This window comes from Ursus americanus, chromosome 20 (genome assembly GCF_024610735.1).
Source record: "Ursus americanus isolate L20-20 chromosome 20, mUrsAme1.1.p, whole genome shotgun sequence".
Taxonomy (NCBI): Eukaryota; Metazoa; Chordata; class Mammalia; order Carnivora; family Ursidae; genus Ursus; species Ursus americanus.
Genome location: NC_142146.1, coordinates 57,343,792 through 57,487,970, shown reverse-complemented (window position 1 = coordinate 57,487,970; position 144,179 = coordinate 57,343,792). Strand labels below are relative to the sequence as shown.

At 33.1% G+C, this 144,179-nt stretch overlaps 1 protein-coding gene across 1 annotated transcript; it reads left to right on the top strand.

Moving 5' to 3' along the window:
* Positions 1-45,760: 45,760 nt before the first annotated feature.
* Positions 45,761-137,816, top strand: SI (sucrase-isomaltase). The gene is made up of 48 exons (XM_045811199.2): positions 45,761-45,956; positions 48,688-48,805; positions 49,976-50,112; positions 53,800-53,917; positions 54,205-54,314; positions 55,238-55,389; positions 56,561-56,732; positions 58,362-58,461; positions 59,671-59,783; positions 62,376-62,501; positions 63,877-64,008; positions 64,096-64,215; positions 65,941-66,054; positions 70,805-70,889; positions 71,796-71,913; positions 73,291-73,462; positions 76,622-76,738; positions 78,637-78,791; positions 79,613-79,697; positions 80,468-80,524; positions 81,815-81,939; positions 83,522-83,610; positions 86,246-86,295; positions 87,021-87,191; positions 89,252-89,407; positions 90,834-91,040; positions 93,670-93,824; positions 95,292-95,460; positions 96,753-96,849; positions 96,946-97,058; positions 97,145-97,270; positions 98,764-98,892; positions 99,616-99,726; positions 101,678-101,740; positions 105,511-105,627; positions 112,331-112,418; positions 113,343-113,481; positions 118,549-118,682; positions 119,877-119,911; positions 119,997-120,113; positions 123,238-123,386; positions 125,659-125,743; positions 125,828-125,884; positions 126,496-126,620; positions 129,341-129,429; positions 133,071-133,120; positions 133,370-133,537; positions 136,430-137,816. The coding sequence occupies exons 2-48, from the start codon at positions 48,688-48,690 to the stop codon at positions 136,496-136,498; spliced, it is 5,484 nt and encodes a 1,827-aa protein (XP_045667155.2). The 5' UTR covers positions 45,761-45,956; the 3' UTR covers positions 136,499-137,816.
* Positions 137,817-144,179: the final 6,363 nt, after the last annotated feature.

The following is a 144,179-nucleotide window of genomic DNA, read 5'->3' as shown; positions in this document are numbered from 1 at the left end:
CTTTGCCTTACGCCCTACAGTGGGGGCTGAAGGGGCCTCCCAGGACCTCCTGATCTCCTAAATACTTTTTTAAATTTGCATACTTAAGTTCAGTCTTTGTGCTGCATACTTCCATGGGTTCTGACATATGAATAATATATCCACTGTTGTGGGTTCTATTGTGTCCCACCCCCAAAATATATGTTTGAATCTTAACTTTCTTGAACCTCACAATGTGGCCTTATTTGAGATATAGTCTTTACAGAGATAATAAGTAAAATAAGGTCATAAGGGTGGCCCCTAATCCAATATAACTACTGTCATAAAAAGAAGTTTTGAATACAGAGACACTCACAGGGGGACACCATGTGAAGATGAGGCAGAGATCAAGGTGATGGATCTATAAGCCAAAAAATGTAAAAATGACTAGCAAACCACCAGAAGGTAGGAGAGGGCATGGGATTAATTCTCCCTCATAGCTCTCACAAGGAACCAACCTTGACAACACCTTGACTGCACAGTCCTAGCCTCCAGAACTGTGAGACAATATATTTACACTGTTCTAAGCCACTCAGTTTTGGGTAATTTATATGGCAGCTCTAGGAAACTTATACATGCACCACTATAGTATCATACAGAATGGTTTCACTGCCTAAAACTGCCCTGTGCTTCACTTATTCATCCTTCATTCCCCCACCCTCAATCCTTGGCAGTCACTGATATTTTTAATGTCTCAATTATTTTGCCCGTGAAATGTAATTTTTAAGTAGCTATTTAGATAATTATGGGCAACTACAGAAGGAAAGAGACAAAGAAGAAAAGCACTTGGCTCTTAACTGTGGCATCCAGGTATTTGTTGAAAGTTTTAGGAACAATTAAATGTGGAAAACTAAGTAGTAAAAAGAACTGTCAGACCAAAGAATCCTTCCATTTGTTGAGGACGGAGTAAGGTAAAATAATAGGTATTGCTGAAAAATAGTGAAAACTTAAGTACAAAACATGTCAATTATAAAACTTACTACTGAGGTCAAATAAAGCAGGTTAATCATCATAGCAAAGTAAGATAAATTAAGGGATTAATGGAATTCATAGTAACTGAAAACATGCTATTGTCTTTTGTAGCATTAGCAGAGAACATACACTTAAATTTAAGTTTACTAACAAAGTATACAATGTACAAAGCATAAAAGGTATAATGTTCAGGGGCGCCTGGGTGGCTCAGACATTAAGCGTTTGCCTTTGCCTCAGGTCATGATCCCAGGGTCCTGGGATCGAGTCCCACATTGGGCCCCCTGCTCAGCGGGAAGCCTGCTTCTCCCTCTCACACTCCTCTTGCTTGTGTTCCCTCTCTTACTGCCTCTCTCTGTCAAATAAATAAATAAAATCTTTTTTTAAAAAAAGGTATAATGTTCATACGTAAGTATGAATTTGTGTTTAGCAAAAGATATAAGAATTTATTGATACCTTTTCTTAAAACATGCACAGAAATGAAAGAGAATAAAGATTATATTCTTTCAATGGCCAGAGATAACTTTACAATGATTATTAACTAAATGTTCAACACGTTAGTCCCTCTTTTTTCATCAATCATTCATTGCTACATGGAGAAGCACACATAAAACTTTAGCATCGACTCATCACTTTCTAGAGGTGAATATTGCTTCTAGTAAAAAATGACTTAAAAGAAAAGAGAGTAAAATATGCTTTGGGTTTAGCAATTCCATACAACTCATTTTATTCTCACATTATTATTTCACACTATTCCATTAAAGAGTAAATAGTATTTTGCTATCGCATAGACAGTTTTTCTGCACTACAGTACAGAATCTACTATATTACACCACAACCAATTGTGTATGTGTGATCTGCCTCCTCTAATAGACAGTAGGATTTGAAGAGGGCAGGGACTACTTTTTTTTAATTTATCTTTAATTCCCAAATACTTTACATTTGGAACACAGCAGATGTTCAATAAATACATGCTTCTAAAGAATTTTTTTTCTTCTTAACCTAGGATTATTAGGGAAAATGTTGGAGATATAAAAAAATATAAAGTGAAATATTTAAATAACAACTAATATTGCAAGCCAAAATTAAATACTTACATTTTGATATATTGTCTTCTGGCTTTTCTTTAATACACACATAGGTATATATCTTTATATGGATGTATATTATGTAATTTGGATCAAATAATAAATTCTGTTTAGAACTTCCTCATTTTTCCTAATAGTATACATGCTACTTTTGCAGTATCATTAAAATCACTTAAATACACCTTTAATGGTCACATAATATACTATATAATATACACTGATTTGTTTAACCATTCTCATCTTGGCTAATTAATATTTTAAATTGAATTAATACTACATACAGCTTGATGATGAAGTAACATGGTCTTAGAGTCTATGAGCATATAACATTCTTTGGCTTTAGCTGTTGCTTCTAATTTCTATGCTGCAATACTTTTTGCAACATTTTCAAAGCATACTGTTAAATTTACCAAAGGTAGGGCCAAGACTAGGGCGAGGCAAGCAAAGTGCATAAGGCACAAAACCCAAGGAAGCATTCAACCTCCAGAGCAAATGCTGAACTCACACTTGCATGAACCCAAGAGTGAGTGCTTTCTTAAATTCTGCACTAGGTCTCTTGTTTGCCTAACCCTAGTCCTGGCCTTGACAAAATATTAATTCTAACTTTTTGTAGCATCCTAAAAGTATATTGTATCATAGTTGGGATACTCTGCTCCTAAAAACCTAACCCCTAATTTCACATTTAGAAAGTGTTTTGGGGGTCCCCGGGTGTCACAGTAGATAAAGCACTGGACTTTTGGTTTTGGCTTAGGTCATGATTTCAGGGTCCTGAGATGGAGCCCCATGCCAGGCTCTGCGCTCAGTGGGGAGTCTGCTTAATATTTTATCTCCCTCTGCCCCTGGCTCAACTCACTCCCTCTCTTTCAAAATCAATCAATCTTTAAAAAAGTGTTCTTTGTAAATAATTACTATCCATTTGGAGTTCACCTGTGTGTATCTTAACTTGCAAGTCAGGGATTTTTAAAACTTTGTTACGTTATTATGGGACAACATACATTACCTCTAACCTGAAGCTGTTTATAATAGAAGACAAAAGCAACTCAGTGTTATTTTCTATTTTACTACTTAGGAAACTTTAGGCAAGGTTTCGATCAAATAAATAATAAAGCCTACCACACAGGATTTTTGTAAAACTTATTAAATGACGAAGTATAAGTAAAGAACTGGGCCTGGTACAAAGCAAGCACTAAAAATGGAAGCTATTAGTTATTTTTATTTATTAATTATTATTGATATAAATGCCTACCTCCTTTTTGCCTATCTTGGTAGATGTTTTCTCCTACTGTTAGAGCTAAATCTATCAGGTGTGGTCTTCATTCCATGTCCTCCTTCTCCCTCATCCATGTGATCATTAGCCAAAAGCCGTAAATAGAATAGTCTACACTCATTGCCTTTACTTCTTAATCTGCCATTCATTTCTAAATGTGACTAATAGCCTAGTCCTCAAAACCAGTACAAATACACTGTCTTTAACTTATTTTTCCTCTCCACAGCACTGGACAATTTAATAGTATCTCCTTGAACCCCATTCTTCTCGCCTAACTTCTCTAACACCAATTCATCATGACTGTCTTCATATTTCTAAGGACACCTCTGCTTAGTTTTTTGTTTGCTTGTTCATTTTCCTTTTTTGTTTGCTTGTTTTGTTTTTCTGGAATGGCAATAGACCTGGTATGGGATTTGAAATATTAAGATGCTTTATTTAAAGGGTTTTTTCGAAATACTTTGTAGTAAAGAATGGAAAAATTAAAGAATAACTAGGTGGGTGGAAGGTTACAGAAAAAAGTAATTACAGGAGAAACAGCTAACTTGGGAAAGGAGGTTCAGTTTGGGTGTGTTGTATTTGAAAGGCCTGTAGGACATTTGTGTGGGAAGATTAAGTATGCAGTTGAAATATATAGTTCTAGAAATCTGATCAGAGTTAAGAATTTGGCAGTGATCAGCATAGAGGTTAATTATTCAAGTCTCTTATGTAATGACATCCTCTCCCCCAGAGATATTAAGTGCAATAAAAAAAAAAAAAAGGAAAAAATAGAACTCTGGAGATAAAAATGTCATGCAATGCCTTGTAGAATAAGGAAATCCTGAAACTGAGGAGCACCTAGTGGTTGAAAATGGTTAAGGCCTTGTGATGAAAGAGAAGGCATCATTCAATTTGGTATTTATAAGGCATAGAGTGTTTGACCTTTGAAATTTTAATTTTAGAGAAGGGATGTGAGCATATATCCAAAGAAAAAACTTTATAGTAATGTATAAGAAACGGAAGCATTGAATGACAGTCTAACAACTTAAGAAGTTTCATGGTATGGAGTGGGAGCTGAAAAGAAAGAATTTTCTCCATTAATTATTAAAAATGTGACCATGTTTACAGATGGATTGACATTTGACTGTGAACAAATAAAAGAGTTGATTGGTACAATTGAGTGCTTCTCTCAGAAATTGTTTACTTGACATTATAGGGGGATTCAATTAGTAATTAGGTGATTTCTCTGTTGTGTTTAGAATCATGGGACTTGACAACATGAAGGAGAAAAATGTGAAGTCCATGGAACTGGGGGATAAGAAATGGTGGAAATATGGGAGTAGCAGTGACTATTCCAAGTTTAAAGTCACGGGAATAGATCAGTTCCAAGTGATAATAAGGTCAAAGAGGCAACTGTGCACGTGAATTGTGAATGTCTGTAGTAGAAGACTTTCAGGAATTGTTAAGTGAAGGTGTCAGAAAACGTGACGCAGTATGGTAAATATAACTGGGTATCATTCTTTAGTGATGGAGTTTGACCCTTGATATTTTACTACAAATAATTAAAGCACTAATAAATTTATCTGTATCATAAAATCATAAAGCCCTTAAACTGAAATGGATACCTGAAATAGACTTACTAAACTGCTATCATTTTACAATTGAGGAAGTGGAGAAAATGTGAGATCACACTGCTATGAGTAACAAAGTTAAGGCTACATAGGTAACTTTGTACTCAGCTATATCTATTTAAATGGATCATATCTTACCGGGTAAATGCACCAGGTTTTCCTTCTCCTCCTGAGTTTTCTAATTTACATTTGATGATTAAAGCAAAAATTATAACACTGCCTATTGTGATTCCAAAAGCATGTAGAGGAGATACTTAAAACAATTATAAATGGGAGAAACAAAGGGACATAAAAGGAAATGAGTTTTCTGTACTTCACAGGAACATATAAAATGATGACCCTAGTTGACTGTGATAATAATTATGCATATTTAATGTGATACTTGCAGCAACCAATAAAAAAATACAAAGATACACTTAAAAAAGAAGAAAGTAAAAAGAACACAAATAGGGGAAAAAGGGCAGACTTAAGCTTTAACATATAATTAATTATTTTTTATGTAAATGACATAAGTGGTCTAAATATAGCAATTACAAGACAGAGATTGGCAGATTGGATTAAAAACCATGGCTCAACTATACGTTGTCTACAAGATACTAATTTTATGTATAATAATACAGGCAAGTTGGAAGCATAAGTGTGGAAATATATATCATTCAAACATTAATCAAGGAAAGCAGGAGTGGCTATGCGAATGCCAAATAAAATAGACTTCAGAGAAAATAAAGTTACCAGAGACAGAGAAGGACATTATATAATAACAATCAAAGGATCGATTACCAAGAAGACACAGCAATCCTGAATAAGTATACATCAAACAACAAAGCTGCAAAACATGTGAAGCAAAAATAGATAAAACTCAAAGAAGAAATAGACAAATCCACAGCTAGAGATTTCAACAGTCTTCTCTCAACAACTGATAGAACAACTAGACAGAAAATCATCAAGAATACATTTCAACAAGATCAACCAACAGGATCTAATGAAAATGTGTAGAACCCTCCACCTAACAGCAGCAGAATACACATTATTTTCATATCCCACAGAATAAATGCCAAGATGGACCATATTCTGGGCAATAAAACAAACAAACAAACAAAAAAACCCTAAAGAGATACAGAGTATATTCTCTGACCACAATGGAGTAAAGCCAGAAATCAGTAACATAAAGACAATAGGAAAATCTTCAAATCCTTGGCAATTAAAACACACAATTCTAAATAATCCATGAATTAAGTAAAAAGTCTCAAAAAAATTTAAAAAAATACATTGTACTGAATGAGAGGCAAATACAACATATTAAATTTGTAAAACACACTTAAAGCAATGTTGAGAGGGAAAATTACAGCACTAAATGCACATGTTAAAAAGTAAAAGTCACAAATCAATAATCTATGTCTAATTTTAAGCAAATGGATTACAGATGGATTGACATTTGACTGTGAACAAATAAAAGAGTTGATTGGTACAATTGAGTGCTTCTCTCAGAAATTGTTTACTTGACAAAGAAGATCAATATAAACCCAAAGCAAGCAGTACTGAGGGGACAATAAATAGAAGAGCAGACTTAAGTTTAACTGAGAAGAGAAAACTGGTATAGAAAAATCAATGAAGAAAGAGCTAGTTCATTGAAAAGATTAAAAAAAAGATTGACAAACCTCTAGCAAAACTGGAAAAGAAAAAAACAGAAAAAAATGCAAATTACCAGTATTATGAATAAAATAGAGGATATCATTATAGACCCTACAGATATAACTAAGAAAATATCATGAATAACAATATACACAAATTTGACAGGAAGAAATGGACCAATTCCTTAAAAAAAAACAAAAAACTCTCACAACTTGTCCAATATGAAATAGGCATTTTAATAGCCCTGTAAATATTAAGGAAATTGAGTTTACAATTTTGAAAATCCCAGAAAAGACATATCCAGGTCCATATGGTTTCATTGGAGAATTCTACGAAATATTTAAAGAATTAACACCAATTCAAAACAATCTCTTTTGGAAAACAGAAGACAAAGGAAAACTTTCCAATTCATTTTATGAAGCTAATATTACTCAAGTACCAAAATCAGACAAAGACAGTCAGTACACAAAAAAACTACAGATGTATATCCCTTATGAATACAGATGCAAAAGTCCTTAACAAAATACTAGCCAAGTATAATTCAGTAATATATGAAAAGAATTACATACCTTAATCAAGTGGGATTCATTCCAGAGATGCAAAGCTAGTTCAATATTTGGAGATCAATCAATGCAATCAATCATATCAACAGGTTAAAGAAAAAATGTCACATGATCATATCAAACAAGACAGAAACCCTTTTGACAAATTTCAACACCCCTATATGATAAAAATAGGAATAAACTTGATAAAGAACATCTACAAAAAACTACAGCTAATCCTATATCTAATAGGTAAAGACTGAATGCATTCCCCCCCAGACTGTGAACAAGACAAGAATGACTACTCTCACCACTCTTATTCGACATAGTACTGGAACTTCATCATAGTGCTAGAAGTGCAATAAGGCAAAAAATGGAAATAAAAGGTATACAGATGAGAAAGAAAGAAATAAAACTGTCACTATTTGCACATGGCATGATTGCCTACATACAAAATTCATGGATTCTAAATAAATAAATAAATAAATAGAACTAATAAGCAAGATCAGTCAGGCTGAAAAGATAGAAGATAAAAATACAAAAGTCCATATTAGCAATCAATACATGGACACTAAAATTTTAAAAATAAAATAACAACTGCACAAAAAATGAAATGCTTTGATGCAAATCTAACAAAATATATACGGGATCCCATGGGTTGCCTGGGTTACTCAGTTGGTTAAGCATCTGCCTTCAGCTCAGGTCATGATCCCTGGGTCCTGGAATCGAGTCCCGCATGAGGCTGTCTCCCTGGTCAGCAGGTATTTTGCTTCTCCCTCTGCCACTCCCTCCCTTCCCCCGCCTCCTGCGTGTACTCTCTCTCAAATAAGTAGATAAAATCTTTTTACAAAATATGGATTGGATTTGCATGTTGAAAACTACATAAAGCTATAGAAAAAAAGAAAACTACATAAAGCTGATGAAATCAAAGATAATCTAAATACACAAACATAATGTGTTCAAATATTTGAGGACTCAACCTAGTAAAGATGTCTAATCTCCCTAAATTGATAAATAATAGTTTTAACATAATTTCCATAAAAAAGCCAGCATGATATTTTTTGGTAGATACACAAAAGATTATTCTAAAATTCATACGGAAATAAAAAGGAACTACAAAAGCTAAACTAATTTTAGAAAAAAAATTAAGGTGGGAGCAATCAGTCTACCAATTTTAAGACTTATATATTTAATATATATTTTAAGACTTGTTATACAGCTCTAGTAATCAAGCCTGTGTGGTATTGGTGGAATAGATCAATGGGTTCAAATAAAGAACCCAGATATAAACCCACATAAATATGCCCAAATGAATTTTGAAAAAGGTGGGAAAGCAGTCTAATAGAGATAGCATAGCCTTCCTCACAAATGGTCCTGGAGCAACTGGACATACATAAGGGGGGGGGAAGATTCTTACACTGTACAAAAGATTAACTTAAAATGAATCATAGACTTAAATATACGTATTTTAGAAAAAAAAAATAGAAGAAAGCCTCAGGATGTAGGGCTAGTGCAATTTGGTCTTAGGTTTGACACTAAAAGCACTATCCATAAAAGGAAAAATTGATGAGCTGCACATTAACACTAAAACCTTTTGCTCTGTGAAAGATCCTGTTAAGAGGATGGAAAAACAAGCTACAGAATGGGAGAAAATATCTGCATATGACACATTAAACTAAGTACAAGTATTCAAAATGTATAAAGAAGTCTCAAAATTCAGGGCACCTGGTGGCACAGCGGTTAAGCATCTGCCTTCGGCTCAGGGCGTGATCCCAGCGTTATGGGATCGAGCCCCACATTAGGCTCCTCCGCTATGAGCCTGCTTCTTCCTCTCCCACTCCCCCTGCTTGTGTTCCCTCTCTCGCTGGCTGTCTCTATCTCTGTCGAATAAATAAATAAAACCTTTTTTTTTTTTAAAAGAAGTCTCAAAATTCAACAATAAAAAAATGCAATTAGAAAATGGGCAAGAGAAAGAAGAGACCGTTCACTGATTAGGACATACAGAAGGCAAATAAGCACAAGCATGTTCAACATCATTTGGGATATGCAAATTGAATTCATCATGAGATATTACTTATGAGAATGCCTAAAGTAAAAAAAAGTGACACCACTTATACATTGCTGACGAGAATGTAAAATGGTACTGCTACTCCCCAAAACTGTGCAGTTTTTATAAAACTAAACATGCGACAACCATACTATTCAGAAACTGCACTCCTGGCTCTTCATCGCAGAGGAATGAAGTCTTGTCGTTCACACAGAAACATGTATATGAATATTTATACCAGCTTTATTTGTAATGGGCCAACACTATATATCAATATAAATGCCTAGTTCCAGAATCCACTTCTTACTACCTTCATTACTGCTCTCCTGGGTCAAGTCACCAGCATTCCGCTTAATTCTTTTTTTTTTTTTTTTAAGATTTATTTATTTGAGAGTCGAAGAGAGTAAAAGAGCGGGAGAGGGAGAGAGAATCCCAAGAAGACTCCCCGCGGAGCGTGCAGCCCCAGGGGGTCTCATCCCAGGACCCTGAGTTCATGACTCGAGTAGGCAGTTCAACCAACTGCACCACCCAGGCGCCCCAATGCCCTTTAATTCCTGCACAGGTGCCCCTACCTCCATAAGCGATAGTCTTCCATTTATTCTCACAAAACCCAGAGATCCTCACTAAACAGAAGTTAGATTGTGTGACTTCTCTGCTCCCAGGTGCAGCAGCTTCCATTTGTCTCCACAGAAAGCCAAACTCTTCTAACGGTCTACGCAGCACCAGACCAGCCCCGTTCCCTCTGAATTCCTCTCACTCGATCGCTCACGCCGCGCCTGCTTCCTCCTCGAGAGGCTACATCCTGAGGAGCCCAAAGCATGCGCCTCCCCTTCCCACCTCTGCTCCACCGGCTACGCGGGCACCCGGGCAGATCCCGAACCCTCCTCCGACCCCGCCAGCCACTCCCCGCCGTCTCCCGGACTGACTCACCTGCCCGCCGCTGCCGGGACTGCGGGGAAAGAGGCTCTCAGACGCCACCGGAAGCGGCGCGGCCCGGGTGGGAACTGCGGCGTCGGGCCGGACGGAGCTCAGAGGTGGGAATCGCGAGCACGTGCCTGTGCTGCGCGCTCGGAGCCCCCGCAGCTCCGCCCGCAGTCGGCGGGCAGGGGCCGCGCGGACCTAGCGCTGAGAGCACCGTGGCCGCGCACGCAGTCAGCCCACGCCGTCGTTGTGCTGCGGGTTGTTGCTCCAGCGCCGCGGGGAGTGCCTGCCGAGGTTCTGTGGAGCCGTCCCTCTGAGGTCTTTGCCCGAGACGTGGTGTGGTTCGTTACGTCTCTGCCGTCCGGTGCGCCGCGGTCACAGGTTCTGAGGAGGCTGCGCCTGGTGAGGGTTCTGTCGCTGTACAGCTCCTATCCCCGCCCCTGTGGTGAATGCCCCTTAACGTGTTCCTTGTTAAAAACACTATTCACTTTCTAAGGTAGCTCGTTTTTGTGCTTTTTATTAGTTTACTTTTTAAATGTTCTGTGACCTCCTACGAGAAGGTAACTTTCTTAAAGGCAAGGAAAAAATTGTGTAGCCATTAACAGCTTCAGCTCTTGGGTCCCAGCAGAGGGTTTGGTGTCCTGCGTCACGTGTGGCTGTTTCCTTCATGCTCTCTGTCGCGGTCTAGATGCAGGCAAACACCCTCCGCGTGAATTACTGCAATAGCCTTCAGTTTGGACTTTCCGGCGGTCCCTTCCTAGGCATTTAGAGTTTTCTAAAATGGAAATTTGATTGTATTACTCTCTAATACCATGCAATGATTTTCCGTTGCTCTTGGGCTTCCATAAAAGTTGAGCGAGAAAGGTCATTTGGGAAGTCGGATAGTGGACTCAGTTAAGCTTGGGGATCATGGAATTATTGCCATTCCAGCGGGGCTTCCGAATATGGCTTTGGGGACTGGTAGAGTTTGTGACTTGGGACACTCGACAGTTTGTAAGCAACATGCAGAACTGTATGCGCCAGGCCTGATCCAGGATGGAGAGGTGAATTTCTGCAGCCAACTCCACCCTTCCATGTTCAGACACATTACAGAGAAGACAGTCAGTGGGATTCTCCCAGGGTTTCTGTTTTCCGGTAGTCGAACAATATTGAGGAACTTGGAAGTTTATTACCATTAAAGGGAGACATTGTGAGGATTTGAAACAAAGTAAAAGTGAGAGAAGTGAAGCCGAGCAGTATAAATGCAATTGTTTAGACGGATTTATACTATTCCTTGGAATTTAGCAAAGATGGTATCCTCTGATTGATGGCAGGAGGGTAGATGGTGAGGTCACTACTGATCAGTAGCCTTGTCTCGGGGTTCTGAGGGCAGGAATTTGAAATCAGCAGAATCACTGATATGTAAAATTAGAAAGCTAGAAGATATCTTAGTTATATTTTAATTTGTAGTTAGTATACTTAGTATATACTTCATAATATATTTACAGCCATTTCATTCCAGGTAAACTCTGTGAATGTTTTTGTTAGTATAAAATGCCTCTATCTCAAGATGGAATGTGGATACAGTGTTGTATCATTATGTAAATAATGTCATATTCTTATTAATAGAATAGACTAATTTTCATTAGAACATGGATTATATCTGTCTTATTTGTTATTCCTAGTTCCTAGAGCAATATCTGGGAGCATACTTTTTATTTTTTTATTTTTCAAATAAACAAATAACATTTATCTTTTTTTTTTTTTTTTTTTGAGAGAGGGAGAGGGAGTGGGAGCAGGGGCAGAGAAAAGGCAGAGAGAGACTCCAATAGGCTCCACACCCACCACGAAGCCCAATATGGGGCTTGATCCCACAACCCTGAGATCATGACCTGAACCTAAATCAAGAGTCAGACACTTAACCACCCGAGCCACCCAGGTGCCCCAACATTTATCATTCTGTATAACTTCTGTTTCATATCATTTTGCCATTACACACACTGGAATTAAAAAATTTACCTGGGTGAGAATTTTGCATTATGGTCTATATATAACATCCTATGAAAAAGAACGTGTGAAGGACAGTTTGAAGGATGATTGTTCATGGTCGATTGCCTTGAAGTTAGAAGCAAGAAAAGTCCTATTATGATGTATTATAACTTAGATTATATAATAGGCAGTAGATAGTCCTTGTTGTGCACTGGATTGAAAATACATTTAGGTTTTATTTTATATTTTAATGCATTTACTTCTTTGAAGAACATCATTCACGTTGTTTTAAACTGGAGCTAAAAGAAAATATATTGAACCTAAAATTCAGATAATAATATATATGACAGGAAGATATCTATTTTAATTAATGGAGAGTAAAATTCATTAGGAGCTGTTAAGCACTAGTAAATTTTCAATGTAGAGATAAACAATGCAAAAATTCATGCCAAGAAAATGGTAAAGCCTGTATGATAAGATTCAAAGGAAAAGTTTATGCTTGAATATAGCTGAAATACCAACTTTGTTGAACTCGAATAGTTTATTTTCAAGAAAATATAAAGATTTTACAGTTAAAGTTTAATGCTAAATTTTGAAACATGATTCACTCATTACCTACTTATTGAGACCTACATTATACTAAGATATGGAGTCAAAACAAAATCCCTGTCGACACATCCACACACATGCAAACCACATCCCTTCTACATACTTATATACACATACATATATGCCTACTACATATATACACATACCTATATAATTACTTTATCTACTTACAGTATATCTGTATACCTGTTACATACACACACATACATACCTACTACTTACATACATATGTATATTATATATATATATATTTTCTGAAACTTAAGGGAAACTTCTAAAATATGGAAATTAAAGCTGGAGACTAAAACCATTGTGAATGGGAAAGTAATTTTATAATTTTAATAATATGTGAATAAAACATGGAACTAAAAGCCATTATCCAAGATTTAAAAATAAATAAAATAAGCATGATAATGAAATGTCTGTGTAATTTTATCAAATGATGTTGTCTAAGTAATGGCAGGTTCAATATGCAAATTTCTCCAGAATTGTATCTTAGATATGTAGGAACATTCATATTGGAACATGTGCTCAATTTTTAATTAGTGCTTTGTCATAATTTTAATCGCATCTCTTCAAGGTTTTTTTTTTCTATTATCTCTGAAGGATTCACCTTGCTAAAATTATTATTCAATTTTAAAAGCATTTTGTTTTCAAAATGTTGTGAAAGAAAAGGAGCCATATTAATAAATTATTTAGCCTATTTTAAAATGGCACTGCATAAATACTCTGCCAGACCTTCTCTGTGCTTCCTGGTAACCTCTCTATGAGAGGTATTGACTCTTTCAAGACTGTCAAGGTGCTCTTTAGTAAATGGCTTCATAGGGCATCAATTTCTATGCAAACCAGTGCTGATTATCAGCTATTCTCAAAAGTGTTTTTTTTTTTTAAGACCAGAAAAAATTGAATAAATGAAATGAATAAAATATTTATCTTTCCTTTGATAAGTTTGATGTATAGATTTATATACCCAGTGTATTTTGTTTTCTGGATCTTTTTGGTTTAATTAATGCCTGTGCCCCGCAAAAGCACATTTCCCATGTGGGGAGAAGCTGACCTATAATTGTGTGTGTTATCTAATCATTTTTATGAGTGATTATCACTGGATTTATATACTGGGCAAAGATCATTTAAACCATGCTGTTATGTGACTTGCTATTAAATGGAGTCAATTTTTTGTCATATCTTGTCCTCCAACATATTTCAAGCACATACTGTAAAAACTTGATAAACTGTTCACCTGAGAATAAAGTGATCATGTTACACACAGATTAGGAAATATAAAAATGAAGAAAGTGTGTAGGGTAGGATGAAAACTCAAGAGTCAGGAAGAAAGGAAAAAGAGAAAGAAGGATGGTAGGCAGGAAACAGAATATTATGTATAAACAGAAATAATTAAAAGATATCAACAAAACAATGTATTGTTACTTCTTAATTATCTGATCTCTTTCCTAGTTTCTTCTATATTTGTGGCAGTATTTGTTACAATATTAGTATTTTAAATTTTAAATCACTGTTCTTACATATGTAATGTGTAATACGCTCTCTCCCTTACCTCCCCCTTACTACCAACTCATTTTTGCCTGCCAGGAAATACTCTTGAAAAACTGCTTCTGAGGAGGGAGGGAGGGAGTGAAGGCACGCACGCACGTGTGTATGCACACACACACACACACACACACACACACTTTAACAATTGCCTAAAACAAGGGACTATGCTTTAGCAATTGTAACATTTAAGGAAAATGTATTGCTTCTTTCAGATTGTGGCCTTAGTAAGTCCTCTAAAAGCATAGCTAAAAATCAATGTCGGATGGTTCTGAGGAAGGTTTTCTAATAATTCTCTTATTATTTGTTTACTTTGGGAGAAATGCTTTTATAGATAGTCGACATAACACTGTCATATAGATCCATCTGTGCTTCTGGGCCATGATAGAGTTTCTGTGACTTCAGTGATTATGAAAGAATCCTATATGGATCAGGTTTAGGGTCATAAAATATCAACATTCCCCAAATGGTTTCAGCATATGAATTGCCTAAGAATCTAGTTAAAATACAGATTCTTGGGCCAGTGCCTTTAAGATTTGGATTCATTATTTCTGGGGCTGGGTCCAGGAGTCTGTTTCTGATCAGTATTCCAAATGATTCCTTTGTGGCTTCTTTAAGGACCTCTGTTTTAGTAAAACATAAATAAGCCTTGCTGTAACAACCCAAGAGACTGCTTCTCTGGTAATGTCTATTTAGGCATTTGTCATCATTGTACTCAGTTTGGACAACTTTCTGTAACCATAACTGAAACGATTCAATAATTTAGAATTCATGAAGAAAATAAAATAATTAGATTATTGAGGCCACTTTATTCAATGAGAGCTATATTCACTGTACATTTAACCTAAGTGCTAATAACCAAAACAAGTGGGTATTATAATGCATTCCTTTGAATTCGGAAATCAGTAACTGCTTGGGACCCTAAAATTCTTTTTTAAATTAGTAAATTTGCTTTTCTTAATAGGTAATGAAATTATACAGTGCTGTTTATTTGATAGTGGTGTTTGTTTTGTTTTGTTTCAAGATATTAAATCACTTTCAAAATACTTGAAGCTTTTTCTTTGTTTTTAAGCAAAGTACATCATACGTTGGAAGGTAGGAATATTAGTACTATTGCTGTGTTATGCCTACCTAGGAAGGTAACATTGGAAGCGTGAATGCCATATTTTTATTTTCCTTCACTCTATTACCTGATGTAATAAACCAAAATAGAAGATCTTTAGTCTTTTCTTGTGTTTTTTTTTTTTTTCTTTTTTGAATCCTGGATTAGGATGTCATCAATGCATACTGCCATATTTGGAGTTCTAGAAAGCAAAGGTCCATAAAACTGGACAATTCAAAGAATAATAGAAATTTGAGTTGGAAGAATTTCACATGGAAACCTAAGTAACAAAATGATTGGTAAGAGGGGCTGGGGAAACTGAAGCCCTGTTGCTCAAATGTGCTCACTTTAAGAATCACATGATACAGATGTTAAACGTGCATACAGATTTAGTAGGTCTTGGGGGGGGGGCATGGAATCTATATGTTTAACAATTGCAGAGACCATTTTTATGACAATGCAAGTTTGGTAAACCCTGAAACAGAATTAGTTTTGGGTGAGCTTGATGGGAGCATGTTGGTAAAAGTCGTCACAGTTGAATCTGAGGAGTTGATGACTCTGTCCACCAAATATGGGTGAGTCTTTGTTTCTTATTCACAGTGCTTCTATAGTCTCAATAAACTTTCAAAATTCAACTTTATTTAGAGTATAATTTACATACAATGAAATGTGCCCATTTTAGGTTTACCTTTGTTTTTTCTCTATACAGTTATAATGATGAAATACTTGGTACATAATAATGTTTTGAGGATATATTTATTACTCTTAAAAATTGAAAATAATTCTCCATTTGATTTTTTTAAAAAAAAACCTTGACAGCAGAAAACCTCAGGAAATGCCTTGGGATATCCATTGATAACTTCTAGTCATTTGATTATTTTGATAGTATGACCACCTTCAAATCTGATTACTTAGTCACAGTGTAAACAAGTTATTTCCCATAAGGCTTTTACCTGCCCTTCTTTCGGTGCTGAGCTGAAGTTTCACCTTGGAAGAAATTATACTGAAAGACATAACACCCAGTGATTAACTTGAAGTTATTCTAGTATTGAAAAACATATGACAGTCCTAGCAATTTTGGCAAAGGAACTAAAGAATGCTATAGAGAACATCTTTATAACTCTGTCAGAATGTCTTTTATCTTTCATTTGAAGAAATTTAGGAGTTTTGTCAGTACTACAGAATGCTTATTGCTCTGTTGTTTCTTAAAATTATCTAATTGCTACACTCCACAGCATTTAGGATATTAAAGACAGGTTTAGTCTAGTTGTCGTGAACTGAATGCGTTCTAGAGGGTAGACAGTACTATTAAGTATCATCAAATTCAGATCTTGGCCCAGAAAGCCTATTAAAAATCAGAATACACTGCTAACAAACCTGTAATTTGTGGCTTTATTTTATTTATATTTGCTTAATGAATAAAAGTAAACATAAAATTTCTCTGATCCAAGACATAGATATTCTTGATCTGTTTTATTACCAATTACTGCATAAGTTCAGTGCTTAAGAACATGATCTAACTCAGTGACCAAACATGCTCAGTGGATCTTGAAATGTTTTTCAAATATAAGTTTCTAAATTCTGAATAAAGTGTGGAAGTAAGGCATGTATTTGAGTGATTTACTTTGTTTTTACATAAACGTCTCTTGACCATCCTGGAATGTTGGTTTTTCAGAGTCTTACTGAAATCACCTTTTATTTAAAAAGAAAAAAAAATCCTTCTCTATAGTTCACTACAAATATATTTTCTAAGACTTGTTTCTGCTACTCTAATCTCCAATAATAGTATTGAATTATATTTTTCTGTGTATCAATGAGGCTTTCAAACTTTTTTTATTGTTGTTCGATTGTTTAGTAATTATGGGCATAGGACACTGCCATCTATTCTCTTTAGTTTCCTCTCTTTGTTTAGATGACTTTCTATAACCTAACTTTGATTTCTGACCATTGTTTATGTATACGAAAACATATCTTTTGGATAACAAGAATGAGGAATAAGATCACCCTGATAAACTTAATAATTGAGTGTGAGGGTAGTGGAATAAATGTCACAACCAAACGGAAAATTTAAGCAACAAAACTATTTGGTAGCCTTGAACTTACATTTAACACTGGATGCATTATGCATTGATGTTCCAAATATGAGTTCTTCAAGAAACCATTTGTATGAATTAACAGGCAGTGTCTTAGACAAAGGGACTGTGAATTGCCGATGTTCTCAGACCGCAGTCATTTCTAAAGATTGTGTTTACTATACAGTGTTTGCGGTACTGTTTTAATTTGAGGAAAGTAAATAATAAAGTTATTTCAAATATTCCAAAACATGTTGAAATTAAATGCATAGAAAAGGACATATGCCCTTAACCAAAACTAATACACACACACACACACACACACACACACACACACACACCCACGAAGAGATATTCAAGTTACAAATTTCCAGTCTGTGTTGTGCCATTTATCTTTTGTTGTCCTGAAGCTTACCTCCAAACCTACTCTCCCACAAGAATCCAAGACAAAATTAAATACTATATATTTTTCTTTTCAATTTTTAAAAGGTTTTATTTATTTGAGAGAGAGTGAGCGAGTGAGAGAGAGCACAAGCAGGGGGAGAGGCAGAGGGAGAAGCAGAGTCCCCGTTGAGCAGGGACCCCCATGTGGGGCTTGATCCCAAGACCCTCAGATCACGACCTGAGCCGAAGGCAGGTACTTAACCAACTGAGCCACCCAGGTGCCCCTATATTTTTATTTTCAAATTATTTTGCTAAATAATACTTTTATTTAAAGGGGAAGGAAAAGATGTATTATAAAAATGAATGACGCCATGTTTCAGCTTTTACTGCTTTAAGGCAATAAAAGGTTGATAAGAAATCTGAAGTCAACATACTGTAAAGCCCCAAGGTATTTAAGAATTTTTTTAAAAATTATATAATAAAAATTACAAAGTTTATGTTGATCAAGAACTCCTTAAGAAAATTTACTTATCTTTTTATATTGCTATCAAGGAAATTCTGTTTGAGAATGTACTCTATGATGTTGTAAATAGATTATTAAAATTAATCAGACAACAGATCTAGTCTTTTTCTGTAACAATCTTATGTCTCTGACCAAATCATTTAACCTTTCTGAGCTTCAGTGTTAGGGACACCAAGCCAAGAAATAACAGACAAAAACTCAGTCTTAGGTCTGTGGCCCCAAAGCCCATGATCTGATTTATCATGACGCACTATCTTTCATGAAAATAAAATTTTACTTAGCTTTATAGTTGAGGTAAACTGAGACTAAGAGAGGTTAAGGTACACACTCAGGATTACATACTCTATGAATATCAAAGCTGAGACCTGCATATAGAGCTTCTGATTCTGATTCTTTATTCTACACCAAGCAACTTATGAAGGTGAATGCCTCATGAAATTCAGTAATAGTATGGAGAAGACTCTAGAAACAATGCCTGGTGTGTGTGTGTGGCTTTCAGCAGATCTAGTTTTTCCCCCCCAAATTTAGTAATGATAACACATGTATATGATGTATATTATTCAAACTATTTTACTCCTTACTTTTTTCTGTTGGAAGTCCTGTCATGCTAGTCACTAAATATCGGCCTTTATTTTTTATTTTTATTATTTTGCAGTTTTATTTTTTTTATTTTTTAAATTATGTTCAGTTAGCCAACATGTATTACATCATTAGTTTGTGATGTAGTGTTCAACGATTCATTAGTTGCATATAACACCCAGTGCTCATCACAACACGTGCCCTCCTTAGTACCCATCACCCGGTTACCTCATCCCCCCACACCCCTCCCTTCTGTAACCCTCAGTTTGTTTCCTGGAAAACAGTATGGAGGTTCCTCAAGATGTTAAAGATAGAGCTACCCTACAACCCAGCAATTGCACTACCAGGTATTTACCCCAAAGATACAGATGTAGTGAAAAGGAGGGGCACATGCACCCCAGTGTTCATAGCAGCAGTGTCCACAATAGCCAAACTGTGGAAGGAGCTGAGATGTCTTTCAACAGATGCATGAATAAAGAAGATGTGGTCCATATATACAATGGAATATAACTCAGCCATCAGAAAGGACGAATACCCATCATTTGCATTGACATGGATGGAACTGGAGGGGATTATGCTAAGTGAAATAAGTCAAGCAGATAATTCAAAGAGAATTATCATGTGGTTTCACTCACATGTGGAACATAAGGAATAGCGCCGAGGACCACAGGGGAAGGGAGGGAAAACTGGGAAGAAATCAGAGGGAGACAAACCATGAGAGACTCTGCCTTTCTTTTAAATGGCTGTACAATATTCTGTTTTATATGAACACCATAAGTTACTTAACTAGTTATAAATTAACGAACTTATAGTTCCAATTTTATGCTATTATAGACAAAACTGCAGTGAATATATATCATTTGAATATATGCAATTATACATGTATTTAAAAAAAAAAAAACCTGTGGGTGTAATTGCTGGGTCAACAAATACAGTTTTGATTTTAATAGATAGTCCCCAAATTGCTGTTCCCCAAGCTGTTACCAGTTTCCTACCCAGGTGCACATATGAGAAGGACTATTTCCTTAACACTCTCCATCACGGTGTAATCCAATTATTTATTGCCTGGGGGCAAAACAGGATCTGTCAACTTTAATTTTTATACTTCTTATGATGAGTTATTTTGAGCATGTTTATTTTTTAAGAGCCATGTTTGGGGGGGGTGATGTCAGTTCATGTCTTTTGCCATTTTTTTATTGGGCCATTGGTCTATTTCTTATTGATTTGTAGGAAATTTTGTTAACTTCAGAAAGGAAACTAACCTTTGATATGAATTACCAAAATGTTATCAATTTGTCTTTTAATCTTCTTTGTTTAGGATGTTTTGGAGAAAGATCAGTTGTATTTTTATGTTTTTTTAATCAGTATTTTCTCATAGCTTCTGAGTTTTGAAATATACTTGGATGCATGCCCTACTCATTTTTGTAATTTTTAAAAGTAGAAGAGAACGAATAAGAGAATTTATTGTTTTTTTCTAGTACTTTTATGTTTCTTTTTTTAATTTTAAAATTACCATTCATCTGGAACTTATTTTGGAGTAGGGGTGAAGTATAAACCCAACATTTGTTTTTTCTACAGAGGATTATCCTTTTTTTCTAACACCATTACCTGCATAACTTTCAGTTCCCCACAGATTTGAAACACAAAATTTAATACCCAAAAATGTTTGTGTTTTTTAACAGTATTTAATGAAGTATTTAAAAAATTATCTACCCTCTGTTATCTGAATTTATCACATATCAGGGAGATGTAATATTTTGTAAGCCCTTGAGTTACCTTGGAAGCAGTAATGGATGGTTTGACCATATTTAATTGTTTAGCTAAATATTTATTTTAGTGCAACTTCCATAAGCAAGATTTAGGCAATGATTAGGGGTAAAGAGAAAGGATATAGCAATAGAGTCAGCAAGACAAGAACGCCTGTCTATGAAAAATCTTTGAAAGATGCCACAAGCACATATATAGTCATCTCCTACTGAGGATGAATCAATCCTTAAAATAAAGATTATAGCTGACATTCACAGACTTGTCTAAATAAAGACTACCTAAGAATTTCTGGAGATGGATAGAAGTCTTAGACTGTACTGGATATGAAACAATAGTTATCTTTTGCATGCATCCCTAATTCAAAAACTGTCACCTCCCTCCCACAATGTCTATTCTCCATGGTTGAGAAACAGATGAAATATGTTTTAGTTGACAAAGCAACTTATTGAAAACCGGTCTCTATTGTAACATGTGATTCCTGCATGTACCCTCTCACAATCAAACTAGTATCTTTGTAAATAAATACAAATGACCGGATGAACTCTGGGACTTCACCCAGGTAATTCAGATAGCGCTAAGGAGTTTATTCATGCCAACATTGTGCAGGAACGTATTATGCACTGCTTAAAATAAGATAGGCTAGGATCCAAAGTTATTAGTGCTTTAATGCTTGAGCACGACCTTTGGAGATAAAAAATCTATGTCCTTCACTGACTGTGTACATTGTACATTGAACACCTGTTACTCCAGAACAACTGTTCATTTCATTTTTTTGATGACAAGATAAAATAATAGCAAAAAAGACAACACTGTTTTATATAGAGCCTTAATGAGGATTCTCTTTTTCTCTCCTCCACTGGAAACTATTTTCATTTCACAATACCAGATGTTTTACTTTACTTCAACAATTTGCTAAAACAACTCACTGAATATATTGTTATCATTTTAAAGTATTTTTATTCCTTGAAGTCATTTCTTGTGGAAAATTTTTTAAATGTAGACTTCTTTTTTTCCTTAAGAGGAAGGTAACTTCATAATGTGACCTGAAATATCCAAAATATTTCAGGTGCTTAATTTTATTTCAATCAATATATTAATTTTTTTATAATACAAAGATGTATAGAGTTATATAACATTGTACATCTTCAGTGGTTAAATGATTGTGTTGATTTCTGATCACTTTTATTTATGTTTTGACTACTGTTATGCCTATGTTACATGACTTTTAGTTATTCGCCTTCACAGATTTATCTTGTTTTGGCTGTTTTTCTTAAATTTCTTTTGCTATTGGTGGTCTTGAAGGAGAAAATGTAAGCTCATGACATTTCAAACAATTTACTTAGGCCCATTGGCATTTACTTGAATGTTGACGTTGTAATAATAGGACAGGTTTTCCAAACAAATAGCATGCACTCCCTCCCCCCATTGCTCAAAGTGACTAACAAAATACTCAAAATGAGTTTAATCTGATTAAATGCAAATGTATTTTTTTCTTAATGTAGAAAATAAATTTACGTATTATTTATCACAACAAAACACATGTAGGAAAAGATATGATTTAAATTTATACTTCCCTATATCCTTCTTTATTTTTTGCTTCTTCTTTTGCAATCTTTTGTTTCCTGATACAATCTTGAAATCCAGAAAATGACAACTTAAAAAAATGAATACAGTGTTTGTTTTGTTGATTTTCTCTATTAATTTCTATTTTCAGTTTCATTGAATCCTTTTTAAATTTTTATTATTTCTCTTCTTCTGCATACTTTAGAATAAATTTGCTCTTCTTTTTCTAGTTTCCTAAGATGGGAATTTAGATTATTAACTTTAATCTTTCCTCTTTCTAATATATATGCATTCAGTGATATAAATTTTCTTCTAAGCAGTACTTTCACTTCATGCTACAAATTTTGGTAAGTTGTGTTTTCATTTTCATTTAGTTGCAATGTTTTAAAATTTCTCCTGAGATTTCTTCATTGACCTATGCATTATTTAGCAGTATATTGTTTCATCTCTAAATATTTGTGATTTACATCTTTCTGTTACTGATTTCAGGTTTAATTCCATGGTTTTTGAGAGCAGACATTGTATTTGTGTGTGTGTGTGTGTGTGTGTGCTTTAAATTTGTAAAAGTATGTCTTATGGCCCAGGATGTGGTCTATCACTGTGAGGACCTGTTTGGATTTCTGGAGGTAAAATGTTTTCATTAAATACAATTGCTATAAAATAGATAATTTAATGGAGAAGAAAGAGTTGTGCACTTTGATCTTCTTATCACAGTGTACTTTGGGTGGTTGATTTTCTTATCACGGTGAACTTATGTTGTTAATCTGTATTTTTTATGGTTATATCCTTCTTGTAGGAAATTGGTTATAAAAATTAGTGTTGTTTTTCAGTACTCTTTTTCATCAAAAATACATGAATTTAAGATATTTCATTGTATTATAGTGTACCAACAATTATATAGTTATACATTTTTCTCCTAAACACATTTAATTTTCTGAATTATAAATGGAAATACCTGGATTTGTTTCATATAAAACCATATAGAAAAAGGAGAAAACACATTGTCTTTTTAAAAATATTTCATTCCTATGAACAATGTGCTGTCAGTTATAATTAAATCAGATCCTAGTTAGTGGTTTTATACTTATTGCAATAATTGTCTTTAGTGCTTCCATTCCTTCAATATTGAAGAACTAAAAAAGTATTTTTTTTCCTCCATAATTAATGCATGTTTCACATTTGTCATTAGTAAAAAGTTTGGTCAACTCTATTGGTCATTATCAGAAAAACATAGTTTATAACTAGCACAGTATTTCACTTTTTAACAGGTTGGTATGACATAGAAATTGCTTTCCTCTCTATTTCTACCAGATAATTTTAGCTAGTTAGGTATAGTTTCCTAGGAAATATTTTTAATATTTTTTAACAGACTTGGATCTATTGTTATCTCTGACATGCCAGCACAGGGCTTATTATGCAACAAATGTTTGCAGTATGAAAGCAAATGTGGTATGTTTATTCATCACTAAATAGCTTCCTTCAGCTTTTCCTAAAGCCATATTTTGTGATCATACTAAGGACACGTAAGGGAAATATAAGAACAGATAAAGACAATGTATGGGAGAACAAGCCTAATGATAAAGGAATTGACATACTCTTGCCAAATGAAGAAATACTCTACTTTTTTTTTTTTTTTAATGATTTTTTATTGTATTATGTTAGTCACCATACAGTACATCCCCGGTTTCCGATGTAAGGCTCGATGATTCATTAGTTGTGTATAACACCCAGTGCACCATGCAATACGTGCCCTCCTTACTACCCATCACCGGTCTATCCGATTCCCCCACCCCCCTCCCCTCTGAAGTCCTCAGTTTGTTTCTCATAGTCCATAGTCTCTCATGTTTCATTCCCCCTTCTGATTACCCCCCCTTTCTTTATCCCTTTCTTCCCCTACTGATCATCCTAGTTCTTATGTTCCATAGATGAGAGAAATCATATGATAGTTGTCTTTCTCTGCTTGACTTATTTCACTTAGCATTATCTCCTCCAGTGCTGTCCATGTTGTAGCAAATGTTGAGAACTCGTTCTTTCTGATAGCTGAGTAATATTCCATTGTATATATGGACCACAACTTCTTAATCCAGTCATCTGTAGAAGGGCATCTCGGCTCCTTCCACGATTTAGCTATTGTGGACATTGCTGCTATGAACATTGGGGTGCATATGGCCCTTCTCTTCACTACGTCTGTATCTTTGGGGTAAATACCCAGTAGTGCAATGGCTGGATCATAGGGTAGCTCAATTTTTAACTTTTTAAGGGACCTCCACACTGTTTTCCAGAGTGGCTGTACCAACTTGCATTCCCACCAACAATGTAGGAGGGATCCCCTTTCTCCACATCCTCTCCAACAATTGTTGTTTCTTGCCTTGTCTATTTTTGCCATTCTAACTGGCGTAAGGTGGTATCTCAGTGTGGTTTTGATTTGAATTTCCTTGATGGCTAATGATTTTGAACATTTTTTCATGTGTCTGTTAGCCATTTGTATGTCTTCATTGGAAAAGTGTCTGTTCATATCTTCTGCCCATTTTTTGATTTGTTTATTTGTTTCTCGTGTATTGAGTTTGAGAAGTTCTTTGTAGATCTTGGATACCAGTCCTTTATCTGTAGTGTCATTTGCAAATATATTCTCCCATTCCGTGGGCTGCCTCTTAGTTTTTCTGACTGTTTCCTTGGCTGTGCAGAAACTTTTAATCTTGATGAAGTCCCATAAATTCATTTTATCTTTTGTTTCTCTTGCCTTTGGGGATGTGTCATGAAAAAGGTTGCTTTGGCCGATGTCGTAGAGGTTGTTGCCTATGTTCTCCTCTAGAATTTTGATAGATTCCTGTCTCACATTGAGGTCTTTCATCCATTTGGAGTTTATTTTTGTGTATGGTGTGAGATAGTGGTCAAGTTTCATTCTTTTGCATGTAGCTGTCCAATTTTCCCAGCACCATTTATTGAAGAGACTGTCTTTTTCCCACCGGATGTTTTTTCCTGCTTTATCAAATATTAGTTGCCCAAAGCCGAGGGTCCATTTCTGGGCTCTCTATTCTGTTCCATTGGTCTATGTGTCTGTTTTTGTGCCAGTACCATGCTGTCTTTGTGATCACAGCTTTGTAGTACAGCTCGAAATCCGGCATTGTGATGCCCCCAGCTTTGTTTTTCCTTTTCAACAGTTCCTTTGAGATTCGGGGCCTTTTCTGTTTCCATACAAATTTAAGGACTGTTTGTTCCAGTTCTTTGAAAAATGTCCTTGGTATTTTGATCAGGATAGCATTGAAAGTGTAGATTGCTCTGGGTAGCATGGACATTTTAACTATGTTAATTCTTCCGATCCATGAGCATAGAATATCTTTCCATCTTTTTATGTCTTCCTCAATGTCTTTCAAGAGTGATTTATAGTTTCTAGAATATAGGTCCTTTACGTCTCTGGTTAAGTTAATTCCAAGGTAACGTATGGTTTTTGGTGCTATTGTAAATGGGATGGATTCCCTAATTTCTCTTTCTTCGGTCTCGTTATTCGTGTATAGAAATGCAACTGATTTCTGAGCATTTATTTTGTATCCTGCCACGTTACTGAATTGCTCTATAACTTCTAATAATTTGGGAGTGGCTTCTTTTGGGTTTTCCATATAGAGTATCATGTCATCTGCAAAGAGAGACATTTTGACTTCTTCTTTGCCAATTTGAATACCTTTGATCCCTTTTTGTCGTCTGATTGCTGTTGCAAGGACTTCTAGTACTATGTTGAATAGTAGTGGCGAGAGTGGGCATCCTTGTCGAGTTCCTGATCTTAAGGGAAAGGCTTCCAGCTTTTCTCCATTGAGAATAATATTTGCAGTAGGCTTTTCATAGATGGCTTTTATGAGATTGAGAAGAAATACTCTACTTTTGATTTGATGAGGACTTCAGTAGTTTCTTCTCATTGAGTTTATTACTCCAATAAAACTTCTCAGGAATTGGAATCAGTACTTTCCTAAGACCCAGGATTATGAATTTTAAAATAGTAAAGAAATGATTTTGACATAAACATTTGCATTAATTTTTATTTATTTATTTTATTTCAAATATAAGTGACCCTTTGAAGATATTTGATTGTGAATTGTACTTAATCTATGGGTTGGGAGAAAGAGGTTAGCAGCAGAATATTCCCTGAAGCAGTTGAATGCATTGACATTGGAATCCAAAACATGTCAAACATTTTCATTTCAGCATAACTGAATATTAAGTTAAACTTTCTGACAATAATTAACCAATAGACCAACTGCCTTTTACTGTTATTCCTAAGTTATTAGTGAAAAGGAAAACGCCATGACATGTAAGCGTGTATCTTGTTCCCATCATATCTATATCACTTTACTTAAACATACGGCAAATTAAAATAAAGCTTAGAGAACACACATGGTAAATTAAAGGGAGGCATAGAACACAATTTGATATTTCTTATTTAGAGTCGTAATTTCGCTTATGAAATTTTGTTCTTATGTATACTGATTTTAGCGATATTACAGGCTTAGAAGAAACATTAACAGTCAAGCATTTGTCCAAGATAATAGAATTTCACTAGTGTCAGGATGTTTAAAAACTCCAGCTTTGATTTTCTTTCTCAATTTTGTCTATTTGGTGTCTTTTGTTCTGTGTAAGCTTTATGATCGTTTTGCCCATTTATGCAAAAAAAAATGCCTCTGGGACTGATAGAATTTCATTGAATCGGAAGATCATTTTGAATAATAAGGACAATTGAAACACGTTAAGTCTTCCAATTCATGAACATAAGATGTCTTCCCAGTATCGTATTTTTAAAGTTCTAGTTATTTTTTATGCCAATCTCTGTACCCAAATTAAATACATTTATATATCACTGCTACAGTATAGCAGTTCTGTTTGTCTTTATATTTATCTTTCCCAGCAAGCTCTATACTTTCATATGCTTTTATGTTGTTTTCTAGTGTCCTTTTTTTTTTTTCTTTTTTCCTACTTAAAGGACTTCCTCTAACCTTCCCTGTAAAACCAGTCAGGTAACAATGAACTTCTTTTACTTATCTGGAAAGCCTTTAGTTCTTCTTCATTTTGAAGGACAGTTGTTTTTTTTCTTTTTCTTACAGCATATTAAATACATTATTCTGACCGACAAGATTTCTGCTTAGAAACCACTGCTAGTCTTATGAGGGTTCCCATGAATGTGAAGTTAATTTTTTCCTTGCTGCTTTCAAAATTTTCTCTTTGTCTTTGAATTTTGGTAATTTCATTATAATGTATTTCTGTGTGAATTTTTTTCAGGTCATTTTACTTGGAAGTCATTGGGAATCTTGAACCTAGGTATCTATTTCCTTAATGTTGAGAAGTTTTCAACCATATTTTCTTCAAATATAGTTTGTGGACCATAGTGATTTTCTTGTTTTTCAAGACTGAAATAGAAAATTGTTTTAATTTTCAGAAATGAAGCAAAACTATTGAATAATAGTTTAGAATTAAGAGTTATAATAAACAGTAAATAATTATTTCTTGTATTATACACCTTGGATTCCCCAATCCCATCAAAATAACATGTAAACCAATAAAGCGGAATAAAGAGATAAGTTTTGTAGCTCTCTGATAAAATTTACATAAAAGGCATTTTAAAAACATTTTTATTTTACATTTTATTTCTCTGTATGTCTAAAGGAAGGATTCAGTTGAATTTCGTATTAAGCGTATTAATACTGTAGTGTATACCATAAGATCCAGTAATTCCACTATATACCCAAAGAAAATAAAAACACTAATTTTTTGAGAAGATATACACACTCCTATGTTTATTGCAGCGTTATTTACAATAGCCAAGAATGGAAGTAACCCAAGTGTCTATTCCTAGATGAATGAATAAAGAACACACACACACACACACACACACACACACACACACACCATAGAATGTTACTAATTCACAAAGAATGTGATCTAGCCATACGCAACAGCATGGATGGACCTAGAGAGTATAATGCTCAGTGAAATAAGTAAGACAGAGAAAGATAAATACCATATGAATTAACTTATATGTAGAATTTAAGAAACAAAACAAAGGAAAAGGAGACAAACCGAAAAAAAGACTCTTAAATACAGAGCACACTGATGGTTGCCAGAGGAGAGGTGAGTGGGGTGAAATAGATAAAGGGGATTAAGAGTACACTTATTTTGTTGAACATTGGGTAATGTATAGAATTGTTGAATCATTATATCTTACACCCGAAACTAATATAACGCTATATGTTAATTATACTTTAATTATAAAGAAAGAAAGAAACAAACAAACAAACAAACTGAGGTAAGTTTTGACTGGGAATATAAAACCAAAGATAAATATCCAAAGCACACACACACACATACACACACTTTAATGAAAATACAATTGCTGTATTAAATAAGAGTGTTTTTATCATTAATTTTAAAATGTTTATATAATGTGTTCTGTTATTGAGGAATACCACAAAGAATAAGGCAGATATGATGTCACACAGAGATTCTAATTGATCAGAAATTAGATAAATTAACAATTAGGTTCTAATTGAGGTTGCAAGCAAATAAACTGGTAATTATATTGAAGTGTCATTAGTATTATGATAAAGTCATTTGACATTTTAGTTATTGTATTTCTTTAATTTAAAATTAATTTTAATAAATACATTTTTAACCTTCCATCTCTTTTTTATTATTTATTTTATTTTATTTTTAAATTAACATAATGAATTATTTGTCTCAGGAGTACAGGTCTGTGATTCATCAGTCTTATATAATACCCAGTTCTCATTACAACACATATCCTCCCCAATGTCCATCAACCTGTTACCCCATCTCCCTCCTCTCCGACAGCCCTCAGTTTGTTTCCTAAGATTAAGAGTCTCTTATGGTTTGTCTCCCTCTCTGGTTTTGTCTTATTTCATTTTTTCCTCTCTTCCCCTGTGGTCCTCTGCCTTGAAAGTTTTTATGAGTAGATTTAGTTTAAAAGATGTGTAACTTCAATCCAGTTCCTTTGAGTGCTTATAATGTATAAAACACTTCAGAAACAGAAAGGTAATTAGTCCACATTAGTATGTAGTTCTCATTCTCGAATTAAGTTGTAATCTAGTTTGAGAGACAAATTTGTAAATAGCTGTCTATATTCTGCAGCTAACTTTCAAAAGTTCTATTTTAAAGACTTAAGAAAAAGAAAACTATATATCTTGAATGGCACTTTTATGTGGAAAGAATGAAGGGATGCAGGAGATTGAGAAGCAAACTGAAAGGACGTGGCAATGGTATGAAATGAGCTGTATGTGGATCTGGTAATCCCTCCAAATTCCTGAAACCTTGATACTGAAGTGTAGTTTTTATTATTGGTAAACCTCCTCCTCAACAAAAGGATATTTGTACAGACTGATGCTGCTCTGAGCTTCTGGTGCCCTAGGAGGTTAAAAGCCAAAACGATTCAAGGTCTCTTTTCCCCATTATGGCTTAATTGTCTCAGCTCTTAGTATCTAAAGTTGCTGAGGCAACTGGAAACAGTCACTGGAAATGGCCTGAGAATAGACTGTCCTATTTAATTTAATGTTGAGTACAGGATTGATTTCCTATATGAATTACCAATTTAAAATATTATCAATATAAATTAATACATAATAAGTGCTAATCATGTATCATTTTTCAATTAGTTTTTCTGAAGACAACTTTGAGAAATTAGAGTACATTTTCATTATCATATGGATTTAATGACTTTTCATTGTCTAATATTTTGAGGAGATTCTAGTGATTATTTTCTTAATTTTTTATATTCAGGATATAAGGATGCCTACTAAGATTATTAGCCTGATTTTTGTATAACTCCTTAATCAAGTGCAAACTTTGACTCTTAATATCAGTAGAAAGTTCAGGAAAAGGGTAGAAAATCAAAGGATGGTAAGCAGTGCTAGGAAACAGCCATGAATAAAACCTAAGAATTATCTGCTTAGGATGCTGTCAGCACTGTTAGACCCACAACTCTACTGCTTCCCAGTGAATCGTCTCTGTTAGTTCAAATAGCTGCTAAGAGCAGGGAAAGAGACTCTCTGCTCCACTCTGTCCTAAGGGACAATCCTTATGTTCCATGTCGGGATTTTTCCCTTCAATAGGAAGGGTTTTGAGATGTTAATACTATGATTTTTTTTCGCCAACATATGTTTATGGTAAAGACTATATTAAGTGTTTCCCAAGCTTGATGCTCTGCTAAAATGATAACATTAAAAAATAAAATGGGCATTATACATAATTCAAAATTAATCATGACGTCCTTTTAAATACCGTCTCCAATATTTTGTTTTATATATTTTTCACGTGTTGACATTTGGAAACCTATCTTTTGATTTTAGGTTTTATTGCTCTGTGCATATTATCTATGATTCAATAGGTTTTAATTGTGACTATAAATAACTCATTATACTCATATATGCACAATGATTTTATTATCCCTGCAAGCTGGTGTTGCTTTACTTGTCATTGAATAGACTAGTTTCAGTTTTGCAAGACTCATGTTCATTAACTTACCCGTCAATCCCCAGTTAATTTATCTGTTTAATTTTCAGAGTGGAGTAGCATTTAAAGAAAAATAAAATGTTCTTTGATATATTAGAAAACATATGACCTATAAAATTCTTCAAATTATAAATTGGAGTAGAATTAAACCCAAGTCTGGCTTTGTGATTTTTAGTATAAACATTATTCTCAGTCTCAGTGAGCCATCTATAAAACGAGAATTATAAGTTCTATTAGCAGGGTTTGGTACGGATTGAAGGTAACCTAGGTAAGTCTTTCAGCACATATTTTTTTTTAAGATCTTATTTATTTGAGAGAGCAAGTGAGGGGGAGATGCGGAAGGAAAGGGAGAAGCCGACTCCCCACTGAGCAGGGAGCCCAACTCAGGGCTCAATCCCAGAACCCTGAGATCATGACCTGAACTGAGGGCAGAAACTTAACCAACTGAGCCACCCAGGTGCCCCTCAGCACATATTATGATAGCTACGTCCCACACTCCTGAAAGCAGTGGGGAGCAAAACAAAATCTATCCACTCTTAAATGTATTTTTTGAAGTTTATAAAAATTCTGATAAAAGAAAAACCTTTTAGAACTGAGATGATCAAAGTGCTTCACCAAGAACTGAAGCATGAAAGACGATGGGTAGACCTTGAGGATGGTTACAATAGAAGTGGTGACACTAAAATATCTTGAAAAATTTTAGGAGAAATTTGAGAGGAAAAATTCTGAATTTAATTTGACTTTGAAGGATGAAAGTCCATTCAAGTAAAAATGTACAGTAGAAAGTAAGGCATGTTGCAGTTAGGTGAAAAGATGAAAAAAGAAAAAATATACAGTAGAAAGGCACACTGTAGTTTTGGTGAGAAGATAAACTAGAAAAACAAATTTAGCAGTTTTCAGTATAGAGATGACAATTGAAGGATGAGTTCTCTGAGGGATGCGATGTTGAGAAAGAACAGAGCTCCAACATAATATTGAAAGTCAATAATACATTATTTTTTTGCTGTTCTAACTTTTAAGATCTAGCTCAATATTGCCTTGACAATCGTGAAAAATAGGAAGAGTCCACTTTCAGAAAGTGAATATTGTGACTCCTCAAAATTCTGTTTGGAAAAAAAGGTGTAAATCGAATTCTATTTTAACTAATATACTGATACAAATAAATACTTCATTTATAGATCAGGTAGGTACATTTTTTTTTCTAACATGATTTTTCCCCCAAAATACTGTATCTCTTTAGTATAGGAAATCTTTGAGGAACAGAAAAGGATGTTTATTTTTTAGTAATGTCCACTTTCTGAAAAAGTCCAAGGCAAACTTGAAACTACAGACAATGTATTGGTTTCATGACCCTAAATTATAACAAAATAAATTTATTGGTTTGTATACCAATTTCTGATAAAAAGCTATATTGAATGCAGATGGCTCCATCTTCTTTTTTTTTTTTTTTAAGGTTTTATTTATTCATTTGAGAGAGAGAGAGCACGAGAGAGCACAAGCCAGGGAGAGGGGTAGAAGGAGGGGAAGAAGCAAGCTCCCCATTGATCAGGGAACCTGACATGGGGCTCGATCCCAGGACCCCAAGATCATGACCTGAGCTGAAGGCAGCCTGCTTAAAGGACTGAGCCACCCAGACTCCCTGATGATTCCATCTTCTTATAGATTATTATTTAGCAGTTAATTATGATTAAACACCATATTTATATTCAGTGCTTGTTCATAAAACAAGTTGTGTCCTTGAAATGTGGATATCATGAAGATTGATATAATCACATTTCATTCATGATTATTTTTAGGTTGCAGAAATAATTTTAAGATAAGGGAACTAATATATATACATATATATTTATTTTTCATGTCTATTAATAGCTTTGACTATTTTCTAGTTTAACACAAATTCTCAATATTACTCTTTCTCATAATGAAGATACTTGATTTAATGTAATATTTTAGGCATCTTCCCTATCTTATAATAAATTAAATATATATTCTAATGAATTTGTTTTCTAGCATCTTTTCCTCATATTCTCCCAAAATTTCTGTTTTAAAAGAGAAGAAAAAAATTGCTGTGTAAGAAGAAAAGTTTAGATTTAGAGCCTGAGTACTTGCATTTTTTTTTTTTTAACACACACACATACACACACATGAAATTTCTTGGGCTATATAGCGTTGAATTATTGCCACTCAACTCTATCTACCCTTCACTTCTGAGATGAAAAAGCAAGAAATGTGCAAGAGAATGGAATTCAGGTATGTTCTTGTCAACTCCTTTACTCTTGCAGGAAGGTATCAAAGTACCATCTTTCAGCTGACCATTCAAGTACATGCAACAGAGAACAATACTGGAGGTGCTTCTTGGAGAGTGTAACCCATGTCATTGCCAATTAATTCTTATCAGGTGGTCAACTTAGTGAGGCATTGATACTCTGAGAATGTATACAGTTTTTTCATTTTAGTAAATATAGAGAGTATCCTAGTTTAATACTAAAAATGTAGTCCTGATAATCTGTACTAACATCAATTTTCTGGTATTAATGGTTTCTATTTCCAGACGGCTAAAACATTTTAAATGACCCCAATTACATTTTGCTTTTTAGATTCAATACCATTTATTACTGGGATTTTGTACATATTCACATTTGACAACACAATTGTTTTACTTAAATTCATTGAGCATCAGATTGAGGGAAATCTTTGCAACTTTAATCACACCTGAGGATGTCCTAATTATAGGAAACTTATACTTTGTTGTCACTAATAAGAGAACTTGCTCTTTTTTTTTTCCATTTCCACTACTTTTATTTAAAAGTACGGGTAAAATTTCTGTAAGAAGTATAAGTTAACATTTTTAGAAATTTATTTTTAGAAATAGTAGTAGTAGTTGCACAAACATGGCTTTACCAACAAAAACAACAACACTGCTCAAACTAAATTGAAAGTTATCATCCAGTAACATTTGGTGTCTCAGTTTATGATTGCTCAGAATATTTTTCATCTAGTGATGTCCAAAGGTGTAGATTGTAATACACAGGTGGTTTGGGGTGTCAGTATATATAGAAAGGTGTAGTTGGATCAAAAATTGAAAATAGGAAAGTTAGGCATTCTAAAATACATACTTGGATTAAGCCAGATAAGCAAAAATTTAGTCTTGAAATTCCATGCTGTTTTTAAATAATTTATGGATTAAGATTAATTATATTAAACTTACTTTTCATTTTCTCATTAGGCTTATACCAAGGAGCAGTAGAAAAAACAAACCAATGAAGCTCATTGCCTTAGCAAATCCAAACAATAGATGTGATTTTGATTACCTAAGTCCTACACAAAAATGCACCTGAAATATATACACAGTAAAGAAATTGGTGTAAACTTCCTGAACAGATGGCTTTATTTTAGCTAATGAACACTGGAAATTACATAATTTCCATACATAATTCTGACTTTCATTTGGCATAGGCTACGAGAGAGCATAGAGCAAATTTTATGGTCATTGATCTTTAATATTCAGGGAATTGTGTCATTATCAGCAATCCTGATTTCTTCTAATTATATTTATTGTCTTGTTGCCATTCATTAGTTATAAATATTATATTCTATGATGTTTTATAGATTTATGTAAGCTCTCTTAGGTTCTTTTGTTATCACTGAGAGAGTTGTACATAAGCACATAAATAGGGAGGGCTACTTGCTAATATATTCATTTTTATTTGCTGAGTATTTACTATTTGATGGACCACAAGCTAATTAGTGTGAGGCCATATTCTAAGTGGTTTGGAACATTGAAGGATTCTTAGTAAGACTATTGGCAACTATATGCAAATATTTATAAAACAAATTAGAAAATAAAGACATGAGAGAAGAGCATAAGGTACCATATGGAGTTTCAGAGATAATAGAAATTGCTAATAGGGTAAGAAAAGAGGCGTGGAAAAGTTGAAAAAAAAGTCTTCATAATAGAACATCAGATTTGAGCTCTAAGAAGTAGTAGGATTTAAATATCAGGACTGTGTTATACAGAATAAAATTCTTGTAAATAAGGTGAAGTGAGTTTATTTCTAGAAATGTTAACTTACATTTCTTACAGATAGCGGTCTGTCCAAGTTTAATAAACTAAATGAGAGAAATTAATTTCTTCTTACAGGCTTTGGCAGGATAACCTTTCTAATATTAGAGAGAATGTATTATTTTCTTCTTTGGGGTTTTGTAGAGTTTATTAATTAACTTTATCTAAAATTTATTGATTTCTTACTATGTGATAGACATGGGGCTCTCCAATATGAAGGGTGCAAATATAAATTTAAAAAAAATAACCAAATGGTAAGTTACATACTATTTAATGTTCTTTGTCTTAAACATTTTAATTAAAATCATTTAAATAAGTCAAACACAAATTGATAGACAAAACATTTAATTGGCTAAAACTCCAAACACAAAACACCTCAATGCCATTCCATTATAGTTAAAATTACAAAATAAATAGAAAATAAGAAGAGTCAGTCGATTTCTTATTTTTTTAAAATATAGAACCTCAGACACCAGAAATTAAGAGGAGAAAATATTAAAAACAAGAAAACAAAAAGCAAGCAAACAAAAACCATCTGCAAAATGAAGATTCATCCTTAAAATCTATAGCATTGTGATGGCCAATGATAATCAGATCCTATCCTATTTTATTTTCCAAGCACTTTACTTCTTAAATTACATTGTCATAGGTTTTTATCTGGATTACTTTCTTAAATTATGATTGGTTTTTGTTTTGAGGATTTTTTAAAATTTATTTTTGTTCTCTTTACAAATAGTGTGTCAGAATCTGCTGCAAGTGCCTGGATCATATAATCTTAGCCACTTAAGTGAGAAAAATAAATTTTTAGTGAATTAAAATGACATGAACAAAATTATTTCTTTAGTCCTTTGGAAGAAAAGAAGACAAAATAAAAGACATAGAAGGTCACTCTGTATATTTCTTATTTTAAAACATGTTTATATTTAAAAAGGGATACTTTGGTTACGTTGTAGTTGTGGAACTTGATTCTTGTTCTAAATGGTAAAAGAAAAGTTAAATCAAGTTACAGATATTCTCCGTACTTTTTTTTTTTTAGAACAAGGATAAGTAAAAATTGATCACTCACTTAAGCAGCCTCAAGTATACATGATTTTACCTTATTTTGAAAGTTTCAATAAAGATATTCAAAGTAAATGTCGTACCCGTGACAACTTCATCACACTTCCCAGAGGTATTAAAAACCTTGCATTAATGAGGGGAATATCATTTCTCAAAGAATATAACACAGTATTGCCAGACAGAATGATCTCAATACATTTTTTCCTATCACCCTCAACCTTTGATATACTCTCTATTTTGTTATTATGGTAATATCGAGGTTGATGAAAATTGATATTTAGAAAGAAAATGTAGATTCAGTCAGCCATGTAAGAATCTGGAAGTTGCTAATTAAACACAAAGCTCTATGGGAACCAGTGCCAAGGTATGGAAACTTCAACTATAACTGATGAATTGATGGGAGCTCAATGTGGACAAGTCTGAGAGATGGGAACTCGGGCCAGTCGTTGAGGGCTCCCACACTGTTTTGAGTTTTACCTCCAGAAACTTGGCCTTTGCCTCTTCTGTCCCACCTAAGGTGGAGAAAGTAAAAAGCTAAAAACATGTATGAAGTTAACAGTCTAGAAGCACTAAAAGACTGAGACCTTCTCATAGCACTGTAGAATTCTTCCCTTCTCCCTATACATTTCCACAAGGTTAATAAAGGGCTGTTTACAGTAGTGTTTTCTTTATGCTGAGTACACTATATCCAGCTGTCAAGAAAAAATTACAAGAATTACTAAAAGCCAAAAAAAAAAAAAAAAAAACTTTGAAGAAATGAGCATCAGAACCTGAATCAGATAGGGCAGGAATGTTGGAACTATCAGACCTGGAATATAACAAAAATATTAGAAAGCTATGTCTCCAATGGATAAAGCAGAAAGCATGAAAAACATATAGATGATTTTAGAAAAAAGATGGGTAGCCTAAGGAAGAACCAAAAATAATTTCTAGAGATGAAAAACACTATAACAGAATGAAGAATGGCTTTGATGGTTTGTTGGTAGATGGTAAATGGCCCAGGCAAGAATCTCTTAGCTTGAGGGTATCCTAATAGAAACTACTCAAACTGAAAAACAAAAAGAGTATGAAAAAAAAAAAAAAAAGAAAGAAAGAAAGAACAGGATATTCAAGGACTAGGAAAACTACAGAGAAGTAACATACTCAAAATGGGTATTCCAGGAGGAGAAAGAAGAAAGAAAGGAACACAAGAAATATTTGAAACAATTATGGCTGAGAGTTTTCCCAAATTAATGTCAGATACTAAACCATAGGTCCAGGATGGTCATAAAACTTTGAGTAGAATAAATCATCAAAAAAAAGTCACATCCATGAATATCATTTTCCAACTACAGAAAACTAAGAGAAAAAAATATATATACACACATACACATGCTAGAAGAAGCCATAGTTTAAAAACAAATTACTTATGTAGAAGCAAAGATAGGAATTACACCCAACTTCTCAGAAAGAATGTAAGCAAAAAGAGAGTAGAGTGAAATATTTTAAGTGTTGAAAGAGAAGAAATTGCCATCCTAGAATTTTGTTCTAGCAAAAATTGTCTTTCAAGAGTGAAGGAGAAATCCTTTCTCAGACAAACACAAGTTGAAAGAATATGTTGAAGGGGCGCCTGGGTGGCTCAGTCGGTTAAGCGTCTGCCTTCAGCTCAGGTCATGATCCCACGGTCCTGGGATTGAGCCCCACATTGGGTTCCTTGCTCACCAGGGAGCCTGCTTCTCCCTCTGCCTGCTTCTGCCTGTCACGCCCCCTGCTTGTGCTCACTCTCTCTTTCTGGCAAATAAATAAATCTTTTTAAAAAAAGAAAGAAAGAATATGTTGAAATAGACACACCTTGCAAGAAATATTAAAAGAAATTCTTTAGAAAGAAAATAATATGTCAAAAACTCAGATCTACGTAAATATTGGAAAAGGAATAGGTGAAGGCAAAATAAAAAAAAAACTTCTTTCTCTTTTTTTTAATTTAATTCAAGTTAGTTAATATATAGTATAGTATTGGTTTCAGGAATAGAATTTAGTGAATCATCACTTACATAGAACATCCAGTACTTATCCCAACAAATGCCTTCCTTAATGCCCATCACCCATTTAGTCCATCCCCCTACCCGCCTCCCTTCCAGCAACCCTCAAATTGTTCTCTGTTGTTAAGAGTCTCTTCTGGTTTGCCTCCCTCTCTATTTTATCTTGTTTTATTTTTCTTTCCCTTTCCCTATGTTTTTGTCTGTTTTGTTTCTTAAATTCCACATATGAGTGAAATCATATGGTGTTTGTCTTTCTCTAACTGAATTATTTTGCTCAGCATAATATGCTCTAGTTCCACCCACATTGTTGCAAATGGCAAGATTTCATTCTTTTTGATGGATAAGTAATGTTCCATTGTCTATTTATACCACCTCTTTAACCATTCATCAGTTGATGGACATTAGGGGACTTTCCATAATTTGGCTGTTGTTGGTAGGTAGTGCTGTTATAAATATTGGGGTGCATGTGCCCCTTCAAATCAGCATTTTTTTTTTGTCTTTTGTATAAATAACTAGTAGTGCAATTGCTGGGTCATAAGGTAGTTCTATTTTTAATGTTTTGCAGGATCTCCATACTGTTTTCCAGAATGGCTACACCAGTTTGCATTCCCACCAACAGTGCAAAAGGGTTTGCCTTTCTTTGTATCCTCACCAACAACTGTTCTTTCCTGAGCTGTTAATTTTAGCCATTCTGACAAGTGTGAGGTGATATCTCATTGTGGTTTTGATTTGTATTTCCCCAATGGTCAGTGATGTTGAGCATTTTTTCATATGTCTGTTAGCCATTTGTATGTCTTCTTTGAAAAATGTCTGTTCTTTCTTCTGAAAATATGCATGGTATGATCTCAATCTTTTTGAAAGGTCGAGGCCTGATTTGTGACCCAGTATGTGTTCTGTTCTGGAGGATGTTCCATGTGCACTTAAAAAATGTGTATTCTGCTGGTTTAGGATGAAATGTTCTGAATATGTCTATTAAGTCCATCTGGTCCAGTGTGTCATTCAAAGCCATTGTTTCCTGGATCTGCTCAGATGATCTGTCCATTACTGTAAGTAGGGTGTTAAAGTCCCTTACTATTACTGTATTATTATCAATGGGTTTCTTTATGTTTGTTTTTAATTCATTTATATATTTGGCTGCTCTCATGTTGGGAGCATAAATATTTACAATTGTTAGATCTTCTTGTTTGATAGACTCCTTTATTATGATATAGTGTCCTTCTTTATCTGTTATTATAGTCTTTGGTTTAAATCTTGTTTGTCTGTTATAAGTATGACTACTCCAGCTTTCTTTTGATGTCCGTTAGCATGATAGTTCTCCACCTGCCTCATCTTCAATCTGGAGGTGACTTTGGGTCTAAAATGAGTCTCTTACAAGCAGCATCCAGTGGGTCTTGTTTTTGTTTTGTTTTGTATTTTTATTCATTCTAATACCTTATGTCTTTTGATTGGAGCATTTAGTCCATTTACATTAGGAGTAATTATTGATAGATATGAATTTCGTGCCGTTGTATTACCTGTAAAGTAGCTGTTCCTGTAGATTATCTCTCTTCCTTTCTAGCCTTTTTTGCATTTGGTCTCTCTTTCCCACTCAAAGGAAAATATCTCTTGCAGGACTGGTTTAGTGTTCACCAACTCCTTTAGTTTTTGCTTGTTTTGGAAACTGTTTATTTCTCCTTCTATTCTGAATGACAGCCTTTTAGATAAAGTATTCTTGGCTGCATATTTTTCCCATTTAGAATGTTGAATATATCCTCCCACCTTCTTCTGGCCTGCCAAGTTACTGTGGACAGGTCTGCTGCTAACATTATGCCCTTGTAGGTTAAGGATCTTTTGTCCCTAGCTGCTTTCAGAATTCTCTATCTTTTATTTTGCAAGTTACATTATGATATGTTTTGGTGTTGATTTTGTTGATTTTGAGGGGAGTTCTCCATGTCTCTTGGACTTGAATGCTTATTTCCTTCCGCAGACTAGGGAAGTTCTCAGCTATAATTTGTTCAAATAAGCCTTCTGCCCCTTTTTCCCACTGTTCTTCTGGGACTCCTATGACATGGATATTGTTGTGCTTTATGGAATCGCTGAGTTCCCTTAGTCTGTATTCATGATCTAATAGTTTTCTTTCCTTTTCACCTTCGTTATGTTTCATAATTTTATCTTGTATATCACCTATTTATTCCTCCTCCTCCACCCTCATTTCGGTTTCTTCTGGTCAGTTTTGCATCTCTTACAGCATTGTTTATGTCAGACTAATGTTTAGGTCTTTTATCTCTGCAGCAAGGGTTTCTTCAACGTTGTCTATGCTTGTTTCAAGACCAACTAGTATTCTTATGACTATTGGTCTAAGTTCTTGTTCAGATGTATTGCTTATATCTATTTTGAGCAAATACCTGGCTGTGATTTCTTCTTGATCTTTCTTTTGGGGAGAATTCATCCGTCTTGTCATTTTGTCTAGGTTTCTGTATTTTGCATGTTATGAAAGCTTGTTATATTTCCTGCTCCTTAGAGTAATGCTGTATTAAGAAGAGGTCATACACTGTCCATGGTCTGACTTCAGGAAGTGTTTTTGGCATATGCTGTGTCCATTCTGCTCTTGTGTTTTGGCTGCTCTTTTCCACAAGTTAGTCATCTACAGAGTTCCTCCTTGCTTGCAGTGGTGAGTGTTGGACCTTTAACTAGGTGTGTTTTAACATGTTTGTTAAAATAAGCCTGATTTTAAAAAAATTTAAGACCTTATCCAAAAAAAAAAGGGAGAAGAAAAAGGAAGAAAAACAGCAAACAAACATAAACAAAAAACTGTAAGCCTAATTCCAAGGAGAAAGAAAAGAAAAGAAAAGAGAAAGAAAGAGCGAGCCTGATCTAAAAAAATGAGAAAAGGAAACAAACAAGTGAACAAATGAACAACTAACTATAAGCCTGATTCCAAAGAAAAAAGAAAAGAAAAGAAGAAGAAGAAGAAGAAAAAAAGGCCTGGTCCTATTTCTACTAGAACTGAAGCTGATGCTTTGGAGCATTCTGTGATCAGGAGACTTGGTACATGCAGGGGACCTGTATTGGCCCTCTGGGGGAGAGGCCCAGTGTATTGGCTCACATTCAGACCTGCCCTAGTAAAGATGCCTTTACAGGGCGCAGAGGGGTGGGGTTTGGCCTAAGCGGTTCCAGCCTCTACTGGGGGTGCTGTGTTGCTGCAGAAGTTCTACTGTGCTGGTGGGTGGGGGTGGAAAATGGCATCACCCTGGCCTCTCGTGCCAGTGGAGGGGAACTTGCGCCCACTGGTGTTCAGGAAACACTAACAGAAAACCGAACATCCTCCCCTCCTTTATCCCAGGCTTCGGTCAGACTGTTGCCCTCAGCCTGTCTGTGCCTGGGGTGTTGGCACATTCAGCACCACAATGCTCCTATGTTTTATGTCTGGCATGTGTCTGGGATTCAAAACTCCAAATCTTAAGGGATCTGGCAAGGTGTGGACCCAATCCCTTCCCCTGGAGGAGAGCCTTGCAGCTCTGCACGAGGTGCCATTCTGACCTAGAAAAGCAGTTGCATGGCCACACGAGAGCCTGGAGGCTGTGGTGAAGCACAGTGAAAAGCTCCTACCTGCTTATCTGCCCTCTGTGCACCTCTGTCTCCTGCTTTTGAGTGGCTACTCAGTGGCGCCATGGGGTCCCTTGGAGAGGTAATATACCCTCTTCCACATGTACAACAGGAAGGTCAGTGTTCTCTCCCAGGGCAACCCAGGGGACCCCACACCACGCTGTCCACTCCTAAGCCTCTGCCCTCCCTCTCTGGAGCATCACTGCCTGCCTGGCTTGACTCTGGCAAATGGTGCGGCCTTCTGAAACCTCAGAATTTGAGCCCCATTGTTTGCAAAAAAATTGCCATAGTGAGTTCCTCTCAGTTCCCCAGTCAGTGGTCTTAGGAGAGTGTTTTCCTTGTGCGATCCCCATGCACTGCTCTCTCTTCCCTTTCTCCGTTTCTTCTCATCTTCTTTCTGCAACAAGGGCTCCCTTCCCTCCACAGCACCGTGGCCTTTCTCTCCCCCGTGTCTCTAAACCTTGTAGCTGCTACGTTCTCTTCCTCTAAATTGTGCAGATTGTTCTTTTAATCCTCAGATCCATTTCCTAGTTGTTCAAAATGATTTGATGTTGCTGTTTGAGAGACCCGGCTGCCCAGAGTCCCCCTACTACTCCACCAACTTGATTCCTCCTCCGTCTCTTATTTTATAGCTCAGAGGAAGGTTACTGGTCTAGGGAGGATTGGTAGTTCTTTTCTTGTTTGTTTCAATTATTTATTTAAATTCTAGTTAAAATATAGTGTAATGTTAGTCTCAGGAGTAGAATTTAGTGATTTATCACTTACATATAACATGCAGTGCTCCTCACAGCAAATGCTCTCCTTAAAACCCATCACCCACTTAGCCCATCCCCCCCCCCCACACCTCCCTTCCTTCAACCCTCTGTTCTCTATAGTTAAAAGTCTCTTAAGGTCTGCCTCCCTCTCTCTTTTTCCCCCTATGTTTATCTGTTTTGTTTCTTGTATTCCGCATTGAGTGAAATCATATTGTATTTATCTCTCTGTGACTGAATTATTTTGTTTAGTATAATACACGCTAGCTCCATGCCATTGCAAATGGCAAGATTTCATTCTTTCTTATGGCTGAGTAGTATCCTATTATATATATGGAAAAAAATATATATATGGGAAATATGTATATCTTTTTCATTCATTCATCAGTCGATGGGCATTTGGGTTCTTTCCATAAGTTGGCAATTAGTGATGATGTTGCTATAAACATCAGGTTGCATGTGTCCCTTCGAATCAGTATTTTTGCATCCTTTGGTTAAATACCCAGTAGTGCAATTGCTGAGTTATAGGGTAGTTCTATTTATAACGTTTTGAGGAAACTCCATGCTGTTTTCCAGAGTGGCTGTCAGAGGGTTCCCCTTTCTCCACATCCTCGCCAACATCTGTTTTTCCTGTGTTGTTAATTTTAGCCATACAGGCAAGTGTGAGGTGATATCTCATTGTGGTTCTGATGTGCATTTCCCTGATGATCCGTGATGTTGAACATCTTTTCATGTGTCTGTTAGCCATCTGTATATCTTCTTTGGAAAAATGTATATTTATGTCTTCCACCCATTTCTTAACTGGATTATTTGCTTTTTAGGTGTTGAGTTTGATGTTCTTTATAGATTTTGGATACTAACCTGTGGGAATTCATAATGCCTAGCTAGAGAAGATTTAGTAAACACATGCCTCCCTGCATGAGACTAGTGGAAAAAGGAGTGTCCAGAAAACTGGGCCCTTTACAGTTCCTGGGCCGAAAACAGCCAGCTTCTCGTTGCGGCTCAATGCACTCATCCAGGAGCAAATGCTTGACTTAGGAGAAACATTTATCTTTGGAGGTCATGCACTCCCTGTCTGTACTCCCGTCATGAGCACAGCTTGTTCTGGGCACACGATACTCCCTATGCCACTGTCTTGATTATTACAGCTTCATATTCCTTCTTGTATTTCTTACTCCCTTGTTGTATTGATCACATTCACAGTAAAAGTGGAGGCAGAGTCTTTCTTAGGACCTTTTGCCACTAGGGTGGTCCCCAGACCCTCTCCTTTCTCTTACTAAGGTGTCTGGAGTAATCTTTTCATTTGCCATATCAGGGTTTGAAGGCCAAACCTGACACTAACCCTTAATCAGATAGGTCATTTGAAAATATCTTCTCCCATCCCATTGATTGCTTTTTAGTTCCATTGATCATTTCCTTTGCTGTTCAGAAGCTTCTTAACTTGATGAAGTCCCAGTGTTCCCAGCACCATTTGTGGTAGAGACTTTTTCCCATCAGATATTCTTTCCTGCTTTGTTGAAGATTAATTGACCATATAATTGTGGGCTTATTTCTGGGTTTTATCTTCTGCTTCATTGATCTATGTGTCTGTTTTTATGCCAGTTCCATGCTGTCTTGATGACTACAGCTTTGTAATATAGCTTGAAGTCCAGAATTGTCATGCCTAAGCCTTGCTTTTCTTTTTTCAAAATTGTTTTGGCTATTCAGGGTCTTTTTTGTTCCATACAAATTTTAGAATTATTTGTTCTAGTTCTGTGAAAAATGCTGTCGGTATTTTGATAGGGATTGAATTAATTATGAAGATTGCTCTGGGTAGTGTGGACATTTTAACAATATTAGTTCTTCTAATCCATGAGCATGGAATGTTTTTCCATTTCTTTGTGTCATCTTCAATTTCTTTGATCAGTGTTTTATAGTTTTCAGAGTACAGGTCTTTCACCCCTTTGGTTAGATTTATTCCTAGGTATCTTATTGCTTTTGGTGCAATTGTAAATTGGATTGCAAATCATATAACTTTTAACCCAAAGTGTATTTAACTATTGTATGTTCGAAATTCTAAAATGCATGTTGCAAAGTCTAAGGAGAGCAAAGTCCATAAAGAGAGTAGTTGAACACTAATCTGTTCTGTTTAGTAAAAGTGTCAGTCACTAAGTATAGTTCAATGTCACTGCTGGTGTTTACAACTTTTTTTGCCTATTGCCTACCTAACTCAATTTTTGTTAATTTACCTCATGCCATTTTAAATTTTTGTACAGTTTTTATATTAATAAGTAAGAAATTTAAAAACTCACGATTACATCTGGCAAAAACAGTATGTTTTAAGTTAAAACACATTTTTTCATTACTATATATAACTTTGTTATGTCTATGATTGAATACCTTTGTATTGTAGTTTTGTCTGAATTTACCTCTAAGCAATTCATGAGCACATTACTTCCCTGATCTTAAAGTTATGAGTGGAACCAGAGTTAGGGTGGGAAGAGTATGGACCAAAGGGAGCAAAAGAAACTGTTCAAAGCAAAGGCAAGCCCACGGCACCAGACACGGAAACCTGAATATGAAATAGAAGGCAAGAAACTTTCAAATCACGTAAAGCTTTTTAAATCGAGAAGACAAACACTATTACTTAAAATATTTCTACACATAAAAGAAAATCTAAAAGATTATTAATTAAAACTTGACAGATTTACAATTTTAGTTCAAAGAGGTGAGAAACTGGAGTGTTTGATCTCACTCTAAAAAGAGAAAAAAAAAGGGGTGGACAAATTGCTAATTAGTCACTTTATTTCGAACCAATCAGAAAACTTAAATTGCAGGGAAAACAACTAACCTCAGTTTTAGGGTAGATCTCACAATGACTCTATCGGTAGGTATTTTTATTTCCTCTCTGTAAAGAGACTTAGGCTTAAAAACATTAACAAATTTGCCCCAGTTTCTTAGGAACATGTAGTGCAGCAGGCATTTGTTCCTAGGTCTCTTGTATCAAATTATTTGATCTTAAACACATACTGGCTTAAACCAGTAATGGAATTGATATTCTAATTTTTACTGTATGAAATAGTGTTTAGTATAATTTTTTTGTAATTAAATTTGTGCTCTAAATAAAAAATATACATATAATGCTGACTGTATTTCTGGATTACTTATTTATATATCTCTACTTTTACATTTTGTCCTAATGGATTTGCTCAGTCCTTCAACCTTAAAGTTAGTAATGGGACACAGGAGATAACTTTTAGTTAATCATTACTTTTTATATTATCTTCTATTTTATATCTACTTTATATATCTTCTATTAAATATTATCTTCTAATTGTTAATTCCTGCAAATGTTTTTCAGATCCTAGCTTACCAATGTTTCTACTTTTTAGTGGTAGTTTAAATTTCATGTAATTGGGTAAAACAATTTTCAAACAACATCTGAACAATGAAAGAAATAAAATTTTGAGAAAAAAACCAACATAAATAAATATTTTCATGTTCTTGGACTAGTTCGTAGCTTGCAGAAATCAAGGACTATCTGAGGGCACAATTATTAATTAACTTAGATTCCTAAACAGAAATATTTATGCAACTATGTTCAGGACTAAGTCTTTTTCTGCTGCATGTTGAACAGAAGTTTATTAAATACTGACAGGGTGGTGAAGATGCAATAAAACTTTATGAGTAGCTCAGTATATAGCTGGGCAGCTTCCTTGATCACTACTTTGGCAGCCTTACCCAGCTCTGCTACAGCATAGTAAACAGAACAGGCTATGAAATAAGGTAAGTTTACGGATCATATTTCTTTGTTTCTTTCATGTTTCCAAATATTGATTCCTTTAATTCATGTTAGCAATATTCCTGTCTATTGGCACTTGTTTAAAATAGAAAAGATAGCATTTTTCATTTGCCATTTTAAATATTTATCTCTTGTACTGAAACAGGAGAAAACATTTTTAAATTTTTTTAAGATATGAGAATATTTTCTTTGCCCACCTCTTCATTATAATTTTTTGTCAGACTAAGTTGAATCAAAGCATGTTTATTTAATTACTTCATAAAGAAAAAAGTTCAAAAATATTTTGAAATATGTACAAATACTCTAAGTGTGATTTAATCTATTTTATTTAAGAAAATATAGGTGGAATAGAATACAACAGTTATAAAACATTTAATCTTTTCTAGCAAATCTTTTAAAGATCAGTCATCAAGTTACCTTCTAATAAAGTATTACTCATTTTGAAATAAATATACACAGAAAGGACATCAATATGTAATTTCCCCAAAAATGTTTTGCTTGAAATTACTGTGATCCCAAATGTGATCACTGAAATTACCACTTACAGCATATGAACAATTTTAGTACTATTTATGAGTACTCACAGGAGTAATTTAATTTTAATACATTAATTTTGTTCTAATTCTTAAAGATAAAAGAAGGTTTGCTTTATAACAATATGCATTTTCACTTTTAGACTTTCCTTAAAAATAGAAAGGCACAATCCTTATTGACTTCATTATACCAAAGTAAGATATTACTTTGAGTCAGACAAACTTATTTAAAGTTAAACATTAAATGCAACTGTGTTCTTTCTCACATAACATTGAGCAATTCAGTTTCATTTTACTAACAGCTTCACATATCCCGTCACTTTGATTAAGTCTAGTTTACATGGGTTCTTTGAAGATTACAGATGCAATAAACAGCTATATATGTACAATAGGAAATCATATGCTAAAATTGAATGCTAGTCTTTAAACATTCATTCATAAAGTATATTTTAAAAAGTGAGCTTGTGCTTACTTGATGTCAGGCTCTGAACTACTTCCATGATTATTGTTATTAAGAATATAAAAATCCTGGGGTACCTGGGTGGCACAGTCCCTTAAGTGTCAGACTCTTGGTTTTGGCTCAGGTTGTGATCTCAGGGTTGTGAAATCGAGCTCCACGTGGGGCTCTGCCCTCAGAGTAGAGTGCTTAAGGCTCTCTCTCCCTCTCCCTCTGTCCCTCCCTCCCACTCTCTCACTCAAATAAATAAATAAATCTTTTTAAAAAATATAAAAATCCAATTAAAGAAATTAACGTATGTATTAATAAAGGCAATAGATATGTGATGTGGTAAAGTAGAAAAAGGATAGATTAACTCTGCTTCTAAGAGTAGTAGGAAAGTACTCCCCAAGAACATGGCATTTGAACTATGCATGAATTGAGACTAGCCTAGAAGAACAAATGTGGAAGGATTAAGGAAGGATTAAATAGCATGTACTTAAGAAGACATGTTCTCCAAGAAATATGTTGCAGTGGTGGAGATAGGATGAAGGTATACTTCTGAAAATATTTTGGAGATAGAACCAACAAGACTTTTGAATGATTGAAAGATATGAAAGAGCGAAAATAAGTTTTTAGGTTGGGACAGCTGTATATATGAACTAACCTAGATAATTATGGGAGAAGGGGCTAATGTGAAAGGCCAAAAAAATATTTTAAAATCAGCAATTTATAATCACTATATTGCACACCTGAAACTAATATTACACTGTATGTTAACTAACTAGAATTTAAATAAAAACTCAAAAAAATAAAATGAACAATTTATTAAAGCATTTACCATGGAAATTCTAAGTTCCTATCTGGGTATATGCCACTGAATTAAGATTTATATAAAATAATAGAATACAGAAAAGTCAGGGAAACTTGAAAAGTACAAGAGATGAGACATGTGTGGTCAAAACTAAATAAATAAATTTTAAGGTAATTACTGGAAGAAAGCTCTTCCCAATCTACTTTTAGGTATCCTTTGTATGCTAACTCAAATACATAATGTTATCAGAAAATAAATACATATGTTTGATATGAGAGTTTTGTATATCATACTTATATTTTGAAGGAGGAACTTGGAGATGATTTAATTCAAACCTTTTTCTGAAGCGACAACTCCCAAATATATACTATATACCTATATCATTTTTCATAATATTTTATATTTGTATTCATATATATTTATATTCTTTTCCACAATATTGTTCTAAGAAAGCAGTGTTGAAATTCGAGAGACAGTGTTAGAATTCAAGGAAGAACTAGAATTTTGACTCTAAGAAAATAGCTTATTTTCTCTGAAGTTGAAGTTTCTAATGAGCAAAATGTGGATAACATCATCTCCTTCAAAAAATAGTGAGAATTAGGGGATGCACTGCAAGTGTCAGATTTCTTTTACTTGAGAAGGGCTCTAACATGAGAGAGCAAGGCACACCTGCTTGTTGATCTTTTCTTCCCTCTATGTTTCATCTTAGTTACTAATAATGTGTATCACAAATTCACTCTATTTATTAAAAATTGCATGTGCTGTTTACATTTGCCAGTTTATTATTTTAGATTATAAGCAACTGTCTGTGGCTCTGCTTGTGTTGTACTTAGTTAAAAAAAGAGAAATGTATATACGCTTATGATAATGATGGTGGCTTACTGTAGTTACATATTTTACATTATATATATGTATTTCTTTTCTTTCTTTAGATGGCAAAGAAGAAATTTACTGGATTAGAAATCTCTCTTATTGTCCTTTTTGCTATAGTTGCTATAATAGCTATTGCCCTAATTGCTATTTTAGCAACTAAGACACCTGCTGTTGAAAGTAAGTAATGTTAAAAATACTTGCACGTTATAGTGAAGTTAAATAAAATTTATCCCATAATAGTTATGGATTTTTAAAAGTAATCTACATGAGATGAAAAATGTGGAGAATGATCTCAAGTAAGTTACATAATTATTCCAAGTTTTTCCTATCCATTATATTACAGTTATTTCAATGAACAGCTGTTGTAATTAAGCAATCTATAGGTTTGACATTAGTGATCTTCCCCACCTTGTGTTGCTGAGAAATTGTGAAGAGGCAGAGTGATCAAGGTGTTAATGGAAGGTCCTGGGTTTTTGCTCGGGCCTTCAGATACTTGCAAAAGTATGGGGGGCAGAGTGGAAAATCTGGGGGAATACCCTCTTTATTTTAGTCTCAATTCTTTTTTTTTTAAGTGAGAGAGAGGATGTATAACAAAAACGGGTAGAGGGAAGGTGAAACAAAGCTTGAAGTGTTTATCCTTTTTTTCTATTTCTGTCCTAATTTAGAGTAAATGCATACTACTCTGATCCACCTCACCTTCTCTTTTTTCATCATTCTTTTTTGACCAAATAAGAATTAGAAAGGCTGTTACAGATTACCTTCTAGTCTAACCATAGTTAGTTTTCCACTGCTATTAGTCATTTGTTTTACCTGCTCCTGGTAAACTTAAAGCTGACTACATTGTGACATGATTATTTTATCTTACCCATGTCTGATTGCTGGGAAGTTCTTATTATATAGAATTGGAATTTATTTTTCTTTCCAGTTCGTTCCTTTCTCTTCTATTCACTTCAAAGTATTGTTTTCCTCCTACTTTTCTCTTTTCTGCTCTAATTCTTGTCTCCTTCTCTATATCCTTTTCCCATACATATATCTCCATCTTCTTTCTTCATCTATAAAACATATTTTTTCATAAATATGGTGGAGTAAACATTTTGCTTCCTCTTGAATCTACCTCAAGACCTTCTGTGAAAATATTTTGTTTTTCTGCAGAAACTGTCAGTAGGGCTCTGCACAGTCAATTTTTAAATATCGTTTGGATATTTTCCTTTGGTGACTAGGACTTGAATTGTGGGTCCTTTATTAGTGTAAAATTTATTTTTATTATATGTATAAGTTCATTTGTTCTTTCAATGTAAGGTATTTATTAACACCATGTTTTATTTTATTAACCTCTTTCTTTCCTAGCAATTAGTAATTCTACTGCAACTCCACCTACCACTCGTACAACCACCGTGTATCCTGGTTCAGGAAAATGTCCAAGTGACCAAGATGATCGTATCAATGAGAGAATGAACTGCATTCCAGAGCAATTCCCAACACAGGTCTGCCACAAAAGACTTTAATATTTTTATGAATAGATATAGATATTCATATATATAGGATATATATAGTTGTATATATATACATACTATATATATGGATATATATAGTAGTAATTAAATTAAGATAATTGCTTAGTCTTGGATCAGTTCCATATTTTTAAAATCTAGCCATCAGTTAGGCTGCATTTATCTTTTTATTATAGCTCCATATAAAGAGATGAGAGATAATTGAAATTGATGAGCTGGCTTTTCTGTACTTCTATTTAATAAATTACCAAGTTAATATTCTTCCATGCTTAACAAGCTACTGTTAATTTTAAAAATCTTTATGAAATTCTATCCTTGCAAATCTACTCCTTAAAGAATATAGCCTTTGACAGTATAGAACATTTGAGAGATAAATGAATGCTCCATAAAAGTGTTTATAATGATGGCATTAAGAAGTGTCTGGAAAATAAAGTCAAACTGATATTTTGGAAAATTATTATTATTTATTTTTTAATTATTTGGTAGTTTGGGAGAAGAGGCTCAAATAGAGATAATTAGGGGTAACTTAATAGGTTCATGTAACCCTAAGTTGACTCTTCCTTGGTTTTCATAACCTACGTGGAAATAAAGGTCAAGGAGAGCATGGGTGTACAAATGTGTGTACACATTTTGTGATATCTATATATTCTATGCCATCTATAATATGATATCTATATATTGTAAATATGTATTAATCAGGGCGTATCAAATTCTATACATTATATATATTATAATGTAATATGCATATTTATAGTATATTATGTGTTATATGCATGTAATATACATATCTAATATATATTAAATCTATAATAGACATATCTGAATCTCACCTTTCTCACTCTCTCCATCACAAAAAATATAACTAAATGAACTATAAAATTTCTATATGTATGGAAGTGTTGAATTACTATATTGTACACCTGAAACTAATATTACACTGTATCTTAACTGGAATTTAAATAAAAACTTAAAAAATAGATTAGGAATTAAAATAATAGGAGAAAATACCTGAAATCTTGAAAAATAGGCAGAATGACTAAACATAAATAACAAGTATCAAAATCTATACAAAAAAAATCAAAATTATTCATATTTTAAAAGCAACAATGAAGATATACATTTTAAACTAATATTTTGGTGTGTGTTTATGTAGTGGTATGAGTGATGTCTTCCAAAAAATTCATATCTACTTGGAGCCTTAGAATATGATTTTATTTGGAAATAGGATCTTTGCAGATGTAATTATAAGAATTTTTGCAGATGTAATTAAATGCTAAATGAGGTTATGCTGTATTAGGGTGGGCCCTAAATCCAATGGCTGGTGTCCTTATAAGAGAAGGGGATGATATACAGAGAACTACAAGGAAGAAAGCAGTGTAAAGATGGAAGTAGAGACTGGGGTAAGGTATCTTCAAATCAAGAAATCCTGGTTTACCAGGAGCTATCAGAAGCTGGGATCAGAAAAGGAAGCAGTTTTCCTTAGAGCCTTAGAGGTAGCATGGTTCTGCTATCACCTTGAAGTAGGACTTCTATACTCCAGAACTGTGAAAGAATAAATTTCTGTTGATTCAGACAACCCTACTTATGGCTGTTATGACAGACTTAGGAACCCAATACAGTGTGTTTGGATGAACTTCATGTAACTCCATTTTACTCTATATTTTTTTATTTTAGCAAAATATGATCGTACTTTATTTCTTTTTTCTTAGCACCTTTATACCTCTCAAATCAGTATATCTACATCTATTTCTGCCTCTTTGTTTTGTACCAATATTTTTAAAAGTCTTTTAGAAAAACTACTGTAGGGTGCCTGGATGGCTTAGTCGGTTAAGTGTCTGCTTTTGGCTCTGGTCGTGATCCCGTAAGGTCCTGGGATAGAGTCCCAAAACGGGCTCCCTGCTCAGTGGGAAGCCTGCTTCTCCCTCTGTCTGCCACTCTTCCTGCTTGTGCTAGCTCTTTCTCTCTGTCAATAAATAAATAAAATCTTTAAAAAATAAGAGGCTACTGTAAATAACAATTTTTATATAATTATCTCGTTGTATTGCTGGGAGTTTTTCTATAAGCTCTATAACTAGAGGGTTAATTGCCTGATAAAAGTCACATGTACTTTACATTCTGATAGATAATGACCCTCTAAAATATCAGCTCCAATTGTACTTCCATTTGTAACATACATGTATGCATGTGTATACATGTGTGTGCATGTGTATGTGCATCTGAAGCCATTTTAATTTGATGTTAAAGTAGGAGAGAAGTTAACATGTCAGCTACTACAAATGTAGGCTTTAAACTTCTTTTCAAGGCAAATAACCAAGGGAAAAAATCCCACAGATGCTCAAATTATGAAAGTGTGTCACACTATTAAATTCAAATATCAGGTAGATTTTTAATTATACCAATGTTAACACACAGCATTGCCATGTGGCTCCACTTTTTATATGAGCATATATAATTTTTTCCACTTCACACAGTCTTTCCATACAGATCATAAAACTACTCAAGAGTTCAGCATTTTGTGTTAGTCATTGAATGTAATGTCTGCAACTAGTTGCAACACCAGGCACATAAATTAGTTTAACTAGTTTACTTAAATACTGAACTAATAAGTAGCCGGAAATAACTGCCTTAAGCATTTTATGTAGCCTTGAATTCAGGGCATGTCTTCATCTTTGCAGCTTGATACATAATTGATACACAAAAAATATTTCAATTCTTCTAAATTGACTACATGACAACAGAATAGATTATAATTACTCATAGGGCAGGAACTTTTACCTTTTTTTAAGATTTTTATCTATTTGGAGGAGAGAGAGGAGAGGAGAGGGAGAGGGACAAGTGGATTCTGCACGCTTAGCGGGGAGCCTCATCCCACAACCCAGAAATCATGACCTGAGCCAAAATAAGAGTCCCATGCTTAACCAGCTGAGCCACCCAGGGCAGGAAATTTTTTTAAAAATATGGGCTTAGTAGTATATTTTGAAATCTGGGATTGTGATACCTTCAGCTTTGTTCTTGTTTCTCAAGATTACTTTGGCTATTCAGGGTCTTTTGTGGTTCCATACAAATTGTAGTATTATTTGTTCTGGTTCTGTGAAAAATGTTTATATTTTGATATGGATTATATTGAAACTGTAGATGCTTTGAGTATTATACTCAAATAAAAAAATTTAAAGTTGGGGCACCTGGGTGGCTCAGTCAGTGAAGCATCTGCCTTTGGCTCAGGTCATGATCCCGGGGTCCTGGGATGGAGTACCACCTCAGGCTCCCTGGAGCCTGCTTCTCCCTCTCCCTCTGCCTGCTGCTCCCCCTGCTTGTGCACTCTCTATGTGTCAAATAAATAAAATAAATAATATCTTTAAAAAATTAAAAGCAAGCAAAGAAAAACCATAGGTTTATAATAATGTGTATTGACATGTTAATTTTATAAATCACAACTCAGAGCATCAGTCTTTGGTAGGGTATAATTAATTCAATTGATATTTCTGCCAAGTGAAAGGAACAAGAGAATAGGTGATATTTTAACATATTTTTGAAGAAAAAAGCTTGTTTTTCAAACATTTAATTCAAACATTTATTGGAATGAATGAATATTTAAAAAATAGAGACTGACACATGATCACAATACTAATCCTATGATTCCTTTTATAAATGTCTCGTCAGGCAACTTGTGCCACGCGAGGTTGCTGCTGGAAGCCATGGAATGACTCTGTCATTCCTTGGTGCTTCTTCGTAGATAACCATGGCTACAATGTTGACAAAGTGACAACAACAAGTACTGGTGAGAAATGTTCCATCATGCTGATCCAGTATAATATATTTTAAGTGGAAAACAAAAAATATATTTAAAATTCTTCTTTGGAAAAATATCTTAAATAGAATCAAATGGGAAGTTTGTACACAAGAGTGTTTAAATTGCTTATATCAAGGATTTATTTTTTGCATAATTGTATCTTAATAAAAGAAGTCATTATTTGTGATAAAGGGAATATAATTATAAAACTAATTAATATTGTTAATCTTTATAAATAAAGTCATCACTCATACCAACTTTTTTCTTCCTGTAAGGACTTGAAGCCACATTAAACAGGATATCTTCACCTACTCTGTTTGGAAATGACATTTCTAGTGTTCTCCTCACAACTCAAAATCAGACACCCAATCGCTTCCGGTTTAAGGTTGGTTTTTATTTATAAAGAGGAGTTAATCATGAAAGGCAGTGATCAGCACACCTTTCATCTTACCAAGACATTTTCCCTTTTAAGAAATATTTATTCTACAGCAAAGGACTGATTGGACTAGTTATCCCACTTCCCTGAGCCTGTTTGCTGAAATGTAACATAAGAACAGTTGTCCAGCAGTTGTTTTTGAAGAATTTCATAATATAGTCAATGTAAAATATTGGATAAGGTGTCTTGAGAAGAATAAACACTCGATAAACTTTAAATTTTTATTCTTTCAACCCCACACTATGATGAAGAATTAGTTTAAAATTGGAGCAACATACTAATTGTGCTGTATAAATGGGACTTTTACTTACTTAGTTCTTTTTACTGGTATCACTTTTATTCATGATTTTAAACAAACTAATTCCTACTATTTTTTAAGCAAGTAATATACTTGTATGGTCTTTTGGATTTGGAAGTGAAAACAACACCATATCCTTTGTATAGTACTTTTTTAAAGCAATTTCACAGGAATTAAGAGTTTTTTTTAGCAAAATTTAAAATCTTCGTGGAATTTCTAAGGGGATGACCACTGAAAAGCAATAAGAATAATTAAATTCACAAAAATACAGTATTCAAGAATAAATATTTAGTAATATCATTAATTTTTCTATATTTTTCAGTCAATAAAATTCTTTATATTATATATATTACTTTTATAACCAATTCTATATTCCTTGACAATTTTTACAATTCTGTGCATAACCATTCAACAATGTTAAAATTAAGTTTATGCCTAGATTAATATCTCCTCTATTAAATTATTAAGTTTAGTATTTTTTTATTCAAAACTTGAATTTGATACTTAATTCAGAATTGGAAAGTGAAATAATGATTTTGAATCAAATAATGCTGATTTGTTTAAATCTTTGCAGATTACTGATCCGAATAATAGAAGATATGAAGTTCCTCATCAGTTTGTAGGAGAATTTACTGGAACCGCGGCTTCTGATCCGTTGTATGATGTGCAGGTTACAGAGAATCCATTTAGCATCAAAGTTATTAGAAAAAGCAATATGAAAACTTTGTAAGTATCTTATTTTACATTTCTACAAGGTTAAATAACTGGTCAATTTTATTCTATTATTATAGAATTAGAAAGTCTTAATTTTAAGGCATTTTCAGAAAAAATAATTTTCCTCCCCAAAGTAGGCGAGTATACATCCTTAAAAAGATTATAATGGAAAACGGGTTTTATTTCCTGTGGATGAAAGGTATGAGAAGGTGAATGAAAATGTACCATTTGGGGCCAAAGGTGGAAGTAAAGAGCATCACTGAGAATTTTAACCTTTATATTTTTACATAACTAGAACTCCTATTGTGTCCTTTCCCCATTGTTTATTGTATTCTGTTGCCAGTTTGAGGATCAGATAGTTACTATTCAGAAAGGGGCTAATTCCTATAGTAATATTAAAGGACTTCATATATGCGTATATGATGGATATATATATGTATATATATATATGAAAAATATATATTAAATTAAATATTGCCTGAATGCCTTCATTATGAATGTATTTTGGGGGATATTTGTGGCAAGGGATTTAATAATTTTCAAAGTAAATGCTCTCATGTCTCTAAGAAGGTTAATTAAGCAGTTGTCAAGATCAAATCGTAGCAATTACTTTTCTTAAATATAGTTTAATAATTTGCAATAGATATTATGTTAAATCATGAAAGTATTAAATACCATTTAACATTTCTTGTAGTATGTATTTGATATGCATCAAACATACAGTCTTTTTCATTTTGGAAAAATCATTTTGAACTTAAAATATATGTTAGAGGTGTGAAAGCCAATATGATACTATATTTTAAAACTGTGTCTCTGGAGCAAGGCAGAACTGGGTTTGAAATCTGGCTCCACTTCTTACCAGCTTGTCACCTTAGAAAACATGAATTAATTTTCCCTATTTATATTATTTATAAAATGGAACTGATAATGGTAGTTATGCTTTAAGATTGTTATAAAGATTCAAGAAAGAATGTGTACAAAGAATCATATTGGTGGTGATGAAACAAATTGTGTTGATGGAATTAACAAATGCTATTTATGATGTAATTCATATATTCCCAAGAAATGATCACAGCCCAAGATTGACATATTTTAAATGAAATATTCTGGATGATAACATAGACCCTTCTTTGGTAGGACATTTGTATGTCTAGATCATTCATTTATTTATTTTGTTGTACAGGTTTGACACCAGCATTGGTCCCCTGGTATACTCTGACCAATATTTACAGATCTCAACCAAACTTCCCAGTGAATATATCTATGGTATTGGGGAACATATTCATAAGAGATTTCGTCATGATTTAAACTGGAAAACATGGCCAATTTTTACTCGTGATCAACCTCCTGGTAATGTAAGGAACTATTTTTTTTAATAAATAAAATTTTAATAAATAAAACATATTGGAGCAGATAATAATTTTAGCCTATTTGAAGCCATCATTTATTGATGTCAGTGATAGCTAATCGAGAAGTCTATTTACTTTAGGGGTAAGAATTTATAGTAAAGTCCTAAATGAACTCAAAAAATAACCAACAGATTTCATGAATGCTTAAATAGGTTTATTTAGTTTATGAATGTTTTCTTTTGATTTTGATTTTTATATTTTGTCATTCCCTTTTCAGTCATTCTCATGCTTAAACTTATCTGTGACAGGGCACCTGGATGGTACAGTTGGTTGAGTGGCTGAGCGTCTGACTGTTCATCTCAGCTCAGGTCTTGATCTCGCAGTTGTGAGTTCAAGCCCCATGTTGGTTTCTATGCTGGTCATGGAGCTTACTTAAGAAACAAAAGCAAACACAAACAAAAAAATCTATCCACGGCTAGTCCATGCACTAGAATCATTCTAAATGCCAGCTGTGTTCTTTATCACTTTGTATGATGCGGTGTGTGCCTATCTGTTGGACATCATTTGTACATCTGTGTCTGTTTCTTCCTCCCCCATAACAGATGACACTCTTCCATAGGTTTAAATATTTGCACAGGGATCAGTTCCCTTTGTAAGTCCTGAATCTCGAGGTTCTTTATCATTTGTACAATAAGTCGCTGAGCACTGATTTCAAGTTTGACCTCCTAAGAACATCTCCCAAATTCCCCCATGCAGAATTAGTCTTTACTTTCTACCTTTATTTATATTTTAGTATGACAATCACCGCAGGTTAGTATTTGTGTTCGTATTTGTCTATACTTCTAAAATATGAGATTCTTCAGGACAAAGACCCTATCATTAAGAAAATTATTTTTTTATCGATTCATGATTGCTTTGAGTCAATGCTTAGTGATTTTTAAAATGCCAATACTAACTGTTTCATTCCCAAAATTGAATAAGTGCATTGTTGCTTGAAAGCAACAATTTGGTAGAGAACTACTACTAGTAAACTACTAATAATGATTCTACCAATCTTTTTTTATAGCATCACTATCTGTGATGAACACTTAATAGACACGAGGCTGAGAAGTTTCATAGCTATTTTCTTGTAGTATATTTCCATATATCTCTCCTTTGAACTTCCATATCCAGCCAGGAACTCTTTTTTTCTTTTACTTTTCAAGTGTATTTGCAGTTGGCCTCAACCACTTCACATACTCATTAGCTTTTAGCAAACATACTGCAGATGATGAACATCATCTTGTGATTCCCTGAAGTGCTTGGGCACACATGGGGCATAATGAACAAATATGCCATTTTCTTAACATTAATAGCTTATTAAAGCTCACTTAATCATAATAAAACATTTAAGAAAGTTATCTATTCATAGTTTAATGAATATATTATGTTATATATTTTATGTATTAACATATAATCAAAATAAGTTAATTTTTATGCTACAGTGTCTCATATGTTATATATAGTTAATTAGTATAGTGATATGAGGAGTAAATTACAGAAACAAATTGGACTAGATAAAGACCATTTTAAATATATAATTTTTAAAATTTTAAATGTATTTTAAAAATTAATTTTCAAATTTTTGCCTTACAGAATAATTATAATTTATATGGCCATCAAACATTCTTCATGTGCATTGAAGATAATTCTGGAAAGTCATTTGGTGTTTTCTTAATGAACAGCAATGCAATGGGTAAGAGTAATTTATCTGATAATATATTTAAATGAGGTTTAACTTGAGGGGGCTCCTGGGTGGCTCAGTCGTTAAGCATCTGCCTTCTGCTCATTAAGCATCTGCCTTCTGCTCAGGGCGTGGTCCCGGAATTCTGGGATCGAGCCAGACATCAGGCTCCTCCACTGGGAGCCTGCTTCTTCCTCTCCCACTCCCCCTGCTGTGTTCCCTCTCTCGCTGGCTGTCTCTCTCTCTGTCAAATAAATAAATAAAATCTTCAAAATGAATGAATGAATGAATGAATGAATAAATAAATAAATAAATAAATAAATGAGGTTTAACTTGAAATGTTAGAACTGCTCTCTTATTCCAGTCATAGGTATTGTATGTCAGAGTAAGCTCTATTGTTAATGGTTTAGTATGTGAGATTATTACAAGCAGCTTTCGTAGTTAGTATGACAATGGAATTTTGTATATCAATGCTTCTGTTTTGGGAAGAGTGTACTATGTTGTGACATTCAGGCACTTTCTTTTCCCTTCAGAGCAACATTGAAACACAGCCACGAAAATGATTGTTCCTATTTTTACAGCCTCACTTGTTAAGATAAGTTAATATACCACTACAGCCAAAAAGAGAAAGGTCCATATAGGGAGAGAAAGAAGGAAGATTAATTTTTTAGTTTATCACAATTCAAGTAATGTAGAATCTTTTTTAAATGTTGTGAGTGCAATACCAATGTTTAACAGATGAATCAGTGATAATAAAAAGCTACAAAGTTGAACAATGTCCCAGCAAGAACTATGTATTCTTTGGTTATCCAGGCAATTATTGTCTATATTGAAAAAAAAAATAAAAACTTTTATATTTTTTTTCTTAGATATTAACATGTGATAATATGATCTGTTAGAGATTCTTTAATTAAAATAACTAATTGAAATGCAATTTTAGAAAAAAGTATTTTTGTTGTAAAAGGACTGATCCCTTGCTATGTAGTTTTCAGGGAAAGATTTTGCCAACATCCATAAAAAGAAACATCTGGGATATCCTATCATAAATCTCATATATGGTGGCATTCTATTTTTCTCTTATATTCTTCCTATTTTCAGTATCTTATTTTACCTTAATTATTTAAAAAACAGTGTAAAAATATGTGGTTAATATGAAGCATTGTACTTTATCGCTATGTGTATTTTTAATATTTATATATGCTTCTCCAATTTTATTTGTAGAAATTTTCATCCAGCCTACTCCAATAGTAACTTACAGAGTTATTGGTGGAATTCTGGACTTTTACGTCTTTCTAGGAGATACACCAGAGCAAGTAGTTCAACAGTATCAAGAGGTTTGTTTTACATCTATTTTATAAAACACTTTTCTTTCATCTCACATGTCTAGTTTTATTTAAGATATCTGGGGCCTCTTAGCTAAATATATTTTTAAATCTTACCATTTTTCAGGTATGAGTAGGTGGTTGGTTTTTTTTTTTCCAATACCATGAAGCCTATGTATGTATTAAATGTCTTTACTTCTGATATCAAATCGTTTCTTGCTTCTAGGCAGCTGAGTTCAGGAGTTGGATTTCTTTGAAATGTTGCATATTAAATCTTTACTTATTTGTGATCTCCTTTTATGGGATAAAGCAAAAGGAAGTATCTGACCTTTAGGGCTGAGTATAGGCAACAGATTTATAGGTCATTCACCCATTTGATAAAAATCCTAAAGGCAAGTGAGTTAAAAGGAAGGCTAGAGAAATTTGCTGTTAATACCCAGTAGGTAAACACCAGGTAAATTGGCTCTGATGCTTAGGCGTAGACAGGGGAATTTTGAAACATAGTCTCAAGTCTCATATCTTCTCTCTAAGCAACTCTTGCTCTCCTATTAAATAATGTTTTCACATGCCTAAGTCCTAGATGGGTCTTAGGGAGGTAAGGAATCCAGGGCCTACCTTGAGCTGGCTTCTAAAATATAACTCTGTATTCCTCCTATATAATTATTTTATACAATTGTTCTCCTGTGACTGTGGGTATGGAAAAATAAATTCCTTTTATTGGCATAAGACTAAAAGATTATGCCTATTTTTAAAATCTTATTTTATTGCTATATCTTTGACATACAATTCCCATTTGCTAAAGCGATGTTAAAGGAGAAGTAATTACTGTCAAAACTTTCTTTAATTAGGATCCAAAAACGTGAAATGAGAGTAGGTAGGGTTTTACACGAGTAAATAATTTATAGTCTAACAATTCCCAAATTGCTATTAATAAGTATGCGTTTCAGAAAAGCACACAAAATTTACAGTCTATAATACTAACATAATTACAGTGTTAGGTTGAGCTTTATACAGACTTTGGGTATGGTTACTACACCATCAAAACAGTGGATAGCACATTTTTGAAAGAATTTGACACTAACTTTGTGAGATTTAGCTGGGATTGTTGTCTGTTACATGCTGAATACAGTCTGTGGTCAGCAGTAGCTGGGTTTGAGTTATGAATGGTGTTTGAATGCAGCATACGGAGAGTATAGTAGCACACTTGTTTACATCATTTTATGGGTAGCCTTGCAGAGGCTTGATTTGAGCAATAAGATACAATAGTGCTGTAGAATACAGCACAATTAACCACTAAGGCATTTAAGTGAGGTTTAAGTTATGTAAAGAGTAGGCAAAAGAAACTTTATTTTTTGTTTGAAGAAAAAAACATTTTTTTCTGTACAAGCTAAACCATTAGAGGTCTTAATATATGATGGCTAATTGAACATAATAATAAAAACATAATAAAAAAATTAAAAAAGTAAAATTTAATTCATCTGACTGACCAAATAGTTTTAAAAATGTTTATAAAGTGTAAGATAAATAATATATGAATTAATATGATAGATAATATTTTGTATACTTTTAATCAAAATAAATTATGTCATATATGTGTATAATACACAAAGACATTTCAATTACATGTTCAAATCTTCAGTGAAATTCCATGAAACGTAAGGTGTTTATGAAATGGGTTTAAAAATGCTAATTTTTTGAGAGTTTTGATACTAATTTATTTTTAAAATAAATTTAATGTTTAATGAGTAGAATACAATAACCCAATACAAGTAATTTTTTAAAAATGTTACATTGTAGTTTTTTAGACATATGCGCCTTATTTTAAAAACCATCATGCCAATAAAGTCTTATATTATAGTGTCTTCATACAACCTAATACTCAGTTTTAGTGAAAATAATTACTATTAGTTGCACCCATATTTCCACATGCCAAATTGTCTCCTCTCTTATGGTGACACACTGGTATGCTGTTGCTGTGCACCGAGCTTGTTTGGGCCACAGAGAATGAGAGAGGAGACTCTATTTGGCACAGGGGAGAAGCCCTGCCCGTGAATGAAATAAGTACTTGATAAAATAATTGGGTCGGAGCCTTACAGAACATATATTTTATTAATATTTTGAAAATATTGATATTTCAAAAAGGGGAAAAATAAGTTTCAAAATATAAGGGGTTAGAAATTGTATAGTTTTAAACATTTTTTTTGTTACGTGGGGACCATTCATTCCCTCATTAATTCATTCTGTTGCTACAGGAGGTGAGAGTGTGGTGGGACAATTTTCTTTTTCTCTTTGATGCTATTTTTATATTCTCTTTTTTAACTTTCCATGCTGGGAAAAATACACCTTTGCAAATGCAACTTTCTTAAGAGCTAACTTTCTAACTTTTTATCACAAAATAAACAAAGATGAGTGACAAAACACAAAGCGTTTTGTAATAAAGTTCTAACAGAACATCCAGGACACAGAATTCAGGTAACACTAAATCTTTGTTCCAAATATGTAATTTAACTTAAATAAATAACTAGAGAAAACAGAGTAAGAAGCATATTAATAATAATTTTAATCCTCTTTGTTGAAATTAATCAAATATCCGTTTACTTCAAGTTCATTGGCCGACCAGCAATGCCAGCATATTGGAGTCTTGGATTCCAGCTGAGTCGCTGGAATTATAAGTCGCTTGATGTAGTGAAAGAAGTGGTACAAAGAAATCGGGATGCTGGCATACCATTTGTAAGTGGGATGAAGGGCTTGTGGGAATATGCACGTTAGATATTATCACATAATAATAAATGTAGGATATTGTCAGCATTATACATAATATGATACGATGATATAAATATGGATTATTAATCTGCATTTTAAGGATAAAGTCTTTCTAAAATCCATACATAAGGCCGGGTCTTCTTGAAATTTTAAGAACTGATTATGAGTTATACTAGAACAGAATCCAAGTTTAACTGTGAACATCACATTCAGTTTTTTAAATGTAGACTTTTTTATAGCCGATATCCTTTTTAAGGTAAAAAATATTTAGGGGCATCTGGGTGACTCAGTCGGTTACGCGTCTGACTCTTGGTTTCAGATCAGATCCTGATCTCGCAGTTGTGGGATCTCGCAGTTGTGGGATCCGGTTCTGTGCTCAGTGTGGAGTCTGCTTCAGATTCTCTCTCTCTCTCAAATAAACAAACAAAATCTTTAAAAGAATATTTAAAGTATTTTATGTAATATGTATTTTTTTTTAATTTTATTTGAGACAGTGTGAGAGAGAGAATGAGAGGGAGGAGGGTCAGAGGGAGAAGCAGACTCTCTGCTTAGCAGGGAGCCCTGACAATTTGGGGCCCCATCCTGAGACTCTGGTGAAGAGGAAAATTACCTAGAGCAGACCCAGGCCAGGAGGCCCCAGAAGATGGAAAGTTACTAACAACAAGCTAGAGATAACCAGAAGCCCTACTGGGAGCAAGAGATAACCAGCCGTTTCTGCTTGTATAAACAGGCTTTCTGCCACAGGCTCCCTGCACTACTGTTCCCGCCCGAAACAGCCCCCACCCCCCCAGTTTAAACCCACCTACCAGCTGTGAGCATAGCCCTTGGAACCTGACTGCCTGCAGTCCCCTGTAAAAGCCCTATAACCCCGCTGCCTGGGACCCAGAATTTCGAGCACGAGCTCATCTGGGTCCACTGGCATAAAATAAATATGAGTTCTCCCACTTCTCCGAGTGTCCTTGGTCTTTCACTGGTCTGATTTTAATTTTTCCGCAACACTGGGATCATGACTGAGCAGAAGGCAGATGCTTAATTGACTGAGCCACCTAGGCGCCTCTATGTTTTGTTTTCCATACAATGATTCCCATATATAAAACATAATACTTATCCAGTGATCATCACTGAAACAAGTGTGAATAATCATTTAATGCTTTTGTACTTTAGAATTTAAAAAATTACTTTTATAAAAAATTACAACTGTGGTTTTAGTGAAATAGAAGAGATCTAAGTACATTTACATTTTAATCATTATATTTATAATACAAATTCATTGGACTTAAAGGTTGAAGTGATTAGAGTTCTTTCAGTACTATTTATTGAAATATACTCTACTAATTTTCAGGATACACAGGTCACTGATATTGACTATATGGAAGCCAAGAAAGACTTCACTTATGATAAAGTTGCATTTCAGGGGCTCCCTGAATTTGTTCAAGATTTACATGACCATGGACAGAAATATGTCATCATCTTGGTAATGACATTATATATTAATATGTTTTTAGTATTCACACATTTGTAACTTAGGAGATTTTCTATAGTTTCTTCTTTCTATTATTAGGACCCTGCAATTTCCATAGATAAGCTTACCAATGGAGCGGCATATGAGACCTACGATAGGGGAACCGCAAAAAATGTGTGGGTAAATGAATCAGATGGGACTACAGCACTTATTGGAGAGGTAAATTATGATATTCATTAAAGTTGTGTTGAGATTTTCTATTGTGCAATCACAAGGTTTTTATAAGAGAGTGTGTGTGTGTGTGTGTGTGTGTATTTGCTTTCAAATCTGTACTTGGTATTTTAATTGTGTAAAGAAATTTTAGACAGAGGAAATATTTCAATGATCTCTAAAACAGTTTTTGTAACAAGGCAGGTAATTTTCAGTGCTATACACAAAAAAAAAACTGACAAAATATAATTTAGATGACAAAATTCTAATAATTTGATGTAAAATAATTACTTATATAAATTGAATAATTTTATGCTGAGTATTAAATTTTATGATTTACATTTAATCCTCACAGTAAGATAATGAGATAGCTATAGTTAGAATTCTTACTTTATAGGTGAAAAAAGTGAATTTAAGAAAGGTAGAGAAACGTTCCTGATGTCACAGAGCTAATAAAAGCAGAATCAGGAAACAGATTACATCCCCAATGCACAATTTTAACCAGAACAAACATTCTTTTGGAGACAACTTTATAAGACATATCAAAAACTGTAAGGTCTAGATATATTGACCTGGTAATTTCACTTCTGTAATTTAATCAAAGGAAATAAAATGAGATAATGTCAATTGATTAAAAAAACATGTTTATTGTAGAATTATTTACAATAATGAAGAATACCGTAACCATCACATTTCCTTACATTCATCGAAGTCAGAATTTCTGCTGAAAGTCTTATTCAGATAATTATGAGCTCCATCAGGAAATAAAAGCCAAATTTTTTCTTCATAATGCCTGTTAATATCTTACAGAATATACTTTGTTAAGGTCTGCTCCATTTGATATGGACGGATCAGATAGCCGATATGGACGGATCAGATAGCCAATATGCATAATTTGTATATAAAACAATATGATTTATTTCAGTTCATCTGAAATTGAATTTCTTTTGCCTGTCATTATTCTAAGTAAGAAGTAGATAATTTGAAGAAGCATGATCATAAAGACACAGCATAGTGTGTATGGTGTTTTATAGCATAGACTCAGATATGTGATTGCTGTGTTTGAATTCTTTCTGTGACACATATTAGTGGTGCAGTCTTAAAAAATGTATTTAACTTCTCTGTTTATCACTTCTCTCATCTGTGAAGTGGGTTTAATTATAGTAAATAACTCATCTGTTAAGTGGTGATTAAAAAATAATACCTCTCTCCTACAGTTCTAGTGAAGATTAAATGAGCTAATAATTATAAAAATGCTTGGAACATTACCTAGCACATAACAAGTGTCATATTCTCATTTATTAAATAAAAAATACATACACAAAGACTTTTTTTAACTTAAATTTCTTGGAAGCAAATGCCTTTGGAAATTAAATTGTGTACTTCTTTTATCAGACAATGAATATATTATGTAATTTTTATTTTTTTTTTAACCTAACCTATTAGGATGCTAAGAAATAAACTTAGCTGCAGTCAAAAGAGCAACCTCATTCCATGCTCATATTTTTGCCTTCCTAAATGCTTTATGGTCTTTCTCTCTACTTTACTGTCACTTAAATGCATTTTAAAGTGGGCCCAAGATTATTATAAGCATAGATGGTACATGGATCACATATACCTAAGGAAGTACAATATTATAACTTTAATATTTGTTTTTACTATTCTCCACTAACTTTGTATTATTACTTATTTTTCCTTTTTTATATGTATATTTGTGAATGATCTGTTTTTTAGGTATGGCCAGGATTAACAGTATACCCTGATTTTACTAATCCAAACTGCATAGATTGGTGGGCAGACGAATGCAACATTTTCTATCAAGAAGTGAAATATGATGGACTTTGGATTGTAAGTAGCTATTTTAAACCCATAATTTTGGACAATTAACATAGAATTATTTTTCTATAAAATCATTATTCAGTTGACAAGGTATAGTTTGTAATGTATTGAACATGAAATTAAAAACTGTAACAATATTTTTCTAGAATGTATAAATTCATACCTGTCATGTTCCTGAGTTAGAAAAGAGTAAAAACTAAAAACTGTAAATTCATAGTTTTCTTCTTCAGTAATGCACTTTATAGAATAAATTTCAGTTTTGTCACTAAGGTGCTATATTTTTATGACTCATAATTTATGTTTGAAAATAGGTAACAAGATTTGGAGATAAAGAGTGCAATTCTAAAAATATTTATTATGGTCTACAGTATTCAAATGATTGCAGCGATGTGGACTGTAATAATAAATAAGCTCTCAACCTTCAGACTTTCTTTTTAGTAATTTATGGGATAGAACAAAGCAAAATTGTAATAGGCTGTTTTATCTCAAAATAATCAACAACAGCAACAACCAAAATCCTAGGTTGCTAGTAAAGTTATGAAAGTAAAATGCTAATGTTTCAAAGTTTCTTTGAATTACGTTTTATACCTGTAACTATTGATGGCTTGCTTCTGGGTTTATTGTATAGAGTGATACTGGATGATAGTCAGTGGTTTAGTGGCTTTTGTTATGGCAACCGCAATCACATTGGGGAATGAAACTACTTGGTGATCCCTATTCTGTGTTTCAGGAAAAAAAAAAAAAAAGTCTAATAAACCAGAATACAGAGAGACCATCAGGGATTTTGTTCAAAGATATTACAACTGCACAGAGTTTCGGAAGGAGATAATGGATGTCCTAGGGATAGCTATACTTTTCTTTGGCTACTTGGTTACACAATATCTCTACTTTCATGAATTGCTCATTTTTCATTCAGTGATTATTTCTTCAATCAGTTACTTAGTTAACAAGTGTTTACTTTGCACCATTAATATATCAGGTATGTTGTAGAGAATACAAAGAGGAAAATTATGTTTTTAGCTGAACATGGAATTGAATTAGAGGTTAGGATAACCTTCAGGATTATCCGTGATGAATAGAATGAAGATGGAGAAGCTTTAGTTATTTGACATAAAATTAGTGAGATCACAATAACACCTAGCTGCTGATAGAAATAACAAAAATTTGCATTCCAATCTTGAGGTTTTTGTTTTTGTTTTTTCTTGTTGTTCAGTTTTGTTTTGAATTATAGTCCCAATTTCAATGTATTATATAAGTTAAATGTTTCTAGATTTTTAGTTTTTTTTTTTTGTATGTTTTATTTTGTTATAGTTTTTGTTTTTGCTTAGGAAAGGGTTTGAGTCCATTAGAGGAGAGTAGCAGTATAAATGACACTTTAGGAATAGTAAAAGAGAATCTGACTGTGCTGTACATAGAGAATACTTCATTTCCTATATCCACTGAAGACAAATACTTGATTCATCTCCAAAGAAAGGGAGGGGATGGGACAAGGAAGAGCATCTGAGAAAGGCAGAGTTGTTCTCATACTAATACATAAGCATTTGACTAAGCTTAAAAAACAAAACACGTGATAATCAGTATGATTTCAAAGCTCACTAAACACCACTGAATTAATTTATATGATGTATAAGCAGCGGTTATACTGCTTCAAACTCTTATTTGAATAACTGCCAAATCCTACTGCTAAATTGTTTCCTTAATTCTTTCATTTTCTTCAGATTATTTGTTCTGATAGAATGAACAGACAGTAAAAAGAAATATTGTTATTTAACTGCTGAAATTTTATTTTCATGTCAAATTTAAAAATAGTGTTATAATTTACTAGATTTCTAATTTAAATTCCATGCTAATGTTTTGAATTTTAACTTTAAGTATTAAAACCACTTTGGAAAATTATGTGAGCTTAATGGTCATTGAAAAATAGATTTTTGCATATAAACATATACTTGAATTATCTTTTTTTACATCATTCTTGAGATAATCTTCTAATACTTGAGAAGTAAGAGCCCAATGCATTTGGTATAATTAGGACTGAAGCTGTGATTTCAAAATAAAAGCATTAATCAATGTTTTTAAAATTCAAAGATCACTTCCACTTTTTCTGAATAAATATCCATATTGTTGTGATCATGTTGTTATGATTTCATTCTTAAAAATCTAATAAGCAGAATTCTTCCATAAAGAAGCTCAATAATTTAATATATAGTACAAGAAATGTAAAATTCAATGAGAAGATATATTCAAACAATTCATATATTCAAATAACTAGGGACTTATTTGGTTATATTCTCTCTACATTTTATAGGATTCTTATAATAATTGAGTTATTTTTTAAATTATTTGAAAAATTGGGCTATTTCTATTTAGATTGAACTTGAATGTGGAGCTATGAAATGCCAACAGATTTTTTAAAAATTTTTATTAGGCACCAAACTTTTATACACAATTTTCAATGGATTTTAAAGAAAAGAACCTTCAGAAACAACCCTAGAAATGGTGTTGACAATTCCTAGGAATGCTCATTACTTGATTTGGGATAATTTGAATGATACTTGAATATCTGTAGGTGTACTTATTACTATCAATTCCTGAGGCCTTTTCCTCGCTCCTTCCACCGCTTTGAATCTGCTCATTGTAATATTAAAAATACTAATTGAGTTTGTTTTTACATGACATTAAATACATAAAACATCACTTAAATAATGTGTCTAAGTTAGAGAAAAATGTTTTCAGACTTTTCAAAAGTGCAAATATACAAAATGCATTAAAAAAGATACAAATAAATTCTATTGTATTTTGTGTAATATGTTTAATATATTCATAATCCAATCTTGCCAGTAGACAGGATATTAAAAAATAATCAAATAGGGGCGCCTGGGTAGCGCAGTCGTTAAAGCGTCTGCCTTCGGCTCAGGGCGTGATCCTGGCGATTAGGGATCGAGTCCCACATCAGGCTCTTCCGCTATGAGCCTGCTTCTTCCTCTCCCACTCCCGCTGCTGTGTTCCCTCTCTCGCTGGCTGTCTCTCTGTCACATAAATAAATAAAATCTTAAAAAAAAAAAAAATCAAATAGCAAATACTGTATTTGTTGTAAAATATGGTTAAAATCATATAAAGTTGTTTATTTTTTCCTTTAGTGGTTAATACATTTATTTTTTTTTGAGTACATAAGACTTTCCCTTATGTTGTAAACTGGTGAAATAATGTATTTGATTTAATCTTGTTTACATGGTTGTATGATAAAACAAATATTTTTATTTTTTTAAAGTTTTTATTTAAATTCTAGTTAGTGAACATACAGTGTAATATTGATGATTAAACAAATCTTTTGATCCATTTTCATGTGAAATATATTAATTTTTCTTTAAAAATTGTTTATTCTTAATTACATAAATATTGCCTATTTGGATTGAATGCTGGAAGATCTTGTGAATTTTATTGCAAATTTGCAAATACATAATTCAAATAGAATAACATAAATTTCATAGTTAAATGTTTTGCCTTTTATTTTCTCAAGAATAATTATATACAAAAGATGTTACTTTAGAAAAAGTCTCAAAGTTTAAAATAATGCAACTCAATTCCCAATTATGAATTTCAGCAGTAGAAGTTGTTTTTAAATTTAACTGGTGGATTTGTGAAGAAAAAATACTTAAGTTCACCTAAAATTATTGACTGTGTAACTGTAGTATCTCTTTGTATTAATTTTATTGGACATAGGAAAACAAAATTGAATCAGGTAATTTCAATAAAATAACCCCAATACTTTAAAATAACTGTATAATTTTTCTTCTTTATGACTATGAGGAAAATATTTGGGAAATGGAAACATTTACCTTTTAATATCTGTTATCAAAATGAGAAATTTATTTTGTTCCTCCCTTGAGCAACCTTAATTTTTCACATTAATTCCATCTAAGCGTGATGTGGATGGAAGAAGGGAAGAGTAATAAAGAAAATATATTTCTTCTGAGGAAAACAAAATTAACAAGGGACTTGCCTGAGTGTGAAGCCTCTGTGAGAGCAGAGACTGCATATCACAGAGACGTGGAAAATAAAGTTCAAAAATGTGTGGAAGTCCTTCAATGCAATTAACAGAGCAGGAGAAGAAATTCAGTATTTCTTGAGCACGTGTAGTGTGATATATGATTTTATATACGTTATCTTTTTCATTCAAAGGCTTTATTTAAATTTACGGTCACAGAACTAGTATGTGGCAAGACAATATTGGGGCCTAGGTTTGCATGGCAAAAAAATCTATAAACACAGCTCTGCCTCCAAGAGATGTTTAGGTCACTGGTTTTTATACTGTGGTCCAGCTGCCCTAGGGTTCCTTGAGACTCTTTCAGGGATTCAGTAAGGTAGTAACTATTTTCATTAGAATACTAAAATGATATTTACCTTTTTTCATTTTCATTCTCTTATGAGAGTGTAGGAATCGAGGGCTATGCAAAAAGTGCTGTGCCTAGCTGCCAGCAACGCTCATCATAGAAACTAGATAAATGTCAGTGGAAATGAGTGAACTATGTTGAATAAATGAATGTGCTAGAAATGGGTACAGTGGTGGACTCAGTGCGAAAACTGATACAACTATTTAGAGAATACAGTTGCTTAATACTTGTAATGTAATTAATGTTTTATATGTATAATTAAAATTAGGCAAATAAAAACATTTGGGTTATATACAACCCCTGAATCCCATCTAAGATGCTTCTGTTATTACTTAAAATCTGTACTTCTTCACATTATATCCATTCAGGACATGAATGAAGTTTCCAGCTTTATTCAAGGTTCAAAGGAAGGATGCGAAAGCAACAAACTAAATTATCCACCTTTTACTCCTGGTAAATTTTATTTGGTTCTTTACTGACCATTAACTGAGAATAATTTTCCCTGTTGACTGGTAAATTCTAGCATGTATTTCTAAATCACAAACTTTGATACAATTTTGAGACCCTGAAATCACTGATTTTTTTTTTTTTTTTTGCTGGTTTTTGTTTTACTTTTGGGCCTAAATTTTTATGCTTAAGAAAAGGAGAATGATTTTAAATTTTAGTATTGCATATTGACTTTCTTGATCACTGATAAATTGCCCATGTTAAATAATTAATGAAAAGAAACAAAATTTGTTTGAAATTGTAATTTAGATGATCAGATTCTTTCCATGAGCACTATACTGTAAGTCTGTACAGTTTTTAGAATGAACCTAATGTGAATAGTTACATCTCACATATTCTAACATGTAACAGATTTACATGTATGAGCGTTTCAGCAGGGGGGACAGTGGCGGGTTGGGGTAACTGGGTGATGGGTATTAAAGAGGGCATGTGTTGTGATGAGCACTGGGTGTTATACACAACTAATGAATCGTTGAACATTACATCAAAAACTAATGTTGTACTCTATGTTGGCTAACTGAACATAATAAAAAATAAATTATATTTAAATAAACGAAGCTCTAAAGCTTTGAAATGGGTGTATATTTATATGATGCATAATACAAATGGGTATATTTCTCTCTGTATATTTTTAAAGGGTGTTTTTTCTATGGGTTTATTCAGTACTGAAATTTGGAATCAGAATATTTATTAGTATAAGTGCAAACCGTACAATCAATAGGAATAGGGTTTAGAACTTCGTTTCAGTTGTCTTTCATTTTTTTAAACCAAATATGATCTCACATAGCACATTATGAAGTTTACAATGGCAAAATATCTCTTAAAAATTATTTCTTACATATTTTTTCTAAGATATTCTTGACAAACTCCTGTATTCCAAAACAATTTGCATGGATGCTGTGCAATACTGGGGGAAGCAGTATGATGTTCACAGCCTCTATGGGTACAGCATGGCTATAGCCACAGAGAAGTAAGTGTAATTTCATTCAGAAACCTTTTTCACATTTATTGTGTAGAGATGTATGTTATAATTTCCTAATATAGTTGGAAAATGGCAAGAATAAGAAAACAAAGTATTTTCGTGGTAAAAAATTAGGGCATTAAAAACACCAGTACTCTTACTAATCTTCATGAATTTGGAACTTAGTTAATCAAGAATTATGTGGTGTATGTATTAAACTGTGATTCTTTTTTAATTCATAGATTTAAATTATGCCTCAACGTTTTGATTCAGTTTGCTATCTCTGAATATAATGGCATTCTAAGTATGAACTTCACAATTGGCCTGGGAGCATGGTGTTTCTAAATAAGTCTTTATTTTTCAAAATCAAGGGTTTCAATTAAAATGTAATTTTCTATGTAGTATCTCCCAAAGTAATTTTCTAAGGCAGTGTGTCATTGTATATAAAGTAGAAACAATTTAAAAAATAAAGGAAGGGAACAATCATATCTTGATTGCCTACTATTTTCCAAGCATTATATAAGTACATATAAAGCAATTGTCAATAAAACCCAGATCCTGATCTCAATACATTTTTAATTTTCTTGTAATTAAGTAACCACAATCAAGTTTAATGCAAACCCACATTTGTCTAGTCCCAAGACATACCATGATATTACAGCTTTTATACACGATCTTCATAGTATTTATTTCACTTTTTAAACTCAGTAAAGCATTATATATTGAAGTGTATAAATACACAAATTCCAGAAAAAAAAGGCAATACTATAGTTCAATATTGTAAAGATAATAATTTAGAATAGCCACCTGAGAATAACATGTTTTTACTAAGGTAGTCTGGATAATCTTATATACTAAATCAAACTTTTGTATCTTTCCTTGAATATTTCCCATTAATGGAAAAAAGTTATCATTAATACTCAAATACCAGTAGAATGAGATGAATAATACTAGTAGTTGTGGATAGTAAACTTCTAGAAACAAACAAACTAAAATGCCACTCAAATATGTAACTTTTATCCCAACATCACATGCTAATATTTGAAAATACAGATATTAATATATCATTAGCATCATTGTGCCACAAAAATGTGTACAGAGTTCAAGTTCAGTTTATGAAATTTTATATTATAAAGGAATTTCAATGAGTTTAGACTATATATATTAAAAACAAATGTTGAGTGGATACAAAAAACATGTTTATTTAATTTGATAAAGAAAACCAAAGTCTGAACCACTTCTCATGGATTTCCTTTCTCTGTTTGATTGGAATGTATTTAAATAAGTAAATATTGATAATAAATACCAAATTGGTATGAAAGATTGATAAAATATTTATATTTCTATAAAAATAAATCTTATTTATTAATTTACTTTTATTTTTAGAGCTGTAGAAAAAGTTTTTCCTAATAAGAGAAGCTTTATTCTCACCCGGTCAACTTTTGCTGGGTCTGGACACTATGCTGCACATTGGCTAGGAGACAATACTGCTTCATGGGAACAAATGGAATGGTCTATCGCAGGGATGCTGGAGTTCAGTTTGTTTGGAATACCACTGGTAAGCAATTTCATACAGTGTTATTTATTAAAAAATGTGAATTACTGTTACTTTTGTAATATTATTATCTTAAAGATTTTCAATAAAATGACTAAAGGTATGTTGCAGAGAAATTCATTCCTTATTCTTAGGGAATTTATGAGAAAAATAAGAATATGGATGATGTCTATAACATTCAAGCTATTAGAATGAGAAAATAGAATAAATAAAATCAAACAAATCAAAATAATACCAAAACGAATACCAATTTGTTACCAATAGAAAAAGCTTACATGATATATATAAAGTACCAGATAAGATGGTAGGGAAAAACCCAAATATATTGGTAATAAAGGTAAATGTCAAAAATCTAAATATATTTAAAATACTAGATTGTCAGTTTAGGTTAAAAAACAATAAAGCTATTTCCTCTATTTAAAAGATAAGAAAATAAAAGAAAAGTAAAAAAATAAAGACAGAGAAAGTCTCAAAATGTTGAGTGGAGAAAATTTAGGCAATTCTAAACATAAAAAATCTCATGTCTCTATATCAAGCAAAAAAAGTACACAGTGTTGATATTCAACACCAAAGAAGGCCACTTTACATAAAAAGAAATAATGTAAAATGTGTTAAGAAATTACAGAGATCACTTATTCTTTCATATACACAAAACAAAATGAAAACCAAAAACCAGCCAAACAAAAACAACAACAAAAGCTACACTCACTCACACACACACACACACACACACACACACACACACACACACACACACAGAGTCTTGACACTGGAAATTAAAAAACACATTATCAAATGATTTGTGAGTCAAAAAATAAACTGAATGGAAATGGAAGGGGGGGAAAGTCCTTATAATTGAACACTCACAATTATGCTTTGTATCAAAACTGTGAGATATCAGCTAAATTTATTTTAGAGGAAAACTCGTAGCCTTAAATGCTTAGATTTAAAGCAAAGAAATGCTGAATATTAGTGAGTAAAGTGAATTGATTAAGATAATGGGGAAAAAAACAGAATAAAACTAAAGAAAGAAGTAGGCAATGAAAATAAGAGAAGACATTAAGACAATAAAAGTAAAGTTTCTAGAGAAAACTTAACAAAGTGAAATTACAAAGGTGATTTTGAAAATGAATAAAATACAGCATTTTCAGCAGTTTTATCTGAAAAAGAAGGAAAAAAATAAGCAATCTTATAATTTATTTTAAGATAATGTGTTATTTATAATAGCAAGCAATTAACATACAACAGCCAGAAGTAAATATTAAAACTAAATGTGGACTTTTTTGAGAAAATTTTAAATAACTAAAAAAATTAAATATATGTCATCTTCATAGATAATAAGGTTTAGTATATTAGAAATACACATTCTTCCCAAACTATTATCCATGTTCGTGTTATTCCAATTTAAACTATAAGGTGAATTTGGGGAACATCAAGGATTATTTAAACTTCATGTGGAGAGCAATGCAATTTAAAGAAGTAGAAAAGAGCTTCAGGATTTACCCCATGTGATAAAACAGTAATAAACACAATGATATTTGTTTCTGTATATTCGAATAGAATAATACAGCAAAATAAGATATAGGCCCATGCATTAATGAAATATGTAAACTGATAGCACTTGCGTTATAGCTCAGTGAAGAAAGTATCAAATATTCATATGCGCAGTAGATTATCCATTTAAAAAAAATTGGTCCATGCCTCACACCATACACAAAAATCAATCTCAGATGGAGTAAAGATCTATGTGTGAAAAGTAAACCTTAGACATATTAGAAGAAAATATGAATAATTCTGTGAGGTTAGGGGAATAATTTCTTAAACAGATCACAGAAGGCACAAATAATAAAGAAACATAAATTTGGCTACAACAAAGTGAAAAAAAACTTGTTCTTTAAAAGACTATTTTAAAAGTTAAAAATAAGTTGCCCACATACCAGGAAATGAGATTTTCAATTAATATAGCCAATAAATGACTAATACTCAATTTAAAGTACCTACTATAAATCTGTAGAAGGTAAAAATAGTAGAAAAATTAGGGAAAGATGTAAATAGATAATTCTGTAGAAAGAGAAACCCATATGGACTCAGTAAAAATATGAAAACTTTCTCAACTTCCCTAGTAATCAGAGAAATGCAACTAAAAACTTTGGTGAAGTATACATTTTGTGTGTGTGTGTATATATATATATATATATATATATATATATATATATATATATGGCAAAAATTAAAAGTCTGAAAATAACAGGAATTGGCAAGAAATGGAATAATGGAAATTTTCATGTACTGTCATTATGTTTACAAATGGTTACAACCAGTTTTGATTAAACAATGTGTATTTCCAATAAGCCAGGAAAATGATCTTGAAACTATTTATATATATAATACCATAGAAGAGGAGTAAGTTTTTTAAAATATTAACAAAGAAACCTATATGTAAAACTTACAGGAGCACTTTTCATAGTTATGAAGTCCCATATTATAGAAAACTAGAACTAAATGTTCACATTTAACACAAGTGAATCTCACAAAAATAATGCTTTGAGAAAAAAATGAAATGCTGTGTTATCCATACAATATGCCATTTATATAAAGTTAGTAAACATGCAAAACAATATTATATATTGTTTATGGGTACTTACATACTATTTAGAAAAATAAAGAAATGCTTGTAAACATTTACATAAATGTAAACATACTAAGTTAAGAATAGTAGTTTTTTCTGGAGGGACTTTAAAGAGGAATGAAATTTTATATGGCTACATGTTAGGCAACATTTTTTACTATTTTCTTATTACAGTAATTACTATAAGTGAAAAAAATAAACTCATAGGAGGTGAGTTTTGTATTAAGAAACAACACATCTTAATAATAAAATTTCACATTGTATATTGAGTTAATGATTAGATCAAAGCAGAAAGTAAAACATGAGACTAACGATGTATAAAGAGGCAATGAAAAAAAGTAAAATAATGCAATTAAAGGCAAGTATGTAGCAAAAATGGAAAATATAACACTATGTTAAGGAAGAATATATAAAGACGGTAAAACAAAAAGATCGTTAAGTAATGTAGATTAATTGGTTGAGGCATAAAATGTGATGCTATGGGCAAATTTGAGACTCTTACACTATGAATAATAGATATATTTGTTATTTAGGTTGGAGCGGACATCTGTGGATTTGTGGCTGAAACCACAGAAGAGCTTTGCAGAAGGTGGATGCAGCTTGGGGCATTTTATCCATTTTCCAGGAACCATAATGCTGATGGGTATGAGGTAAATGTCTCTTGTTCTCCATGTTTTTAAATAAAACCGAATTCTAGTTTTAGCAATGTACTTAAATTTTTATCTATAGAAGATATAGTCTGAAAGTTTGCAGCGTAATTTGTAAAGAAGAGTTAGAAGTCCTCACCTCAAGGCCTATAAATATTTTATATATTAAAAAAATGGTCAAATAAGGAAATCATGAAATGCAATGGTGTCACAACATAAATATTTTATTTAAGCCTAAAGCATATACAAGTGTGTTCCATCACTTTAATTTAAAATAATTTAATATTTAAAATTAAAGCCAAAGCTTTTTGAATCTGTGTTCTAACAATGTAAGTTCCACGTAACTTTCACAAAAAATATAATGTAGTAATAAGGATTTCCAGCTTTTGTTCTATTAAAGAAACACAAGAAATTCAAGAGACTTGAAAAGTAGTTTGAGTCCAGAGTCTTTGTATAATAAGTAAAACTGGAGAGATAGGTTGGGAAAAATAAAACTAACACATGCATCTGAACTGATGGTAGCAGAAGTACAAGGACATACTGAGCTCTTCTACCACCCCTATGAACTCAGCGTGCTCTGGGCTCTCAGAGACAAATTTCTCAGAGGAAATGGGGAAATTAAGTGAAACCATTAAATCAATTAAGTGCATGTTAGTTGAGAAATTATTCACTGTTCACCCACTGGTTAAATATGGAGCCATTAATCCTGTTTGAGAAGAGGGACAATCACTCAGAGCTCTGCCTGGAAGGAGGCATGACAGAACAGAAGGAAAAGGTATAAATTGGGGATTAGTCATTTCCTTCTCCACCTAAATGGTGCTTTGAAGAAATGTGTGCTCATGGGAGATGCTGATATGAATTACATTACACCGTGTGTTCATTTCTATCTTCCAAAAGCAGATGCCAAGACAGAGGGGTTAGAGATTTATTGGTGAAATACTTGTGAAGGATAAAGGGAAGGGAGCAGGGAAAAATGAAGAGAGCCTTCATATCAAAAATTGGGGTCTGAATCTGGTGAAGATGAAGGCAAGGAATGAGGGATTTTAGGGAGAGTCACATACTGCAGCCCAATTCTAAGGAAGTTTTCAGGTGACCATTGGAAAATGGAATGAGCCTGAATAGTACCTTCACATGCTCACTGATTAGCTGCGAGCAGCCAAAGGGAAATATCTTCAGGGTAAAAGGATGGTGAATCCAGAGAGGCAGTAGGAGATCTAAGCAGGTTTGCTGGTGTTGCTGCAGCTGCACTAAGAGAGTCCACTGATCTAGCCTGGGCACAGCAGGAAGGCTGTCCTTCAAGTTACAAGCCCATGTGCTGGGCAGGCAGTCTGTTCCCTGTATCTCCGGGCCAGTAGACTACCTGGGCTTTTTCTTCTGATGGCAACCACGAGGCACAAGGCAGTTAAGTCCTCAGGCAAGCACATTTCAAGCCTTTACATGAATGCGTCACATGTACTAAGACTCCATTGGCCAGAATATGTCACTTAGCTGAGCACAAAGTCAGGAGATGGGGGAGTACACTCCACCTTTAGTGGTAGGAACTGCAGAATTACACAGTGAAGGTTGTGTGTACAAGGGAACTGAAAATTAGAGCCAATAATGCAATCTTCCACAAATAATATAGGTGAAAAATTCTTTCTTAAAATATAATTTCATCTCTAACTAGATTTACATGAAAAATGTCCAGTTTAAAATAAATTCAATTAAAACATATATCCAAATGAAACATAAAAAATAAAAATACTTATATACTTTGATGATGAAAGAAGAACAATTTCAAATTTTTATAAACAAGCTAAAATATATATAATTTGCTTTTTAAAAATAGATTAAGTGTATCTTTTTTAATTTTCATTCATTATTTTAGCTTTTTTATTTCAATGTCTCTTTTTATTCCATAGCATCAGGATCCAGCATTTTTTGGGCAGAATTCTCTTTTGGTTAATTCATCAAGGCACTATTTGAATATTCGCTATACCTTACTACCTTTCCTCTATACTCTGTTTTACAAAGCCCACATGTTTGGAGAAACAGTAGCAAGGCCAGTTCTTCATGAGTGAGTACTGTGTTCAAGAATTTTAATATCTTTCAAATTATATTCAGACATATATTGAAAAATTAATGGAGAGTAATCAAGATGTCAAATAGATTTCTCTTGTTTTACATCCATATAAATCATTTGATGAACTATGGAATGATAGTAGTAAATAAATATAATTAATAATTGGACAAGATTAAGCTAGAAATGCGGGAATTAAATAGAACTTAAAAGGAAAACAATATATAGGATATATTAGGGAGATTATATTAGTAAGATTAAATATGCAGTTATTGAAGACATATTACATATATATTGTCAAAATCATCTAACTATAGATAAACAGTTTAGTATAGTTGCAGAGAAATTAATTGTGTCTTTGTATATCATGAGCAAAGCAAGAACTTTCCTCAAGAAATGACTAAAGACCCTTTCAAATCCAGGTTAAAACAGGAATTTATAATGAGAAATTTAAATAGAAGAAAGTAGAATTTGAAAGATTTCTGGTACCTTACAAACTTATCTTAGAGGAGAAAATGAATTAAGCAGAATAGTTATTTATTACAAATAATAAGTAACCTTATCATATCTGATAGATTTTTTTGAGCCCAGATGAACTAATTTCCTCCCTCCTTCCTTCCTTCTTTCTTGAGTGTCATATGAACCATAGGGTATAAGAACCATAGATTCAAAATGACATGTCAAACAAGTAAAATTAAAGCTAATAATTATTGCTAGGAAAAAACCTGAAATGATAAACCAAACAAAGATTTGGATAAACTTATTTTTTATCTTTATATTGTAAACATTGTCATTATGAAGCGAATTGTCATTCTTAGGTTTTATGAAGATACGAATGCCTGGATTGAGGACACTCAGTTCCTATGGGGGCCCGCACTACTTATTACTCCTGTCTTGAAAGAGGTAGGTCTTACGATTTTAATAAATTTATTGCTTTTAAAGGACACTTTATAACCAAATCCACACAAAATTATAAAAAAGACTTAGTAATAAATGTTACTTAACTTGACTGCTTCAACCTGATAAATGTTGAATACTAAAATGTAGAAGAAATTCTGAAAAATTATAAAAATGTTAAGTAGATTTATGCTTTTCAAATATATAATACGTAACTGGGGAGAAGAAAATTATACAAAATTAATATTCTTCTAAAAAAGAAAGCTTTACTTATGGAATCAAAATCAAACTCATAGTAATAACAATGAACTCTCATTTAACTAGATACAGACATATGTCAATAGACATTGAAATTTTGCTAAATTGTAAATAAAGAGGAACTTGAAAGTAGCTGATCATATGAAAATATTGAAAATATAGTGGAGTGAGTTTTTTGGTTTTTACCCATTATTTAGAAGTCTGTATGCCCATGGAAATATACAGAAATGAATGTGTATGCATTTGCAATTACTATGTAGATTATAACAATACAATGCATTTTTTTAGTTGCTACTTAAATTAATTTCAACTTTGCTTTTGGTGTGGTTTATATTATTATATAAAACTAGTGAAATAGCCTTTTGATTATTATTTATAGAAAAAATTGGAGTGTATCAGTACAAAGGAAGATTTTTTCTTGACTATTAAAACCCAACTTATTATTTGATATGATACTCTTCTGAGAAGTATTAAAGTAAACAAATAAAAAGTGTATAAATTATCATGCTTTATTTTAGGGAGCAGATACAGTGAGTGCATACATCCCTAATGCTACTTGGTATGATTATGAAACTGTAAGTAACCTTAATATAATAATAGACTCAAAAGGATTATACTGTCAAACATCTGTATGTGGAAACTTACTTCCCAACACGTAGCATATCTGTTTTCAGCATTTGTGTTATTATTATTAAAAAAAAGAATAATTCCAAATTTGAATAGTGTGTAAAATTTGTGCAGGTATACATGTTTTGTTGCATATGAGCAAGTATGTTTGTTGCATGTGATTAATATAAACTTATATTCTTTAGTATAAAGAATTATATTATTCATTTTTAAATTGTGGAAATAAAAGTCAGGAGTAATTTCAGGAAGGAGTGGTGACTTATTTTGATGTGCTTCCTACTTTATATATTTATCTTATTGGAAGAAATGAATTATTGAGCTAATGGTAAGCATTTGTGGCATACTCGAGTTTGGGAAAGATTTTCATTTCAACCTTGAAAAGGCAACATTGTAGCATTCATATACAACCTATTTTTTTAATTGACTAAGACCTTTTGAGAGTATTTATTTTAAAAGGTATTATTTTGCATATCACTTATATTTGCTAAGCAGACCCTTTATTTTTATAGAAACGATTTTTATTTCATTTTATTTTTAAAAAATATTTTATTTAAGAGAGAGAGTGAGAGAGAGAGAGAGAGCAGGAGTGGGGAGAGAGGCAGAGGGAGAGAGAGAAGCAGATTCCTGGCTGAGCAGGGTGGCTGATGCAGGGCTTCATCCCAGAACCCTGAGATCGTGACCTGAGCTTAACCGTCTGAGCTGAACTGTGACCTGAGCTTAACCGTCTGAGCTGAACTGTGACCTGAGCTTAACCGGCTGAGCTGAACTGTGACCTGAGCTTAACCGTCTGAGCTGAACTGTGACCTGAGCTTAACCGTCTGAGCTGAACTGTGACCTGAGCTTAACCGTCTGAGCTGAACTGTGACCTGAGCTTAACCGTTCAGGCACCCTGAAACAGTGATTTTTAAAAGCTTTTTAAAGACATGCTTAATTTTAAACCAAAACAAAGAATAAAAATAGGACTAATTAAGAATATTAATTATTGTAGAGGGGAAATTGATTTCTCTGAACTGATTTTTTAATTTTTTTGAGAAAGTGAACTTATTTTTCTCCTGCTTTGTTCAGTAAGCTGAAAAAAACGGGTTTTTTCAAAGTTAGAAAACAGCATATTAATATTCATTTAGATGACATGAATTGCTCACGGTAAAAATTATTTCTATGTATAAAATTGAATTCTTGTGAAATGGGATTAAAGTCGTCACTAATAATAAAAAATCTTTTTAACTTCCAAATATTAGGGTGCAAAAAGGCCGTGGAAACAGCAACGTGTTAATATGTATCTTCCAGGAGACAAAATAGGATTACATCTTAGAGGAGGTTATATTATCCCCATTCAACAACCTGCTGTAACTACAACTGCAAGGTAAAATGAAAAATCATTAACTGAAATCTGAAATATAATTCAAGTTTTAATATTTAATATTTTATTAAGAATCAAAGATTAGTGTTTAGTTTTTTTCACCAGAAGATATTTGACACATGGAGGGAATTCTTAAATATAATCATTTATAAAAAGGTACAAATTATGTAACATTATTACAAATTTTTTTATTTAAAAATGAACGTAAGTAGATCATAATTTTTTTGTATACCAAAAATGTGCTGACATTCTCTATAGAATATGTATAAAGTTAATTGCTTATTCTTCATAAAAATATGAATAATTAAAGTAAGTTATATGATGTTGAAAGTGTCAGTTACATATTTAGATTTTCAATACATAAATGTCACAATGTTTTTCTTTCTGCTAACATGTTTTACTTTAAACGATAAATGAGGTGGATAATTCTGTTTAGGGAAAGAATGAGATAGAAACTAAGTTGTTCAGTAAGAATAAATTCCAGAAATATTTAGAAAAGAAGAAGAACATGAAAATTCTTGTGTTCCATCTTGCAGTGTTTATGCTGGGTAAAGAGCACAGAGGGGGTTATTTTGAATGCATATATTTCCCCATATTCTGTAACACCCCAAGGGATAGTCACTTCCTATTTCTTATCCTGCTGTGTTTTCTTCATAACATTAAGGTTATCTGGACTTATATTATTTACTTTTTCTTGTATGTAATGTGTCCACTCCCTTTGACTATAAACTCCATTAAGGCAGGAACTTGACTTTTCCCTGCTTTAGTCCCCAAACCAATAATAAATGTCCAGCCCACAATATGCTATTTTTACTAAATATTTATTGAAGAAACAAATATATGAGTGAATGAATGTGTGCTAGTAACTTAATTATTTTGGCATTCTAGAATTGATTATTTTCAGACGGTAACTGTTCCATGATTGTGTTCTCCAAAAAATTAGTTATACTCTAGAGCTGTATTGAACAAGAGAAGCATACACTTTGGTGAGCATGCAGGATGGAATATATTCTACATAGAGCAATTGCCTGGACTAGCCTCAGGGGTACTATATTTAGGTTTAAAAACCTACAGTAATTGAGAAGAAAATTGTGTTCATCATGTCTCATTTCTCATGATAGAATTAGCCTCATCTGTAAGGTTAATAGATAGTCTACTAAGCATTAAAATGTGTTTATATTGTACTTTTCTTTATTATGTATATAAGATGTAGTCTTGATAAATTGCAAGGTAGAGTTAATTGAGATGTGCAAATACATGTTAAATATATTCTGCATTCATAAAGTATATTTAATTTTTCTTGTTGGAAGTATCATTATACTGTTGCAATTTTGTTGGTATCTTGCCTCCAAGAAATTCCATATTATATTTATTATATTTATTTCTTTAATTTATTTTATAAGTGTATAAATTATTTCTCTCATGGAAAAGTTAATAATTATAGACATGAATTTTATTGATATCAATGTTCTCACATGAATACAAAATGCCTACAGATCTGTTAGTTGAAATGGACTTATTTATAGGATATTTCACTATTATAAATTTATTTTGAATCACTTATATACCTAAACTTACTTAACAGCCGAAAGAACCCTCTAGGACTTATAGTTGCATTAGATGAAGATAACACAGCAAAAGGAGACTTTTTCTGGGATGATGGAGAAACTAAAAGTAAGTCTAAATATTATATACTTTTAAATGTTCATTCTGATGATGGGACAGTTTGCCTTTATTGATATAACATTATATCTATTTAAAAAATGTCACAAGTTTTATTTTTTAATTCCTGTTTTTATCTATCTTAGGGTTAGGTTACTTTATGAAATTTAACATCATTCTTTAAATTATAAATACTGAATTACAATATTTTTCTGTGTTGGTTCATTGTAAAAGTTTTGACAAGTGTAGATATCTTTCTTTATTAGATTATTTCTTTTAATTAGAATAATAAATTCACAAAAATACAAATTTTATCATATTTTCAACTCTTAAGTGACTGTAGTGGTTAAAAACTAAAATTTTATTACTATAAAAAATTGTTCAATTAATGTTAAATTATTTGAGGTAAGAATGGTATCATATAAATATTTCATAATTTACTTTAATTAATAAATGTATTTAATTTTATTTCATAAGCCCCAAATTTGAGCATTCAGTACCCAAGTGAATAAAAAATGAGCCATTTTTTTGCTAATATATAATTATGCCATTTATCTGTTTAGATTTAGTCAATTACAATTATCATCATAAATTTGTTAAGTTTTTTTTAATCCTGTTTCTTTTAATAGAAGACTCTTAGGTATGTGTTTTGTATTAGTGTGTACAAAAAGCTATAGTTTAGTTCTATTTTTAGCTCATTACTTCTCAGATGTATTAAAGAATATCCCATATGTCTTTATATGGGTATGAAACATCCGAACATCTCTAACTTGACTTAAAGAAATAGTCTATGCATTGGTGTGCTCTCTTATAATTTGAAAATATGCAATCTATGAAAAAGTTCATTTTTTTTTATGACTTAACCCTTGTCAATTGATGGTGATTTTATCTCTCCAAGATGCCAAAAACTTAAGTTGACCATTTTCTCTCACAGCCTAGGAATTTCTCTTGGTTCTACCTTGGCCTGGGTTCTCTCATCAGTTCCATCACTATCATTACTATCCTTCATTTTAATTCCTATAATAGCTCCCTAACTGGTCTGTCTATAGTTCTTGTTGAACCCCATTTACATTCTATTTACAATCCAGCAGGTGGAGTAATCCTTTTAAACGGTGATTCAGATCATCACTCCTCGCTCAAAACCCTCTAATTATTCTCCATTTTATTCAGTCAGAAGCCATACTCTTTACCAAGACCTAGACCACTCACCATGATCTCTATTTTTGCTCATATGTGCACACACATGCTTATCCACTACTACTCTCCTCTCATCCTACTCCAGCACACCAGCCTTTTCTCTGTCTCAGATACGATAGAGCCTAAGCACACTAGGGTGAGCTCTCCCATGAGAATAGGTTCCAGACATTTACCACATAGAAATTCCTTAAGATTGAATTCCTGCTGAATTAAATTATTTGTGATCATCAGTTAAAGAATGCCGTTGAGATCATACCTGCATTGGTAGCCTGTGGGGTGCGATTTTAAGGTTATTCTTATTTCTCAAATTATATAAATATACCCAAATATATTTCTTTTTATATAAAAATAGATATTGATAATTTACTTTAATCTAAGAAGATGGTTAAAATATGAAGGATATATGATTTAATCAGTTATCAAATATGGTATCTCTATAGTTATGTGCTTTGAAAAGTTAAAATCAGAATTTTCTAAATAATCAATTTGTAACTAAACAAATAACCAATAAAATGACCTTCAAGTCAGGTTATGATTTTTATTTCATTAACTAGGATTAAAATTTTAGGTAAATTAATATTGTTGAAAATATATATAAATTCTCAGATTCCTTTTACTTTTTTACTTTCTTTCAAATTATTTTAGCTATAATCTTCAGTTTCTCTATTAAAGAAACATGTTAATAAAAAGTTCTCTTGCATACACATGGAAAATCATTGTCTTCTTCCATTTTCCTCATTAAAGTTTATTTCAGTCTATAACATTATCTCTAGATTCACCTTATTTCCTCAAACAATGAAAAAAAAAAGATGCAAAATAAAATTGTGATGTGCCATATCTTCCAAAGATAAACTGAATGTTACTGGTCTACTAGAAAGAGATAAAATATCATTCAATAATGAATTTACAGTTATGTACATTTTACATAAATTTTTTTCTCTTATTTCCAGAAATATTTTAGCCATCTTTAAAAAATTAAACTAGGCACATTATGTATTCATTATCTTTACTTACTGGGATAATAAACTACCAAGATTATTTTGTATATAGGTGTTAATGACTTTCATTTGAAAAGATAAGCTTTTTATTTTGCTTCATTAATAAACAGTATCTTTTTAAATAATTTTTTAAAAGATTTATTTATTTGAGAGAGAGGGAGCTCGTGCAAGTATGTGCAAACAGGGGGAGGGGCAGAAGGAAAGGGAGGACAGAAGTGGACCTCCACTGAGCACAGAGCCTGACTTGGGGTTCAATCTCAGGACCCTGAGACCATGACCTGAGTTGAAACCAAGAGTGAGACGCTCAACTGACTGAGCCACGCAGGCGCCCGTAAACAGTACCTTCTATTTTAAATTTCTTAAGTGTTACATAACCATAAAAATAGAGGATTTAACTAATAAAGAATTACATTTTTACCTGATAACTCTGTTTTTTTTCCCCCGCATTTCAGATACCATACAAAATGGCAACTACATTTTATATACTTTTTCAGTTTCGAATGTAAGTATTCTCCTTGGACACACAGCTGAACATATATCTTGCTAATGTCTGAGTTATGCCTTTATCATGAAATTCTTTTGGAACAATGTTTACATTTACTTTGAGATTTCAACAGAAATAAGTTGTTAAATTTTTAAATTTAAGTTGTTAAATTATAAATATATTACCTTAAATTTTATATTTAAATGTAACAGATAAGTTTGTGATGATGAAATTGATGCACAAAAATCTTCAAACATCTTAAAGTGCTATGTCTGGTTTAAGCAACATGACCTAGGAAAATAATGTCAGCATATTCGAAAATGCTTTAATATGTCAGTCACAGCAATAATTGTTATGGATTTTGAGTGAGGATGAAAAATCTACAGACAAGGCTAAATTTAAATAATTAATAGCAATAGCTTTTGTAGATGTGGATTTCTTCATATATTCTTAGTTGCCAAAGCTGTTATTCTTCATCAACATTAAGGCTAGAATAAGAAGAGATATATATGAGTTGCATCATAGGTAATTCAGGTTATCTCTGAAAATCAATTTTATGGCATGTATACAGAAAGTGAAAAGAGTTATTAATGAGTATATTTACATATGCTACTTGGATGTGAAGAGCTGGTAAGAATGGAGGCATAAATGATTGGTTCTTTTTCTGTTTCATATCTGTATTATTTCAGGTTTGTATCCATTGGCCTTCTACTTAACATATACTGTTATATACTTCTTTTCAGAATAAATTAGATATTATATGCACACATTCATCATACCAGGAAGGAACCACTTTAGCATTTGAGACTATAAAAATCCTTGGGTTGATAGATCCTGTTACACAAGTTACAGTGGTAGAAGATAATCAGCCGATGAAAGATCACGACAATTTTACTTATACTGCTTCCAACCAGGTAAATTAAAATTTTTAAAATATTTTAGCTGTCATATATTCTCACATTTAACATTATGTAACCATTCAGTCTCTTGTTTTTGTGACTTTTTTTCTTCATGACATTACTTCTTTCTTTTTTTTCCCTTTTGGTATCAATATTCCATTTTAGGTCATTCCGATTTCAGATATCAACATTAAAAGGACTCCTTGCTACTTCTCTTTATTTCGTTTTATCTTAGATATCACTTATATACATCTTCTTAATGTTTTTCATACCATTTTCCTACCCTGAACTTTAACTTACTCACCTGTTGCATACAGTAAAGGTTCTAAATGTTTTTGCTTCTCAGTTAATACTCTTTAAGATATTGATTTAATCCCTTTCTTCAGTCATTCCCAGTACTTCTCCTTTCAAGAAATTTCACTATCCTTGATATATCTTGTATTTTTTTTCTTTGAATTTTTCTTTACACTCTTCCCTGCTAGGGCAATTGTAATTTTTGTCTCTTTTAAGATGTGTTCTAGAGAGGCACCTGGCTGGCTCAGTCAGGAGAGCATGGAGGACTCTTGGTCCTAGGGTTGTGAGTTTGAGCCCCATGTTGGGTGTAGAGATTACTTAAAAGTAAAATCTCAAGATGTATACTAGGGAGGGAAAGGAGTCATAGGATAGGGGCTTGAATTCCAGCCTTGCAATCTGTGCATTTAAACCTATCAAATTAATTTATTATCTCAGCTTCCTCATCTGTAGAATATAATATTTAAATCATAATGTTGCTTTGAGTAATAAATTACTATACTTAAAATGTAGATCATAATAATTTAAAACATTGAAATGATTTTTATTGACTTTTTTCCACCATTCAAATACACCCTAAATTATTGGTAATATCACCATAAATTCTAAATTACTTGAGAGAGAGAATATTCTCTTAGAGTATTTTTTTTTCCTAATTCCTAAGCCCTCTGGCCCAGAGTTTTTCACTGCGCAATTTTCATAAAAATATGTATTGGTTAATTATTTTTATTTAGTAAATATACTATAATTTTGTATATTCCTAGGACTCTAATAATTAATATAAATTAAATAATACAGGCCTATTGAGAACTTTATGACTCTAACAAAGATTATCAAGAGAGTATAATACAAAAATCGTTTTATCTGGTTTTTTCAATTTCAATTTTTATCTGTGTATTTATGCTTATGTAAGATTTACAGAGACCCTAATAGACACCCCTTCCTAATTCTGCTGTGCTTTGACTGATCTTTATATGAATTTTCAGTTCTGCATGTAGAGGTATGGAAGTAAGTTGATATCAAAAAGTAAGCTATGACGGTAGAAGTCTGGGATAAAATTTGCCCATATTATTCTCAAGGTATACAGGCAACAAATATAACTTTGCAATATCTTAATAATAAAAATCATCATGTATTAGAATACACGTATATAACTATCCTCTCATTTTTTCTTTTTTTACATCATGTCATGTTATCTTCTAACTTGTCCCTCAAATATTGTAAGCAGTGTCTCAAATTAGAGACAGAATTGAAGAAATAAATATTTCCCTCCTCTAACTCTGGGGGCTCCACATCAGCCTAAGTCGTTAACTTTTCCCACGCTTGAGGGAACAAATATTTCTTTCACAACTAGTCTGCCCTAGGCATTGTGGTAAGTGCTTTAAATTTTATTTATCATTCATCCTGTGTAGCACCCCCTGTTAGTAGGGGCCATCATCCCCATTTTACAGGGGAAGGAAATTGAAGATAATAAAGGAGAGGCAATTGTCCCAAAGAAGCATAAGCATTAAACGGCAGAACTGAGAACTGAGCTCATGTCTGGATTTAGCCATAATGCTTTTCATCAGTATTCTAGGATTTCTCATGCTTTTCCTGTCTTGAGGCTCTAGCCATTTCAGTGGTATGACATATTTTCTCCTTTCATATCTGTTCTTTAAGTATCCTATTAAAAGTACCAATGATTTGATTTGAAGAATTGCTCTGGTTGCTGCATTTTATAAATGTTAAGTATTTTTAAGTCATCCAGTGCTCACAAATATTCTTTAATGTTTCTTTGTCTTCAGAGTCTCCTAATTTACAGTCTCAACTTTAACCTTGGAAAAAACTTTACCGTTCAATGGAATCAAAATTTCTCAGAAAATCAAAGGTTTACTTGTTATCCAGATGCAGACACTGCAACTAAAGAAAAGTGTGAAGCACGTGGCTGTTTATGGGAGACGGTACTAAAAATTTTAATTATGTTTCATAGCATGGCTTTTACATAAACATCTCAATGTAAACATTATGTATTATAATTTTAATTCTACAGCATACAAACTAAATTCATCTAGAGAAGCATTTGGAATTTGAAAATAGGACTTTGATAGACAATTTATTTTTATCTTAATTAATTCTCCAAAGACAAAGTTTAGTAAATGCCAAACTAAATGGATGTGTAGGTTGCTTTCCAGGCACTTTGGATAGTGTGCCTTACTTTACTTAATAAAGTGTGCCCATTCTACTTAATAAAATAGTCCTCTATATGTTGAACTCTTATTAGATGTTGACTATGGCTGACTCGCTTAATTTACTAAGGTATTATGCCAGTAGGAGCCAGTCTTTCAAAAACACTGTCTCAAGTTATTAAAGCTTCTGAAATTGGTGGGCTGTATCAGTTCCACTAAGGGTAATTTCTAGCCAGTTATTCTGGTCATCCATTCAACAGAATGATGATTTGGTTAAACAAAACACAATTTATTTTTCTCTTACAAAAAAAAGAGTCCCATGCCTGCTATACTGGCCTCTCAGTGTCATCAGTGTCTTATATTTACCGTTTCTTTTTTATTCTCAAGTTTGTATTATGTCTTTTGACATTATGTATTCATTCCAGGCCCAAGGGCATCCTATTTTAATCAGTTTATACCCTTTTATTTTAAGGAGGTTTTGAAGGTCATATATAACTTCCTCAAAAGAGACTGGGACATGTAGATGGGGATGTCGCTTTTCCCAGCAATATAATAATTTAATAAATAAGAAAGATGGGAGAATGGACTGTTGTAAGGCAACCATCCCTCAGTGCCACCATTTACCATTCTTTTTCTTAGGTCCTAGCTTCCACTTTTATATAAACTAATTAGTTTTGATCTTTGGCCACAGTCCCTATTTAAATACTGGTCAGGATGTAATTTACCAGTGTAAGGATCGGTCATGAGATAAGTAATTATATAGTTTCATTATAAGTAAAAGAAAAGAACTTTAAGTACAGATCCTTCTGAGGGTTGTTGTAGAGCCATTTTACACACAAAAGGCAATAGACAGTATGAAGAATAAGAATAAGCATGGAATCAAAATTTATGAGTAATATACTTAATTTTTGCAAACACCATAGAATCATTCTATTTTTTGTTGAAAAGCTATGACATTTGATTCTTTTCCTCTACTGGTCTATCTTTAGAGTCAAACTATAAATATTATATATAACATTTTAGTATATGGTGTTTTAGGTTGCATAATAGATATTTTGTGTTGTGATTATAATTTTATTTTAGTATTAAATAATAAAATTCATAAATTTTACAACATGTGATTAAACATGTCTACCTTTTTTGAAGAGTTCAGTATTACAATGTTTACAATCCTGGCAATGAACATGTATTCTGTTTTTAGTCTCCTCTTGGCTCCCGAGCACCTGACTGTTACTTTCCTAGACAGTACAACCCTTATTTGGTCAGTTCAACTCAGTATTCATCAATGGGCATAACAACTGACCTCCAACTGAATCCTACAAGAGCTCAAATAAATCTACCTTCTGAACCCATCTCAACTCTTCGTGTGGAGGTGAAATATCACAAAAATGATATGCTGCAGTTTAAGGTATGTTTAATATAAACGATACCAATGCATGACTCATCTCTCAAGACAAAAGATTCTGAATAGTTTAAATACTTCAATTTTAAAGTGATATTAAGGATTATTAATTGAATTGTAGACATTTTGATTTTATAAAAATAAAGGGTTTTTTTCCTACACAGCTCATAACTAGATGCACAATAAATAAAGCTTCTTACTTTTGCAACTTTGTGCATAATTAAACATGTAGTGGTAATTAAAAAAAATTCAAATTCTTGCTAAATACGTAGGTTACTTAGAATCAGACTATGTTTATAGTCCCATTAAAATAAACAAAACAAGGATGGCTGCTGGCTCAGATGGTTAGGCATAAGCCTTCGGCTCAGGTCATGATCTCAGGGTGCTGTCATTGAGCTCCAGGTCAGGCTCCCTGCTCAGCAGTCTGCTTCTCCCTCTCCCTCTGCCCCCTGTTTGTGCTCTCTCTCTTTCAAATAAATAAGTCATCTTAAAAAAATAAACAAAACAGAAAAAAAATAAAACAGGATACTATTTCCATTATTTGTAAATAGTGACCTGAATTTTCTGAGCAGTACAGTAGATATAAAAAAAATAATAAATAAAAAATACTTCAACAGTACACTTAGCATTTTTTTAATTGAGTATAGTTGACATACAACGTTACATGGGTTTGAGGTGTACAAGATAGTGATTTGGCAAGTCTATACTTTATGCTATGCTCACCACAAGTGTAGCTACCATCTGTCACCCTATAACGTTATTATAATACTATTGACTACATTACCTAAGCTGCACCTTTCATCCCCCTAATGTATTCATTCCATAAGTGGAAACTTGTATCTCCCATGCCCCTTCACCCACTTTGCCCATGCCTCCACCCCTCCCCTCTAGCAATAGTTTGTTTTCATTATCTTTTACTTAAGAGCTCCAAGGGAATCCATTAAGAAAAGTATTAAAAATGATAAGAAGATCAGCAAAATGACTGGATGTAAAATAATATCCAAAAAATGTTTTGCTGTATGCTGTCATTCACCATTTAGAAATTGAAATGGAGGCAAGTCCCATTAGCAAAATTGAATGAGAAAAACAATCAAATAAAAAAAAAATATCAAAAATCATAGGAGTAAATTGACTGTTTATAAGAAAAGACTTAAAAAATGTTGATACTTTTTTTTTTTGGTTAATTTATTTATCTGAGAGAGAGCCTGTTGGGTGAGGTGGGGGAGGGGCAGAGGAAAAGAAAGTCTCAAACAGACTCCCTGCTGAGCGGGGAGCCAAATGTGGGGCTGATCTCATGACCCTGAGATCACCACTGACCTGAGCCAAAACCAAGAGTCAGACACCCAACCGATTGTGCCACCCAGGAGCCCCCCAAAAAAGGTGTTGATGGATTTTAAATAAGTACATTAAAAAATAAGCAAATTTTAAAAATCTTAAATAAGCCTTTTTTTTTTTAAGTTAATTCGTTTTCTTAAAGTTCATCTGGAAAAATAAACATATGACAATGGCAGTAGTTAAAACTCAGAAAAAGAAAAGTTGATAGAATTTGCAGAATTGAAACAGTATGGAACTGCAGCCAGAAATACCTGACAGTTTATTGAAAAAAGATGACATAAAATATATATATACAAAATCAATCAAACATAAGCCTGGAAAAAAATTCAGCTGCATTTTTATCTTGTATCTGCCTAGTAAAAATCTTTCAAACCATAGATACAAAGGTATAAATCCCACAGATAAAAATCTATATATTTTCTTACATGAAAATTAAACATATTTCAATATCAACAAACACTATAAACAAGTAGAAGGCAAACAAAAAAACAGATAAGCATTTGCCACATACATGACAAAAAGCAAGAAATTTCACTTTACACAGTCAAGAAAAATAGTGAGACCTCATAAGCAGACATTTAACAGAAGAAATAAAAATTAGAGATAAAAATATTAGTTGAAAATAAAAGGAACAAAAGGAAAATTTAGAAAATGGGAAACCTAAATGTTGAATATCATATAGAAAAAGATTCATCCTTATGAGCAAGGAAATACGTGACAATTAAAAAAATAAATGCTTTTAGTTCAACATAAAATAGTATTAGGGTATACATTTTGGTAAGAACATTAATTAGTAAACTATTTCTGGAAAATAGGTATCAAGGACCCTACGAATTTTAGTACATTCTGTCTGACCTAACACTATCACTGCTAAGAAATGCATTGAAGAAATAAAGAAATGAATAAACATAAATAACCATTAATGTTCAAGGTAGAATCATACATGCAACCAAAAATATTGAAACAACTTTTGAGTCTAACCATGAAGTGGTAAATAATTTTGTGTATCTATATAAGAGAATATTTACCTCTAAAATTTTTTGAAGTTTTTTCAGTGTATGGAAAAATTAATTATAAAACATTAAAAAATGATAAAATGCAATTCATAATTTGATCTCATTGCGTGTGTGTGTGGATTTCTGTATAGATATATGAGCCATGGATACAGAATTGAGAATTATATAATCAAGAATTCTAATATTCTTGTTTGAGCAATTACTTAAATTATTTAATGATTATTTACATGATGTTTCAGCAATAAGAGAGAAACGTATTTATTTTCATTATTTCTCTGCAATAGATTTATGATCCCCAAAATAAGAGATATGAAGTTCCAGTACCTTTAAACATTCCAGCCATGCCAACAAGTACTTATGAAAACAGACTTTATGATGTTGAAATCAAAGAAAATCCTTTTGGCATCCAGGTTCGAAGGAGAAGTACAGGAAGAGTTATGTAAGTGATCGAATTATTTGATATGAGGAATATTTTGATTTTAGGTTAGGAGGGGGAAAGTAAGATTATTTTCACTGTGCTAGAGTATCGGTCATTACACCAAAAATGTTTGAATGTTATTAAATAACTTGGCCTGTTTTAACATTTTTAAACTACAGTATTATCACACTTACGGGACTATCATTAAGGATTAGTAAAATTTCATCCACATTTTGGATGTGATTGATTTCACTATTATCACACTTATTCTTCTAATCAGTTGAGAACCAAAACCAAGACTCCTCTTGAAAAGTGTGTTAGCAAAAAAAGTAGTTGGAAATGTGTTATGTAATTATTTGATTAGAAATTAATTGAAATGGAAATTTATTAGTTCTGAAATCTGATAGAGTTAATACTATCTCTGCCAGGTAATGATGAAAGGAAATTTTATACACAGACATCACTCTATATTTTTATGTTACAACAAATTAACTTATGTAAGAAATTATTTTTATTTTGGTAAAAAGTAGAGCTTTGCAGACAAACTAGCATACTAAAAGATACTTTTATGTAATTCAAGCTTGCCGTGCTACTTTATAGAAGATGTTGTCAGGATGTTTTCAGGTATCGTCAGGATGGATACAAATAATGAAAAAAATTATGTTTGTATTGTTTTTAAAATTGTGTTATGATAATATTTTTGTTTCAGAGGATAAGAAATGAAGTGAAAAATTTCTGGTGCAATGGCATTATTTATTTTTATTTGGAAAGCATTATTTTTAGTAAATACTTCTCCAAAATCCTTAATATAAAAATTTGAATACATTCCAAATTCTTTGTAATTCTTATGTTTGTTTTTCCTTCCAACTTTAATATCTTTTCTTCCTCTTTTACGTTCTTGCAAATGATTAGAAAAACAATACATTCTCTGTAACACATTTCTTCTGGATTTATTTTAAAACACCCATTTTTATAAACACAAAATAAAAGAAGAAAATGATTGGGAGTAGTAATTAGGGAGGGCTTGGAATTAAAATATCCATCATGCCTTATAGTTTATTTTGATATTGATTTTTTTATTCTATATGTAGAAAAGTTTACTGTGATTATCTCAAGGGAACAGGAAAACAGAGGACTTTCAATTTCTGGGACATATATTACTTCTAGGCCAATATTATTTAATATAACTTCATTTTAATTTTATTTTAAAAAGCAATATATATCTAAAGATAAACATAATCATATTCATCCTATAATTTATTTTATTAATAATGCTGAATAAATGAAGCATATTTTAGATATTCTTTAACTTAGTCAAAAGAAAAATGTATTGGGATAATTAAATTTTCATTTGGTATTTGAGTACAACAGGTACATAGAGAAAAATATTACCAGTTTTCAGATCACCTAAGAAAGAATTACCATTGGTATTTGTGGTACCACTTTGTATATATTTACAGGATTATAATTGTTTTCTTTACTTTTCAGTTGGGATTCTCAACTGCCTGGATTTGCTTTTAATGACCAGTTTATTCAAATATCTACTCGCCTGCCATCAGAGTATATATATGGTTTTGGGGAAGCGGAACATACAGCGTTTAAGAGAGACCTGAACTGGCATACGTGGGGAATGTTCACAAGAGACCAACCCCCTGGTGTAGGTATCAGTATTTGCCTTTTCCATGAGGCAACTAAGACGATGATTTGGATCTCAGCCACTTCTCTATAGGCCTGGACTTCAGTCCTGAAGTAATGACAAGGGGGCCCCAGACCTGCTATAGTGATTTTCTAAAAAGCAAACAAAAAAGCCACCATAAATAACAGGTGAAAGCAAAGGATTGGATGGATGACATCCTTGGTTGCAGTGAAAAATGAGGTTTCAACCCCATTCCTTATCCTTTCAACTGCATGGAACAAATATTCAGATTCAGAATACCCTGCCAAATCTACTTTTACTCACAGCTTTTAGAAATAACTGACATTTTTTACAAAATGTATTTCTTTAAAACTATGCAAATTTGGGTATATATAATCTTGACTCTCAAAATATGAATCTTCTTTCACATAATAATCAAATACTAGAATACAGTGAGTCAAAGAGGTCAGTTTGTGTGTGTGTGTTTTGCTTTTTGTTTTTTTAGAGAGAAAACAACCAAGAGTGGGGAGGAGGGAGGAGAGGGAAAGGTAGAGAGAGAATCCCAAGCAGGCTCCATGCTCAAGGCAGAGCGGGACACGGGGCTCCATCTCAAGTCGCTGAGACTGATCTGAGCCAAAATCAATAGTCGGAGGATTAACAGACTGAGCCGCCCAGGTGCCCCTAAAGTTGTCAGTTTCATTAGGGATTATCAACTTAAAAGGTTTGTGGCTTTGACAAGTCATTTCATGACCCTGAGTATAGATTTTTTATTCTGAAAAATGAAAAGATCTGGCTGAAAATGAAATTAAATACTTTATAAACTATTCGTATAAACAAGATATTATCATTTAAAATATTATTATAAAACATTATATAAACTTAGATATTACCATATAAGTTAAGAGGTTTGAATACTTTCATAATTTTAATCATTTCTAGCACATTTTATTGAAAAAGTGCCAATTTATAAATAAATTAAGACATACCTATAGAAAGAAACCCAACTACACCAATACCATTGGTTTTTTGCATCAGTTAATGTGACAGTATTTGTTGGTGTAACATATTTGTACATTCATTTGTATGCTTTAAAGGAGTAATGGTTCAAATAATAAAGAAATTTCTTTTCTAAAGGAGATATATTTATTTAAATTTAAGCATAGTTTTGTGTACAAAGAAGGAACCTTTAAATTTATATAGGCTCAGTCTTAAATGAATTTAAATATTACCTTGACAAAATTTATATGCTATTATTATTTAAATATTATGCTATTATTAAATATTATATATTATGTTTAATTTTTTTATTTTAGTATAAATTTAATTCCTATGGATTTCATCCCTATTACATGGCTCTGGAAGATGAAGGCTATGCTCATGGAGTTCTCTTACTTAACAGCAATGCAATGGGTAAAACAATCATTTGTTGAATTTCTTGTATTTTATATGAATCTTTAGTAAGCTAATATATATAGATAAAAATGTAATCATATTTTGGGCTTCCAGATGTTACATTTCAGCCAACTCCTGCTCTAACTTACCGTGTAATTGGAGGAATCTTGGACTTTTATATGTTTTTGGGCCCAACTCCAGAAGTTGCAACACAGCAATACCATGAAGTATGAGTGTACATTTTTTTAAAGTTTTCTTTGTAATATAAAGTAACTTTCTTAGTTCACAAATAATTTCTTTTTTTTTTCCAAAGGTAATTGGCCGACCAGTCATGCCACCTTACTGGGCTTTGGGATTCCAATTATGTCGTTATGGGTACAGAAATACTTCAGAAGTTGAGCAAGTATATAATGATATGGTGGCTGCTCAGATCCCCTATGTACGTATATCAGTTTTTAAAAGTGTTAAATGTGTCATCTGTTAAAGCAAAAAAGGAATAAGTATGTGTACTTTAAAATTAATCATTTGGCAATAATTCTTAGTTTTTTAGTAGACACCTAATGATTTGGTTAAGAGCTTTTTTAAAGTGTCTTTATTAGGTGAAGGAAAAGGGGTAATGCCATTCCTTTTCCTTCTTTCTCTGTAGTTCATGACCCTGAGTTGTACTAAACAAGTCACTGTGCCCTTGTTTTTCTCTCATAAACTATGGGTTGCTTAAGTAGTCAGATGTATTGCCCATAATTTTTTATATGCGAATAAGAGTCCAGAGAAACCTACTTCATCAACTGATGTGACAAATTACAGAGAAGAAATTGGAGATGAAACTAAGTGCTTTTTGCCCTGAAATAGGTGATAGTTGTAATGTTAGAACACAGAATTAGAGCACTTGCAAAATATCCTTTTCCGTCAACGAAGCTGAATATTACTGAGTTATCTAGAAACAATCATACCTGTGATTTTATTTTTTAACAAGATTCAGGAACCCCAGGGGTCCTTTTGGGAGCACTTGAACAGTGAAATCCAGAATGCTTGGTATATAAGAACTCATTCTAAGAAGAATAAGGCCCTCATTATAAGACATTGATACATGTGGTAGAATCAAGTATATGATTCCTGAATACATTATTATGAGGAAATTAATTGTGGAAGTAGATAATATAGAAATATACAAGTGAATTTTTTTTATAAAAAGGGGTTTTTTTTACATTATTAAGTCCATTATATTAGCCATACTTTTTATAACACCTAGAAGAAGAAATTGAGTCAATGTCTGTTAACAGAAAATAATTTAAAAATTTGTTATTTATGTCTGAAGGATGTCATGACAGAATTCAAACATTTATAAGTTTAAACATATTTGTAAATACCTATTTGTAAGCAGTATTTTGGTTATTTAAGATTGGACTATAATGTTAAAAAGGCTTTGGTAGGTAATAAAATAATCTTATAATTGATGGATTTACTAATAATTCTTTCTTCCCCTTCGGCAATATTACAAGTATTTGAAATTATCCCATACTGACTTTATGTTTCCAGAAATAGAACAACACCTATTTTTGTGTATATTGTACAACATTCCAAATTGCCTTTTAACATAATTTCATACCTCATAAATCCTTTACTCCTGTGTCTTCCTATTTCCTTACATAACAATTACATAACAAAAGATACTGATTTGAAAGAATTTTTAGAAATCAAAATTGTTAAGTGGACTGTTAGCAAACAGAGCATTTATATGAACTTGTTTATGGACTGTTTTGCCTCTTTATACACTAGTTTTATTTGTTGAACGTTGTGTTGATTAATTCTCTTTCGGATCGAGTGAAGAGGCATTTAAACTTTCGTATTGCTATTACTTTTATATGATGACAGAATGAGATGCGCTGCCTCCTGTGATTCTTACCCCGTTGTCCCAATCTTTGTATCTTCTAGGATGTTCAATATACAGACATTGATTACATGGAAAGACAGCTAGACTTTACAATTGATGAAAACTTCCGTGACCTTCCTGCGTTTGTTGACAGAATAAGACAGGAAGGAATGAGATACATTATTATCCTGGTCAGTATTCATATTTTATATTTTAATCTTGTCTTATTATCTTGATTTCATTAAAATTTCTCTCTTAGAATGAGGTGGGGGGAGGTGTTTCAAAATAGGGAGACTTACTTTAAATTCTTCCCAAATCTAAGACTTTCTTCCTTTAAGACTTCTATTTACATGGGCTGCTAACTTTACATTTTGGTATATCCTTAGATATCTAAGACTGAATCTGGAAGTCAAAGGCAAGCTGTCTTCTAATAATCACTGAAGCTACAAACTAGCCTCAATTTATAGAAGCTATCACAAAGTTATGATGGATTTTCCATTTCTATACAATTCTCAAATCATTCTATGGGATTACTTTTTATGCTTGTCATGTTTAAAAATTTGACTTCAAGTTAGTGATTCAGTGGGGAGACTATTTTATCAGTATCTTATAGGAGGCAAGCTAGGCAGCTAGTAATCCCACTGGGAGAAATAAAAACAAAACAAAAAATGTTAGTAATCTTTCTTGAAATCATTGCCAACACATTTTCAGAAGTTCTTAAAATTTCCTTCCAAGGAATTTAGTGGACAATCTGGCTAGAACACTGAAGTTTATACTGTTAGTCTATTTGTCAGTCTATGTGAGAGCACAGTAAAATGATAATGTAATCTTGGAAAATTTGTTTCATAACAGCGACCCAAGTGGCTATACTTTTATTCCAGAGTTACCTGGTGTGTATTTCATTTTAATTTTAGGATCCAGCAATTTCAGGAAATGAAACAAAGCCTTACCCTGCATTTGAAAGAGGACAGGAGAAAGATGTTTTTGTCAAATGGCCTAACACCAGTGATATTTGTTGGGCAAAGGTACTGAGTTGATATTTTGAAATAAAATAACTATAAAATGTTATGTCATTGAAAGTTTCTACTGAGTAAAAAAAAACTGTTAAAAACATATTCAGAGGGAGAGATATAGAATACAGAAATGTAATGATTTAATAGCTAATAATCAAAATAATATATTCTCTGATTTTAACCCAAATTATTAGAAACAGAGAAAGAATTTATATAGTTCATATGTCATTTACTATTTATTTCATCTTTAAGTTGTTTTTTATTGCATGTCTTAGAATGTCTTGTGTGTACTATATAATCAACATTAATAAGATGGTTATTCATTACTTTACACTGCAAGTCATTTAAATGTTTGTACTTCTGTCGTTAATAAAAGAGATAGTTTTTAAGAGCTATACTTATATTCCTGACTTGAACAAGCAATATAATTTATTGTATTTCATTTAAGCAATAATATTCAGACCTGGAGGGGCACCTGGGTAGCACAGTCGTTAAGCGTCTGCCTTCGGCTCAGGGCGTGATCCCGGCGTTCGGGGATCGAGTCCCACATCGGGCTCCTCCGCTGGGAGCCTGCTTCTTCCTCTCCCACTCCCCTGCTGTGTTCCCTTTCTCGCTGGCTGTCTCTCTGTCACATAAATAAAATATAAAATCTTTAAAAAAAAATATTCAGACCTGGATATATTAATATATTATAGAAAAATCCTGATTTGGCTTACATAAAAAAGAGTAAACAAAAAATCCATTAGTCCTAACTAAAATGAAAAACAAAAACAAAATTCCATAATGGGAGATGATGAAATATAATGTAGAATCCTTTTTTTCATCTTTGACCAAAAATAGCATGTTAGTGATAAAAGTACTGAAATTCAAACATGGCCTTAGATTACTTAATAATATTGTATCTGCCAATTTCTTGGTTTTGATAATTGTAGAGAGGTTATAAATTTGTTAACATTAGGGAAACAAAGTAAAGGATATAGAAGAACTCTAGGTATAATGTTTGTAGCTTTTCTGTAAGTTAAAATATTTCAAAACATAAAAATAAAATAGAAAAAATCCTATGATAAACTTATTGAGAACTCATAACATTTTAAGAAACATGAAAGTATAGAGTATGGCATATTGGCCATAGAAAGGTGGTTGGTTTTTTTTTTCCTTCCTATTATCTTCTCATTCTAAATTTCCATACATTTTCTCAGATTTCTATCTTCTCTTTCATTCCTTCAGAGAACTACTCCCCATCAGCAACTAATCCCTTGTAGGTAATTATCCCTTGGGAATTAGCTACATTTTTTTCATATGGAACTAACTTTTACAACATAGATTCCAATTATCAGAGCTTTTAGCATGATTGAAATTTGGGCTCAAATTGTGTGTTTGTGTTTGGGGTAGAGGAAATCATTGGTAGGTGGGGAGGCAGGGACAGGGATGAGGATATAGAGGGAGAGAAAGGAATATTTAGTACTAATTGTGAAAACTAAGATGTTTGCCTTATCATGGCATCATCCAACTCAGATCTTCAATTCCTTTTAAATAAAAATATATTTATTGTTTTTAGATTTTAATGCTGAAATAATTATAGAAACAGTTTTAATATACCACATTAAATTAAATTTAGTATGTGACTTCATTTTATTTCTTGACTAGAACTTTTGGTTACATGCATTGGTTTCAAAACCACTACCTACTACAAAGGTTGGCATTCTTTTTCCTATTTGCTATATTAAAGAGGAAATTAATATGAAAGATGGGAATAGCTTGCAAATGTTACATTTACCAAAACAGAAACTAAAAAAAAAAAAACCAAAAAAAAAAAAAAAAAAAACAGTTGAAGTAATTACTGGTCTGGGGATCTCAAGATACAATAATATGCCTCCAAAACCCTATTATACTTTATTTACAACAAAGTCATACTATACTGAGTTTATTTTCAACTATTTGCCCATTTCTTCTTTCTCTGTAGGTTTGGCCGGATTTGCCCAATATAACAATAGATGAAAGTCTAACTGAAGATGAAGCTGTTAATGTAAGTTTTACATTGATTGACTACATAACGAAGAAATTCAGCACTTGGATTAATGATCACTTTGACCAATAATTCAATTTGAATATTTTCTTCAAAAAAGTAGAAAGCTTATTTTTAAATTTTCTATAACAGACAATATTTAAATCATATGGTACTTCTATTTTTAATTTTTGAGGAATATCTATGCTGTTTTCCTAAGTGGCTGCACCACTTTGCATTCTCACCAATAATGCACAAGGATTCCAGTTTCTCCATATCCTTTCCAAAACTTGTTGTCTTTGATTTTTGGATGATAGCCCTCCTAACAGGTGTGAGGTGATATCTCATTGTGGTTTTTGCATTTCCCTGATGATAAGTGAATATGGGCATCTTTTCATCTACTTGTTGACTATTTGCATGCATTCTTTAGAGAAATATCTATTCAAGACTTTGCCCATGGGGCGCCTGGGTGGCTCAGCTGTTAAGCATCTGCCTTTGGCTCAGGGCATGATCCCAGAGTCCTGGGATCGAGCCCCGCATCACTCTCCTCTGCTGGGAGCCTGCTTCTTCCTCTCCCACGCCCCCTGCTTGAGTTCCCTCTCTCACTGCCTGTCTCTCTCTCTGTCAAATAAATATATAAAATCTTTAAAAAAAAAAAAAAAAGACTTTGCCCATATTTTACGCAAGTTATTAGGGTTCTTTTCTTTCTTTCTTTCTTTCTTTCTTTCTTTCTTTCTTTCTTTCTTTCTTTCTTTCTTTCTTTCTTTTTTTTCCTATTGAGTGGTAAGGACTTTTTTATATACTTTGGACAGTCACACTTTATCTGTATATAGTGTTTAAATATTTTCTCTTATTCTGTAGGTTGCTTTTCACTTTGTTGCTTGTTTCCTTTGCTGTGAAGAAATTTTTTGTTTCATGTAGTCACCTGTTTTGTTGCCTGTGTTTTTGGTGACATATCCATAAAATCTTTGCCAAGACCAACATCATGAAGCTTTTTCCGTTTGTTTTCTCTGAGAAGTTTTTCAGTTTCATGTGTTACATTTAAGTCTTTACTCCATTTTGAGTTGATTTTTGTGTGATATAAGATAAGGGTCCAATTTCATTCTTCTGCATATTATATCCAGTTTTCCCAGTACCATTTGTTGAAGAGACTATCCTTTCACCATTGTGTATTTTTGGCACCCTTGTCAATGATCAGTTGACTATATATGTATGGATTGATTTATATGTTCTCTATTTGGTGCCATTAGTCAATGTGTCTGTTTTTATGCTGGTATCATACCGTTTTCGTTACTGTGACTTTGGAGTATATCTTGAAATCAGGACATGTGATACCTACTTTCTCAAGGTTATTTCGGCTATTCAGGGTCTTTGTAGTTCAAAATGAATTGTAGAATTGTTTTTATATTTCTGTCAAAGATACCACTGGATTTTTTATAGAGATTGCATTAAATCTACAGATTGCTTTGGATAGTACAGGTATTTTCACAATATAATTCTTACAATCTGTGAACATAGGATATCTTTCTTTTTATCTGTGTCTTCTTCAATTTCTTTCAGCAACATTTTGTAGTTTTCAGTGTACAAGTCTTCCACCTCCTTACTTTAATTCCTGAGTACTTTATTATCTGGGTTGCTGTTGTAAATTGGATTATTTTCCTAATTTACTTTTCTGATAGTTCATTGTTAGCATATAAAAATGCAACTGATTTTTGCATGTTGATTTTACATTCTACAGCTTTATTTAATTTATTAATTCTAACAGTGTGTGTGTGTGTGTGTGTGTGTGTGTGTATGAGAAAAAGAGAGAAAAACAGTTTTGTTTTGTTTTTTTTTTTTTTGAATGAGCATGATATTACCTGGGGGTCTTTAATATATCATCTTTATTATGTTGAGGTATTTTTCTTTCTATTCCTAGTTTGTTGAGAGTTTTTAAGTTTTCAAGTTCCATTCACATTGTTGGAAATGGCAAGATTTCCTTCTTTTCGATAGCTGAGGAATATTCCATTATATATGTATACCACCTCTTCTTTATCCATTCATCTGTCAATGGACATCTGGGCTCTTTCCATATTTTAGTTATTGTGGACATTGCTGTTATAAATGTTGGAGTATATGCGCCCCTTTGAATCACTATGTTTGTATCCTTTGGATAAATACCTTATAGTGCAATTGCTGGGTCATGTGGTAGCTCTATTTTTAGCTTTTTTGAGGAACATCCGTACTGTTTTCCAGAGTGGCCGCACCAGTTTGCATTCCCACTAATAGTGTAAGAGGGTTCCCTTTTCTCTGCATCCTTGCCAACATCTGTCATTTTTTGAGTTGTTAATTTTTGCCATTCTGACTGGTGTGAGGTGGTATCTCATTATGGTTTTGATTTGTATTTCCCCGATGCTAAGTAATGTTGGGCATCTTTTCATGTGTCTGCTGACCACTTGTATGTCTTCTTTGGAGAAATATCTGTTCATGTCTTCTGCCCATTTCTTAACTGGATTTTTTGTTTTTAGGGTGTTGAGTTGGGTAAGTTCTTTATATATTTTTTATACTAGCCCTTTATCTGATGAGACATTTGCAAATATCTTCTCCCATTCCATAGGTTGCCTTTTAGTTTTGTTGACTGTTTCCTTTGCTATGCAAAAGTTTTTATCTTGATGAAGTCTCAATAGTTCATTTTTGCTTTGGTTTCTTTCGCCTGTGGAGACGTGTCTAGAAAGAAGTTGCTGTGCTTGTGTTCTCCTCTAGGATTTTTGATGGATTCAGTCTCACATTCAGGTCTTTCATCCATTTTGAGTTTATTTTTGTGTATGGTGTAAGAAAGTGGTCCAGTTTCATTCTTCTGCATGTGGCTGTCCAATTTTCCCAACACCATTTGTTGAAAAGACTGTTTTTTTCCCCCATTGCATATTCTTTCCTGCTTTGCTGAAGATTAGTTGACCCTAGAGTTGAGGGTCCATTTCTGGGTTCTCTATTCCATTCCATTGATCTATGTGTCTTTTTGTACCAGTACCATATGTGTTTTGTAAATCCCTATATTTCCTGCCTTTTGCATTTTCTCTATGAACAATGCCTTCCCCTGTCCTATTCATGGAGAATACTTTTCTGGCAGTTACTACATAGACTTAAAGTGTGACAGGAGAGCATGCAAGTGATGCCATATTTTTCAGGCAATTGATTTACTTACAGAAGGTCAATCCTCTGCTAGCACACAGACTTTGACCTCAGAATATATATGGTTTGGCTGACAAGTAGGGAATTTTCTTGGTAAGGAAAGAAGTAAATCACTTCTTCTCTGCTGGGGTGGGAAGGGTTAGATGTGAGAGAGAAAGACAATAGGTTGGGGTGGTAAAGCAATTTATTGGTCCTAGAAGGGCAGAAAGCTGGGTAAGCAATTTTTTTTTATCAGATTAAACAGGCTAAACCAAGGCCTTTTCCTTTCCTATCATGTTCCACAAAAGTAAATCTGCATTATAGGACTCTAAGGATACAAAGAAAAAAATTCCCTAAAACTCTAAGAAGCACTGAAAATATATTTCTATGTGTTGTGAACTTTTTTTTTTTTTTTTTTACAATCTATGAGGACCTCAAGGCTGCTCCCTCCTGTCTCTATGTATATCTCTCCTTTTTCACTCTTCATTGTTTTTGGTTAGAGAAAAATAATATACATGCATGCAATTAAAGTTGGGATCAGGTTGCCTTTATTAATCACCTGTGCACAGCTTGTGAATCTGACAGATAAATGTCTAACTTAGACATGCATGGTCTCTCTTCTGACTTTCTACATGTTTTTACAGGCTTCCAGAGCTCATGTAGCTTTTCCAGATTTTTTCAGGAATGCCACAGCAGAGTGGTGGGCGAGGGAAATTATAGATTTCTACAATAACCAGATGAAGTTTGATGGCTTGTGGATTGTAAGTAAATGTTGAGCAATTTATATTTTAAGTTGTTATTGTTTTATTTCTTATGTAGTTATTATGCAGAATTCTTACTAGATTCTAATAATTCCAAAAAAGTATTTTTTGTGAAAATAGCCCACTCATTTTTCTATAGAAAGGAAAGGTCTTTCCATATGCATAAGACTGTAAAATACAAAGCTAGCAATTCACTTTATGTATACAGATGCCATTTCCTGAATATTTTCAACTTCACCAAGGAACCAAAAAAAACCTCTTTATAACTATTTATAAATGCTTATAAACATTTATTTTATTTTTATTCAATGGAGGAATAAATCTCAAATAACTGTCAGTCGTTGGTATAAGAAATCATAATCTCTGACAAATGTAGCAAATTATCTTTCAAGCAGTCTCCTAGTTTTAGAAGTAACTTCAAAATATTGGTAGTAAGAGGAGGAGGAGCTAAAATGGTGGAGTATTGGGAGGATGCTAAGCTTGCCTCATCCTTTAAACACAACTAGGTAGCTATCAAATCATTTTGAATACCCAAGAAATTGATCTGAGAACTGACAAAACGAATTGTACAACTAGAGGGAGAGAAGAGGCCACATCGTGGAAGGTAGGAGGTGCAGAGATATGGTTTGGAGGAGAAACAATCACAGGTCCTGCTGAAGGGAGGGAGTCCAGGTTTCTGAGAGAGACAAAAGAGAGAGGAGTAGACGGGATCACACAAGGAGAACACTTCCCCAAAGCCATTGTCTGGGAAAATGAGAAAACCTGATTTTCATGAGTTTTTGCAACCAGCAGGGCTCAAAGACTGGAGTTTTAGAGGTCCATAGTGTGTCTGGGATAGAGCCCTAAGGGCCCTGACCTACTACTGTAGAAAAGGGAGGCAGATAACCCTGAGACAGAGGGAGCAATCTGAGGATTGCCTAAAACGCACTGGAACAGGTTTCATAAACCCATTGCTTTCAGGAGCAGGAAACATAACAGGCTATCATAAAACCCAGAAAAAGACAGAAACCTACACGAAATGACAAGATGGAGAAATTCATCCCAAAAAGAAAGAACAACAAAGAGTCATGGCCAGGGATCTAATCAAAAGAGATATAAGTAATATGCCTGATTCAGAATTTAAAACAATAATCATAAGGATACTAGCTGGGCTTGAGAAAAGTGTAGAAGATGTCAGGGACACCTATACCTCTGAGATAAAAGAGCTTAAAACCAATTAGGCTGAAATGAAAAATGAAATAACTGAGATTGAAACCTAACTGGATGTAATGACCACAAGATGGAAAAAGCAGAGGAATGAATAAGTGATACAGAATATAAAATTATGAAAAATAATGAAGCTGAAAAGAAGAGGGAAAGAAAACTATTGGATCATGAAAGTAGACTTAGCTAACTAAGTGACTTCATGATATATAAAAACATTTGTATTATAGGAGTCCTAGAAGAAGAAGAAAAAAGAGGGCAGGTTTATTTGAGGAAATTATAGCTGAAAACTTTTCTAATCTATGAAGAAAACAGACTTCCAAATCCAGGAGGCACAGAGAACTCCCATCAAAATCAACAAAACCTGGCCAACACCAAGACATATCGTAGTAAAATTTGCAAAATACACAGCTAAGTAAAGAATCTTGGCAGCAAAGGAAAAAAGTCCTTAACCTTCAAGGAAAGACAAATAAGGTTTGCAACAAATCTATCCACAGAAACTAGGCAGGCCAGAAGAGAGTGGCATGATATAGTCAGTGTGCTGAATGGGAAAAATCTATAGCTAAAAATACTCTAACCAGCAAGGCTGTCATTCAGAATAGAAGGAAAGATAAAGAGTTTCCCAAACAAAAATTAAAGGAGTTTGTGACCACTAAACCAGCTCTGCAAGACATATTAAAGGGAATTCTGAATGGGAAAGACCCAAAGCAACAAAGACTAGAAAGGTCCTCAGAAAATCTCCAGAAACAATGACAAAACAAGTAATAAAATTGCACTAAATTCACATCTATCAATAATTACTCTGACTCTAAGTGGACTAAATGCTCCAACCAAAAAATATAGGGTATCAAAATGAATAAAAAATAAAACTCATCTATATGCTAGCTGCAAGAGACTCATTTTAGAACTAAAGACACCAGCAGATTGAAAGTGAGGGGGTGGAGAAATATTTACCATGAAAACTGACATCAAAGTAAAGCCAGAGTAGCCATACTTATATCAGACAAACTAGATTTTAAATCAAAGGCTGTAAGAAGAGATGAAGAAGGGCATTGTACCATAATAAAAGGTTCTATCCAACAAGATGATCTAACAACTATAAATACTTGTACCCCCAACTTGGGAGCACCAAGATATATAAAACAATAACAAACATAAAGGAACTAATTGATAATAATACAATAATACTAAGGGACTTTAACACCGCACTTACAGCAGTGGACAGATCATCTAAGCAGAAGATCAACAATGAAACAAGGGCTTTGAATGACACACTGGACCAGATGTATGTAACAGATATATTCAGAACATTGGGGCCCCTGGGTGGTGCAGTCGTTAAGTGTCTGCCTTCGGCTCAGGGCATGATCCCGGTGTTGTGGGATCGAGCCCCACATCAGGCTCCTCCGCTATGAGCCTGCTTCTTCCTTTCCCACTCCCCCTGCTTGTGTTCCCTCTCTTGCTGGCTGTCTCTTGCTCTCTGTCAAATAAATAAATAAAATCTTTAAAAAAAAAAAAAAAGAACATTTTATCCTAAAGCAGTAGAAGACACATTCTTTTCAAGTGCACATGGGATATTCTCCAGAATAAATCACATATTAGGTTACAAAGCAGGCCTCAACAAGTACAAAAATATTGAGATCATACCATGCATATTTTGATTCCACAACACTATGAAACTTGAAGTCAACCACAAGAAAAAAAATTGGGAAGACTGCAAATACAGGGAGGATAAAGAACATTTTGCTAAATAATTAATGGGTCAACCATGAAATTAAGAAGAAATTAAAAAATACATAGAAACAAATGAAAATGAAAAGACGATTGTCCAAAACCTCTGGAATGCAGCGAAAGTGGTCATTAAAGGGAGGTATATAGCAATACAGGCCTACCTCAAGAAGTAAGAAAAGTCTCAAATATATAACCTAATCTTGCACCTACAGGAGCTAGAAAAAGAACAACAAATGAAGCCTAAAGCCAACAGAAGAAGGGAAATAATAAATATTAGAGCAGAAATAAATAATATACAAACAACAACAACAACAACAAAAAAAACCCACGAAAGAACAGATAAATAAAACCAGGAGCTGGTTCTTTGAAAAAAATAATAAAATTGGTAAACCAGACTTACTAAAAAGAAAAGACAAAGGACCCAAATAAATAAAATCACAAATGAGAAAAAAGAAACAACAACCAACAGAATAACACCACAGAAATACAAGCAATTATAAGAGAATAGTATGGGAAATTATATATCAACAAATTGGACAATTTGGAAGGAATGGATAAATTCCTAGGAACATATAAACTACCAAAACTGAAACAGCAAAAAATAGAAAACTTGAACAGACTGATAACCAGCAAAGAAAATGAATCAGTAATAAAAAATCTCCCAACAACCAAGTGTCCAGGGTTAGATGGCTTCCCAGGAGAATTTTACCAAATATTTAAAGAAGAATACCTACTCTTCTGAAGCTATTAAAAAAAAAAAAAGAAATGGAAGAAAAACATCCAAACTCATTCTACGAGGTGAGGATTACCTTGATTGCAAAACCAGACAAAGACCCCACTAAAAAGGAAAATTACAGGCCAATATCCCTGATGAACATGGATACAAAAATTCTCAACAAAATATTAGCAAATTGAATCCAGTAGTACATTAAAATAATCATTCACCACGATCACATGGGATTTATTCCTGGATTGCAAGGGTGGTTCAATATTCACAAGTCAATCAATGTGATACACCACATTAATAAAAGAAAGGATAAGAACCATATGATCCTCCCAAGAGATGCAGAAAAAGCATTGACAAAGTATAACATCCATTCTTGATAAAAACCCTCAACAAAGTAGGGCTAGAGGGAACGTGCCTCAACATCATATATAATGAAGCTGTTCCATAGCCAGTATAGCCAATAACAACCTCAATGGACAAAACGCATAGCCAATAACATCCTCAATGGACAAAAATTGAGAGCTTTTCCTCTAAAGTCAGGAACAAGACAACGATATCCACTTTCACCACTGTTATTTAACATAGTACTGGAAGTCTTAGCCTCAGCAGTAAGATAACAAAAAAGAAGTAAATGGCATTAAAATTGGCAAGGAGGAAGTCAAACTTTTACCTTTTGCAGACGACATGATACTCTATGTAGAAAACCTGAAAGACTGCATCAAAAAATTACTAAAACTCATACATGAATTCAGTAAAGTCACAGGATACAAAATCAATGTACAGAAATCTGTTGCATTTCTGTGCACCAATAATGAAGCAGCAGAAAGAGAGATCAAGGAATCCATCCCATTTACAATTGCACCAAAAACCATAAGATACCTAGGAATAAAGCTAACCAAAGAGATAAAAGATTTGTACTCTGAAAACTATAGAAAACTTATGAAAGAAACTGAAGAGGACACAGAGAAATGGAAAAAACATTCCATGTTCGTGGATTGGAAGAACAAATGTTGTTAAAATGTCTGTACTTCCCAAAGCAATCTACACTTTTAATGCAATCCCTATCAAAATACCATCAACATTTTTCACAGAGCTAGAACAAACAATCCTAAAATTTGTATGGAACCAGAGAAGACTTCGAATAGCCAGAAGAATGTTGAAAAAGAGAGACAAAGCTGGTGGCTTCACAATTCTGGACTTCGAGCTATATTACAAAGCTGTAGTCATCAAGATAGTATGGTACTGGCACAAAAACAGACACATAGATCAGTAAAACAGAAGAAATCCCAGAAATAGACCCACAACTATATGATCAACTAATCTTCAAGAAAGCAGGAAAGAATATCCAATGGAAAAAAGACACTGTCTTCAACAAATAATATTGTGAAAACTGGACAACAAAATGCAGAAGAATGAAACTGGACCACTTTCTTACACCATTTACAAAAATAAATTCAAAATGAAGGACCTAAATGTGAGACAGGAAACTGTCAAAATCTTAGAGGAGAATGCAGGCAGCAACTTGTTTGACACAGCAACTTCTTTCTAGGTATGTCTCTGGAGGCAGGGAAACAAAAGCAAAAATGAGCTATCGGGACTTCATCAAGATAAAAATCATCTGAATAACAAAGTAAACAATCAACAAAACTAAAAGGCAGCCTATGGAATGGGAGAAGATATTTGCAAATGTCTCATCAGATAAAGGGCTTGTATCCAAAATATATAAAGAATTTACCAAACTCAACACCAAAAAAACAAATAACCCAGTTGAGAAATGGGCAGAAGACACAAACAGACATTTTTCCAAAGAAGACAGACAATTGGCTAACAGACGCGTGAAAGGATGCTCAACATCACTCATCATTAGGGAAATACAAATCAAAGCTACAATAAGATATCACCTCACACCTGTCGGAATGTCTAAAATTAACACAGGAAACAACAGGTATTGATGAGGATGTGGAAAAAAGAGAACCCTCTTACGCTACTGGTGGAAATGCAAACTGGTGTAGCCACTCTGGAAAACAGTTTTGAGAGTTCTCAAAAAGTTAAAAATAGACCTATCCTATGATCCAGCAATTGCACTACTAAGTATTTATCCAAAGGATAAAAAAATACTGATTCAAAGGGATACGTGCACCCAAATGTTTATAGTAACATTATCAACAATAGCCAAATTATGGAAAGAGCCCAATTGTGCATCGATTGATGAATGGATAAAGAGGTGGTATGTGTATGTATACACACATGTATGTGTATGTGTGTATATATATCCACACACAATGGAATATTACTCAGCCACAAATAAGAATGAAATCTTGCCATTGGCAACAATATGGATGGAACTAGAGACTATTATGCTGAGTGAAATAAGGCAGTTGGAGAAAGACAAATACCATTTTGATTTCACTCATATGTGAAATTTAAGAAATGTAACAGATGAGCATATGGGAAAAAGAGAGACTAACCATAAGACTCTTAACTATAGAGAACAAACAGGGTTGCTGGAGGGGAGGTGGGCAGAGGGATGGTTTAAATAAGCGGTGGGTATTAAGGAGGGCACTTGTGATGAGTGTTGTATGTAAGTTATGAATCACTAAATTCTACACTTAAGAAAATAAAAATAAAAAAAGAAATAAGTTTTTTGTATGTGTAAACTGTATTTTATGGTTTTAGAAAACCACATACAATTGCTTTTTTAAAAAAGCAATTAATTGAAGGCTCTGTGGCAGGAGTGGAGAGAAGGACATGGGGGAATATACACCATCTATAATTTAATTTTATGTCTAGAAAACATAGAAAATTCACTTTTTTACTTATATCTATAGAAAATATAGGACATTTTATGTTTTTCAAAAGGAGTCATGAAATGTAAAAAAGAAACAGATAAAGTAAATCTTCAGTATTGAGATGCCCTGTATTTTTGCTCCTTTGAATAGTAAATGTGCTCAAATATGCTGCTTTAATTTATTGGCTCTCTAGGTTAGTTCCTTTGAGAATGTATGTTCTAAATTCTTCTTGTTCACTTTTCTCTCTTTTTTTAAGGACATGAATGAACCATCAAGTTTTGTACATGGAACAGTTAGTAATCAATGCAGAAATACAGAGTTGAATTATCCACCTTATTTCCCAGGTACAATATTGTTGCTATGCCTTTGATATTATTGGTTTTATTAATCAGGTTTATAAGAACCTTATGATGTAGAAATAGGTTTCACATTCCTAATTCCCACTACCCATCTACACATTGAACCATTACTCAACCCATTACCAATACTATTTAACATTATTTTGAGAAGAAAAATCAAGAGATATGTTGTATTTATATGAACACATTCCTAACTAAGCATGCTTTAAATTGTTACTTTGACTTTCTTGAGAATCTTCCCAGATTTGAAAATTCTCAATAATTCTTAAGATTAAAAAAAAAACTTTTATGAAGCTTTCTTTTAAAATTTTTCTTCATAAGGAAAAAATGAAAGAATACCGATAGCACTTTGGTTGTCTCTGACCCAGGAAAAAGGGGTCCAGTTACACAGCATTCATCCTCATACTCTCATGTTCATAAACTGTTGACATCTAAAGTGATGGCAAAGCTCCGAAAAAAATACATATTTAGCTGAGAAAAAGTGGATCAAAAAATAGTGTTATAGCATTTGCACAGTTCTTATCCCCAGGGCTTTATGTTACTAAATGGATTTTTAGTAAAAGTCTATTTAATCAGTATGTCTCATCTGAGTATACAAAATATAGTAGACATTTAGGAGTACCCTTTTTTCAGGTTTTATTAATTCATGTTAATTGGTAACATTTTTGTTGCCGAGTACAGTAAAATTTTTCATATGTTTTTCAGTCGCAATTGTAACTACAGTCAGTTACAATTGCACATTTTTTTTCATTTTTAAATGGTAGAGACAAAGTGTACAAATGGTCAAAAATCAATATTATTTTAAAACAATGATTAATGCTTTTGCCAAAAGAATTTATAGTTATGATTTACACATTGAATACAGGGTATTTTATAATATGTTAATATTTTTCCTTTGATTCTCCCCAGATCTCACAAAAAGAACTAGTGGATTACATTTCAGAACTATGTGTATGGAAACTGAGCAGATTCTTAGTGATGGATCATCTGTTTTGCATTACGATGTTCATAATCTATATGGCTGGTCACAAATGAAGCCTAGTTACGAGTAAGCGATGTTTACAATTATCCCTTTTGAGTCTTTATTATCTTTTAGATATTAGATTTAATGTTTTTCCTACTTCCAGGGTTCTTCCCTGCTGACCTCATCTGGTAGCCCTTTCCGTCCCAATGTTGTCTGTAACTTACTTGGTCCTTTGTGGCACTTAGAATTATTGTGTTTCTCTCTCTCTTTTTTTCTTCCTTTCTCTTCACATGTATCATTTATCATTGTTTTAAACTTTCATCCCATTCCAAAAGCAATTGTGAACAATGTTATTTTGTCCCTCACTAGCTCATAGTAGCATAGTGATTAATAAATAATAGGTGTTCAATAAATAGTTGTGAATGAATAAATAATATATAATTGATGTCATTAATTAAGGCATTAAGGTTTGGTTAAATCTGTTGTTTAAATACATTATAACCAAGTTAGAATACACGTAAGTGAACTTGATTTAATGTCCACAATAAACAAACTTTAATGTGAGTCCAGTGATGATGGAACACAAACCATTCTTTGAATATCAAGTCTTTATTAGCACTGTCCAATAAGACTTTTCGTAATGATAGAAATGTTTTATTATTCTGGGTTGTCCAATATGGTATCTACTATCCATATAAGGCTGTTGAACAATATGGCTAGTGTGACTCAAAAATGGAATTTTATTTTATTTTTTTTAAGATTTTATTTATTTATATAATAGCGAGACAGTGCATGTGGAGGGAGGGGAAGAAGGAGAGGGAGAGAGAATCTCAAGCAGACTTCCTGCTGAGTGTGGAGCCTGACGTGGGGCTTGATCACAGGACCCTGAGATTATGACTTGAGCTGAAGTTAAGAGCTGGACGCTTAACTGAGTCACCCAGGTGTCCCCAGAAACAGAATTTTAAATTTTATTTAATTGTAATAAATTTACATTTAAATTAAATAGTCCCATGTGACTAGTGTGCACCATATCACACAGTGCAGCTCTAGGTCTCTGGCTCTTAACTATACAGTAAAATCACCTGGAGATTTTTTTTTTAATGTATTGACTTAATTTGTCTGTACTATACCTAAGATCTGAATTTCAAAAAATTTCCCAGGTGTTCCAATGAGCATGTGGGATTGAAAACCACAGCTCTATTATATGACTGAAGTTGGTAAAAGAAAAGCATTTTGGAATAAAGGGTATGGGTAATATTTCCTCAATTAGTGAAACATGCTTATCTTAGCACCAAACTTTTTCAACCTAGAAGAGGTGAATTATTTAAAATTTTATTACATGAATGAATGACCACAGATTTGCTCACCAAATTCTAATGTAGGGACACTAAAATCATGTAGAAAGACTAGGAAATGTCATTTTTAAGAGTAAACAAATTGATCTTCAACAATTTTTTTTTAATTGGGACAAATATTTCTTTAAATTTACCCTACTGGAACATAATTTTGAAGCACAATTATCCTCACTTTTTATCCTCAGCTAACCTCATTCTATCATAAAAATATAGATATTAAAACACAAAGTACTGAGAATTGACTGGTAATCTTGTTGGCAAAACTTACACATTTTGAGATGAAACTATGTAGTTTAAGGGAAATTGAAAAAAATTTCTTCATTGAGGTAGTAAATTGAACTTCTGGAACACAGTTCACGGTTCCTAACACACTGTGAGATGCTTAGTAAATTTAAGGAAATGTAGGTAAATTTCTAAATAGTTGATATACAAAAATAGGGAAATTTAGGGATATTTAAAATATATTTTACTCTTAAATAACAAACGTTATGAGGAAGATATCAGTACAATCTCCCAAAGAACATTTTTTAATTTAAAGTAATAATACATTTCTTTAAGAGTGTTAATTTTGCTCCTACTCATAAACTGTTCAGTAAAAGTTTCAACCACATTTGTTATTTAAATTAAACAGATTAATAAGTTTTAAATGTTGCGTTAAATAGCTCAATTTACTCATAGCCCTAGACTTTTCATGTGTTAGGTATTTTCTTGATATTTAATTGATTCAGTTATATTAGAAAAGTTGAACTTTCAGAAATTTTAGAAATTAAATATAGTCTATATTTTTAAAAACCTTGACAAATATAAAAAGACACTATAGATAAATTACATTTACATTTAAGCAAAGGATGGATAGTAAAGACTTTTTATTTATCATTGGGGAAAAGCGAAAGGATTAAAAACGAAATTTTTTTACTTCAAGTTATCTATCCAGACTGTAGCATTTTATTGTTCCTTTTTTTTTGACACAGCTTGTGTCTTTCAAAACTGGTTCATATTTGACATGCAACTAGTTCTTGCTACTGTCCTTTTCACTAAACATGCCATAAACAAGAAAAACCAAAGAAAGAATACAATGAGTGGGCTCAGAAACAGGAGATAAATAATCAACTTGAGAAACTGTAGTTTTAGAGGAAGGACCTTGGATACCAGTGGCCAATGAAGTTGCATATGTAAATCCCATACAAAAACTTACGGTCTTCAATAGGTCTCTTTCTCTTATTTAAAATTCAATGTTGAACTGAAACAAAGCCTATGCTTCAAATGTAGGAATAAATACACTTTAAAAACTACCTCACATTGTGTGTTCAAATCTCAGACAATTATTCAAGGATTATATAACTATATATTCCATATTTTCAACTTCAACAATACCTTGAGTGACTTTAGAGACTATTATATATTTTTTCATGAGAGAAGATGCAGAAAAATAAAAATCTTTGTCTCCCTTTGGAAATTCTCCCTTTGGTGTTAAATATATAAGTTTTAAGTAAACGCCCCAGATTTTTGTAATCATAATTTAGAATGGAATAAAAAAATCAGTAGATACAAGTTATTTTCTTAGATATTCCTATAGACTTTTCCCCCAATAATTTAAAGTACTTTTTTAAAGTTTTTAAATTCTTTTAAAAAAATGCTAATGCAGGCAACTGTAAAACACACAATAAAAATACTTCCTTAACACAACATTACAATCCTTTCTATAAGTTAGATTTTCCAAAATCAACTGGTAAGACAGGACAAGCTGTCCTCCAGGTGAAAAGTGTTTCTTAAAATTAAGCTATATTCATTATAACTAAACCATTTGTTAAGTTGGAACGTGTCAAAAATATTTGGAGAATATTTATAGTGATGGGATTTTTAAGTTATATCTTTAGTGGCAGCAAGTGATTTCTCAAAAGTTTTGTTCTCTTAAGTACTCTGTGAAGGGTTACAGAGGAGATTCTTCTAATGCAAGAGGTCCTTAAGAGAAAATTTGTCATGAAAATACTTAACACAGAATTCTTCCCAGTCAGAAATCTAACAAGGCATATGTTCAGTTATTGATTTAAAGCCTTATTTTCTCATTATATATAGTAAAAAAAATTTGCATACAGCAGGAAAGAAAAGAAATTCTTCAAGAATATGTATTTCTTGGAGGCACCTGGGTTTTTCAGTTGGTTAAGCACCTGCCTTCTGCTCAGGTCATGATCCCAGGGTCTGTGTTGGGCTCTCTGCTCAGCAGGAGCCTGCTTCTCCCTCTCCCTGCCACTCTCCCTGCTAGTACTCTCTCTCTCTCACTGTCAAATAAATAAGTAAAATCTTCAAAAAAAAAAAAAAACAAAGTATGTATTTCTTGAATGTGAACACATTAAGAATTTGGGACAACTCTATCTTTATAAATAGTTTTTGCATTAATTAAATAAAATTAATTTTGTTTGCAAAGTAACTAAACTTAGAATATACATATAGTTTTAGATTTATCATCAGTTTTTTATTCTCTATATAAATAATCATTCATTTCTTGTTAAATGTCAGCAAATATATGTGATGTATGTTAAATATATTAATGCTCCTAAATAGACTATATCCTTTATATTTATTGTAGAAAACAAAGCAATGAAAATAGCTTTCTTATATGATCTTTTTAAAGATGGGCATCGTTCAAGTAGGAAATTTTAAGTTAGCAAGTACAATATGGTCTTTATTATTAACAGATGGTTCAATTTACCATCTTATGTCCGTTGAAAACACTTTTAGTTTCCTGTAATTTTGACTTGAGATATTCATTAATTCAAAAATTTCTTGAGCTACTAGTATATGCCAAGCAATGTACTAGGTACAAAAAATACAAAGAAGATTAAGACATCATATTTAACTTCAAGACTCTCAAGGTCTCACTGAAGAAACTTTATATATAAAGAAATCAGTACAAACACTGTGGTCCAAAATGATTTAAAATCTGCCTAATTAGGTATTTGAAGTATTTTTTCCTGAACAGTTCTGTAGTCCTTATTCATATGCACTTTATTTTAAATAACATAAAAATAAACACTTTACTTCCAATTAATAGTGGGATATTTTTCTACTTTAGATGCTCTTATAATATCATAGAGCAAGAGATGCAGATAATATAAAATAATGCATTATTATATTATTTTTAGCACTAGAATATGTTTTAAAATGAATAGAAAGTCACTAAAGTCTCTTCAAAGACTGAGGAGGGGAAAAAAAGAAAAAAAAATATGATATAATTTGTAAAATTCATTCTGTTGACATCTAGCTTTGGATAGATTCTGTGCTTGAGATAGAACAACTAGTTTTATTTTTAACACCCAAAAAACCTCGCTCCCTTTAATCTACCGTCTAAAACAGTATTATAGCAAAGATTCTCTGTAGAGTGATACAGAGATTAGGTGTTGACAAGTTATAATTGAGAAGGATTGGAGCAATCAATAGTTAGAGCCTAGACCTTTATTCAAGAGAACACAGTTAAGTAGACTAAAATGAGTTCATTCAAGAAACTCAAGATATGATTAGTTAGTTGCTTTGATAACTTCAGTAGTTGTCTTAACTTGAATTCATTGAACGAATAAACAAAGGCCACTTAGCCATGTCAGTCTGGTAAATGTTGGAAGGGAAGAAAAATGTCCTTATGTCTGTAAATATAATGAAAGAAGACTCACTTATAAAGAGCTAGTTGTAGTAAGAAACAACAAAAACACCGTAAACACACACACACACCTTTTTTTAATGAGGTGCTCATAAGTAGAAATATCTGAAAAGACCTCATGTAAAAACTCTCCCTCTATCTTAGCGCATTGCAGAAGACAACTGGCAAAAGAGGAATTGTTATTTCTCGTTCGACATATCCTACTGGTGGACAATGGGGAGGACATTGGCTTGGAGACAACTACGCACAATGGGACAATTTGGACAAATCGATCATTGGTATGTGAGTCACCATCTATATCGTTACTCTCTCGAGTTTCCTTTTAGGTATTCACTTTTGTTGGTACTAGTTCATATACCTTATAAGTCCTTTTCAGAAACATACTTTTTGCATCATATTTTTTGACAAATAGCGTGATGAAAAGACAGTGGGCTAGAAAGTAGGATCTGGGATTCTTTATATAAGAAACTAATGATATCTAACTAGTTTATTTTGAGAAAATAATGTCATCCTTTTTGGTCTCAGTTTCCTGGGAAAGGGCAGGAACTGGGAAAGATTACATCTAGAGCTGATAATAGAAATGGGTAGAAATTCTAGATTCTAGGGAATAAGAATACTGATAGATGCTGAAGAATGAAACATTTCGAGCCAAATTTTTAAAGAGTCTTTTGACAATCATTGGGTAAAGAGTAAATAAGACATTATTATTTTAAAGGGGAAATGGATACTTTTCTGTTTCAGATCTAGTTTTAAAAATTCTTTACTGTTTATATTAGGATTCAAGGAAAACAATCAGTATTTTAGAAATATTACTTTAAAAGGAGAGCTGGGATATCACATGAATCCTATATTATTGAAGTGATCTCAGATGATTCTATAAATAAGGATAATTTTTTTCCCAAACAATGAGACCTATTGTTAAATAATTACATAGATAACCTTTTATTTTTAAAAAAATTAAACCAAATACCACTTTTTTTCTCATACTATAATGTATTTATAACCATTTTGTGCTCTAAATATACCATCTTGAAAGTGACAAGCATAGTGTCTTATTTCTATAAATGTCATCAACACTATAACATAAAAAACTTGAATCCTGGGGAGCCTGGGTGACACAGCGGTTAAGCGTCTGCCTTCGGCTCAGGGCGTGATCCTGGTGTTATGGGATCGAGCCCCACATCAGGCTCCTCTGCTATGAGCCTGCTTCTTCCTCTCCCACTCCCCCTGCTTGTGTTCCCTCTCTCGCTGGCTGTCTCTATCTCTGTCAAATAAATAAATAAAATCTTTAAAAAAAAAAAAAACTTGAATCCTGTTAAGAGGAAATGATAGAAAGGTATATTAATAATCTGAAAAATGTTTCATTGGAGTAGGTTATTAGAAATAGGACATCTTCATAAAATAGAAAAAAATCAAATATCAGAATATATGAAATAGTAGCTTTCTAAGTTTTTTCCTGATTTTTTTTTCAGGTATGATGGAATTTAGTCTCTTTGGAATCTCATATGTAAGTAGTTCTATTCCTTTTATCTTCATAACTTATAGAGATTAGGAAACAAACCATTAAAATTAAACATCACAATATATTTTAGAGTGGAGCAGATATCTGTGGTTTCTTCAACAACTCAGAATACGAGCTCTGTGCCCGCTGGATGCAACTTGGAGCGTTTTATCCATATTCCAGAAATCACAACATTGCATTTACTAGGGTATGTAGTTACCTCATCTACTCTCATTCCTTTCCCCCACTAACCTTAGAAGTTTTTAAATAAAATTCACCCTCTGAGCTACAGGGAAAGGGAGGGAAAACCAAATGGGAAGAAATCAGAGAGGGAGACAAACCATGAGAGACTCTGGACCCCGGGAAACAACTGAGGGTTACAGAAGGTAGGGGGGTTGGGAGGATGGGGTAACCAGCTGATGGGTATTAAGGAGGGCATGTGTGGTGATAAGCATTGGGTCTTCTACACAACTAATGAATCGTTGAACACTACATCAAAGTCTAATGATGGCTAATTGAACATAATAATAATAAAAAAAATCATCCTAAAAAAAAAAAAAAGAATTCACCCTACCAGGCTGATTTTCAATGCATACCTTGAATGAACGTCTTTACATTTACTGAGGACATCTGAGCCCATTGCTTTGAGAATTTTCTGATTTGGGTTACTTTATACTTTGGTGTTTAGAACTTGGTTAGCTGACATACTTACTGCTGTTCTATATAATTTTGGAATAGCCAGGGGGGAAAAAAACCACAAAAAACTGCTTCCTTAACTTCTTCCAACTGAGACAGAACAATAAAAAATCAGCTTCAAACTAATTAGAAGTGGAAAGTCATTTGAAATACTAGTATCATGATGTGTTTGAAATTGAGCAAATTTAAAAGGCAAATGTTGAGACAATGAGTTGAGAAATTGAGAAAAAAAAAGGAAAAGTTATGAGAGCTAATTCTTGTGTGGTGGCACAGCTTTCCATGTTACTAAATTGTCTGAAAGAAATTTTTGAGAAAGAGAGGTTACAGTTTTAACAATTATGGAGACCTATGTATCATTAGAGGCAATATCTAACTAAGTGCCAAATTTTGTGACATTGACTTTTAGTGAAGTACAGAGGAAAGACGAATTATCAAAATGCACCTCATGGAAGAGTTGTAGAAGAGCTGGTCTTTGAAGGGTGGGTCCTAGCAGTAGTGACTGAGCGGTGGAGCTCGTCAGGTGCTGTGGGATCTTTGTGTCCCTCCTGGGAAGTTTTAGTTAGGATAAAGGGAAGGATTTATTTTAGAAAATGAAAACCTATATAAGGATAGAAAGCAGTATGGGACTACATTTTGGAAGAATTTGGAAGTTGGGCAATAGCATAACTTGATGGAATAGGAATATTTTAACAGGAAAACTTGCTGTCAGTAATGCAATTTAGGAAGCTATAATATTGGAAGAGTGGAATGAATCAATAAAAGCCTGCACAGGGATTTATTCAACAAGTATTTATTAACAGTCTACTATTTAATATTTACAAAGTCCCTGCCCCGTGATTCATACAATGTAGGCAGGATAGAGATAACAGGCAATTATGTGTGTGTATGTGTATATGTATATAGGTATAGTCAGGTATAAATAAATGCATACGAGGGAAAATGATGTAACCAAAGTGATAGAGATTTATGGGGACTCAGTTTTAGAAGGAGTACTTAGGGAGGTCCTCGTGGATGAAATGACTTGAGCGTTAGAGTGAGACTTGAGTGAGGCACAGCAAACAAAACCGATGTAAGGATGTGGAAGAGAATTTAGGTGGAAGCGGTAAGTGAAAGACTCCAAGATGGGAAGGGGGCTGGAGTTTTGGAGAAGATGATATGGAGGAAAGAAAAACTGAGGAAGTATTTCTAAATAAAAATCTATGGAACAGAAGCCTCAACTTAAGTTTGATTATGAGGTAGTATAATTGAATTTAGGGATGTATAATTTACAATTAAGTTCTACTGTATTGTTAAAACTGAAATAATGTCAGTGAAGTCAGTAAGCAACAGATATGATTTTTACCTCTTATTCTTTTTGGACTTTGGAAGTAGTAACAATAGTATCAGTTACAGCTTACTAATTTTGAACCATTTTACTTTCAAGATTTTGCCTATTCTAACATTATTACATATACCAGTAATAACAGTCATCATTCAAGTTTTCTTACTACTGAAATCTGAAAAAGTTGGCATCTGCATAGATAGGGCACAGTTCTTAATATCATCATTCCCGTTGATATCAGCAAAAAAATTCGAAAGTATTGCCCCCTGGAGTTATGTGGCAGCCTGTTTGTTCCCTAGTACAATTAAATATAAAATACTAATTACCTTCCCTATTATTTTTTAACCAGTAAGCGCAACATTTTTTTTTTTTTGAGAGAAAGAGAAAGAGCTGTGCAAGTGGGGGGAGGGGCAAAGAGAGAAGGAGAGAGAATCTTAAGCACAGAGCCTGATGTGGGGCTCCATCGCTTGACCTTGAGGTCATGACCTGAGCTGAAATCAAGAGTTGGATGCTTGGGGCCCCTGGGTGGCTCGGTTGGTTATGCATCTGCCTTTGACTCAGGTCCTGACCCTGGGGTCCTGGGATCAAGCTCCAGCAAACAGCCTGTTTCTCCCTCTCCACCTGCCCCTCCCTCTACTTGTGCTCTCTCTCTGTCAAATAAAAAAATAAAATCTTAAAAAACAGTTGGATGCTTAACCAACTAAGCCACCCAGGTGCCACGCAACATTTTTTAACAGGTTTTAATCTTTCCAGTGCCAATTTTCATTTTTACCTCGAGTGTATATTCCAGAGCAGACTAGGGCATGTCTTTCTTTCTTATCCAGCATTAATTAGGTCCTCTCTTTCTCCTATCCTATTAATCCTTTAATATCATAATTTATCCATTTCTCCTGAGAACACACACGTAGTGGTCACCATGATGGGCTCTACATGTCTCTGTTTATTTCAATCTACTTTTGTACAGCCTTTCATTTCTTTTCCAGTCTTTTCATCCCTACACTGATTATGACCGTGATTGACAATGTAGTTGCCACCTATTCAAATGTGAACTGCTCTTTACATATGTTCATCTAAACTAAATCAAGCTACGAGTGTAATTTGCATTTTTCTTATTAAAATATTATGTTTTCTCTCTCCATCATATGAGATAGAAATATTATTGTGTAAGATTTTTGTGATTTTTGTAAAGAAAGTATACAGCACATGGCAGTGAATGAATATTATTTTCTACTTTTTATTCTCCAAATATGTATTTGAAAATTATGGTGTAAACAAGGACAAGAGCTTATGACTATTTCATTCTGCTTTGTTTCAGAGACAAGATCCTGCTTCCTGGAATGAAACTTTTTCTGAAATGTCAAAGAATATTCTAAATATTAGATACACTCTATTGCCCTATTTCTATACACAGATGCACGAAATTCATGCTCATGGTGGCACTGTTATTCGACCCCTTTTGCATGAGTAAGTAGAAATTCTTTTTTCTGCCAAAAAGAGATAGATTTCATTTAATTTAATCAGTAATCTCATATAGTGTAGAATATTTGAAGTTGGAAACATTTTTATTGCTATTTTAGTATACATTTTGGGTTAATGAAAGTTTACATAAATAAATATTAATAAACAGGATGATATTAAAAATTAAACATTAATCAGTTATTGAAAAGTAATAATTTTTGGGACGCCTGGGTGGTTCAGTCATTAAGCATCTGCCTTCGGCTCAGGTCATGATCCCAGGGTCCCGGCATGGAGCCCCGCATTGGGTTCCCTGCTCAGTGGGAAGCCTGCTTCTGCCTCTCCCACTCCCCCTGCTTGTGTTCCCTCTCTCGTTGTCTTTTGCTGTCAAATAAATAAAATCTTTAAAAAAAAAGTAATAATTCTTAGAAATAATAACTATATACCCAGTGTTTAGATTTACATACCTTATTATATTGAATATTTTAAAAATGGAAGCAAGTAATATTATCTCTGTATAATGATTTGATTAATTGAAGTTTATAGCAGTTAAGTAAATTTACTGTATATATATATATATATATATATATATATATATATATATATATATATGTATATTTATATGCCTGACTGAAGAAAACCACCCCACCTCTTCTTGGAGATGTGTTATAGAGTACCCTAGAACAGTTCTAACATTTTTCTTAGAAAATTGTTTTGGATTCACTCCTTAAAGCTCAAACTGATATATGATCAAATTTAAAACTCTATTCTATAGAGCATAATTACAAAAATTTTAGCTTATTCTAATTTTAAGGCAAATACAAGCTAATTCTTACTATTGATGTCACACATACAAAAAAACAACACAGATTCAAACAAAAATACGAAAACCTTTGAAATAATCAAACTTACCATCTGTGTGCCCTATATTACCAGAGCAATTGAGTGAGGTGATTTGTTAGATTGCATATTTGATAAATCAGTAAAATACACAACATGTATTTACTAAATTAAACAATAGAATGCAAGGCAAAATGACAAAAATAATAGGTTGATCAATATGCCATCTGTTCTGATGATAGGGTCTTAAAAAATAATGGGTCTTCCTAAATTCCCATTATCCTCCAGTTACTTTATTAATTTATCTACCATAATCCATTCTTTATTTCTGGTAAAATTTTATTATTATCTTGCCTCTCTTATTTCCAGAATTTGCCCCTTTGTCTTCTCCCTATTTACTACTCAGAAGAGTCAGAGTGTCAGCTCTGGACTGAATCCCCAACCAGAAACATTATTATTAACTCCGCAGACTCTTGTCCTATTGAGAACATCTGGGCCTTTTTTTTCCCATGGGAAGTCCATGAAGCAGTAAATTCAGCCGTCCACGTTGGCATGAATCTCAGTTTGTAGAAAAGTGAAACAAAAACAAACAAAAGAACAAACAAACAAAAATGTGCAGTTCTGTTTCAGTTAGAGAAAAAATATGGATATTTAATAGTGACCGTGAAGAATAGATTTTGGTGTTTCCAAAATACAAAATACAAATTCTGTATTTGAAATTCAGAAATACATCAAATGCACTATTCAGGGAGCTCTAATTTAAGTAAGATAAGCAAAATCTTTTGTTATTTTTTTGCTCATTTCTTTCTTTCCTCCCTCCCTCCCTCCCTCCTTTCTTCCTTCCTCCCTCCCTCTTCCTTCCTTCCTTTCTTCCTTCCTTCCTTCCTTCCTTCCTTCCTTCCTTCCTTCCTTCCTTCCTTCCTTCCTTCCTTCCTTCCTTCCTCGTTTTCTTTTTCTTTCTTTCTTTCTTTCTTTCTTTCTTTCTTTCTTTCTTTCTTTCTTTCTTTCTTCTTATTATGGACTCCGGGAAGCAAAATCTTTTTGAATTACCGAGTCAAGATTCTTATAGCACACTTGCCTCACAATTCTCTTCCAGAGTATTTATAATTTTTGCTTCCTAGTTTGTTGATCTTCTACTAGGCAAAGTTAATATTTGTACCTCTGTGAATTCTCTTCGAAGATTTCTCATTCAATTGGCCTTATACAATTCTCTGTATTTTGTCAGGAAGTTTAGTTATAGTCTACATTAACTTATAAAGTATTGTACTACTTATTGAACATTAAAATCCAAGTGATAGAATTGTTTTTGATTTGTTTATAGTTTGGTTTTCACTTCAGTCCACAAAAGTCTATACTGCAAAATGTGATTTGAACGATTATCTTATGGTATTCGGGAGAAATGAAGTTCTTTGATTTAATTATTTGTAAATATTTTGTCAAGGTTCTTTAATGACAAGATAACCTGGGATGTATTCAAGCAGTTCTTGTGGGGTCCAGCATTTATGGTTACCCCTGTGTTGGAACCTGTAAGTCCTATCACATATTTTTGTTCACAAAATATTATTTTCCTTGGCCTATAATTTCTTAATGACTGTATCTTTAAATTTCAGTATGCTGACACTGTACAAGGCTACGTCCCTGATGCTCGGTGGTTTGATTATCATACAGTAAGTGGTTAGGGAATTCTGGGGAATTGACTAAAAGGATACGAGTAACAATTTGATCCTAGCCTTTTCATTGGTGACATATTTGGCTTACTTTACACTTAAGAAGAGTAAGATATTGCTTGCTAATCACAGCTGAATCAAATTAACACACAGTGAAAGAGAGTTAATTTATTTTGCCATAGTTTGTTATGGAGTCATTGATTTATTTTACTGAATAAACATAGCACACATTGTACACAAGAAGGTCATTGTTCTGTATCAAATATGCAAAATTGTCATTAAAGGTAATATAGTCCTTCCAAGAATAATGTATATGACAAGTCAGGAATAACTTTTGTGACCTTTCAAAACCCACACATTTTCTTCATGAGAGCATCACAAAAACAAATAGTGGTGAGTTACTTTCAAAGCTATTAATAACTAAGAACTAAGTACATACTTTAAGTAACATGATTTCCTGAATACGTGCTTGAGTTTTTATTAATTTTTATATTAAGCATATCAATTGATAAACTTACACCAATATATTTGTTTGATACATCAAACACCAATATTGCTGATGATGCATTTCTTGCCTTTTATGTTCTTACTACCAACCTTGTCATTTCCAGGGCCAAGATATTGGTGTCAGAGGAGAACATCATGTATTTAACGCTTCTTTATATACAATAAACCTACATGTCCGTGGCGGTCACATCCTACCATGTCAAGAGCCTGCTAAAAACACATTTCACAGGTAAGTGAAATGTTTACAAGAGCTCAGATTAAATTTTGAGATACATCATGCTAGAATTGTCAAGAACTGGGAAGGTTCTGAGATTTTACCCTATTTCCAAGTGAACAATTTAGTATGCCACAGTGTCATGGGTGTTGGGTAAGAGACAAAGGTCTTTCTTACTCTTGGCATAGCAAGAGACTTAAATTTCATGTTTGCTTCAGTTTTCCTTGTCACCGAAGTCCCGTGGGGATGACATGGAGAGGACTGGGCAGATGCTGCACGTGTAGGAGGTTTGTGTCACAGCTAAGGAACTCCAAGCTTAGGCACTCAGTCCTTTATAATGGGCTGTAAGCAAACCTGTTCATTCTTCGCTTTCAAGGGGACTTTATCTTAATTATACTGGCCAGTAAAAAATTTTTTAAATTAATTTAAAAACAAACACTGCCTTATCTTTCCATACTGTTTGCTTTAAAAACATCCGTTAAAACATAATTCATCTGGGTGAATTATAAAATATAAGCCACCTGGGTGGCTCAGTCAGTTGGGCATCCAACTCTTGATTTCCGCTGGGGTCATGATCTCAGGGTCATGGGATCAAGCCCCACATAGGGCTCTGTGCTCAACAGAGAGTCTACTTGGGATTCTCTTTCTCCCTCTCCCATTGTCCCTCCCCACCTGTATGCAAGATATGCAGATATTTGAGACTCTTGAAAAATTGTCTTCCGACATGATATTCCTTCGAATAGTAAGAAAGTTTCCCAGATCAAGATACGAACTAAAAGTTCATGTCTTCTATATAAATATGCGAAGATATTGACAAATGAATGTCTTGTATTTTGAGTGGCTGCCTTACCTAAGTACTCATCATTTTTGATGCCTCTGACATGTGGAAAGAAATATTATTTACTTCACCGAAACATGATTTCTTAAATGAACCTTTCTATAAACTTTAAGCAAATATTTCTCAGAGGACTTCTCTTTCCTTCCACCTTTTCTCTTCCCCTTTTCTACCTCCCTCTCTCCATCCTGTGAAATATTTCCCAACTCACTGTAGTCTATGAAAATGTAGATATCCATTGACAATATCACTGCTTCTTCAAACTACAAGTCCACTGCTGTCCACAGAAGAACCAGACCTGTTTTTTAGCAGCCTTGTCCCATATAAAGATGAAAGATAATTCATATTAATTCATATTTTCTACACATTACTATTCATAACTGATGATCTGGCTAAGACCTTCTCTTCTTTACCCTAAGTACCCTACCTTGTATTCTCTCCCTCTCTCAGCAATATGTCCAACCTACTAGGGATCATGGGTTCACTCTGTCTTTTCTGACTGATGTAAGAGTAAATCCTTTTACCAGAGTGTCTATTTTCATTGCTTAAATTCCTGGCTTAGACATTCAGATTCTAGAGGACTCAGTCTCTGTTCCTCTTCTCTTCTTATGCTGTCCCCACTCATTTGGTGATCTATGTGCTGACTGACCCATTTGGCATGAATGAACTTTTTCTATCTCCTGGAATGATCCAGATCCATTTCTTTCAATATTCTACCCTGATATCAATTAAAGAGAAAAAAACAATTATATCTGAGAAGTGAGGGCTTTGTGGAGGAGAACATTTATAAATTGGACCTTGAAAAATCCTTTTTCTGTAGGAGACAGAGAGGCCATTCTGTGTGTGTGTGTGTGTGTGTGTGTGTGTGTGTGTGTGTGTGTATGTGTGTGTGTAGAGGGGTAAAGTAAATAGGATATCAGGGTTAGATATATAGATAAGGTAGAATGTAAACTGTGAAATACTTTTTAATCTTAAGCTTTAAATATGTTGGAAAATTGTGAGTTAAACCAGATTTTTAATGTTGGTAATTTTTAATAAAATTGTGAGTTAAACCAGATTTTTAATGTTGGTAATACTTATCTTTTACCCTAGTAACTATGAACTAAAATACATACATACATATAAATATATGTATGTATTCATGCTGAGACATGATAACGTCTTTACATGGAAAATACCAAGTTGCTGTAGAGATTTGAACTCTAGATGCTCTGGATATTTTAGGGAACTTCCATGGCAGTACAACTTTCAACATTTGTGTTTGGAAAAGGCAATTATAGCTAAGCAGAATTTGTCTGAGAGATCCTTCCTTAGCAATAGGAGGCTGTCAAACCAAATCACTCGTACAGTGAGCAAGGACGCAGGTATTTAGTTCACAGGCACAAGCTTGGGAGGTATTGCCCATTTCAAGGACAGAAATTACAACTTGCAGGCTACTCTTCACATTCTTATTAATAATTTCCAATGATGACTCAGTGATTTATGTAGGGAAATGTGAGAAAGGCTTAAATTATAATAGATAAAAAATGCTACTAATATAGTTTTATGTTTAATGGTCAGTGACAGGATTAGCAGAGAGAATAATAAACATGTCAATAAACTTAATATGGTTTTAACCATTAAAAATGAGCCCCCATTTGATCTGTTAAATAGGTGATCTCTTGAGATCAAAAGACATGCATGATATTTTCTATTAAATATGAAGGATTTTATGGTTTACATCATTCCCAGTCACTCATTATTAAGGGAAGGCCTTTAATTTTCTTTGTCTAAAACATTTTGTATTCTCCTTACTTGATATTCTCATTTTTTCCCTTTGGATATTTATATGGGTGCTGTATCATAACTAAACATATGCTATTCTATAAATGTAGGTAAAATTATATTTCTTTTTTTTTAGTCGACAAAATTACATGAAGCTCATTGTTGCTGCAGATACTAATCAGATGGCACAGGGATCTCTGTTTTGGGATGATGGAGAGAGTATAGGTGAGTGTTCCATTTAGCAGATAAATGTAATTGATGGCATATGTATTATCTCACATTGCTTTTATGTGATCTACTTTTGTACTTTGGAAGCTGAATGAAAGGCTAGTAATATCATCCAAAGCTAAAGAAGCTTAATAATTAGCTAAATCAATTTAAAAACATAGTGTTCTGAACATCAAAGACTTTCCTCTTACCCTAAATATAGTTAATCCCTACGGTATATGTCTGAATAACTAAGAGATGTGTATAGACAGAGAATATATATTGATCATCTGCTACTCCCAGAAAGTAGCCCGTGCCATTCGCATGAGAGACATTCAGTGTGTGTGAGATCAGCTGAGCTGAAACGCCCCGTGCCCTATGCACATGACTAACTAACGATGCATAAAGGGCGCATCTAAAACATGAGATAGCCTAGAAACAAAACTCAACTTTGGCCTATTTGTTTTTTAAATTCGATATTTTTTTACATGAAAAGTCTAAGGATTTAAACTTAGATCTATGTTTACTCTGTGACTATTTCTTAAGACCAGACAGAACTGCTAGGCTCCCAGCAGTATGTGCTGTGCTGACCGTTGCCATCAGAATCACTTGTGGTAGTTTACTAAAGATGCAGATTCTGAGGACCATTTAATTTCCATTAATTGGGGGAGAAGCCGCGGTATCACATTCAGGTGATTATTATGCTGTTAAGTAAACACTCGTTGTGGATTATGTTTATTGACTGTGTCATTAACAGTGGCACTCACTAGATGGGCGTTCCGAACATTCTCTTACCACAAGCGTTAGTCATAAAAGTTAACATCTGGGTGGAGCTGATGTTCTCATGGGGCAGTTCAGTGCAATTTAAATTAATTATCTGCAGAAGAGAGATTTTTCATTACTAGCCAAGACATGTATTTTTCATCTTTTTAGGTAAATCATAGTTAATATGTTACAACTCTAAGAAATGGGAATCTGTTTATGAGTAAATAAAGTAGATCAGAAGGTTGATACAAGAATCATATAGTAAAAAGCAAGACTCTTAAAAACAAAAAGCCTTTTCCTAGTATTTTGTGATTTAAGGTGAAGAATCAACTGCTATGTTGAATCCTGTTAAAATCCTGTTTTTAGAGTCCTGACCTTCGTTAACATATTAACTAGGGTTACACAAAGTTTGCAGCCTTTCTCACCTGGGCCCAGCAGGCTGCACTTTGAATTTGCCTAGTGTCCCAGGGTTGTAAAGTTGAGTTATGCATAATTTGCATCCTTGTCTTGGAACCTTTGAATTTACCTATCCAATAAATTGAGTTAATTCATTTGAACAGCAAGGGAGACAACACTTCTCTTAGAAATTTTTCTCCAGTTCTCCCTGTCAAACTAAGATACAGATAAAAGAACTTGGTATGACCTTTATCCTATTAAAGTTTCATGGCAGATTTTATTTTTTAATCACCGGAAAGTAACAACACACTTCAAATATTTATTGATGATCTCTCCATGTAAGTATACAAAATTATTCTGGCCAATTATATTTGGGGTTTGTGATTATATTTCACAAACTCAGTATATTTGTTGTAATTAAGTATGAAGATTTCAGATAATTTCTTGAAATTTCTTGAGTGAACAGTAACAACAATATACAACAAATGCTTATGGAGAGTCTGATTCAGCTGGTCAGAATCTCCAAAGAAGTTTTCTCTCTCAGCAAGCCCATCAACCTAGTTGATAGGCACAGAATTATTTCCTCCTTTAAGTTCATTCCCATTTTATAAAATATTATTTGCTGACATATTATTTTCTCTCAAAGAAGATCACAGATAAAATAGAGCAGTTCCCCCTTATCCATGGTTTTGCTTTCTGCAGTTTCAGTTACCTGTGGAAAGCCGTTATCTGTTACTCCCAGATAACAGATTATCCTCCTTCTGATAGTGTCAGGAGGTCAGTGGTAGTCTGACACTATGTCACAGAGCCCAAGTCATTCACCTCCCTTCATCTCATCACATAGGCATTTTATCATCTCTCATCATCACAACAAGAATGAATATAGCACAATAAGATATTTTGAGAACGAGAGACCACATTCACATAACTTTTATTACAGTATATTGTTATAATTGTGTTATTTTATTATTAGTTACTGTTAATCTCTTACTGTGCCTAATCTATAAATTAAACAATATCAGAGGTAAGTATTATAGGAAAAAGCTTAGTATATACAGGGCTTGGTACTGTCTGTAGTTTCAGTGTCCACTAGGGGACTTTAGAGTGTATCCCCTCCCAAATAAAGGGAGGCTATCATAAACTTATCTCGAAATTTGTGTCTATTAAGTAAAGTTTGACCATTCTAGCTAATAAACTTGTAGATTAGTAAAATCTTATTTTGTCTTATCTTAATGCAATAGATATATGTGTACCCTTAACTAAGATCATACGTGTTATTTTTGCTTATTTATTAAAACCACAAAACTGCCCATATCCTCCTAATAGCTATCACTTTTGTGTTCTTTTATCTCATAGTTTCATACTTTAAAAAAATTGCTCTTAAAAACCGAAGCTATAATTGTATACTTAAAAATTAGACTAAAATTTTTGCCTTATAAACACATATCAGATAAGCCATGCACACATTAGTATGTAGAGAAAAAAAGTTTTAGGCAGAATATAATTATTTTTCATATAGGTAAGATTAGTTGCAGATTAAGCAGTTTTTCAAAGAATTATTTAATAAAATGCTGGCATGTATAAGTTCGTAAAGGAAATTAAAATTTGTTGGTTTTTCTGTGTTACTTTAACACTTATTTCAATCACGCGTTTAAACTACTTTTGCCTTTTTGCCTTACCCATGCTTGTTTGGTTTTACATATAAACATAGTCTTAGAATTCAGGGAAAGCTGGACTTGATTCCAGATTTTGTTAATAATTTGTTGATTCACTTTCAGGCATTTATTTAACTTCTCTGAAGTTCACATTCCTCTTCAACCATCAGAACAGTAAAAGAACATACCTCTTAGAGCAGTGTGATAAAGTACTTAAAAGTTGACAGATAGTAAGCACTTATATTTTAGCTGTCAAATTATTTTAAAAATTGAAAAAAAATTATTTTAAAAATCGATTTTAAATATGGTAAGATTATGATTAAAGAAATGGATATAAACCCTGCGTTTTATCAGTTTGATTTCAATAGACCTATAATAATCCCTAGATTATTCGAATGAGTATTTTTCTCAAGGGACACTAGAATAAGTTTCCATCATGTTCATTTTGCTTTATAAATATTATTACATTGTCAGTCATTGAAATGGCCAGTAAGTGTCCACCACTGTCACCACCAATTCTGTTTATTCTTATACTTCTTTCACCCTGCCAGAGCTGTGTTAAGGTAGTTTTAGACCTGTCACTCTTTACCGTTACCCTCCTACACGTAAATACATATACACCAACCTGCCCTGTGCTTCCAGGGTCTTCTCTGGTGACTCATCCTTCATATTACAGTGCTCCTTCGACTGTGTTGGAACAAGTGAAATAAACTTAGAAAAAAATTAGATTTGCATTGATGGTATTTGATACCCTTCATACTAGGAAAGAGAAGCAAAATATTCTAGTTTTTACTATTTTTCTTCTTGGAAATATAAATATATTACCTTTTTTTCTCTCTACAGACACCTATGAAAAAGACTTATATTTCTTGGCACAATTTAACTTAAACAACGTATGTATTCATGTCAGATCATTTGTTTGCAATTGTGTTAAATAATATTTGAAGTTTTGTTCCATATTTTATATTTATTTTATATTTTCATATTTTACATTTACTGTATAACATACTTCGTTTCAAATATATGATAAATAATTTGCTATACTATGAAATCCATTTTGGTTAACAGATGTATGCTTTAAAAGATTTAATTGTTTTTGAAAGTGAAGGGTTTAAGTTACTTCTTTTTCTTTGTCTTTACAGAGTACCTTGACAAGCACTATACTGAAAAGTGGTTACACAAACAAAACTGAAATGAGGCTTGGAAGCATCCACATATGGGGGAAAGGAAAGACTTCTGTTAATCAGGTTACTCTCATATATAATGGAAATACAGAGGTAGTTCAATTTACTGAAGAACCGGACAAGGAGGTAAGTAACATAAGAAAAAAGAAAATTTAACAGAGTTTTTCAGAACATCTATATGGATGTCTTCTATTTCCTAACCCTAACAAAACGTAATTATAGGTTGCCTATGACCTCTGTTGTTTATTCATTTTCCTTAAACTTCCAAATTGGTCTCCATATTATCATCCTTAGTAACCTGTCATACAAATCAACCTAGTGATCTGTGTTACACTTTTCTTGACATAATCAAAGCAAGATTAAACTTATGTGAAGCCTCTAAGTCATTATTATCCCGATATGGTAAAGTCCCTCAAATTTTAATTTTTTTTCAAACATAAAATGTCTGCATTTATATATTTACTACATCTTGGATAAAATATATTTGGAAATCCTCACAAAATTAACAGAATTGTCTATTGGCACTCATGAATAATATGACATACAGATGTATAAGGACATGATTCATACATTAAACAAGGTATTGGGATTTTTATGTTAAAGTCCCATTGCTACCAGTAATTAGTTTTTTATTTTGAACAAATAATTTTAAGTCTTCTTTTTCTGTCAAATAAGACTATGCAAGTGAACAATCTCTTTAGCTCCTTCCAATTCTAAATTCTGGAATCCATGTTCTGAAAAGTTGGATTTCAAAGAACATATATTCTAGTGAACAGCTAACTGTTACAAATGATCCAAGTACAAGGCTGTGTCTCTACTGCTAAAATTGTGTGTGTATGTACCTATTAGTGTTTATAGCTGAACGTGAGAGGTGAACAGCACCTGAAAGGTCATTCCATCCACTTGAAACTTAATACTGTCCTATTGTTACTGCTGTCTTGTAGGCAAGTGTTATTTCCCCTTTAATATAGAACTATGTCTTAATTACTATTAAGGCACCAAAATTCTTTTATTTCTTTAAGTTATATCAAGGTTGGGAAGTTAGAGTTTTGTATACTTAATGTCCTTCCTTGGTAAAATAAAAGTTGATAACTCAGTGCCTCACCCCCATTTTTCTTTTTTTTTTTTTTTAATTTCACTGGTTTATAAAATTACAAGGTAAGGGAATCACTGATTTAGGCCAGTGGTCTCATGTGGCAGACCAAGAAACTGAGTCCTTCAAAGGGAAAATTAATTCTCCAGGAATAGATAGTCAATAGTTACTGATCACAATTAGCAATCAGTGTTTTTGAACTGCTCAGTATTCAATCATATTAAAAAGGATAATTTGCCATATATATTTTCTTGCTTTTTATTTAGTACTACATTGGTAAAAATAAAGTTCCTAATTTTTACTATAAAAAAAGCTAAATACAGTCAGATGAACAACTTCAAATAAGATATTTTAAATATCAAGTAGTACTTTAAGTTCATCTTGACCAGAGACTTGGTATAAAAACACATCATTTATAACGAAAAGTTCATTCCACTGCTTCCAAACACATTCACAAAGAATTTTAAGTATTAAGAAGAAATTTTTATAATATTTTATTACCTCATTGATTCCAAAAGAAGATATTATTTTTAACTGCTAACAATTGAGCAGTTCCTTCTAAATTCATTTAGTAAAACAAGTATTTATGAGCTCCTAGAGTTTCCAACCTTTATAGATATATGCTAAAAGTAGAGTGGTCAATTTCTTTCTTTATTTTCTTGCCCTTCTCCATCAGTGTGGGAATTATATGCAAAGCATAATTTAATTACTCTATTAATACAATTTAATTTTTTTTAAGATTGTATTTACTTATTTGAGAGAGAGAGAGCATGAGCAGAGGAGGGCAGAGGGAGAGGGACAAGAAGACTCCCCACTGAGCAGGGAGCCCAGTGCGGGGCTCAATCCCAGGACCCCAAGATCATGACCTGAGCTAAAGCCAGATGCTTAACTGACTGAGCCACGCAGGCACCCCTCTATCAGTACAATTTTAAAAACATTTTCTTAGCAACAGTTATGTTTTGTTGCCTCTTGTACAGGTATTAAAAGCTATCTGATGTACTTGTTCCTTTTCACTTTTGATATAAAGTAACTAGGTTAGGTTTGGTGTAAGGTGGGTCAGTTTCAAATCCGGCTAATATATATTTTTAAAGATTATTTCGCTTTTACCTTTTAAACTGTTCTGTACAGTGTGGGAAATAAATCCTAGAATGTTGTGCTTTAGTGAAGAATATATTTATAAGGCCCCTCAGAGAGTGCCTGGTTTTCAGTAAGCAGTAAAGGAATGTTGATTCTCTTCCTCTTCTCTTGCATATTTGATAGTTGAATCTAAATTTTCTGAGCTAAGGCCCAGAACGTCATGTGCGTGTGTTGGAGAACAAGCAGTGGTGAGGTCTGATGAAATCATCATGTCATAAACATAATACAGATGATTGCCTATAGCTGCTCAGTCACCTCCATAATTAGTCCCTACTTGGTCTAATTGATATTCTGTCCAGTGAAAGAAAGTAACACAACAAAATTGAAATTATTAACAATAAATTCAGAATCCTAAAGCATTTTGGGATTGATACAAAAGAAAACATATTTCCAGTCTAATTTATGTGTGTAAATATGCCCTAATATTTAAGGGCAGGAAGCACAGACATTTATGTAATGCAATTATAAATAATTCCATGTTTAGGAATATGGAGAAAGAATAAAATAATAGAAATCAAGATAATTGGTTAATAGTTTTAGTTTTTCACAGTCTTTTAACAACCATTCCACCTCTGGGATTTATTTTTATCTGCATAATGAGTAGGTTGGGTGAGATTATTACTGAAGTAGTTGTGAACACTCTAGAATAAAAATTCTTCAAAAAAAGAGAAAAAAAAACTATTCTGTTACATAGAGAAAATTTACATATGGAAATAGCCTTTGTTAAAAAAAACAAAAAACAATACTGTTCTGATTAAACCATAATTACCATTTTACTTTCTTTTTAGATATTAAATATTGATCTGACAGTGAATAATGTTACTCTCGATGAACCGATACAAATCAGCTGGTCATGAAGATCACCATCGATTCCAGTTGTCAAAGGGAAATTAACACCTGGATTTAAGTTTCACTGTACTTATAGTTTTCCCTTTTTGTTGGTTTCTTATATTGTATAAAATATTAATTTCATAACATCTATCTAAAGTTATTCCACAGTGTACAATAATACTAATACTAATTTTATTATATTAATGTGTTCTGGATCTAATTTTTAAAAATATTTATCAGGATTTAAATAGTTCTAGTTACCTTGCTAAGTATCAGCCAAAACTGTAAACTAGTTACTAAATATATATGTGTATAACTAAGACATAATAAAAACAGGAGATTTTTTTAAATGATTTTTTTGTGCAATTGTATACATATTTTCTTCCGTGTTTAGTAAATTTAAGTCATGTAAAAATAGTTGTCATCAGATTTAATTAATTCTTAGTATGTACATTTAATTAAAAAACAGAAAATATAATGTATATAAGTATAGAAAGTACACATTTCTCTTTATTTTCCAAAAAGAAATTGTCCTCGTTTAGGTTGCTGTAACAAGTTGTCATAGACTGAGTAGTTTAGGCAATAAACATTTATGTCTCATTGTTCTGGAGGCTTGGAAGTCTGAACAAGGTGCCAGCAGATTTGGTGTCTAGTAAGGACCCTCTTCTTGGTTCTGCGGATGGCCACCTTCTCATTCTATCATCACATGGTGAAGGGCAGAAAGAGAAGACAAGCTCCCTGTTGTCTCTTCTTACAGGCACTAATCCTGTTCGTGGGAGTTCACTCTCATGACCTAATTACCTCCCAAGTTATCATACTGGAGATTAGGGGTCCAGCCAAAGAATTTTGGAGGGACTCGAGCATTCAGTCCATAGCAGAAATCCAAATTTCTTTTTTAGCCTTACTTTCTATACAGGGGAAAAAATATTAAAGTTTATTCTATTTACTTGGTTAAATAAAACATTCTAGCACATTTATGTAGGTTGGAAGACTCTAAATCATGGTCTAAAATAGTATTCATTGGTATTTTTAACACTTAGGTTTCTTTGAATTTACTTAAGTAATACCTGTAACTCCATATAATTTTTTTCTAATTAAAAATTAAAATATTGTTATAATGGAATCCTTAAAACAACTCATAACTTAGAATACAAGGGCTGGTGAAACAATAGTAAAGATAATGATGGTTATTATAAAAAAAAGACAAGAAATAACAAATGTTGAGGATATGGAGAAAAGAGAACACTTGTGCTCTACTGGTGGGGTTGTAAATTGGTGTAGTCACTATGGAAAACAGTATAGAGATTCTTCAAAAAAAGAAAAATAAAATTATTATAAGATACAGCAGTTCTATGGGTATTTATCTGAAGAAAACAAAAATATTAACTCAAAAATATATATACACTCCATGTTTATTGCAGCACTATTCACGATAGCCAGGATATGGAAACAATTTAAGTGTAAATTGATGGATGAATGGATAAAGAAATTGTGATATATACACACAAACAGAATATTATTCAACCATAAAAAAGAAAGAAATCTTATTGCCCTTTGTGGCAACATGGTTGGACCTTGAGGACATTATGCTAAGTAAAATAAATCATACAGAGAAAGACAAATACCGTATACTTTCTTATACGTGGACCTTAAAAACAAACACACACAAAAAAGTTCATAGACATAGTGAGCAGATTGATGGTTGCCAGGGGTGGGGGAGAACTGGGGAAATAAGAGAAATGGGAGAGGAGGGTCAAAAGGTTAAAAAAAAAAGAGAGAGAAAAATGTTAGAATACTGTTATTATGGAATATTTAAGACAATTCATACAAGGACCAGGGAAAACAATAATAATGATAATGGCAATAATAATGATAACAACAATAAGAGTGAATGAAGTTTACTGCTAAGAAATATTATAGAAATTGAGGAGAATTTACAAACAGATCATAAATTATAAAATCAGGTGCTGGCAAGGAAACCAGTCACCAAAGATTGGATTATAAATGAGCATAGCCATTTTTGAATGGCAATCATGTAGTATTCAATAAAATTAAGTTTGTGTATCCCCTTCGACTCAGAGTTCCAACCTTGAGATGCGTTCACAGAGGTGCGCAGAGGTACGTACAAGCATATTTGCCGCTTGTTGTTGAAAAGGAAAAAGAAATGAATCATTGACTACAGTCAGCTTGGAGTTGGTTTGGCTCTAAGAATTAAGCCCTGATGTTTTCCTACTGAAAATAAACATTTTCACAGACACGCAGCCACAGTGGAACAAGACAAAAACAAGACTACTCCATAATCATTTCTGAGGACGGGAAACAATAAAAACACTCTAAAAATCACAAAAATACCCAACACCTGTTTCTCTGGACTAATATGAGTGATTTGCAGCTGTAGTCCTATTCCATACCTTCCACCTCCTAGAGAAAAAAAATACAGTGATATAAAAGGCATCACTTTTGACTGTGGTAGCAAAGAAGTGGAGATAGTGTCTGTCCTAGTGGAGTTCTTAGTGACAATATTCTTTAAGGATCCTAAGTCACTTTGTAAGAAGAAATTTTGGTCCCATGATGAAACCAGTCAAAATATGTTAGCTATAAATACAAAGCTAACTTGTGTAATGTAACTAATACTCCAGCAATTGTATTTCGTTCTCAATGTCGTATTTCATATATGAGAGTGTGAAGGCTTCCCGGTATACATTTTAAGAGGGAATGATAAGTTACTTGTAGCTGTTCACATAAAAATGAGATGCCTATTCTTGACTCTCCTAAGCAACCTGAGGCCATCTATGCCTCTGTTCTGTACCACTGCTGTTTCACCTTATGATATCCTCCACAGACACTAACTTCCTCTTGTCTGGGCAAGGAAGAACTGATTTACTCTGGGGAACTTCAGGATATCAAAACAACTTTTCCCACATTAGTTTTCTATTGCTTTGTAACAAATTATCACAAATCTAGCAGTTTAAAAGAATTCAATTTTATAACTTCATAGTTTCCAAGAGTCAGGAGGTGGGTACTGGCTTAGTTGGCTTCTCTGCTCAGGTCTCACAAGGCTGAAATCAAGAGGTTAGCTGGGTTATGTTCTCATCCTGAAACTAGGCTGAGAAAGAATTTACTTCCAAGCTCACTTAGGTTGTTGGCAAAATTCATTTTCTTGCATCAGTAGGACTGAGAACCTGCTTTCTTGGTGGTGGCCAGCTACAGACTGCCCTCAGCCCGTAGATATTACCCTCCCTTCCCAGTGGCCACTCACAGTTCCTTACTATGTATGCTCCCTTTACATTGCCACTTAACTTAGTGCAACAAGGAGAATCTCTGGAGCAAGTGTACTAGTAAGGTGGAGTCTTGTGTGACATACCATAATCACGGAAATTATGTTTCATCAACTTGCCATAGTCCATTGATTAGAATAATTTACATGCCCTGTCCACACTCAAGGGTAGGACATTACAGAAAGGTGTGAATTCCAGAAGGTGATGCATATAGGAGTCATCTGAAATGCCGCCTGCTACACTCCTAAACTTAGCTATGTGCCAAACAGAACACTATCAAACTGATAGAAATAAGAATCCACTAAGGATTTAAAAACCACACAAAAGGCAAGTATGTCCGTACCCAAAAAGCTATTATAAGCACTACAGTAATCAATTAACAAGGATTTACTCACCACTAATTACACATAAAGTTGTATAAGACATCATGTTGGCATTTCGAACCAAGTTTCAGGTGAAGATAGAAACTTAACATATTCTGACAATGAGTTCCTCATTCCTTAGAAAGCCAGAATATATTATCAACACTGAATGAAAATGTTCAAAATGAGTATTCTGCAATTAAAAATTAAAATTCAGTATTCTGAATATATAATATGTTCAAATTATGATTCTTTATCTACTTAAAATAACTTTACTTGCTTTATGTTCTTGCCGTGAGATAATATCCAAAATACAGAGAAGTATCAACTAATGATTTAGAAATGCAGCCCCCAACAGAGCCCTAACATTTCTGTAAAGCCTTCTCCAGGTAAACAGAGAGAGTTTAGCAGGCTAAGTCTTCTACGCCATCCTCATTTCATCCAGATTAGCTACAGTTTATGTGACTTATGTATTTGGCTACCCAATGAACATAAAATTGAGAGTCAAACAGATGAGTTATTTTTTATTTTTAAACAAATGAGTTTAAATTCGGCTTCCAACATTTAATGGTGTGACATGTAGTGGGTGGTACCTGCTGCATAATCTTGGCTATCTTCATTGTTCATAAGTAGTGACTAATGGCTGTGTTTCAAAACATACGAGTTATCTTATAAAGCAGAAAATATATAACATTCACTATCTTCCCTAGTGATTCGCAAAAATCAATGTTGCAAATCTGATTAAAGGGGCAAAGAAGATTAATTCAGTGATTACATGAAGGAGACTTACTTTGTAGTAATCTGAAATAAAAATATGTTAAAATATGTTAAATATGTTAAAAAGCCTTATATTTTATATTTCAAATCCCTCTCCAGTCTATTATCTCCCCTCTATTCTTGTGCAGGTCCCCATTGCTTCTAATCTGGAAACATTTGTTTTAGAGTTTCCTAAATATCTCTTCTTGCTTCTACTCACATCTCCTCAATCTTTCCCAATTACCACACAATACAGTAAAAATCTAAACTACAAATATCATTTTATTTTCTTGATCACCCTCCTTCAGTGACTTCCCTGGAATAAAAATCCAAACTCTTACTGTTATATGCAAGGTTCCAACTGAAAGTTTAAAAAAAATATAAAGTTCTACTAAAGAACATGACAAAAATTAAATATTTCAGAAAGAAATACCTTATTTTTGATAAAGAGGTTTAATTTTAATTTAATCTCTCACACTCGTCATGTTTCTTTCTCCCTCACTACCTAGAGTGCTGCTTCTTTCTGCCTTATTGTCTTAACAAATTCCTGTTAAATTACAGTTAAGCTTCACTGTCAAATTAATGGGCATGATTTTCTAACTCCTTGAAGCAAAATTAGTTCTCTCTTCCTCCATATTCCCATAGCACTTCCTGTATTACATTAATTTGACATTGAAGTTGGCTATTTATATCTTCCATATAGATTATGGGCTTTTGAGGGGCACCTGGGTGGCTCAGTCGTTAAGCGTCTGCCTTCGGCTCAGGGCGTGATCCCGGCGTTATAGGATCGAGCCCCACATCAGGCTCCTCCGCTATGAGCCTGCTTCTTCCTCTCCCGCTCCCCTGCTTGTGTTCCCTCTCTCGCTGGCTGTCTCTCTCTGTCAAATAAATAAATAAAATCTTTAAAAAAAAAAAAAAAGATTATGGGCTTTTGAGGCCAAAGAACAGGGATTGCCTCCCATCTTCCACTGTCTAATTCAGCACACAGTAGTGGGTGTCAATAAGTGTGTTGAACAAGAGCAAAAAAACAACAAAAAAAAAAGTAAAAAATTTTATTAAGTTCTTAATAATTGAATGGTAGAGAAGATAAATCATCTATTAAGGCTTTTTCCTATGGCCAGAATCAGAAAAGAAGAGAATAAGATACAGAAGATTATATATGATGTCTTACTTTTTTCTAGATCCAGAAAATTGCCCATAGAAAAGACAAAGGTTTAAAAAACAAAAACAAAAAAGAGCAATCTTGTGCCATTTCTCCAACTACAGTATCATAAAAACCTCGAGTGAAGAAAAGAATATTTTATACCGTGAAGTAAGGAAAAAAGAATGACGAATTCCTGACTCCCTACCCATTGGGAAATTGGGGAGGAAACTGATTTTCAGCATAGGCCCAACTTGCAAAGCAAAGATCCGGTTTGCACTCCTGAGATTCTTTAGTTCCTGGGAAGTAAAACTGTCCCATGTTGCCCAGTGGCACAATTGAAAGGAGACCCGACCCCAGACTTCTAGGCAGAGACATCATCAGTACCAGAGCCAATGGAAGGAACCATACTGGTAAGGAGGCAAAGACACAAAGGAGACTCATGTATCAGCAAAAGCTGAGGGGCTTCCAGGACCTGAAACAGATGGAAAAATATATATACATATCAGCAAGCAAGCTATTCTGCCCTTGAATAACCACTATTTGCTTATGCCTAGTGGAGAGAATAAAGAGCAATCCATAATGAATCTCTTATTTTCTCAGATGAAATTTGCATATTTCTTACAGGATAAACATTGGAGATTGGAAAAATATTAATAGTAAATTAATTTGAAATCTATTGATTTTCAGTGTATATCATCTGCAAATGCTAATACATTTTATAACAGCTTTATTGAGATATCATTCATAAACCATAAAATTCATTTTTTAAAATGTACAAGTCAGTAGTTTTTACTATATATTCACAGAATTGGGTAACCATCATCAGCATCTAATTTTAGGTTGTTTTCATCATCCCCCCAAATTCTCCATACACATTAGCATCCACACTTCATTCTACCCTTCCTGACCCTGTCAACCACTAATCTACTTGCTGTCTACAGATTAGTTTTCTTTTATATAAATAGAATCACACAGTACATAATCTTTTGTGGCTGGATTATTTCACTTAGTATAATGTTTTCAAGGTTCATTTATGTTGTAACATATATCAGCAATTTACCTCTTTGTATTAATGAATAATATCCCATTTTATGTATATACTACATTTGTTTATCCATCCTTCAATTGACAGACATTTGAATTAGTTCCACTTGTTGGTTATCATGAGTAATGCTACTGCAATAAGACATACAGATTTGTGTGCAAGACATATGTTTTCATACTCTTAGATAGACACCTAGGAATACAGTTGCTAAGTCATATGGTAACTCCAGGTTTAGCAGTTTGAGAAACTTCAAAACTTTTCCAAAGTGGTTGCACCATTTTACACTTCTACCAGCAGTCTATGAGGGTTTCAATTTCTTCCTATCCTCACTAACGCTTGATACGGTCTTTTTGATTATAGCCATCTTGGGGACTGTGAAGTTGCACCTTACTGTGGTTTCATATCCGAAATGATAAATGGTGTTGAGCATCTTTTCATGTGCTTATTGACCATTTGTACATCTTTGGAGAAAGCCTAAGTGACTTATGTGGGTATGTCCACACATGTGCATGAAAGTGTATAAAGTATTAATACAAGGGAAGTGCAAATAAATAGCCCCACTAATAAGAGAGGCAATTGATTTTTTTATTTAGGTAAAAGTACAGTTCATTAAAAAATGACAATCTTCTTAACAAATGGTTTTGGAACAATTGCCAACCATATGAAAAATTTCTCTCTTGGATCATATTTAAAAATTAACTCAAAGTAGTTTATAGACCTATATATAAAAACTAAAACCTATTAATTGTCTATAAGAAAACACAGGAGAAAACTTTATCACCTTTCATTAGCCTAATATTTGTTGATATGATATCAAAAGCACAATATATCACAGATAAAAAATTGACAAATTTGTTTTTATGGAGATATAAAAGCTTCTGGCCTGCGAAAGATACTGTACAGAGAATGCAAACACAAACTACTGACCGAGAGAAAACATTTAGAAATTATGTATCTGATATAGACTTTTATCCAAATATATATAAAGGACACTTAAAACACAATAAAAATAAACATGCTGATTAAACAATGGACAAAAGAGGGGCGCCTGGGTGGCTCAGTCAGTTAAGTGTCCAACTCTTGATTTTGGCTCAGGTCATGATCTCAGGGTCATGAGACTGA

Excerpts from the sequence above, each read along its gene's own strand:
- SI (XM_045811199.2), top strand. The coding sequence starts at position 48,688 with ATGGCAAAGAAGAAATTTACTGGATTAGAAATCTCTCTTATTGTCCTT. Across the intron at positions 81,940-83,521 it reads GCTGTAACTACAACTGCAAG|CCGAAAGAACCCTCTAGGAC; the intron begins GTAAAATGAAAA and ends CTTACTTAACAG. Across the intron at positions 101,741-105,510 it reads CTGAAGATGAAGCTGTTAAT|GCTTCCAGAGCTCATGTAGC; the intron begins GTAAGTTTTACA and ends ATGTTTTTACAG.